The following is a 144,179-nucleotide window of genomic DNA, read 5'->3' as shown; positions in this document are numbered from 1 at the left end:
ATTAGTGAACTGGGATTAGTAAACTGATTAGTGAACTCATAGACGAAGCTACACTGTATAAACATCTGAAAATTAACACCACAAACTAAGTGAAATTTTGAACCATAGATAAGTGGAATTCAGAATTTCCTACCTATGATCAAATCCTATCTGGTAACCTTGAAAAATGAACTTGCTTTTCAAAATGTATTTCTCTTATTTTCTAAACAGTTTTTAATTTAAATTCTAATCAATTGAACCATTTTGACAGCTTCAACAGTAAATAATACTCATGATTCAAGGAACATGCTGTCAGGGTTAGCTCCATTCAGGGAGAATTTAGATTATACAACATCTATTTGGAACACAGGATATGTCATTCAAGGAAATACTGTCTCCAAAGATATGGCAAAAGAATCTTCCTCCAAGCATGATTAGATGGACCAGTTGAGTGACAGAAAGATTATATTTTGTGCATACACCACATTGCTATATTACTCTCTTGCAAATCCATACACCAGACAGAAGAAGGGAAAGCATGGACAAAAATAGTCAAGATTTTTCTGCCTAATATTTCCTTATTCTGACATGATGAGATAGTTAGGAAGATAATTGGCACAGAATCACTATCAGGGAAGAGATGAAATCTTCAGTGTTACATAAACCACTTATCTAACCACATCTTTGACTGGCATCTCTACCCTAGCGAAGCTTATATAGAGTCATGAGCAGGATCAGTGCCATCCTCCAATACAACTGGTCCTTCTCAACCTGAAGCTGATACCTGTAGAAACACAGGTCCCTCTGACATCAGTCTGAGACATTGGTTCTACATTAACTCAGGGCCCAGCTTTGCCTGCTCATGTAGCAGCTTAGTCCATAAGCAGTCTGAGTGGGGGGAAAGAGGGGACCGAATGGGAGCCTCAGAGAGAAAAACTCCAAACCCAAAACACCATAATGCTCCTCTGATAGGGGGCTCAGAGGGCTGTACAGCAGAATGGTTAGCACATGAGGCTTCCAGCCCCTTGCCTCTCTGTCAGGGTGGTAGATGAACCTGTTCCTGGTATTAAGCCAGGAATCTTCAACTTTCCAACCACATGTGGGCCTCAGCCCTTATCGGGGTGTGATAGATGAACCCAGTGCAGAGGGAAGGGCTGGGTCTAAGTCCCGGACTCCAAGGGCAGCAACACCAGCAAGGTCCCTCCTGCAACAAGTCTAAGTTTACATCCCTGGGCTTCTTCCTACCAACAACTCTCTTCAGTTTGTCAGTGCAGTCAACTCCAGTACAGTCAGTCAGTCACTCAACAAACAACAGAGTCCAAAGGGGCAGGACCCGGTTTTCAAAGGGGTGGTAGTTGGAGAAGGCTCTGTCCAAGGCCCTTGCCTGCAGTGATCCCCTCTCAGGCTCAACCTTCTGACTAGCATCCTGAAGAAGTTTCCTCTTTCCTGCATTCCGTCCACCAGCCTTTGCCCGGCCTTCTGAGCTCCCTTTTAGTCCACTGCTCCAGTTGGAGCATGTTTGGCAAGCCTAGAGGGGTGGGGCTACCTGGGCCCAGGATTGCCTATTAACCCCTTTGGGCCCAGTGTGGGGTTTGTATACGCCATCACATCCCTCACCCCAGGCAGAGCGGGATCATGATATTCCCACCACTGAATTTTATTCCTCCTGCTTGTGGACACTATAGAACAGAATTACAATGCACGTGAAACATGGCATATCCTATGTAATTAGTTTATCCACAAAATAAGCAGATAAATAAATTGTAATGAACATCTGGTTTCAAGAAAAAAGATACCTTAAAATTAATAATAATATTTTTCATTTAATGAACAAGTTAACCATATTTTAAAAACAGCAGCATAAAAAAATGCATGACTTCCTGCAGGATGTGCTAAGCTAAGCAAAAGGAATTCATTTAGTGGCAGACCAGGGCTACCTAGTGGCGTCATGAAGAGCAGGCATTTTGCCAAAAGCTTTGATTATTGCATCCAGAAAAGGAGGTAAATTCTTTGTTACTTCATTTTGATCTCTCAGCACTAAGAGAGACCAGATCTAAAGAAGAGAGAAAGCTGTTGTTTTACTCTTGGTTTGTACTTGTGAAGGTGTAGTATTGCCAGTCCCAGAGACTGTAGCCCACTGTTCATCATAGGTAGTAACAATGTAAATTTCCCCCAATACGCCTCAGCTCTTGTAACAGAAGGCACTGGGGTTATTGGGGCACCTAACGATGCAGATAGATGCTTAGTGGGATTTTCAAAAGCAACTAAACAAAGTCACCTAACACCCATTGAAATTAATGGATGTGTAGGTGCTTTTCTAAATCCCATTAGCCACCTATCTGCATCTTTAGGCACCTAGATACCTTTGAAAATCTGGCATTTATTCATCTATATACCTGGGCTAATTCCAGCTTTGCCTGTGCACAATCGTAATTTCTGTAAATTGGGCTCAGAAAGGGGACTATTCTAGAAGCCAGGAATCACTAGAATGTGCACCAGAACTCCAGGCATACCCAGTCCCCAACATGTCCTTATGCAAAGGGCAGGAGAGGGGAAGAGCAGATTTTGCTATGAGGGCTCTATGTGGATTTCCTACACCAAGACAATCTCCAATCAGCCACTTAAACCAGTTTTGTATTGCTGAGAAGCACTAAGCACGAAGAACAGGGATCAAGCTTTGGCTTAGTGTGACAAATTCCCAGGTGATGAGTAAAGCATGGATGTAAATTAGACATTAGTAAGTGGGTGTGAGTCCAGCAGTGTCAAGGTGCTGGGGGTATGCTTAGCTCCACTGCTGCAAATACTGTAGTGGCTTTGCTCTTCAGCACTGGTGCAGCTACGTTGATGGCTATAACTAAGGCAATTCCCCATTGTAAATAACTCCTAAATCCACTAGTTGGCAGTAGTAGCTGACTTCCATTTATGTGAACCAGCCACTAGAGGAAGACAAACATCCATTCTCTTCTACTGTGGGTCACATTCTTATTCCTTTGGATTTACTATCACTTACCTCTGAAATTAGACCAATGAGTTAGATTCTGGGGGGTGAAGCAACGGTTCAGTCAAAGGCAGCCAGTTAACAGGCACTTACACACCTCCTCAGATATTAGGATCTGCTGGTCAGAGCACTAAAGGTATCCCCTTACCTTTTCAGAGATTGCTATAAAAGACAGCTAGTGTCCATCAGAACAGATACTGGAGACCAGAAGTTAGTACCATGTTAGTACTTTAAACAGAGGAATACCACTCTGGTTCCCAACATACAAGCCACCCGGTTTCATCAGTGGGTACTGAACACTGAACTGAACTGTGCTGTTTCTCTAGTAGCACATCATTTTAGAGGTACTTGAAGCTGCCTAAACTCCCTACCAGCAATGTAACTTTCCGATGGCTTTTAACAAATTAATTGATTTGCCCATAAACCAGTGTACTTCCATATGTAACCTTTCTGTTTGTCCAATAATAATCAGATCACAATTGGATCATTGGAGACATGCAGGAACTGAGGAAGAAATTTCTTTTAGCATAAGCCAAATGGAAGATTATTAATTAAGAGTTTTAAAGAGATGGCAATGAAAAAATGCCTATGACACAAAAAGGGGTGATGATGATGATGATGATAAATTAACTAAGGCATGGAGAATGCTAAGAGCATGTAAATCAACTAGATTATGATTGATATACTGCAGGTAAAATATATCCAGTACGCATATTAAGTAAGGGCAGCATTCTGAAAATCAGCCAAGAGACTATACTGTGTGCACTAAATTAAGATTTCTCCTAATGCACGTCAAGACTTGATGGGGGGAGAGAGAAAGAGAGAGAGGGAGAGATTGATTCAGGAATTTGGAGTATTTGATGGGAGAAAGAATAAAGACTGAAATTGAGAGTTTGATTGGATTTGAGGTTTTTGGTTTTTTGTAAGTGAACCACAACAGGTTTCAAGCAACATGATTAAGAGGGAATTAAGGAAGGAATAAACGTAAGTTTGGGGATTTAATAAACTTTTCAGACAGTGAGCAGTTAATCATTAGAAACTAACTATGTGTAAATATAGATATAGTGATAGATTCTCACCTCACTGACCCTGCTATAAATCTGGAGTAACTCCCATGAAGTCAATGAAGTTACCCAGGTACAAAAACCAGTGTAAATGTGATCAGAATCAGGCTTATAAATCACCCACACTATTGAGTAATTGCAGCTAAAGCATGGCCTGACGCTGCATTTCACACGAATGATCACAATACTTTGAGCCTTTAATCCAAAGCCTCAGCTCCTAGTCACTTTATTCCTCAGTTAAAGGGGGTTTCAGTAAAGTCTTTTACTTCATGTTCTATTATTAGAGAGCACTGTAGCATGTGAGCACTGCAGACAGACAGGCTACACTGCAGGGTCACATTTAGGAAAGGTTTTTGGTGTCAATCAATATGGTAATAAAACCAAATGTGCAGCCCCCCGCTGAGCAGACCGTTCATGAAGAATGAACATGCGTATTGTTATCCAGATAGGGTGAAATTGACTCTCCCCACCCCCACACCCTGAGGCAGAGCAATCTGGTTTTAAGCAGGTGAAGGGCAGGAAGATTAGATCCAAGCTGAGGCCAAGCTGCAGGACAGTAGCATTGTTATTCTGTGGCTATTTCTCCAGCCCATGTGCTGGAATAGCAGGAATAGCAGCAATAGCCCCTTTGCTCCACTTGTACTAGGTATTGGGGCCACCGGACACATGTAGTCACAGAGTCTGTGACCACCTCCATCGCTGCACTCAATGCTGGCCTATGAGTGAGCCTTGATTCCCCTCTCTGCAGCCAATCCACATGTGACTCCTCCCAAGCACTCCCACCACCAAAGTATTTCAAACCTAACCTGAAGGAATCATCTCAAGGAATGAGGAGGTCAGTTTCCACATCTGGTCTTTGGTCTCTTGATGAGCGTACCAGAAAAGAGGTCATCAGTGATGGTAGTTTGTGTGGTATGGAGAACTTTCCACTAAGAACTGGAAGGAGATCCACCAAACTGAGGCCACCCAGTAGGTATCAGATGGTAACAATTTTCAGTTATCACTGACTTCAAACTCGTAACCTAGAGGTGAAAGTCTCTCCAGCCCACTACCAATCTTGCCTGCCATCTAATCAATCTTCCACATAAACAGTATTTCTTTCTTCCCTGTGTTGTGCCTAATTGTGTTCCTTTACTCCCATGTTTCAGAGTAACAGCCATGTTAGTCTGTATTCGCAAAAAGAAAAGGAGGACTTGTGGCACCTTAGAGACTAACCAATTTATTTGAGCATAAGCTTTCGTGAGCTACAGCTCACTTCATCGGATGCATACCGTGGAAACTGCAGCAGATATTATATACACACAGAGATCATGAAACAATACCTCCTCCCACCCCACTGTCCTGCTGGTAATAGCTTATCTAAAGTGATCATCAAGTTGGGCCATTTCCAGCACAAATCCAGGTTTTCTCACCCTCCACCCCCCTACACACAAACTCACTCTCCTGCTGGTAACAGCCCATCCAAAGTGACAACTCTCTTCACAATGATGATCACTTTAGATAAGCTATTACCAGCAGGACAGTGGGGTGGGAGGAGGTATTGTTTCATGATCTCTGTGTGTATATAATATCTGCTGCAGTTTCCACGGTATGCATCCGATGAAGTGAGCTGTAGCTCACGAAAGCTCATGCTCAAATAAATTGGTTAGTCTCTAAGGTGCCACAAGTACTCCTTTTCTTTTTACTCCAATGGTTATGCAGGAGCTGAGCTCTGAGAATAGGCTCCCTCTGCTGGTGATATGGTTAACCAGAACCAAAATACAGTAAAATATTCCCAGTTTGAAAGGGGGGAGGAAACCACCACTATATTTTGTGATTTGTCTCCCCTGAAGTTACACAAATATATTATCCTTCCCATACTATCCAATAGCAACAATTTAAATCACATCAATAAGTCCGTTGTAGAGTTATATATCTATTACTATTAATAAACATTTTATTGAGGTAGCGCTACCGAGATAAGGGACCGAAAGTATGAGACAGTCCCTGCCCTGAGATGCTAAAGGCACAGAGAGGGAAAGTGACTTACTCAGTCATGTAGCAAGTCATTGGCACAGCTAGGACTAGTCCCCAAATCTCCTCAGTGTGAGGCCAGTGCCATCTCCATTGGGCCACACTGTGTCTAATCTAGTAGCTCCCCTCTCATACCCTGAGAACTTTTTTGTGCACAATATTAAACAGTTCAGCCATACAGAAGAGTCAGTCAGGAAGGGTGGCTGCTGCAGGCTCTTCTTTTCACTTCTTAATAATTGTGGTTCAAACTCTGTGAGTGTGAATGTGGTGCCTCTGAAAGATGGTGGGCCGACAGCCCTGGGGATGGAAGCCCTGAACCTGCAAGGTGCTGAGCCCACCTAGAACTGCCAAAAGCCCCTTTGGTAGGACTCAGTTCCTTGCAGGATCAAGCCCCACCACTGTGCCTGCTTAGGCCACCTTATATGTGACTGGGTAGCTTATTCTCCAGGGGTGAAATCATGGCCACTCCATTGAAGTCAATGGGTGACTTCAAAGGGCCAAGATTTTACCCCAGGCTCATTCAGCCCTTGATCTCTGTGATGAAGTGGGGATTTTCCCTTGTTATGTTGTGAGTCTTACTGTTGAGCCTAAGTGAGTTTTACTGTTTTGCATGAATACTGTGTGTGCCTCAGTTTCTCTGTGTGCTGCACCAATACCTGGGTGGTGGGAATAGGGGTGTGTGACTTTGGCTAAGACCTCTGGGGCAGGTGAGGCTGCTCCAGCTGCCTGAACTTATGCTATGGCCGGTGCCCTTCATAACCTGAAACCCAGGAGGGGGATGCAACCAAGTGACAACCAGGAGACTCATTGCCCAGGAAGAGAGACAAAGAGGAGGAGAAGGAGCAATGGGGGTGTCTGAGGTCGGGTCACTGGAAGCTGGAAGTCTGCTTGGAGGGACTGGAAGATGAGGAGTCCAGAGCTTCTGGACCAGGACTCCCCAAGATGGACTTGGCTGAAAGTCACTGATTTTTGTGCTATTCTGTTCTAAGCTGTGTTTCTGTCTAAATAAGCCTATTTTACTGGCTGGCTGAGAGTCATGTCTTACTGCACAATTGGGTGCAGGGCCCTCTGGCTTCCCCAGGAACCCCGCCCAGACAGACTCGCTGTGGGAAGCACATGGTGTGGAAAGGGGATGCTGAATGCTCCATGGTCAGATCCAGGAAAGTCGAAGCTGTGTAAGCTTCTTGCCCTGGCGACCGTATGCTCAGAGAGAGGAGGCATACTCCCCCAGAGTCCTGACTGGCTTCATATGGAGTAGTTCCAGAGCATTGCCCGCCTGGTGACTCCGTGACAACCTCTCTGTTGGAGCTCCCAGCAATGTGGCCAATTAGTGACAATTGCACTATTGGTATTTACAATGTGGCTAACCAAGCGCTGTGTTTTAAAAAAGCGAGTGAGAAAGAAACATTTAAAATCTGCAGAGCTCCCCCCCTCACTTAATTAGAACCATTATTGTAGGTCAAACCAGAGGCTTAAACTACTTTACAGTTTCTTTTTAAGCACCGAAATTCGATTACAGACATTTCACTTCTACTTCCTTCCATCTCCTCTTTCTTTGTGGAGGATAAAACATAACATCAATGAAGTGGGATACTTTGATCACCGAGCATTGTGGTAAATTCTATACATTCTAAAATAACTGGTAGCAGCCACTGCAAAAGCATGCAAAATACCAGCCTAGTTATCTCCAAGTGCACAGCTGGACAAAATGATTACAAGGCCACTTGTTTCATGTAGCTACACTATAGATTACACTGAACAGGGCATGCCTGGTTAACATAAATGCAATTAAAACACAGAGTTAAGAGCCTGAAGAGGGAAATCAGGAAAGGGGTATTGATGTTTTAACCAAAATTAGCTTGGAAAATCTGTTTCCATGCAGTCCCCATTTATACTGAATAACTTCTCTGCTTACTTGATAGTCTTTACAATTATTAATTTAACAGATACATTAATCGGACCAGAACCTCAGGAAAGGGTTGTAAACCATAATCAATTTCAGATGGGGTTAATTTGTGTGGCAACGGAACTGCACTGATTTATACCCACTGAGGATATAGCCCTTTATGTTCAAACCACTGAAGAATGATAAGTAAGTGCATCATTGTAATAGGTACTGAGTGGGTGATTTACAGAAAATATTTTATGTTGGGATTTGCAGATTATAAATTAACCTTTTCCATTTCACCTTCCCTGTGCTATAAGACAAGAGTTGGCTAGCATGTAGCAAGGCTGGTGACAGCTATGGCAGATACCTGTGAAAGAATGTAAGACTACATAATAATAACTTAATTATATTAGGGATGTGCTGAGTATATTTTGTACCATTACCGTATCCAAATACAGTCCCGTGTTTTATCTTCAATATGGCTGCCAAACTGTGCTCAATTTGGGGCAGTGGGGCCAAGGGTTATACCACAAGGCTGCTCTAAGTTATACCCAGATGCCATGGGGTTGCTCTAGCAGCCACGGATCACCTGAATGCCCAGTGTTCTTTCCCTGACACCATCATGTCCCCTACAGCAGGAGCTGTGAGACATCATGAGGTATGAGCTGGCCCCACTGGCCCTATTTCACCCAAGGTTTCCTCTATGCTGGGAGAATCCCAGGATGTCAGTTAGGCCACTTTCCAGTCCTTTTGGCATTTGAAAAGAATGGCACAAAAGAGCTGAACTCAGGTGACCATGGAAGGATCTGGCCCTCAGGTTTCAATTATGCCTTGAAACATTTGTTTGTCTCATGGAAGTTTTTCAGCTGAGAGAAAAAATTATTTGCGACTTTTAAGTGAGAATGAAAGAACACGCTGGGTGAACATGCTGCCCTCTGCTGACAGCTGTGGCAGAAATGGCCCCATACTTATCGTAAGCAGCAGCTCAGTGCTCTCCAGACCAGAAAGGGTATGTCTACACTGCCATGAAACACTTGTGACTGGCCTGTGTCAGCTGACTTCGGCTGGCAGGGCTCAGGCTATGGGGCTGTTTAACTGCAGTACAGACATTCAGGCTTGGGCTGGAGAGCAGGTTCTGGGATATCCCACCCCCCACGGGGTACTAGAGCTCAGGCTCCAGCCTGAGCCCAAAGGTATAAGCCAAAATTAAACATCCCCATAGCTGAAGCCCTGAAAGCCCAAGTCAGCTGACACAGGCCAGTCATGGGTGCTTAACTGCAGTGTAGACATGCCCTATGAGTCCACCAAAAGTATTCCACAATCTCAAGGGCCAACTTTCTTTGTCTTCTTGACACTCATGTTTTCTCACACTGCACCATGAACAAAGCGCTAGAGCAGCCATATTTTAGGAAGGCACAAGGAAGTCTGGGATATGGGTGGTTGGACTGAGGCCTGCATAATGCAGTGAAAATGCTGGAACCTCAGGTTGGGACCCAGGGTTCAACAATTCCTAACATGGGGTAACAAATGAGTGTAGATGCTCAAGCCGTAGATTAACAAAGCGAGGTTCTGCTAACTCAAGTTCTATTAACCCTAGGCTTACATTGCAGTGTCAGCCTACCCTTAGATTCCATTAGAACCCTTCATTTGTATCTACTGATTTATACTGGACTGTGTTGCTTTCTCCTGAGGGACCAAAAGCCCCAAAAACCATTAGCTCCATAACTCCTGCTGTTTTCCAACTGGAGTCTTCCTGTTTGTGAAGACAATTTGCCTCATTTCTTTCTCTTGACTAGATGCTGGATGCTTGATTTGTACCCCTTATCAGGCGCTCAGACATACAGGCCCATATCCACAAAAGTATTTAGGCTCCTAACATCCACTGAATTCAGAGGAAATTTGGAGCCTAAATACCTTTGTGGATCTAGGCCTAAATACCTAAAAGGTCTAAATACCTTTGTGGATCTAGCTACTAAGGTTAGCATCTGAAGCCAAACAACCGGTACAAATTGAGCTAAAACAGCAGAGCAGCTCACCAGGTAGCAGACAAAAGCGGAGGCCTGCTGTAATTGAGTTCCGTCCCTGTTCTTTGGGTTAGGATGAGTGTGGGTTTAAACTGGAATTCCATTCCCCCTCTTTTCCTTTTTTGTCTGGCTTCCTTCAATAATCCATAAGGAGCAAGAGCATAGTAATATTCTTGTGTCCAGCTTTTCCAAATGATCCTATTATTCTCCTAATGTAATAAATTCTGTCAGGATTTCAGGCATGTGATATTACAAGCAATTCTGTGTATTGGTCTCAGAGCTTCTCTTTTCTGATTGACTCATTTATACATATTTTTGTACTGCACCTTGGACCATGAGTAACAAAGCACCTCTGCCAAAGAGAGCAGACTTTGGTCTCATTGCCCCTACCTTCTCCACAGAAACTGCCACTGATGATGAGATTATGGAATGGAATGGAGAATGGAAGCTCCTCTCGTTGCTACTTTTCAGTCTCCTTTTTATCCTTTGATCCACGAAGATGCTGCACCATCTAGTGGAAACATTTAATAACAGAAGAGCACTCAGTTTGGATGATTTCAACTCAATGGATCACCTGAGGTTTGTAAACACAAAGTTATGGTTCTCTTAGAATTCTCAACCTTTTATATGGAGCTGGCAAACAGCGGCTAGTTCAGTTCTCTGGCAATTCCAGGGGGAAACACATTTTGGGTCAAACCAAAAACAATATTTTTAAAAGTTTTAGCTAATTAAGAAGTCGGGAAATTTTTGTTTTGTTTCAAGTCTGACCATTTTAAATGTTTCTTATTGTCTTTTAAATAAAATGTAAGGAAAATCTGAAATGATCTTTCAATTCAAGGTGACTTTTCAAAACATTTCATTTTGAAAATATTGAAACAAAATGTGTTGATATTTTTTGATTTATTTATTTGTCTTTTTCTGCCCAAAACTATTTGTTGACATCAAAGCAAATGTGTGAAATATTTCAGTGTCCATTCTTTACTGGAAAAAAGTTACATGCAACAAATGTCACCCAGCTCTACTTTATAACCTGGGGAACTTGGCTCAATTACTATGGCCTGCAATTAAAGTTACATAATAGCAATAGAAAAAGGTTGCTCACAGCTGAATAGTAAAAAAGGAAGAAGGAAGATAGAGAAGGGAACAGTAAATGGTCAAGTAATCCACAAATATCAGAGCTAAGGGGGGGGGGGGAGAGAGACTGAAAATTGGCAACATGAATATAAGGCTTTTATAAAAACTGGAAAAGGATCCACAGTGCAAACTGCAAACAGATTCTGCAACAGAATACTGGATGGTTTCATAGATTTCAGGGCCAGTGGGATCATTATGATCAACTACTGCATAACACAGGTCTGTCTATCTACTTCTATGGCCCCTATGTCATAGTATGTGAACTTCTCACAAGCATTCATGAATATATCCTCACAGCACCCTTGCAAGGTGAGGAAATATTATCCCCATTTTACAGCTGTGAAACTGAGGCATAAACAGATGAAGTGATTTGCCTGCAGTCACATAGTGAATCTGTGGGGGACCTGGGAGCTGAAACAAGATCACCTGAGTCCCAGTCCAATGCTTTAACCACAAGACCATCCTTGATATGAAAAGAGAGAACCACTAAGGCTTAGACTGGTGGACAATCATCAGTGTCAAAGTTGAAAATGAGTGGAGAGTTCAAGTCTAAAATGTAGGTCTTGTAAAAATATATTTATATAATGGTGTAAGTGCCCGCCCCCAACCTAGCTTAATATATAACTCCACTGGAAATTATGCCTCCAAAAAGCACAGCTCTCTATATCTGATGCAAAGTTATTCTTTTGTTTTGAGATGCTAACATTACTAGACACAGCCTGCAAAGCTGGTATTTTTGTCAGTCATCCTGCACAAGGAAAAGCATCGAGATTTCAAATGTTCTCTTTACACAGAGACCATTTTATGTTCACAATGCTGCTTCTTCCTCAGCTCCTCAGATGTTTTGAAATAGATTCATGGTAATGTAGATGTTAAAACCTGACAGATGGCTCATGCAAGCTTTGAATTAACAGATACCCTTGCGTGAGAGTGTTTTGTAATTATTTGGTTGTTCATCTTATAAGCTCTGAAGCTGTGGGAAGTGGAAGGGGAGCTGGTGATCCAGGTCATCTGCGTAGGACATGATGAAATTGTATCTTTCCTCTGGCATAGTCAAGGACCAGGGGTCCAATTCAAAGCCTATTGAAATCAGTAGAAATTTTTCTATTGATTCAATGACTTGGGATCAGGCTCGAGATAAGTCAGAGTGAATGAACCAGGGTAAAAAATTCTGTGAATATGTATTTGAACTTAAAAGTGGGTTTCATTTCAATTGTATTTGTTACCCTTTTGTGATCACTTTCTGTAAACGTTTAAACTCTTGAGCTTTTCCAGCTCTGATACTTGGAAATTTTAGCTTTCATTTCCTCAAAACCAAGCTTAAAATTGTAGATTCAGCTATAAAATCTGCGATTTGTGTAGATTACTCATTAAGTCCATGTGATATTTTTCTGCTTCCTAATTGGCTGATGTTTCTAACTAACCAAAACAATATAAATTGTGAATTACAAACAATAATGGAAGAGACATGCTGTCTTTGCAACTAATCCTGCAAGAAGCTCTGTGTGTGTGGACCCATCCTCTCATGCAAACTCCTTTGTCTCAATCATTAATCAATAGGACCCCAAAGTTCTACCCATGCTGATCCAGTTGCAGGATCGGGGCTGTGGTTAGTAAAGTTAGTTTTTAATTATATAAATTGCATAAATTGGTAGCATCAATTACACTGTGAATTACGAATTGTGTTCTCAGTTATGACATTGACAATACTTAATGGAAACAATATACAGGGAAAAAACTGTTTGTTGAAGGAATTTGCACACTGCTCATCAACAAATTGCACAGAGGAAAAAAGGACAAAATTGTTGAACAAATGATTGAGAATCATTTACTCGGCTCTGAAGATGACACTTGTCATTCTATAAAATCTTTTCTGTTTCTTTCGGATGCTGGATGGATTTGTGGATCAACTTTTTGCATCTAAAATAATGTATATCAATTAGAAGCCTTACCATCTGCTAGCTATTTGATTCTTGGGAGTCTCAGGTCTGGCTGACATTTAAAAGTTTTTTGCTGGGATAATTGTGTCAGTCCTAACTCCAGGAGTGGCTCCCCCACTCAGCTTGCTGGCTTCTGTGAGTCCTTTGCTTAGTCACCTAACTCTCTCATAGAATGCAGGGGGAGTTTGGGCACCTAACTAAGGGCTGTGAATTCCATTGCCTGGCAAGGTGCCTAAGAGTTAGGTATTGCAATGCTAAGCACTGCAGCACCCAAGTCCCTTTGTGGATCTAGCCCTAATTGGCTTGCCTAAGATCACGCAGTACATCAGTAGCAGAGCTGAGACCACAACCCAGGGACCTGTGCTCTATCTGCCAGACCACACTGCCTTCAAAGTTCGTATTGCCTTCATCACAGGAGATCAATCATCAACTCTAGCAAGGACATCCAGGAATGAGTAGCAGCTATTGCTGCCTAGGCTTTGTAGCAAGAACTTTATTTTACAAATAATAATTCATTGCAATAAGAATAATTTCCATTGTCACCTAAAGAAGTGGCTCATCTGTAATTTCAGCTGGAGAGCAGAAACTGAATAATAAACAGACAATTCACTTTAGCTTTTGTCTGGATCACAAACAAAAAGAATCCATCTCTTGGTGTTACCAGGAAAGGCTGAGGGGTGACTATGAACATACCTCAGCAGCATTAAGGCAACAACTTCCAAACCTATTCATTTAATGGGGACAGCATAGATCAAAGTTTTATTTTCTGTACCTTTATTTTCCTATTTAATAATGAAGTTTAATTCAGAGCCAAATTGAAACGACTCCAAAACTGCAACCACAACAACAACAAAAACCAGCAACGGGGGTTTCTGCCATTTGGAATATTTATTTCCCTGAGCTCTTTGTTTTGTTTTGTGAAACCCACCCTTTAAAATTCAGAAACAGCTAAGTGACAAACTGATAGACCAGAATAAAAAAAAGTTTGTTATAAGAGCAATAATACTTTGTATTTATAACACAAGTGCCTTTCATCGAAGGATTTCAAAGTGCTTCAAAAAAATCTGCATTTTTGTTGTAGCTGTGTCTGTCCCAAGATATCAGAGAGACAAGGTGCGTGAGGTAATATCCTTTATTGGACAAGCCTCTCTCTCTCACCAACAGAAGTTGATCCCAAAAAAGATATCGCCTCCTCTACCTTGTCTTTCAAAAAAATCTGGTATGTATGTATTATCCCTCTTTTAAGTTGGGAAAACTGAAGCATAAAAAACTTAAGAGACTTCTGCTAGATCACAGCGTTAGACAGTGTAAGCTTTTTTTTTAAATCTGGGATCTGATAGGAGACTAACTTCAAGCATATTTCATGATTTTTCATTGTTGTGATCTTCATCCTCCCATGTGCCCTTCACCACTGTTTATTGTCATCCCTTTCTCTATAAAGTCTAGTATCAATTGTAAACTCATCAGAGTAGGGCCCTTCGTAAAGTGCTCTGAGATCTGCTCGTGAAAAGTGCTCTATAAGAGCTATGTATCTTTATTATTTCATATGTACCACGTACATCTCACTGTTAGACAATGTTCTATCAGACTTCGTGCCTTTGATAAAGCACTCCCAATGGATAGAAAAAATGTAGCACAAGTAAAGCAAATGCAAACTTACACTCACCACTGGCAGAAAATTTGCCAGTTACTTGGCTCTGTGGGAAAGTTAGCTAGGGCTTGAGACAGCTGAAAACAATTTAGAAGAAATAAAATTAAGATCTGCAACAATTCAAAAGCCAGTAAAGATACAGTAATGATGCAATTAAGAAAAATAAGATTTTTTAATGTTTGCATGTAAGCCTTTCATTTGAGGATTCTGATGTGATTTACAGGCATTAATTAAGATTTACAACCAGCTTCTGATGTAGGCAAGTATCTTACCCAAGCAGGAATATCATTAGAGCTGAGAATGCAGTTCAGTTTGCTAGATACAATACATAAAACCTTAAATAGTCTAATACATGGCTGTGTTGCAATTTGCCTCTTACTGATGCCCTGTTGGTACAGCTGGGATGCTGTCAGTGTTTAGCGCTGAACAACTCATGGGGACTTTCTAAAACATGTAAAAGCATCATGACTATGAAATTTACTCCTACTCATGGCCCATCAGAGCTCAGGTTAGGCAACCTAGGGGAATAATGAGGGGCATACCTTTGCAGGCAGATTTTCTCCTGTTTACTGGTGCTGCAGTCAGGAGAACTACAATGGCAGTTGAAGAGTGGAGGCAGTTGTCTCTGCCCACTGATGACAGTGCGTGTATGTTTATTACTTTACATTTTTTACAGTGCCCATGTCCACAGCCCTGGAAAAGTAACTGGGTAGCAAGCCTAATGTGTTACATAAAATCAGGTGCACTGTCAATGTGCTAATAAAATGGATGGCTTCAACTGCTCGATCAATGCCATAGGTTAGGGGAGCCATTTCTCAGTACCTTAAATGACTGTCTCTAACTAGAGCACACAGTGAAGAGGCTAATATCAATTTAGAGTTAAGTTACCCAGAAGCTGATTCAAGAGGTAGCAATGGTTGAGGCACTAAATAATAGCAACCAAACTAGCACCTTGACACTAATCTTTTGAAAGGCTGATTTTTAAAGAGGAATCTTGGAAGAGTGAGGATGATGCCAGTCATCAGGACCCTACATTCAAAAGTAAGGACATTAAGATCCTTACACTCAGCCTGGAGGCTATTTAAGCAACCTTAATAGAGTCACATGAACAAGAGGTTACCACCCAGTCCTTCAGTAAACGAAATTCCTAGTGAAGCCAATGGAAATAAGCATAAACTATGACGTTTAAAAGGTAAGATGGAAATGGCGCGGGGAGGTGGAATCTGAAGAGCAAAGAGCGAAGCACACGCAAATAAATAAGATATTATCTAAGTATAGCAGTAACAGGAAGCCTGTGAGAGATCCAGCAGGTCTGTTGGACTAGTAAGGAGTAAAGGAAATAATTAAGGAGGATAGGGCCATTGTACTGAAACTATATTACCTCAGCTGTATCTGATGTAAACATTATTTTATAATCATATTGGGCTGCAGTCTGTGCCACTGAACTCAATAGGAGCATGCTGGGGCCCAAACAGCTGCTCAGTTACTTGTGAGAGGGACTAATCTGATCAATAATCTAAAACAGGGGTGGGCAAACTTTTTGGCCCGAGGGCCACATCTGGGTTTGGAAATTGTATGGTGGGCCATGAATGCTCACGAAATTGGGGGTTGGGTGTGGGGGGGTGAGGGCTCTGCCTGGGGCTGAGCATAAGGGGTTGGGGGTGCAGTCCTCTGGGACTGAGAGGTTCGGAGGGAAGGAGGGGGATGGCGGCTGGGGCAGGGGGTTGGGGTGCAGGAGGGGAGCAGGCTCTGGGCAGTGCTTACCTCAAGCAGCTCCCAGAAGCAGCGGCATGTCCCCCCTCCAGCTTCTACACAGAGGCATGGCCAGGGTGCTCTGCGAGCTGCCCTGTTCGCAGGCGCCACCCCTGTAGCTCCCATGGGTCACGGTTCCCGGCCAACGGGAGCTGCGGGGGCAGCATGCGGAGCCCCTTGGCTGCCCCTATGCATAGGAGGCAGGGGAGGGTCATGCCACTGCTTCTGGGAGTGCGGAGCGGGGCAAGCCCTGGACCCCACTCCCCAGCTGGAGCCCGAGGGCTGGATTAAAGCATGTGGAAGGCCGGATGCGGCCCCAGGCCATAATTTACCCACCCTGTCTAAAACGTAAAAGGAGTTGTAAATTATAATGGACTAATCAATCAGCATCTAACAAGGACAAGCAGGGGAGTGCCAATAGCATCCTTGTTTTGGGGATTGGTGAATGTGCTTTAGGTGTCTAGATTGTATGACAGGTAATAATGTCTAGTTAGTATTTATTGACTTAGACCAATACATGGAAATGATACGGGATTGGTTTGCTAAAGCAGTGAGACACTTCCCTGTGGAAGTATAGCCGCTTTCTTGTCATGTTTCATAGCAATGTACCTTAGAAAGCGTCCTTCTTGGAGCTGTACAGCTGATGCCAAATTCAAGTCAGTTCGCTCCATATTTCACGGCTGGAGATTACTGGGAGGACGGAGCTGGGACGGAGCAGTGTAAACACGGCGCGCTTGGTACACTCGCGGAGCAACCTACTCCTTTGTCAGCACCTCTCTCTCCCCTCTCTCCCGCTCGGCCCTGCGCACCCGTAGCGCGCAGACGGGCCCAGCTCGGCTAAAACTTGCCCCGGCTGCCCCCACCCTGGAGCACTTCAACGAGCGGGACGTCGCCTCCCGGCGGCACCACTGAGAATCCAGTTTCCTGATGCGCGACATGTGCCTCGCGCGGCTTTTATTAACGAATTGCTATTCGTCCGTTAACTCTCAGCCTGCGGGAGGGGCGGGGGGGTTAGCCGGCCTGCGGGCGAGGGGCCGCTGCAAGGCGACCACGCTCCGCTAATTTCTAGCCCGTCCCTCCGCGGCTGGAGTGAGCTTTGCCTTGGCCCAGCCCCGCGGCCGGCCTGTGGGAGCTCCGCCAGCCGGGGCTTGCGCTCAAACGCCCTCCGGAGCCACGTTTGTGAGGGGACTGGGGACGGGCTGCCAGGCTGAGCGGCGGGCTCCCTCCCCGCCCGCTCTGCTAGCCAGGGGGCACAGCCAGCGGCCCTCCCGCCGAGGGGCTCCATGGCAGCCCCGTTCCCGCCTTCCCGGGGGGCAGGGAGGCGGCGCTTCAGGGGCGCCGCGGGGCTGCCCGGCGGGGCTCCAGGCGTGCTACTGAGGCGCGGCCAATGCGCTCCCGCCGGGGCGTGTCAGTCGCAGCCGCGGCCGGTATATAGCGCGCTGGGCCAGGCGGGCCAGCTTCGGCTTCCCACACGCGCTGCGCTCGCGCGCCTGCCAGGTCACGCCAGGCGGGGGCGATCGGGTGAGAGACGGCGGGGCAGGCAGCAGGGGAGCGAGCCCGCTTGGCGCCCGGCTGGTCCCCAGCGTGGCTGGGCGTGACTCCCACGGGAGACGGTCCCGGCACCCGGCTGCAGCACCATGAACAGCTCCCTGGCTCCGCAGGTGCATTTCGCGGGGGGCTGTCAGCCCCACGACTCGCGGGAGTGGAAGGCGGTGATCCCCGCTTTGCTGGGCGTCATCTGCCCGGCGGGCTTGGCGGGGAACGCGTGTGTCATCGGCATCCTGCTCTACAGCGCCAGGCGAGGGAAACCCTCCCTGATCCACTCCCTGATCCTCAACCTCAGCCTGGCGGATCTGCTTCTCCTGCTCTTCGCGGCGCCCCTGCGGGCAGCCGCTTACTCCCGCAGCGCCTGGACCCTGGGCTGGTTCGTCTGCAAAACCTCCGACGGGTTCCTCCACACGTGCATGGCCGCCAAGAGCCTGACGACCGCCGTGGTGGCCAAGGCTTGCTTCATGTACGCTAGCAACCCGGCCAAGCAAGTGAGTATTGAGCCCGGCACGATCTGTGCGGTGCTGCTGGCCACGTGGCTGGTGGCCCTGGTGAGCTCCCTGCCGCTCTGGCTCTTCAGCACCCTTCGGGAGCTCGCGGCGGGCTCGCCCGCGTGCGTCGTGGCCGTGCCAGCCCCCGCCCGGGAGTTCATGGCTGCCTTTGTCAAGCTCTACCCCCTGCTCGTGTTCTGCGCGCCCCTGCTCTGCGCCTTCCTTTATTTCTGGCGCGCTTATGGCAGGTGCCAGCGCAGGGGGACCAAGACCCAGAACCTGAGGAACCAGATCAGATCCAGGCGCCTTACAATCATGCTGCTGAGCGTCACTGTCACCTTGGCCGTGATGTGGCTGCCGGAATGGATATCCTGGCTGTGGGTTTGGCACCTAAAGCCAGCAGGCCCTGCTCCCCCCGAAGGCTTCCTAGCTCTGACCCAAGCCCTTATGTTCACCATCTCTTCGGCCAACCCACTCATCTTCCTGGTGATGTCTGAGGAATTCAGAGAGGGCTTTAAGGGCTTGTGGAAAAGGCTGACCCTGAAAAAGCCTCTCCCTGCCACAGACAACCAGGAAATCCCAGCTGCTAACTCTGAGATTCTCCCCGATTCGGTCCCTTCTCCAGAGCCAGAGATTGCTGAGCAAGAGAAAGAACTCCCAGCTGCCCCTCAGGCCTTAGAAAGCCTGGAAAAGGAGATGCCCGTCTTTCCAGACGTAGAGCAATTCTGGCATGACCGAGAAGCAGCCCCCGATGCTCAAGACAATGACCCTATTCCTTGGGAGCACGAAGAGAAAGAGACAATATAGGCTGTGATTAATAAAGTGGTTGGAGATTAGAAAGCTAGGGAAGTTTTAACCAGAGGAAGGGTCTTGTCAGTATAGTTTTGTTACTTACTAGTGTGCTTAAGTGGATACTGAAGAAATGCAAAGTGTTACACTGATGAAATTCTTACCATTTCCTGTGCTCATTAAATGTTTTTCCTAATCTGTAACAATATTCATATTTGCAGTATTATTGTAGCCCTGTTGGTCTCAGGATATTGCAGACTTGAAGAAGAGCTATGTGAACTGCAAAGCTTGTCTTTCACCAACAGAAAGTTGGTTCTGTAAAAGGTATCACCTCACCCACAATATTGTGTGTGTGTGCATGTGCGTATATATATGCATATCAGGGCAATGCATTTATAGTTCAAATCCCTACTCTAAGATTTTGGTGAAGTGTCTTCTCTGAAATATTTATGATGTTTTGCACTTCAGTAGCCAAAATGGAGTTGTTGTTTTTTTAAAGGTGTTTGAGACACGCAGAATTCAGAGAGCAGAAATAAGGAGAACTGACACAAAACTCACAAAAAGTGGTTCTTCTTAACAAGCCAGGACAAACCGGTGAGCTAAATTTCAGCATCTGTCTAAACGTCAGAAAGCTAAAATAGTAGTATTTACAAACTATATACAGTGCAGATTATGTATCTTTTTGAATTTTCTGGTTTAAGTGCTGCAATGACTTCTGTGGAATTCAATATAGTTGCACAGAGTGACAATGCAGAATTTGACTGCTGAAGTTGAAATATTTTCAGAAATATTTTTTGAGACAACTTAAAACATGCACTGAGGTCTGAAAAAGTAGGTGAGGTTTGCCAACAGGCCAGAGTTGCCTTTCAGAACCAAAACAATAATCCCTTCTTTCTGAATGTGCATTACAGAGATGAAGGTATATTTAGGCATCTTGTTTTAAGCTAGATATGATTTCTCCCTCAATGAAAATGTTTCATGCCCATTTTGTAAAGCACTTATAAAGCATAACAGTTGTCAATGTCAGTTTGTTTTCAACTGTGAATAAATAAAAAGTGAAGTTGGTTTGCCTTACTTAGATCCAAAAACCATTATCTTCAGCCCCCTGAAATTCAAAGGAGACATTTCTTCTAGTTAAGTAGCAGTGAATGGACTGTTTTATAAAGGTATGCTGATATGGTCATTGAGATATTCTATTAATTTCTCTTGAATTTGACTAGCATTGTATCTTAACAGGGTGATTGGTTCCTATGTGAACACTACAAAATGGAGAGTTGAGAGAATTTCTCACTAGGGCTAAATGCTGCCCTCAGTGAATTTAGCCATTGGTCCTACCTTGTGAATTACCCCAAGTATTCGGAAATAGGAGCTATTCTACTCATTGATGCAGCCTCATACTTTCTCAGCACTAGACAATACCCATTATGTATCACAGACAAGAGCAAACCCTAACATGACTGTGTGGTTGTATAGCTTAAAGAGAAAGATAAGGAGTAACTTCACTAGAGTCTATAAATACACATGGGGAACAAATATTAAGTTTTCAATCTAGTTGACAAAGGTATAACACAATCCAATGGCTGGAAATTGAGCTAGACAAATTCAGATTAGAAATAAGGTGTAAAACTTTCAACTGTGAGAATAATTAAATATTGGTACAATTTAACCAAGGGTCATGGTGGATTTTTTCATCACTGACCATTTTTAAAATCGAGACTGGATGCTTCTCTACAAGATGTGATCTGGGAATTATTTTGGGGAGGTTCTGTGGTCTGTGCTATACAGGTCAGACTAGATAATCTTGTTTGGCCTTAGAATCTATGAATTATGAGACAGATGTGTTAATGTCAGGCAGAGTTTGAGCTCCACCCTTTTTTTTCCTGGATTACCTTTCCAAACTGAGTTTCTGAGTCTCAAGACTGCAGCAATGGCTGGCTGCGTTTCATCTGTACATGGGTAAGAGGTCACAATTGTTCCAATCCACTAGTTATCCTAGCTGCATCCCTCCAGTTTAGACTACTTTACCACCACCACCACCCTTGAAGTCCACTCAAATTTCAGCTAGTGCACAATCTGGCGGGCCTGCTTTCTTACCAGCTTCACACATGGAATATAAGACACCATTATACCTAAGCATGCATAAGCTCTCAGTTGGATTGAGTGCAATTCAGGGTACTAATCGATAAAGCCTGTCATGATCTGGATACTTGGCATCTCAGGGTATATCTACACAGCAAAGAAAAATCCACAGCTGGCCCATGCCTGCTGATTCAGGCTTGGGCTGCAGGGCTATTTCATTGCTGTGTAGAAATCTGTGCTTGGGCTGGAACCCGGGCTCTGGAAGCCTGGGGTTGGAATAGTCCAAGAGCCTGGTCTCCAGCCTGGGCCCAGATGTCTACACAGCAATGAAATAGCCCTGCAGCCCAAGTCAGCAGGCATGGACCAACAATGGGTTTTTCTTTGCTGTGTAGACATATCCTGAGAGGCCACCTCATGCTTCATTTTGGCAGTTGAGATCTGACATTCACATACCACTAAATTCTACATCTGCATGAGATAGACTAGAAGCAGGTCATTCTTAGTCAGAGGGCCCTTTACAGGAACAGGCACTGTCCCTACCCAGTCCAATAGAGCTAGAGATGTCAATCATCAGGACATGATGCATTGCTCATTTATTGAGATGTCAGAGGAGATAGGAAGGCCCAGATGGTTTTGTCCAGACATGCCCGTTTACACACCCAATACAGAGATTTTATTTTGTAAGTATAGTGGGGGGTGGGGTGCACTACTAGCCCTGTGCTTAAGGTTGTATCTTGATGTCAAATTTTACAAGATCTTTTACCTATAACCCACTATAGCTTTCAGAGTAACAGCCGTGTTAGTCTATATTCGCAAAAAGAAAAGGAGTACTTGTGGCACCTTAGAGACTAACCAATTTATTTGAGCATAAGCTTTCGTGAGTCTCTAAGGAGCCACAAGTACTCCTTTTCTTTCCACTATAGCTTGTGTCTCTCTCTTCAGGAGGAGCTGAGGAATGTGTCACTTCTTTATGCTTTTGATTTTTAGGTTTTATTGCTAGTGCATTTATAGAAAAACTGATTAAATGTTTGCTTCTTAAACACATTTTTACAGTGTTAATTTGGGCAACATTTTCTTAATCTGTCTTGTGATCTAAATTCCAAGAACCCAAGAGAATCCAGATCATGTCAGCTTGTGTGTGATAAAAGTGCTTAACATGGTAGGGCCTATTAGTACTACTGTAAAATACATGTTAATAAACAATATGGAAGAGGAGAATTTTTGCCTTTACCTAAACTTCATGGGTTATACAACTTTGTTAAAACTACAGAAAGTAATTTCATATTCTAGTGAACAAGACCCTCCCAGCTGGCAAGGAGTTAGCCACTTGATTTTTTTGGGACCTGGAGCACCAGCAGGCTCAAATAACAGCAGTCCAACAAAAATGCATGACAAAATGATTTCTCTCATTCCAAAAATCTTTTTTTGTGGAGAAAAGAAGATCCAAATGGGAGAGAGCTGTGTCCTATCAGAAAAATGGAAACTCTCCCCCACCCCCACCACACAGATTATGTACCAAAGGAATTCTTGCTCTTTCAACATCTCAAGTACAATGAACACTAAAGTGACCGAGGGACTAAGCAAACATGCACAAATTTTGAGATTTTTGCTGTCTTGCAAATTTTGTATTGTATTTGCACTTGAATACGATGTTCTAGTATCAAAATTACACTTGTCTACATGATTTATCACTAACTCTCATTTTGTCTCTTTAGGCAAATGATCTGTTTCAGGATGGCTAATGTTAGTTTGGATTTTTTGTTGTTAAGTTTAAATCTCAAAGATGTCTTCTTTATTAAGCATGTTCAATCCATATATAAAAAGGGTTGGTTTATTGTAGTTCAAATACATAAACTAAACAATCCCAACATTTCAAAATTAAACTTTAGAAACACAAGTTTAACATTCATAACAGGAGTATAGTTTACAAGAATTACCCAGAAGGGAAATCCACAGTCTAATCCAGAAATCAGTAAAGATCACTTTATGGTAAATAAAAATATGTTTATACAACCGTCCTGTTCTGGGAACCATTGTTATTTACTGTGTTTCCAATTTTGAGCAAAAAATTATCAGACAAATCTTCACTTGGACAAAAGAAACCTGATTTTGCCTGTACTTCAGAGTCCGGGGGGGTGGGAGACACGGACGGGGGGAGGAAATAAAGCAGACCCGTGAACAAATTCAGAATGGTGTTTAATTTGGTCTCTGTGGGCCTAATTCTTCACTCACATCACTGTCACTCTATAGACTTTAATAGACTTAATTCTGATTTACAAGGGTGAAAGCAAATAGAGAATCAGGCCATTTGTTTTCAGATTTAAGAGAATATTTTTTTACTGTAGCCTTCAGCACTCAATAGTTTAACTTGAGACAGTGTTTCATCTGTTAAAACAGCTGAACTTGGGTAACCATTAGGAGGAAGTCTGTGGTACTTTGTAGTTTAGTTCAAACCACAAATATCAATCATCCTTAAGACTTGCATATATAACACTGCTGAAAAGAATGCCTCCAAATATCACGGACATCCACACCTCATATACAGATAGTCCACTGTTCTGATATCTAAAATTACTAGACACAGCCTGCATGGTTGGGATTTTTGTCAGTCATGCCACACAAAGAAAAGCATAAATATCTTAAGTGTTCTCTTTGCACAGAGACCATTCTATGTTCACAAATGCTGCTGCTTCCTCTGCTCCTCAGAGATGGTTTTCAGTATTCGTTCACGGTAATGTAGATGTAAAAACCGGACAGATGGCTCATGCAAGCTTTTGAATTAACAGACACCCCACTGTGAGAGTATTTCATAATTATTTTGTTGTTCGTCTTGTAGGTTCTGAAGCTGTGGGAGGTGGAGGGGGACCTCGGCGGTCCAGGTCATCTACATAGGATACTATGAGCTTGCGCCTCTCCTCTGGCACACAGTCAAGTACCAGATAACGCTTGTCATTCTGTAAAATCTTTTCTACATCTTTCAGGTGCTGGTCAGATTCTTGGATCAACTTTTTGGATCTGAAATGAAGTGTAACAGTTACCATCTGGGCAGTGGTCTGGGAGCCTGCATAAAATGCACTGGGAATCTTAGTCCAGTTATTGATGGTAGATGTCCAAATTACAAAAACTACCCGCACCATTAGAACCTCTCTTGACAGTGTCAGCAGATAGGTCAAGCGCTGAAAGGGCATAGAGACTGAGCTATCCTCTCACCTATACAGATGCCCCATCAGGTCAGGGGTGAGGCACATTGGCAGGAATGAGTGTGTAAAAAATCTTGCACTGCCACTGCCTGTGCTGTATCTGTTCTGTGGATAAACAGAAGACTTCAGTCTTAATGGCCGCCAGAACCATTTATCAGCATTAAATGAACCACAAAAATGTAAAAATAAGAAAAAAATAATCACAATTGAAATTAAGAACTCAAGAAGAAGCAAACTATTAAAACATGGACGTTAAACTCCCAGTTGCAGCCCAGTTTGATTGATGCATCAATCTGGCTACCGCATCAATGTCAGACTGCAATTCAGCCCACTGGGAACAGCAGCAACTGAAACAGAGCTCCAATACTTTACACACAGCACTGGCTGCAAAGGGAAACAAGCAACTTATTAGGATCTAAGAAACCTAGTCAGCAGCCTTCTACCTCAAGCTCTTTTGCTTCTGGGATGGGAATCTACCTAGGACCATAACATTCTGCAGTAGGCTCAAGACCAGACTGACTTCAACAGTTAACTTGTTTGTAAAGTTAATACCCAAAGCCCACTGAAGTCAATGGGAGATTTGTTTTTATTTTAATGGGGGTAGGGTTTCACCCTTTGTCTTTTCTCCAAACTTCCCCTAACATCACTGGAAGTTTCACTGGGTATTAAGCAAAGACATTTCTAGGCCTGAACCAAGGACCCTAATTAAACGGTAATTTGGCTTCACTACAGAATGAGCTGAATCACTTGACAATGTATTCAAAATACCCAAAACAATGCTCTCAAGCAAGACAAAAATCCAAAAAGCCCCTGCTATAGAATAGTTGCCAACACTTGATAATAATCAGTGCAGAACCCAACATACAGTGATGGACCTCTCACTACTATGCAACTTCATAGGCAGCCTAGTAATCTACAATTTTTGCACTAAAGCTCCTCAGACACTGGCCTATAAATGTTAGATGGGAGGAGAAAGTGAAATTCCATTCATCAACACTCTTAAGGTACAGTAAAGAAAAGTCTTTGCTCTTCTAAAACACTATGATACACACCTGTACGTTATAAATTTGGTCTCTTTCAATAGCGTTCTGAAGTCAGCTTTGGCAGTAATGTATTTGTCTCTGATGTACTCTTCAAACTCCCTTTGTTTTTTCTGCATGAAGAAAAAGAAGAGTAATACCATAGAAAAGGTGACGGTAGATTATAAAGTACTTTATATTAACTTACAGTGTGTAAGAAATAATTTTATTTTAATTAGTTTAAAGATCACTACAGAAAAGTGTTTTTTAATTAAGATTTTTAAAAAAGCAAATATCTGATTAACACAGTGATATAGTTATATTCACATGAAAGGGAATCCATTTCAACAAGCATTCACTCTCTTTTGCTTTGGATATTGTGGGAAGGCTAGCAGCAATGAAGCAAGACTATTTCTTACCCTGTCACTGGAAGAGAACTTAATGCATCTGGGATCTTCTTTAATGATTTTCTTCACTTCTTTCCACGTTGATGTTAAAGTAATCTTTCAAAAGAGGCAAAAACAGTTCAATATTGCAAATTATATTTAGAGTCTAAGCATGCAAGTACATATCACTTTCCTGAGAGCCCTGAAATCCTCATGCATAAGGGGGAAAACTAAGGACATAGTAACAATTTTTAAATGTTTCATTTTGTTGACTTCTCTTATCCTTTTAGTATTACTTTCATATTGTTTTGTGGCATATATTTTCCTTTTTGAACTCTTGTTTTCTGTAAACTGGTGGATTTTAAGAGAAAAGTCCTCACAAAATTATGAAAGTTTCTTGTAGTTTAAATTCTAACAGTTCTTCCTAATGCATATTTGGATAATTTCAACAGCATGTTTGTACGCGTAAAAACAGCTATGTATAGAAGCCCCAGCTCAAAGTCAGATATTCATCGTTTTAATTTATTTTAGTGTGCCATATAAAAAGTGATTAGAATATTAGATACTCCTCTAACCAATATTTAATAAGATTGCCTCCTAAGACTTCAAGAAAGTTATGATGAAGCCAGAACGAGATAAAAGGGAGGCAGGAAGACACAAAGTAACAAATTAAGAAAGGAGAGAGAGGTTTAAATAGCATTGGTATACAAGTGAAAGTTAAGAATGAATTTTACAGTTAAGATAAAAGAGACAAAGTGAAGGACAGAATCCCGGAGGCTTGCCCACCGCGATTCATTAAAACAAGTTATTGAATAGGTAGGAGCAAAGACAGAAGATTAAAATGCCCAGGACACCAAGGGACTGCCATAATAGAAGGTATCAAATAATGCAACACTGAAGAGATGTGGAAAAGCCAAAGGAAAATGAATGACAATTACTGATTACAAAGACCGACACCAGGTTCAAGAGCGTGAAAAGACTGAATGTGAAAATGGACCACAACATTCAAGGTGGTTACTGTGGTATAACTGGTTAGGTGAGAAAAAGATTGTTCTTTCCAGCATTCCCTTTCTTAGGGAAGTGAGGAAAGTTGGTGTGGGAGAAAAAGCCTGGGGAAGAATTATTATTGAGAACTTTAACTACAGAAGGTAAAGCTAGGGGATGCAAGTCAGAGTCATTGATTTTAAGGCCACAAAGGACCACTACATCATCTGGTCTGACCTCCAATACATTGTGACTGACTGTGCACAAGGACCCCGCAATAGCAGAGAAATAATTAAATGAGATATTATCCAGATAATCCTGGCAAGGATCCCAAATCCACACGCTGCAGAAGAAAGCAAAACCCCCTCAAGGTCACCGCTAGTGTGACCTGGGGGGAAATTCCTTCCCAACCCCACACATGACAATCAGTTAGACTTCCAGAACTCACAGCAGTTACTAGATCGCAGGCCTTGGTTCTCATGGGAGACTTCAATCACACTGATATCTGCTGGGAGAGCAATACAGCGGTGCACAGACAATCCAGGAACTCTTTGGAAAATGTAGGGGACAATTTCCTGGTGCAAGTGCTGGAGGAACCAACTAGGGGCAGAGCTCTTCTTGACCTGCTGCTCACAAATCGGGAAGAATTAGTAGGGGAAGCTAAAGTGGATGGGAACTTGGGAGGCAGTGACCACGAGATGGTTGAGTTCAGGATCCTGACACAGGGAAGAAAGGAGAGCAGCAGAATATGGACCCTGGACTTCAGAAAAGCAGACTGACTCCCTCAGGGAACTGATGGGCAGGATCCCCTGGGAGAACAACATGAGGGGGAAAGGAGTCCAGGAGAGCTGGCTGTATTTTAAAGAATCTTTATTGAGGTTACAGGGACAAACCATCCTGATGTGTAGAAAGAATAGTAAATATGGCAGGCGACCAGCTTGGCTTAACAGTGAAATCCTTGCTGATCTTGAACACAAAAAAGAAGCTTACAAGCAGTGGAAGATTGGACAAATGACCAGGGAAGAGTATAAAAATATTGCTTGGGGATGCAGGAGTGAAATCAGGAAGGCCAAATCACACCTGGAGTTGTAGCTAGCAAGAGATGTTAAGAGTAACAAGAAGGGTTTCTTCAGGTATGTTAGCAACAAGAAGAAAGTCAAGGAAAGTGTGGGCCCCTTACTGAATGAGGGAGGCAACCTAGCGACAGAGGATGTGGAAAAAGCTAATGTACTCAATGCTTTTTTTGCCTCTGTCTTCACGAACAAGGTCAGCGCCCAGACTACTGCACTGGGCAGCACAGCATGGGGAGGAGGTGACCAGCCCTCTGTGGAGAAAGAAGTGGTTTGGGACTATTTAGAAGAGCTGGACGAGCACAAGTCCATGGAGCTGGATGCGCTGCATCAGAGAGTGCTAAAGGAGTTGGCGGATGTGATTGCAGAGCCATTGGCCATTATCTTTGAAAACTCATGGCGATCTGGGGAAGTCCCGGACGACTAGAAAAAGGCTAACGTAGTGCCCATCTTTAAAAAAGGGAAGAAGGAGGATCCTGGGAACTAGAGGCCAGTCAGCCTCACCTCAGTCCCTGGAAAAATCATGGAGCAGGTCCTCAAAGAATCAATTCTGAAGCACTTAGAGGAAAGTGATCAGGAACAGTCAGCATGGATTCACCAAGGGCAAGTCATGCCTGACTAATCTAATTGCCTTCTATGACGAGATACCTGGCTCTGTGGCTGAGGGGAAAGCGGTGGATGTGTTGTTCCTTGACTTTAGCAAAGCTTTTGACACCGTCTCCCACAGTATTCTTGCCAGCAAGTTAAAGAAGTATGGGCTGGATGAATGGACTATAAGGTGCATAGAAAGCTGGCTAGATTGTCGGGTTCAATGGGTAGTGATCAATGGCTCCATGTCTAGTTGGCAGCCGGTATGAAGTGGAGTGTCCCAAGGGTCGGTCCTTGGGCTGGTTTTGTTCAATATCTTCATAAATGATCTGGAGGATGGTGTGGACTGCACCCTCAGCAAGTTTGCAGATGACACTAAACTGGGAGGAGAGGTAGATATGCTTGAGGGTAGGGATAGGATACAGCGGGCCCTAGACAAATTAGAGGATTGGGCCAAAAGAAATCTGATGAGGTTCAACAAGGACAAGTGCAGAGTCCTGCACTTAGGATGGAAAAACCCCATGTACCACTACAGACTAGGGACCGAATGGCTCGGCAGCAGTTTTGCAGAAAAGGACCAAGGGTTACAGTGGACGAGAAGCTGGATATGAGTCAACAGTGTACCGTTGTTGCCAAGAAGGTCAATGGCATTTTGGGATGTATATGTAGGGGCACTGCCAGCAGATCGAGGGACGTGATCGTTCCCCTCTATTCGACGTGGGTGAGGCCTCATCTGGAGTACTGTGTCTAGTTTTGGGCCCCACACTACAAGAAGGATATGGAAAAATTGGAAAACGTCCAGCGGAGGGCAACAAAAATGATTAGGGGACTGGAACACATGACTTATGAGGAGAGGCTGAGGGAACTGGGATTGTTTAGTCTGCGGAAGAGAAGAATGAGGTGGGATTTGATAGCTGCTTTCAACTACCTGAAAGGGGGTTCCAAAGAGGATGGATCTAGACTGTTCTCGGTGGTAGCTGATGACAGAACGAGGAGTAATGGTCTCAAGTTGCAGTGGGGGAGGTTTAGGTTGGATATTAGGAAAAACTTTTTCACTAGGAGGGTGGTGAAACACTGGAATGCGTTACCTAGGGAGGTGGTGGACTATCCTTCCTTAGATATTTTTAAGGTCAGGCTTGACAAAGCCTTGGCTGGGATGATTTAGTTGGGGATTGGTCCTGCTTTGTGCAGGGGGTTGAACTAGATGACCTCCTGAGGTCCCTTCCAACCCTGATATTCTATGATTCAGAGGTGGGCAAACTACGGCCCGCAGGCCACGTCCAGCCCACGGGACTGTCCTGCCTAGCTCCTGAGCTCCCGGCCAGGGAGGCAAGCCCCCGACCCCTCCCCCACAGCCACACCGCCATGTGGGCAGCACAGCTTGCACCCGCCTACCTCCCAGGCTTTCCAATAAGCCTGTCCTGCTGCTCTGAGCAGCATGGTAAGGGGGCAGGGGAAGCACTGAATAAGGGCAGGAGGTCCCGGGGGGGCAGTCAGGGGACATGGGGCGGAGATTCGGGGAGGGGGGCGGTCAGGAGACAGGGAGCGGGGAGGGGTGGTGGGTTGGATAGCAGGTGGGCAGTTAGAGGCGGGGGGCCCCAGGAGGGGGCAGTCAGAGGACAAGGAGCAGGGGGTGTTGGATGGGTCGGGGGTTCTGAGGTGGGCAGTCAGGGAGTGGGAAGTGGAAGGGGGTGGAGGCCAGGCTGTTTGCAGAGGCACCGCCTTCCCTATCCAGCCCTCCATACTGTTTTGCAACCTCGATGTGGCCCTCGGGCCAAAAAGTTTACCCACCCCTGAGTTAGACCCTGAGCACGTGAACAAGAACCAGCCAGCCAAGCACCTGAGAGACAATGTTTGGTGCCACCTCAGAGCTCTGGCCCACCCTGTCCAATATTCCATCTTCAGTTGTGATCATCCTTGAGGCTTCAGAGAAAGGAGATTAAAAAACCCCTCCCAGAATACACTGGGGGACAAAAAAATCCCTTCCAGACCCTTGCCAGTGGCCAGCTGAAACCCTGAAACATGAGCTTTGGGAACATACCAATGTACCATCACAACCAACCCTGTTATACAATTGCACTCATAAATTTGTCGAGCTCTCTCTCAAAACTAATTAAGTAGTTTGTCCCTACCACTCCTATTGGGAAGCTGTTCCAGAACCTCACCCTTTGGATTGTCAGAAACCTTTTAATTTCCAGCCTGAATTTGTTCACGGCCACTTTATATCCATTTGTTCCTGTGTCAACATTGTCCTTTAGCTGAAACAGCTCTTCATTCTCCTTGGTATTTATCCCCCTAATGTATTTACAGAGAACAATCATATCCACCCTGAGCCTTCTTTTTGTAAGGCTAAATAAGCCAAGCTCTGCCAATTTCCTAAAATAGGCCCTCCATTCCCCTGATCATCCTAGTAGCTCTTCTCTGCACCTGTTCTATTTTAAATTAATCTTTCTTGAACATGGGTGACCAAATAAGGTCTGACCAGTGCCTTGTATAATAGCATTAATACTTCACTATCTTCACTTTTCTTCCACCTCATAAGTGGTCATTTCCATTTCTAGACACTCATTTTCATCAACTGTACTGCCTTCAGGCACAAGTCTCTTACCGCTGAAGTTTCATCCAAAAGTTGCCTAAAATGCTCCCTCTTCTTTTTGGTAAGTGCTTCAATGTGTTCATTAAAAAGCTTCTCTTTCTCTTCTCTTTCTAGCAGGGAGCCAGATTCCCACCGATGATCTTTTCGGAGCGTCCTCCTAGTATCGGACCATGACACATCTGAAGATCTCACCTGACACAAAAATTTACATTTTACAAAAACCACTTTTCTTTTACAAAACGTTCTTTCTCTGTTTCATTATCAGACAATTCTTCAAACACTTAGCTTATACTTCATCATCAACTTTTATCTGAATTAAAACTGTATTTGGTAAGGGGGGTAAGAGACAATGACAGCTTTCATACAGTTAACCACTGTCAAATGCCAACCTCATGCTGCAGAGAGTCTCACTGTGCACCAGTTCAGATGGAGATAGATACACCCTACTTGGACTGCTCTGCCATTCTCTATAGAAAAATCAGGATCCTCCCCTATGAATAATATACTGTATTAACCTAGAAGAGCAGCCTCTGAAATACATCATAATCAATTCCTAGTGGCTACTGGGCACTTTATTTAGTCCAAGGTTTACTCTCTGGAACCAGAAACAACCTCCAAGGAGCTCCTACTAAATCTATATTACCTGCATTATGTCCCTAGCAAAGAAACTGGGTCAAAAGAAACTGGATTTATATACTGCACCTTCCCCCCAAAAAGACAACAGGACTGGAATCTGTGTTCAACCACCACCCACCTTCAGGTATGCCACATCTTAGATCAGCAGGCAAGAGGTTCCCCTTTCATACCACGAGATTCTCATCTCACCAAGTCTGCCCTCTTAGGAAGTGGTATTTCAAGGGTTGGATCAGCTAGTGCAATAAAGTACTCTCTAACTGAGAAGTGGAAAGAGCTGGGTCAGATGCTATGCTGGGGACATGAGTAGGGCAGACAAAACGAGGTGAGGAAAATGCTCTTGAATCAATAAATCTTTATTTCCAACATGTGCATTAGAGTTTCTAGTACAAAGTATTTACAATTTTAATTGCCTTTTTTGGTAATATTGTAATAATGCACTTGTTGGATGAAACCTCAGACACCAGCTGTGAGGCTGAAGCAAGCATATTTTTCCCAGCAAGACAAAAATCCTGAAAAAATAAATGCATCATGGAAACAGAAGCTTAATCACTACCAGTGCTAATGTGCTGCTGTGTAGTCAGGGAACTTATTTCTATATTAGTGTAACAAGTAGATGAACTGTTCTGGCAAAGATAAAGTCCTACAGTAATCAAATCAGAGACAGAACTGTGCAAGCCTCACCATATCAGACAGAAGCGCTTTGAAATTCTGGATAGCCTCTTCTCGTTTGTGTTGTTCACGTTCTCTATCGATTTCCTTGGTCTGCTCAGAACGAGCTTTCTGAACCTCCCTTTCTCGTTCACGCAAACTTGCCTCAATGCGAGCCTGCCTTTCCAATTCCTTTTCCTTTTCAGAGTCTAAATTCTGAATCAGAAGCAAGAGCATATTTCCCCATTAACAACATATAAAGAGGCAGCATCTTAATGGAAACAGTTAATGGAAACAAGAGGATGAGTATCATTAAACAAACTGTCATTTATGAAATAGGTAAAATGAAATATATCACTTCTGAACTACCTAGGTTTGTCTCCACTTAGGGCATTTTTGCAAGAATTCCTTCTGTTGCTAACACTGGCTTACAGGCAATGTTAGCAATGTTGAGAGCCACAGTGTATACAGGGTGCTGGCTGGCAACACTAAAAGCTAATCTTGCTAAAGATTTTATTTTGTGAACTTAAAGTGGAGGAAAAGCTCAACAGCGGTATTAAAAATCCTGTGCTTTAAAATGTCAAAGACCATTCAACCATTTGTATGTGGCTATTGTAACATCCTTAAAGAGACATGCCTCAACCCATCCCACGGAGGAGAAATCAAACCTCAAAATGATTGTCTGAATGATGAAGCTATTCAGTTCAAGTACAACAGATAAATCTTGTGTCCATCCCACCTCTTTGGGACAGATGTTCCCCTCCTCCGCTCATGCACATGAAAGCAAAGGAGTGAGCTGAACTGCATGCTGCTTTTGAGTCCCCCAAAATCTCATCTTGTAAAAATAAATATTCAAAACTAATACAACTGAAAGAAGGAGAGGGGAAAGTGATGTTGTCTGATGGACCGTGCACTAGACTGCTCTGTGACCTTGGACAAGTCACTTCACCTTTTTGCTCTCTATGTAAAATGGAGATAATCCTTTCTTTATAAAGTGCTTTGAGATCTATGAATTAAAATCTCTATATAATAAATAAGTGCTATTAAGTGACCATTGCCAGTTTGGATCTTCACTGGATGGGAGTTGGGGAAGGAAACAGGTCAGAGAGCAGCCACTCTATAAAGCATGCTCCCCGATGTAGCGACAAACTCAACTGCAAATTGCTGTGGAAATTAATGCTAGTTAAACTATTTTTAACTTCTCATTCATGGCATTAGCTCCTTGAAGAGGCAGGTAGGAACATGAAACAGAAATGGAAGAACTAATAGAGGCACTGCATATGAGTCAACTGGAGTTCACTTGAAAGGAAACCACATGAAAGAAGGAAACCTCTGCTAGTCTGGTTGGGAATACGTGGCTATGAAAAGGAGCTATTGCAGGCTCTACCCCTATCTCTGCCTGATGAATTCTCTCAAGTACCTTTTCCACTCCCCAGGTTTGTGCACACTGGCAGAATTAGCATGGACAGCGCTCATGCACTGTAAACCTGTGTCAAGGGATGATCTGGGAGATTGTGATTAACAGCTAAAGTATATGACTAAGTATCTAGCTATACCTACAACTAATAGGAACTAGGAAATGTCTGGCTGCATTCCACGTGTATCACTACAAAAGTGATAGCATTACTAATCTCTGAAACTGCTTAAATATATTAACAACAGTGTAGACAACAGTGAAAGTATTACCCAGCACTTAACTATTACACACATACCTTAGCTATTTTTTCAATGTACTGTTTAAAAAGGTCTTCCCTCTGTGAAGAGCTATCCACTGCTTTGTAACGGGGGTCAGTCTCTACTTTGTCCTTCACTTTGCTCCAGCGAGACTGACTGTCTAAGTGGTGATTAGACAGTAGTTCAAAGAAGTCCATTTTAATCTATTTTTACATAGAAGATATAGGAAGAAAAACAATTCATGAATAACGGGATTCCTGAATGTTTGGAAAAATAGAAAAAGAGGCAGACTTACCTCAACGAAGCAAACTATATGAATTTTACATACTAGAACATCAAAATCACTAAAAGTATATTGAATTTTAGGGTTCATTATCTCTAAAATCCACTTTGGGTATACTTTTTGTGAAATATATTAAAACAGAAACACTAGGAAGACTATCAAAATCTAAGATTAGCTGTATACCTTAAAGAAATACTCATCCACACACTTAGTTTTCTTGCTCTACTCTAATTTAAGCTTTCTTGTTGAGCTTTTAAAATACAATCCCTCCAACTTCTATACTGCACAAACCAGTATTTCAGGGCATCCATGACACAGTAGCTAGTTAGATTTTAAGCAGAGCCCTAATTAGGGAGCGCAAATACCCATGGGTTCATGCCTCAAGTTTACAGTGGATGGAGGTATATACAGTATCTGCGATTAAACAGTAAACAGTACAGTGATCTCCTGTTTAAGATCAATAGTGGGATTTTAGTTACATTTCATTAAACCTTTTTTAACTGAACAAAGATGTACAGAACTTAATCATTATTTGCTTAAGTCTATAGTCTTAAGAAGACGGATATATTCAAAAGTGTGCCCATATGCTGTAATTCAGCAGTTAAATAAATAATATATTTTAAATGTAAGTATAAACAAATACTTGTAGCTACTTTTAAAAAATGGAAATGGCATGTTACAAATAATAAAACCCTCAACACTGTACATAGCTACAACATTAAGGAGGACGAATAGATCTAGTCCTACACTAACTTTAGACCTCACGACAGAAGAGCCAAACTAGTGATACAACATCGCATCAGCAGTTGCAAGGGCAGCTACTGTACAGTTGGTAAGGATTTTTAACCCTGGGGTGGATGTTCCTCCATGTCCCTTTTGGGATCTTAGGATTTTTTCTTTAATTCCCACTATTTCAAACCCTCAAGGCCCTGGCATTTAAGCCACCATCTTTCTGAATCAAGAGAACAAGCCTTCCCTTGAGAGGCCAGTTGACATCACTTGTTGAAGGGCTAGAGCCCACTGAATGGCTCAAAGCACTCTCTACCCAGGGTTAAGCATGCTGCCTTCACAGCACTACCAAGCCCTGGTGGCATAGGAATAAAACCATAACTAGTTCCTTTGCTGCAGTATAATACTATTACCTAGCTTGGGCTGGCTTGGCTATATATTTTGCACTCCCCCAAAAGTCTCAGCTCCCACATACAGAAGTTAACAATGGAAGTTGAAGACTAATGTAAGGCTATCGAAGTGTGTGCCTTATCAGCTAACTGAAATCTTCCAGCTCTCTTAAAATGACATATATATATAGTTATTACCACATATTAAAGTAAAATGAAGATCAGAGCCAATATTCTGCAGGCTTCCCCACTGATGAACTTGGCTCTTGACAGTGTTTTTATTGCTTAGATTTGTAAGAACCTTTATGGACTTCTCCTGTGCTATCTCAAGACAGGAGACAAGTACAGTAGAGATTAGGAAACAACTCCTTAGTGTTACAGTGGAGAAGTTTGTAACTCTTCACCTACAGTACTGTAAATCAACCTTAGGGTGCTGAACAAGATACAAAGCAAAACCTTTTACTTATTTTATAAAATGCTGTATGTTGTTCCAGAATTGATCTTAAATAAAACATGCAAGCAGTATCAAGATACGAAGCTTTCTAAGCCATGAGCATTAGGAACTTACATTTAAAATGTAAAACAAGGAGTTCTCAGATGTTACTACAGAAATCTATAAAAGTAAGGGTATCTTATTGGTCAAAGTGTAAACAGGAGCACTCTTTTGTAATATATACCTACACAGACAGCATTTCTGCTTCCTTTTTATACTGGTCACTGGCTATTCATTAATCCATCCTGAGAGCCTGGTGAGAATCCACAATATGCAGTGGTTCCTCTTACAAGGAGAAAGGGGACTAAAACACTGCACAAGCAAAGCACAACTGCAAACAGTAATACAATGGCACGAGCTCCAGCTCAAGAATCAACACAACATTTTTCCCTGTTACTACAGAAACAGTTAGCTGTCTTCCCTCCTCTCCTTCTTTAAAGCCAGCATGATCTCACAACCTAGTACTTTTTCTTCAGTCAAGAAGGAACAGACATTGTCTTAGCTGACTGTTCCTTTACTATGGGCCTGTTTAGCAGTAAATGGGAACCTGTAGCCAGTAGCTTTCTTCCCTCAGAAAACGCAATGCCGTTTTTAACAGTTCTAACACAGAGGCCAGTATAACACTGTTTCGGCACCCAAAAACGTCCTTGGTTACATGCACATGGCACAAGGCAGTGCACTAAAACAGGCCACCTCAAGTCAATAGGTGGGGCAGGATATTAACAAGCCATTAATTAAAACAATAACTTGAGAAAATTGTGTCATCTTGCTATGTAAGGGCTTAAGATGTTGCCAACTTAAGTGTCCTGAACTGAGAAAGAACAGAGTACATGCCTAAACTAGAGCAGAATGGCAGGTAGATGGCTATTAATATAGGATAATAATGGTCAGATGGAACAAAGTTAATGCACTAACCTTATAATCTTGGCAAAGTGAGTATACATATGGCTGAGACTTCAGCTTACACTGAGTTTGTTGGCCTTTTATGCTAGTTTTCTTGCAATATCTATTTTGAGGAAAGGCCAGAGGAAGACAGGAAGTGTTCTGGGTCAGTGTGATGAGAACTTGCAGAAAAGCTTCCATGTTACCAACCCATATTACACTTGATTCCTTCATTTCTTCACCTTGAAAATTCACACACTGAGCCAAACTTCACTCACCTTACTCACTTGAATAGTACCTATGGAGTTCCACTTACTCATATGAGTAAAGGTGGGCAAGATTTGACACATTACAGTAATAAAAAGGACTGTATGACCACATGAAAGAGAGGCTCCCATGGCACTGTTTAGTACAATAAATCTCAACTGAAATCAAAACCGTATTTCAAACCCTTACTTTAAAGATTTCTGTGAAGAGCTTACCTTCTTTATAGAAAATCTTTGGATTTTTAATATTGGCTGAGAAAGCTTCACTTTACAATTTAGCGGCCTTATTTTATTTTATTTCATTTCACTTTTTTTTTCTTTTTTTTAAAAGAAAAATAAGGCTGAAAATACTGCAGGTGTATTTAGAATTTTTTTTCAGTCAACACATTCTGGGCACAACTCTCATCACTTCACAAGGAAAAACTAAAAAAATGTAAAGTACCGGAACTGCGGGAGGCTAAAGTCACCACACAGAGATACCAATTCTTTCCTCACTAGGGAATCCCATAATACTTTGCGTGTCAGTGATTGACAGCTGTCAGACTGAACTGATTGACAGGCCGCACAGCACATAACTGTAAAGTCTATCCACTTGTTATAAAACAGAATACATAAAATGGTTACAAAAGGCTTTTGGAGAAAGAACATTAGTTTCAAGTACAAAGAGAAATACAGTCTTTCTTCTTTTAACTTGTCTAATTTAGAACAATCATGCAATATTAAAACTAAAAGCATTTACATCTCTTTACACTTTCAGCTAAACTATTGCTATGGTGCAAAAACAGTGTTTTTAAATTCCACATTTGTGGTTCAAATACAGTATGTAAAAGTTTAGGTATAGTTTTCAATTAGATTTCATTAGTTTTCTCTGAAAGCATAATCATTTATTGAAAATATCAGCAATAGAATAAATGTAATTTAAAAACCAATAATGCATTAAATTAGAGGAATCAAATTCTTTACTTTGGAAATATTTATCCAAAATTGCCATTTCAATTATTAAGGTATTCCAATTCTTGTATGCCACAGCATTTTCTCTTCTACAAGTGTCATGCTACTCTCTCACCACTGCTTCCTAATAAGTGGACTTTACACTAGCTCTGTTTTACAAGATAAATGTTGGAGATTTTAAATGTCAAAAATGATTAGGCTTCAGAGGTTATTCTTCTCCATTCACACAACACACAGGGACATTTAGGAAAGAGGCTGCATATTCTGATGGTAACACTATTGATGCCACCTCCATAGCAGTCTGTTTTCCCAGTGGTGAGCACTTGCTCCTGAGTATTGACATCGCAGCCAAATGACATTTGGAATTCATTAATCTTTAATAGTCAACCTTTAATTCTGATAAGCAGTAATTTATATTTAAGGTATGTTTACTGAAAGATTAGAAAGTCACTCAAGTGCTACCTTTTAGGTAGAAAAAGGAGACAAAGCAGCTTTTTGAAATTTAAATGGAATAGTCTACAAAGAATTCTGAAATCTTATAGCCACCACTGAGAGAAGAGGAAGGTAGTGGCCAGTTCTGGATTTTCTACCCAAAGAAGACAAGCATCCTTTTCATCCTCCAGGATGTCACCTTTTTTTTTAAAAAAAGACAAATATCATTCCAGTTAAAACAGCATGATGTGACTTGTGGTTTGTTTGTTTTTTTTTAATATAATAAACGATCAGTATATTTACATTTACTAAAAGTTGATATACCTGCAAAATTAATAAGATTAATTTAAAAGGCCTTAAAAAAAAGCAGTAGTCAAATATTTGTATTTTTAAAAGCTGTAAGGCTGGGGAACAAAAATCTCAGCGAAGGAACACTGGAAACCAAGTACTGGCTTTCTTCCATCCCATTCAAGCTCCCACCACTCACACCACTGGAACTAAAACCACCTTACCTTCTCACCTCTGGTCTTCGAATCTTCTTTTTCCTTCTTTCTTGCCGCTGTGATAAACTCGTTAAACAAGGCCTCTCGATCTTTCATCTTTTCAATTGCCTTGAATCTCGAGTCTTTAGCATGCTTGGCTGCAAATTCACTAAAAGTAGCTCTGTAACAAAATGGCAAGTGAATTGATTTGTTCGAGCTATCTTTGCTGTGAAGTAGGTTCAGCAGAAAACACCATTTCTTCTGCTAGCTCACGTGCCAAAATACAATTAAAAAAAAACCCCTCTGTTCTCACTATGCAAATAATTGATCAGTAAACTACAGAAAGGAGTTGGGTTAAGCAGACACAAAGAAGAATATTGTTCAAGACTTGCACTTATATTATCTGTGCAGGTGTGCAGGTTTAGGAAAAAAGATTACAATGCAACCAAAGAAAATAAATTTACTTAATACAATTGTCTAAAAAAACCTTAATTTTTTGTGGATTAACACTGTAGTCAGCCTGTCCAGATATTTCACGGCTGTGCGATCTGAAATTGACATGCACTCACTTGCAGCCAAACTGTGCTAAGACTGGGAAATTCAACATCTGGTGTTAGTCAATGTAGAACACTGGATAAATTAATTTTCCTGCAATGAACATTATATAGTTTAACCTTATGACACAAAAAGTTGGGATATTTTTAACACTATGAGCAGGTGCAGTAGTGCAAGGCTTTCCACCCATTATCTCTGTAGCATTTTCTTTACAGTTCTCTCACCTCCAGGGCCAGATTCCAATCTCAGATGTGCAGTAAATATAGTACTGCCACTTACCTCGAAAAAAAACACTACTGTGCTTTTTCCAAGATCTGATGCAAATCTGGCCCCAAGAATACGTGAGACACTTATAATCATACGAATGTGCTCATCACAGCATGGAAATAATTAGACTTGGAAAATCCCGCCTACCGTTGCTGTAGGGTAAATTAAAACAAGAAGAAAATTTGATAGCTTGTTCAAAAAGATTAGAAAGTGAATGTACAGCTATACTGAAGAACACGAGCTGTATAAAAAGAGTGGAATACAAACTTGAGCATGTTAGACTGGGATAGATGATTTTTTTTAAGTAGTTGACACCCATGGAAGTACAGCAATGCCTTAGACAAACAACTGCCACTAGAAGATGAAGGATAGGGTAAAACAAAACATGAACTCCCTCATCTGGACATTATATTCTTCTCTCCCATTTTTATTTTTTTTCTGTGCGAAAACAGTGTTTGTCTTGGTATACATAAACACTCGCAGAGATAACAGTTTTAGTTTTTCTTGGGTTGCAAAGTACTAAAGTCAATCATTCTGAAGGAATATTTAGCACATCCATTAATGTATTTTAAATACTCAAAATCCCACAGCTGCCAAAAAATGTAATTTTACTGACAACTTCCCTTATTGGGTGTCTAAAAACACTGCTGATTGATGATTGCTTTTACAGATGTGAAGTCAATTACGCTGGTTAACCTAAAAAGACTGCATATGCCAGCTTCCAGCACATTTCAATGTATGTCACTGAATCCATGAAGTTGAAGTGAATCAAATGAACCGTTGTTTTAACATAAAAGAATTCCTGTCTGATCTAGGTTAAAAGTGACACTGAAATATATCTAATGTAAAATATAACGCTTATAAGCTATTAAGTGACATAAGGATGGTTATGAGCTGTTTGGGCAAGAACTATGAACGTGGGCAATTCAGGTACCTTGGCACCATAATCTAGAATATCTAGTATCCATGCTAAAAACACCAAAACACTTATTGCAATAGATACCCCGGGATGGCATAGACTCATTGTGATTTTTATACTGCAAAATTAATATTGTCTGTAATACTGTGTACACTATCTACACATCCACAAATACACGATATACACTTATTCATTGAAGGTAAAAAAAAACAACAAACCCAAATACGTATACTGTGATGTTCTTCTACAAGGAAAACTTCTCACAGGCCAGTACGATCCACAAAGGCTACAAGAGCTACATGAGAACACTCAGAAAAAAAAATGAGCCCGTTCTCACCACCCAGCCATGTGCTGGGGATTTTTTCACATTCTGAACCAGTGAATTAGACTATATAAAACATCACAAACCCCAAAATTCCAGCACTCTGTTGGTTAGGAAGCCTATAATCATGCAGAGGAAAATAATACATTTTAACAGGCCCAACGTTTTTCTAGAGTTCATTTCCCCCTTCTTTTACAGTTTTGAAAGAGTAAGGAGCAAAAGGGGGGTTAAATTGCCCTACTGAAAAATAAAATGTATTTTGACCTGGTAAAAGCTTTCACATGTGAATGTGAAATACGCCACCTACCTTGGATTAAACTTTGCTTCTTCCATCATTTTCTTGAAATCCTCCTTGGCCTGCATTATTTTGTTTTTTTTTTCCTTGCGCTCTTCTTCTGCTCTGGTCTTCACATACTGGTCAAATACCTAGAGAAATACCAATCAGACATAAGATGTACAAATTTGGAGCCATATTATCATCCCCTATGAAGGGAAGTAGGGAAAGGGCGAAGGGAAAGAAAACTTCATGTGTTTTAACTTGCAGAGTTTCCCCAAATAGTCTGTGGAAGGGTATGCCTGCTTTGGCCCAGCAAACTGGCAGATCTGACCTCATATTAGTAGAGAAATCTCACACTCACGGATGGTCTCTGTATGACCCCTCAGGGCCCGGGCCCAACATTTATTTCTCCAATTGCAGGACAATTCCAAAGGAAGCCATTTTACCATATCTCCCCAAGCTCTGCTAGTAGATGTACCCTGGCAGTACTCAAATACCCAAAATAACCAATACCATTTCCCTTTCATTCATTCATTCTTTATATATATATAAGTAGTCAGGATTAGGCAAGATGCCCATGCTAATATAAAATGTATCAGTTGTTAGGGGAAAGGAGAAGTTCTGTTCTCTTGTAAAGAGGTATCGAACAAGAATGGATTAGTAATTCCTTCCAAAATAATGGGGGGAGAGTGTGTGTGTGTGTATTACACACACACACACACACACACAAAAAAAACCCATTATTTTGGAAGGAATTACTAATCCATTCTTGTTAGATACCTCTTTACAAGAGAACAGAACTTCTCCTTTCCCCCTAACAACTGATACATTTTATATTAGCATGGGCATCCTGCGTAATCCTGACTACTTACACTAAGGGATTAATTACCATTATAATAGAGACCATCCATTTATGCAACACTCACATATTTGCATAGCAACAGTAATGTAGAGATTGGAATTGCTTCTATAATACACTCAGAATCCATTCCCAATGCATGTATGGGAAGTGGTGTAATACATTAGTATTTGTCATCATATGAACATTTCCCCCCCATAACTTGTTTGTTAACCTGAGACTTATTTGGAGGATTTAAATATACTAATATAAAAATAAAAAGTTGAAACATTTCTGGGTAGTATGTTAAGAAAAGGGACTTATTCCTCTCCTAGGCTTTTCAAGTTTTTTCACTTTTCTTCCTTCATCTGGGGAAAGGATTCCTGGACTGAGCCTGCCTTATAATAAAGCATGTGCTTGAATTTTTCATTGCTCAGATTTTTAATGTGTTTGTTACTCATTTTATTAATATTTTGGTGTGACAATGAAGATGCTCTCTGCTGCACCTCTTTTTTGGCAGCCACCTAACCATATATAATTTTCATTGCATCAGGAAATAAATCTTACCATCAGAGACAGTACCAGCTTCTGCTCTTTGTTGAAAATAAAGCATTTAAAAAAAAAAAAGACATTTGCAACACAGGTCCCCGAAGGGGAGGTTTTAAAGAACTATACTTTCAAAGATTATTTTTAATGATGTGTGTCTTGAAGTTAATTAACCTTTCCTATTACCTGTTTCCTTTCTTTAGGATTGAGAAGCAAGTACCGAGGATCGAAAACTATCTTGTGCAGCTCCTTCTCCCAGGTTGAAAAGGCAGAAACCTTTAAAAAGTAAAAAATAGACAGGATTTTGCCTGGTAATTAAGTTCCCCTAAAGATACAAAGGTTGTGCGTTTTGCTTGAAATCTACAGGACACCTGTTAAAAAGAAGACATAACCGAAATCCATCCTGAAGTTTTCATCACTAATAGATGATAAGCGGTGGGAGGTTAGCATGGCAAATTTCCACACTAATTGGCTCTGAAAACTTCTACATAATTACACAGAAGTAACACACATCTAATTACTCATTAAAATAACCACTACTGCGTGGCATTTAAAAATCGCTACATCAGAAGAGAACCTTCAAGCTTTGCATTTTGATTTCCCATGACTGCTCTGTTCCTTTGCTAAACATTCTGAGTTTTTAAATTAAAAGTTACTCATACACAAATGGATCTTTGCACTGAAAAAAATGCTATCTGTAAGCTGATCTCAACGGAGCTTTTTTGTAATAACCCATAAAATGCCACTGCCGTGGATCAAACCAAAAGATGTACAGGCATCACTTCAAATTTGGAACCTCTTCTCTTTTCCTAGAATGATAGCAATGTTTATATGCAAGTCAATGCATCTATAAAAGTCAACTGGGATTGAACAAGCCTCAAACTTAGTTTAATTAAAAAATAAATGGCTAGTTTTCCACATTAGCAGAATAGTCTAAGGAAAGATGAGGCGAAACTTTTTCTCCTTTCAAGTTGTGATTATGGGAAGATTTTAAAAGAACAAACAGGAACGAGGTGCTCAACTCCCACTGATTTTCAATGGGTACTGGGTGCCTAATATGACTTTTGTGGCTCTGAAAAGCCTCCACCTCCCTACCTATGTTTTGACCTGTCAATATACGACATACTTTTTTTAAATAGAAAAAAAAAGTCTTTGGGGCAGGGATTTATCCCCTTCTCTTTGCTGTACATCAGCAGCACACTGTTGAAACTTGAAAACTAACATCGGAAAATTAAATATAAAACAAAAACTTGCTAATTCACACTGATTGTGGCTCAAAGAATTGGGAGGTATGAAAGGAAAAGATAATTCATCACAGAATATTTGGTTCACTTATTTTGACAACTTAGCTCAGTTTTAATTATTTAGGATAACTGATGATTTTAGTAATCACAGCCCCTAATCATATTCAATCTTTCCTCAGAAGTGGAATGAGATTGCTTTTGCGTGTATGAGAATTATTAGGCTTGCAAATTAGCAAAGTAAGAATTAACAAGGCTCTACTTTATTGCCAAAAGGATAGTTCCTCTGACCCCTCTCTCTAGCAGCATATCCTTGAACTGTTTCATTCGCGCCTCCAGAGGGACAATGGCCCTCTCACGTGCGGCTTTAATTTCAGCTTCCATGGCAGCCTCCTTGTCTGAATCAATGTCTTTGTTGTCATCTTTCCTGTAAAAATGAAACATCCTCTTAAAAGTGATGTTAACACTGCAGTTAAGAAATCTAACTGCATCACAAATAGAACAGAAATTTTAGATCATTCCAGCAATACAGGCTTGTACAAACCACTGCAAGAGGTTTGTCAAAGACTGACACATCAGAGTGAATAAACACAAACAAGGCATTCCGATTTTAAGTGCTATAAAGCGAATCACAAAAGAAAATGTAACATCACTAGAAAGAAAAGTAGTTTTATGGTTAAAAGTTTAATCCATCTTTTGTTTTATACTCTATTTATATTCTATCTCTGTCAAAAACACCAGGCTCTGTTTACTGAGTTAAAAAGGACATGATTGAGCAAGATTATAACATTTATAATGTACATCAAATTGAGTTTAAGGAGGGAACTGCCAAAAAAATAACCCCACCAAATAATCCACGTTGTTAAGACATTTTTCAAAAATACACTGCTCCTCTAGGGATATTTAGTGAGACATTCTTAGTTCCCAGAAGTATTATTCTAAATTCTTGCAGTCATAACCAGGGACTACCCCATGATTACATCAAACAACATAAAATACCAAGATGGAAGTATTCAGAGTAACAGCCGTGTTAGTCTGTATTCGCAAAAAGAAAAGGAGTACTTGTGGCACCTTAGAGACTAACCAATTTATTTGAGCATAAGCTTTCGTGAGCTACAGCTCACTTCATCGGATGCATACTGTGGAAACTGCAGAAGACATTATATACACAGAGACCATGAAACAATACCTCCTCCCACCCCACTCTCCTGCTGGTAATAGCTTATCCAAAGTGATCACTCTCCTTACAATGTGTATGATAACCAAGTTGGGCCATTTCCAGCACAAATCCAGGTTCTCACACACCCCCCCCCCCCCCGCCCTTTTTCAAAAACCACACACACAAACTCACTTCTACTTGTAACAAGGCATATAGCTCTAGGAACAATAAAATTTGCCCTGGTTTTCTGTAAATCAAAGAGAGCAAAAACAATCACTCATGATGTTATAGCACAGTCAAAACAGCCTTTTTATAGAAAAACTCCAGCTCAAAAATCCATACTACTATCTTTTTTGGGCAACAAAAACTTGTGCAAACAGAGTGAACACAAACTGGGCAAATGAGTGGCATATGCTAATGCCACAGAACTGTATAATGTAAAGACAGCTCAAAATGCTCCTGAGGGAGATCTGGCTATCACAGATAGCTTCTATCACAAACACACATTTATTATTTATGACTTCCACAGAAGATGGAATACTCTCTCAACACGAATTCTATCCAGCTCTAAAACCCTCAAACTTAGTAACATTAGCAAGAAAGGTAGCAGAAATCTAAAGTAATCCTGTTCCGTTACACCCACGCAATCCCATTGCCTTCAACAGGGTTGCATTAGTGCCGCTGAGACCAGGATGGAGCCTTCTAGATCTAGACTAAGTCCATTTAAGAGTTTAAGATTAACTTACTTCCGCTTCTTTGTTTTAATAGGCTCATCATCATTTGTTTCCTCTGCTGATTCATGATCTTCTTTAACTGTAAGGTAAATTTCATTAACAGTCTTCTAGATGAAGTAAAGAAAAGTTCACAACTTATGCCTGAAGCTTCTTGCATACTATATAAAGCTGCCTGATCACAATTTTAACTCTCTATTTTGAAAGAAATTAGATGCTATTCTTCATTCAGTTTTAGAGAAATATCATCAGAGATCGGTAATTTTTGTCATTATGGCATTATGCTTAACTCTCCATCTTTAATTATCCCTATAAATCAGATTGTTACAGCAAGCGCCAACACCCTGGTTTTGTAATATTAGCCACAAAACAATTCTCTTCCATATTCTATTTTCCATTCATTCAACAGAAGGGATTAGTTCTTATGAAATCCGCTAACTAATTACATTTAAAATCCCTTTCCCATAACAAGATTTAAGAACTCTATTTTCATTGGTGTTTTATACACTTTTTGCCAAAGCTTGGTCTAGCATGCAGAAAATACAACAGAACCATAAATATACAAACTCAAAATGCTGAACTCATTCATTTCAGTGAAATTAAGTAATCGAACTATCATCCCCAAACCCAGCAAGAAGCCCAGGGAACTGTATAGGTGACCCACTTTCCCCCCCCCCGTGGATCTGACTGTAGGACTGGGGCGCACTTTAGTATAAGTTGGAAGAAAACACATTATCAGCTGTTATCAAACAGTGGGCCACCACTCCACTTCATTAGGATCACCAGGGAAGAAAGCTGCAAGCGGGAACTCCTCAAGGGGTGCTGGAGCCCTGAGTCCCAAGCCCCAGGCCTGGCTGAAGCCCTGAGCCCTGTGCCCTGAGTGGGGCTGAAGGTAGAGGGTCACAATTCTTTCTAGAGGGAGGGTGGGAGGGGGTCACGATTTTTTTCTTTTAAATCCAAATGGCTAGCCAGCAAAAAGTTTGAGAAACACTGCACTACATGATTTGTGGTCAGTTTTATATTTTAAAGGAATTAAACATCTAACTCACATTTCCAAAAAAAAACTGAGGCTAAAACTTGCCTTTGTAAATGCTTCATAGAGCCCATTTATATCTTCTAATTGCAAAGTAATATTTTGCACTACTGTTTTTAGAATTAAATCATCACCCTTATACCTCTCCTTCCAAGAACAACCTTCCCCCCTAAATGTGCAAGTCTATCATTCTTGGATGATATATTAGAAAATATGCCCAAAATAGTCTTACTTCAGTAGTTTCCTAATGAAAACAATGCTGCCTAACCTCCAGAAATAACCAATTTCTGATCTCTGCAGAATTTTATTTCAGTCAACATTAATTTAATCCCTTCTTTCAATGCTCCAGTATTTTACTGTCTTATCTTTGTGATTAGATCTTTGTCTACTTTTTGTTGGCCTGAAAATCTATTCGTTTCCTATAATTTTTTTAACCATTTCTACCTTTCTTCTCAATAAAGACTGTTTATTCCTTTAGTCTGTTTTCATACATATTTTCTTTTAACAGACATAACATTTCTCCTGTCATTAACATCCCCTTTATTCTCTTGGGCTTTCTTTCTAAGCATTTTATATATCTGCAATTTACTATCCCAATCAGCTTCTTAATTTAGTTGTCTCTGATTTCATAATTACACCTCATTTTTCAAAGTCGGCTTACAGTTCTATCACTTATTTTTTATGCTCGTTTTGAAAATAAGCACAAAATGGAGCTTGTGTGAAAGGTTGTTCATTGTCTCTCTATTAATCCTATGAAGGTAGGTGATGGGGAAAATGGGGACTAATAATGATGATTTTCCTCTTACTTTGTTTCTTTCCTTCTTCCATTCCTTTTTTGTGAGGAGGTTCCTGAATAATTTTGTCCACATCAGCTCTTCCAATTAAGTCCTCTGGCCGGTCCCACATAGAGAGACGAGTGGTTGGGTTGTAGAAAAAAACCCGCTCATCACCAGTCCATACCACACACCTAAGAATTTTGAAACAGAGAATGCACATGCACCAAGTTCAGTTTTAGCTATATTCATTTTATATGCCTGCTTTATAACACCCATGAGAACTGAAAATATGAAGTCACCCAGAAAAAAGACAATGCTTTCTAATGTTGCCCTGCAAAGAATTTAGATTTCTAATCTATTCCAGCTATTCACTATCCACTTTACAGAAACAGAGGAAAACAAACTGATGCTAAATGAATGATACTGCACTTCAACAGGGTTAAAAACCCACACACACTCACCAATCACCAGTAGAGAACTTTCTCTGGCAAGTGGCCTAAAACTTTCAGTTTCTGCAGAATGTAAGTTTTCGTTAAAAAATGCAGCTTTATAATGTTGCAAAGCTAACCTTCCAAATGAGAAGCAACACAGTACCATCCTACTCACTCAGCAATAGAGCTGATATTCTGCATTTGATACTACTGCTTTCTCAACCAGCAAAGAGTAAAACTGAAAATATTAAAGTGTCACTGCTACTGATCAAAACCCTGAGGGGGAAGTAAAACTGACTGGAGCCTAGTCAATTTTCATTCTGCAGCTGCTGCTTCATAAAACTGTATGCAGCATTAGAGAAGCATGAGGAAATAGCCACGGGGAAGACATTAAAAAAAACCCATACACCAACAGACTGGAAGAGTTGAGTTCTGTGGGAGAGAAGGGGAGCCACTTCTGAATGCATCTGTCGTCTAACAAATCTGCATTTGTTGTTTCCACCAAATGTGTAAAAGTCTAACCTGAACTACATCTCCATATAGGAAATAATGTGCCTTGTATTATTTTGGTCTAGCTCCCATTCATGTGATTGATTTTCTGTTCTGGTGAGCTCGCCTGCTACTACGCTACAGGATACCAGAATGTAGGTCATAGTCAGGTCTAGGTTATATTTAACACATAACTGCAAGATGTATCTATTTTCCCTGAAGAGAACTGAAGGACTGGTTTTCCCTGGTAGTTTACATAATAGGCCTCAAAGCTCAAAAATCGAATTTTACCAACATGTTTACCAAAAGACAGAGAAAATCCAATACCACTCTAGAAAAGTATTAGGTCTAGAAGTCTGAATCAGATATTAGTACTAAGGAACCTTCTATCTCCTCTACCTTGATAAAGTCACCAGATGGGAAAATTCAATCCTTACACTGCTGTCTGAAATTTACAGACCATGCTCTGAAGTGAAAACTGCTGCTTTACTATGTTAGTGGTTACAGAGGTAGCCTTAGATAGAGACTTGACTTTAATTGTTCTAAGACCCAGGTATTAAAGAGACATCAATGGTTAAACCAGACTTGCAAAGAAATGACATTATTAGGCTCCTTTATTTAGGCACAAAGAATGGTTACTTATCTCATAGTAACTGTGGATCCTCAAGAGGTTATCAGAGGTTCTCAAACCATGGTCTGTGGACCATCAGTGGTCCGCAAGCGCCATTCAGGTGGTCCGCTGATAGTTCCCTCTAAGGTGCACGCCTGGGTGGCCGCACACAAGAGAATGAAGGGCCACCCACCTAATTAGTGGAGCCGTGCAGGCGTGACTCCACTAATTAGGTGCCTGGACCCTGGAGAAGATGCACATGTAAAGAGAGGTGGTGACCTTGGGGGGAACAGAGGGTAGGTGGGAGGGGGCAGTGGGGTGAGAAGATGGGGTGGAGGGAATCTGGGACATGCAGGGCTGCATCGGCCAGAGAAAGAGGTGAATTTACCCGGCTCCGGGGCTGTGGCTGCTGGGGAGAGATGGCCCTCCTTCCCAGCCTCAGCTCTGTGGCTGCTGTCGCGGGGGAGACTGCTGCCCCCCCGTCCTTCCCAGCCGCAGCTCAGGGGCTGCAACATTAGGGGAGAGAGGGCACATCCATTGCATTAGAAAGGTAAGACTACTGATATTGAAATATGAGTTGTATGCTTTTATTTGTAGAACAAAAAAGCGTTAATTAAGGGGTTTTTTATATAGCGCTTTTATCCAAAGCATTTTACAGTAGTTAGCTAATGGTACAAACAGCATTTGGAAAGATCATTAAGTGGTCTGCCGAGACCCTCAGCAATTTTTAAGTGGTCCGTGGAAAAAAAAGTTCAAGAACCACTGATCTAGATGGATTCCACTCTAGGTGCATGTACACCTCATGCTCATGAGATCAGATTATTTTGCCAGCAGCGTCCTTTAAGGCCACATCCGTGCTCTAGATGGGGACACATCCCCATACCTGAGAACATAAATGGTGGCGCAGGCCCAACCAACCCTAAGTTCCTTTGCCAATACAGAATACCAGAGGAGTAGTACTCTGTAGTAGCAGGGTCAGGAGGGTGGATCATGGAATCCATGTGGACAACAAGTCTCAAAGAATCACAGTTCCACTCTTGGTGACTAACCAGCAGTTGCCTGTTTGCTTGGAGCTAGGTACTAGAAGTCGTACTTAAAGAATGACTGTAAGACAACTCCACTAAAATGGGGATAATTTTTGGAACCATCTACCAAAGAATAGTATCTTGTAAATGTGTGGACTGAGTTCCACATGGCTTCCCTATACATTTCAGAAATAGGTACATTCTTCAGACAGGCAGCAAAGGTTGCCTGAGCTCTAGTGAAATGAACTCTCATGTGGCTAGAGGAATCTCACTTGGCTAGCTTGTAAGAAATTCTTAACTGCTGGAGACCCGTTTTGATAATCTCTTTGAGTATACTGCCTGGCCTATCAGCAAAGTCCCAAACAATCTAGGTGTGTTCCTAAATGTTTCTGTTCTGTTAAGCTAATATGACAATGCCCTTACTACATCAAGAATATGAAGTATTGCATCCCCTGGGGTTGATGAGGCTTGGGAAAGAAGACCGGGAGAAGAATACATTGGTTCATATGGAACTCTGAAGCAACTCTGGCTAGGAATTTGGAATGAGGTCTGAGAGTAAACCTGTCCTTATGAAACACTATATAAGGGGGACCTTCCATGGGGGTCTGAATCTTCTCTCCCTTTGAGTTAGTGTAAGGTCTTCTAAAAAAGAAGGTTTCACTGATAGGTATAGGGAGCAGGTTGCTATTGGCTCACAGGGGGGGATCCATCAACACTTAATATTACACTTAGGTATCCCAAACTGCGTGAAAACGATGAATAAGGCCCTTTAGAAATCTAGCCACTCAAGGGTGCAAAAATACAGTGCAGCCATAGATAGGAGGGTGATGAGCAGATATTGCTACTAGATGAACACTTTATGGAACTACCTGAAAAATCAAGATGGTTTCGAAGTTAGTAAATAGTCCAATTTTGCTGAAATGGGTGTTGCTGAAAGAGATATAACTGATGCTGAAATGTTCACAAAGGAAACCTCTTCCATTTAGCTTTTAAGTCAATATTGTTGAGAATTTCCTGCTTTGGAGCAGAATGTTCTGAACTTCAGCCGATTTGCTCCTTTCAGTGGATGTCACTGGATGTGGCCCGCAGGCCATAGTTTGCCCACCTCTGATCTAACCCCTCAAAATGGGGACAGAGGATGTTGTCTTGTGGGAATATGGCTGCGTACTCCAGGACGCCTGTACTCCAGTACGGGCGTAACCAATAAGCATATGGCTACTACACTGGTGGACACAGGCGAATAATGAGGGCCTGTTCCCTGTGGGCATACCTACACCGCAATTAGATACCAGCAGCTGACCCGAGCCAGCTGATTTGGACTCACAGGGCTTGGGCTAAGAATCTATTTATTGGCAGTGTAGACATCCAGTCAGGCTGCAGCCCAAGCTCTGGGACCCTCCCACCTCAGCGTACACATATCCTCTAAGACCCATGCCCTTCTCCTGCTCAAAAAGTAGTCTCTGAAGGAATAGCTGCTGGTAGCTCTGAGCCTACTCTCTATGAAAAAAGTTAGTAAAAAATACAAAAACAATTGTTTTTGTAGCTAACAGTCAAACTAAAAGTTAACTATGTAACAACTATACTAACTCACCACTAACTGTCTACAACAAAGTCATACAGAAGCATGACTTCTGTAGGGGTTCTCTTGCTGCCGCAGGCAATAAGAAAGAACTGAGACATGCTTGGGCCTACTCTTCTCTCTAACTCCTTGGACAGCTGGGGGTAGGTGTGCCCTCAAAAGATGCTGATGGGCAAAAGAATCTGATCTCCCATGCACTGGGTATATGTGCACCAAAAATGGAATCCTGTGGACAACCACTTGAAAAAGAAAATGTTAAAAAAAGAAAAAAATCCACCAAGCAGAGGTACAGAGGTTTTCCCACCAGATTTTCTAGTCTGTATTGTGTATATCCACCATATATTTTAATCATATCAGGAAGCCCCTTTGGAATACTGTGTATACATTTCTTGTAAATGGCAGACAGCTCCTTCCAATGGTCCCCATGATTTTCTTTCTTACAGTAGGTTCTCTGATCTATTATTTCACAGCATGATTACTTTCATATTAGCACACTGAGCAGCAACAATTCCAAACTTAAGGGCTCCAATGTGGTTGACAGATATACATCCAAACGTCAAATGATATTCCCAAACTTCCTATTAACATTAAGATCTACAGAGCTTTGTCCTTCACAGTCCTATTTTTGCTCCCAGAGACTAGGCTTCATTACCCTCAATTTAGAGATCTTGCAATAATACTGTTAATATTACTTTGAAGTTTGAAGTATATTTCATTTAGGATTTCAAACAACTTTACAAATCTTGAGCTCCATTCCCCTTGTAAGGCAGGTACAGCGTTGGAACCATTTAACAGACAGGTAAGAGGCAAAGCAAATTATGTAATTGGCTCTAGGAAACACAGAGAGTCAGTGAAAGAGCCAGGAAAGAATTCAGGAGTCCTGACTCCCAGCCTCCTGTTCCAACAACGGAGCAACACTCCTCATCATCAACAACACATTTCCTGCAACATACTACAGGGAAAGGAATTGGAATACCAAAGGTGTGGATTGGGAGTTCACTACATACCATGGGGTTCCAGGAATAGGAGTAGTTGCAACTGGTTTTGCTTTTTGAGCTGCTTTTTCTTCTTCAGTCATTTCTTCCTCTTTTGGTTCCTAGAAGGGAAAAAATAAAGGTTGTAAGAGTCTGCCATGTTCTCTGTTCAGCTATTTCATTTATATCCAATTGACAGTAATGTGGAATCAAATTTATTTATTTAAAATAATGTTAATCAACAGCCTCAATTATATTCACAGAGTTTAAGGCAGGAAGAATCTATTAGATCACCTAGTCTGACCACCTATATATCAAACGTCACTAATTTTGACCCAGTTCCCCAATTATTGAGCCCAATAACTTGTTTTTGACTAACACAACTTTTGTTTGGCTAAAACATGTCTTACAGAAAGACATCCAGTCTTGATTTGAAGACTTCAAGAGATGGAGAATCCACCACTTCCCGTGGTAGTTTGTTCCAATGGTTAATCACCTTTACTGTTAAAAATTTGTGCCTAATTTCGAATGTCAGTTTGTCTGGCTGCAGCTTCCAGCCACCAGTTCTTTATATGCTAGATTAAAGAGCACTTTAGTACCTGGTACTTTCTTCCCGTGAAGGTACTTAAATACTAACCAAATCACCTTAATCTTCTTTTCAATAAGCTAAAAAGGATTGTCCTCTAAACCCTCTCACTGTAAGTTATTTTCTCCAGCCCTCGAATCGTTTTTGTGGCTCTTCTGCACCCTCTCCAGTTTTTCAACGTCCTTTTTAAGATGTGGACACCAAAATCATACATAGTAAACCTCTATCATTCTCAATAATGCTATATGTTGATATAAATATCATCTCCCTACTCATTCTCACTTCTCCCCTTGTCTATACAGCCAAGGATTGCATTAGCCCTTTTTGCCATAGCATCACACTGGGAGCTAGCTACATTGAGTTGTTGTACACTATGACCCCTAAATCTTTTCAGTCACCCCTTTACAGGATAGTCCACCATTCTGTAGATATGGCCTGTGTCCTTGTTCCTAGATGTATAAGTTTGCATTTGGCTGTATTAAAACACATTTTGTTTGGATTTCCTGGTGACCTGGCCCTTTCTGATTGGTCCATATGATCATTATCTACCATTCTGCCAATCTGTGTCATCTGCAAATTTTATCAGCAGCGATTTTATATTTGCTTCCAGATCACTGATTAAAATGCTAAAGTAGTGTCAGGCAAAGTACCATGCCCTTTGGAACTTCATTTGCGTCACCACAACTGATTGATGATTCCTCACTGATGCCTTCTTTTTGAGACCTGTCAGCTAGTTCTTAATCCATTTAACACGTTCCATGGATATACTGTGCTAATTAGTTTAATCAGAATGTGATGCAGTACTAAAGACACAACGTGGATGAAGCAATATCTTTTATTGGACTAACTTCTGTTTGAGCATGAAAGCTTCTCTCTTTCACCAACAGAGCTCCTCAGATCCCTCTAATGTCCTGGGACCAAAACAGCTACCACAAGGCCACACTAAGTCAAACATCTTACAAAATAAGTACACTACTTCTTTGAAGTTTATCAACCAAACTTGTAATACCTCAGAAAATGAAATCAGCCTTGTTTGACAAGACCTACATTCCATAATACTAGGTTTATTGGCATTAATTATATTACTGTCCTTTAATTCTTTATTGTGTTCCCTATCAGTTTTTCCACTATTTTGCCTGGGACTGATGTCAGGCTCACTGATCTGTTTCCCAGGTCATCCCACTTGCCCTTTTGGAATAATGGCACAACAGTAGTACTCTTTTAGAATAGTCTATAATTTCCACAGTATTTCAAGATTTATTAATAATTAACATAAGCAGTTGAGAGATCTCCCCAGCCAACTCTTTTAGAAGTCTTTGAAGTAATTTATCCAGGCCTGCTGATTTAAGAATGCTTATCCCTAAGAGAAGTCATCTAACATCCTCTTCAATTACTAATGGGCTGGAAAGTACCTCACCCTCACTTGATATGACTACATCTTGTGTGATAAACTCAAGACAGACAGCTGCGGGGGGGGGGGGGGGGGCGGGGGACAGGGGGGGGGAAACAGTCCCAGAAGGTTAAAATGCCCTTCTCCCTATCAACTGAGGAGCGGTAACTACAGGTCAATCAGGTTCAGCTGAGAAGGGGTTACCAGTGAATCAATTTGGATCAGCTGAGAGGGAGTTACCTGAGGTCAATTAGGATCAGCTGATTCCAACTAATGGCTGCCTGAGACCTTTTTAATCCCTCCACTATTGGGAGAAGAGGGGAGGATGAGAGAGGAGGAGGAGTCAAGCTGCCAGGAGCAGCAGGACAGCAAGCCTCACCAGGAGGGGAGGCTGCATTCCCTCCCATAAGGGAAGAAAAACAAGCCCAAAAGACTGGCTGAGAGAAGAAACAGACTGCCCCTCTGCATCTTAGAAGGACTGTTTTACCCAAGCCCATCTCACCAAGGCTAAAAACAGCTGAGGCTGGTGAGATCGAGAAGGTACCTTGCCACACGTTGTGTCAGGGGCAGGATATGTGAGCGAGACTTTGTGGCGCACCATCTCAAGGCAAGGTATATCACCCCAAGAAGAAGAAAAAAAAAATGGAGGAGTTAGTGAAGGCGTTGGTGCAGGCCACCGCAGCCCAACAAGAGGCTACCAGGGTTCAGATGCCTACCCAGCAGGAGTCAGTGTGAATACAGCAGGAGACGAATCAATTACTGATGAGCCAGGCAGCCCAGGATCGAGCCACCCTGCACGAGGTTGTAAACCAGCTAAAGGCCCCGACCACTCGGATGCACGGCCCCCATGGGACCTGACCCCTGCAGGCAAGCAACTACTTACAGAAGATGACAATGTATGACAACGTAGATGCATATCTCCTCGCGTTCGAGAGAACGGCCCTGCAGGAGGCCTGGCCCCAAGACCGGTGGGGAAGTATCCTTGCTTCTTTTCTGTGTGGGGAGGCCCAGAAGGCGTATTTTGACATGACAACAGAAGCAGCTACAGACTATCCCCAGCTGAAGGCGGAGATCCTGGCAAGGCCTGGCACGATGACAGCCATAAGGGCCCAGCAGTTTCACGAGTGGAAATACTGGGACAGCAAAGCGCCGAAGTCCCAGCTGTTTGACCTGATCCACCTAGCCTGGAAGTGGCTGCGCCCTGAGACCCATGGCCCAGAGAAAATTGGGGAAATCATAGTTTTGGACAGGTACATGAGAGAGCTACCACCAGACATAAGAAGAGGGGTCAGTCAAAATGATCCCTCCTCATATGACAAGCTAGTTGTTCTTGTAGACAGAAACCTAGCAGCCCAAGAACCTTCTCAGACCACCGGGGAAGGAAGGCGCCAGAATAGGAGGCAAGTCTCTGCACTGAGGATCCAGGTTGCCGTAGCCCTGGGAAGAACTATACAGGGGAGGAAGAGGCTGAAGAACAGCCAGAGATTGCGGAGAGACTTGGGAACTGGGGGAGGAAGACTCGGGGGAGGGGGGATAAGGCCCCAAACAGCCTGAAAAATAGAGGGCTGCCCCAAGCAGGGTACAGATGTTAGGCATGTGGGGAAATAGGGCATATAGGGCCCAATGCCCTAACCTAGAAGAGCCCATGCAATGCGACCTGGGAGATACAGGAGGACCATACAACCTAATAAATCTAGTAGGGGTTGCAATGGTCCCTCATCGGTATACTAGACCAGTTAAAATGAATGGCATAGAGTCCACTGCGTTAGTGGACTTGGGAAGTGCGGTCACGCTGGTCTCGGGAAAGCTGGTCGGGCAAGACCAACTATCTCAGGCCAAGTGCACAGGAATATCCTGTGTACATGGGGATGTCAATTACAACCCGACCATCCCGGTAAAAATAGAAGTCCTCGGAAACCCCACTAAGGTGAAGGTGGGAGTAGTCCCGAAACTCCCCTACCCAGTCCTCATAGGACGAGACTTCCCAGGGTTTGGCAGCCTACTCCCCAGAGAGGAGTCAAAAGACGGTGATAACCCTGAGAGCAATGTGATGACCCTGATAGTTAGCACTCCCCGGCCTTCCGTGAATTTGCCCAGGATTTGTTCTCTCCTCCTGGGAAGCTGAGGAAGACATGGCGAGAAAGGAGGGAAGATAAGGAGGGAAATGAGAATCTTGGCCCAGAACCAGAAGTCTACACTTGTAGGGGAAAGAGTTGGCCCAACTGATAAGGGAACTATGCAGGCTTTTGACGAACCCACAGCCAGACTCAGTTCCCCGAGGACTCCCCCCGAGAGGGAGATGGAAATATTTCCCCGAGTTTGGGCAAACTGGACCTTCACTGGAGAATTTTGGGCAGGATCAGGCCAATGATCCAATATATAACAATATTCGCAAAGTAGTAGTTGAGGTGAATGGGGTCCCTGTGGAAGGGAGAGCCAAGGGCCCAGGGCCATATTATATGATAAAAGAGGAATCTGCTATACAGAGTCGCCCAGGTCCAAGAGCAAGTCGTGGAACAGCTCTTAGTACTGCAGAAGCATCAGAGGGGCATGATGGATCTAGCCCACAGCCATCTGTTCAGGGGGGCATTTAGGGGTAGATAAAACCCTCCATCTAATTCTGCAGAGGTCTTTTTGGCCTGGAATTTATGCAGTGATCCGATGATATTGTGCCTCTTGTCCTGAATGCCAATTACATGGCCCCCGACCACACTTAAGGGCCCCTTTGGAACCTCTGCCGATTATTGAAATCCCATTTGAGTGAATAGCTATGGACCTAGTAGGGCAACTGGAGAAATCAGCCTGGGGCCATTAGCACACACTAGTTGTGGTAGTTTATGCCACTCGATACCCCAAGGCCATACCCCTACGGAACACTATGTCCAGGACCATAGCTAAGGAGTTAATCTAAATTTTTGCTAGAGTGGGGCTACCCAAAGAGATCCCGATGGATCAAGGAATCCATTTTGTGTCTAAATTAATGAAGGATTTATGTGCAATGCTCCACAGACAGACCATAAGGACGTCAGTCTATCATCCGCAGACCGATGGCCTCGAACGCTTTAACAGAACATTAAAGAACATGATAGAAAGGTTGTGAACCGGGACAGGAAGAACTGGGATGCCCTGCTGCAATACCTAAAGTTTACTATAAGGGAGGTTCCTCAGACTTCAACTGGGTTTTCCCCATTTGAGCTGTTATATGGTCACCACCCCAGTGGCATGCTGGACAATGCCAAAGAGGGTTGGGAAGAACAGCCAAACCCAGAGAGAAACATCACTGAGCATGCATTGCAGATGAAAGGCTGGATAGCCCAAGTGCTCCCATAGTGCGGGAACACATGGAGACGGCACAAGGGGCCCAACGGATATACTACAATAGCAAAGTGATGATCTGAAAATTCCAGGTGGGAGATTGGATAATGGCGCTCATACCCACAGCGGACAGCAAGCTCCTGGCCAGGTGGCAGGGGCCATACGAGATAAAAGAAGCCATTGGAGAAATCAACTACAAGGTCCAACAGCCTGGTCGCCAGAAGCTGGAACAGATCTATCACAAACTTGTTGAAACCTTGGCAAGACAGAGAAGCTCATGTGGTCATTGTAGGGTCACCAACCCCCAAAAGCAACCAGCCCAGCCAACTGGAAATATCCCCGGAACTGACCCCTGACCAATGAACTGAAGTGATCAACATGATCAAATGCAACCATGACACATTCTCAGAAAAGCCAGGCAGGACTACTGAGGTTCACCATCACATCCTCACAGAACCTGGAATGAAGATGAATGACAAGCCATACCGGATTCCGGAGGCAAAAAGAGAAAAGATCAAGATAGAAGTCAGGAAAATGCTGAAGTTAGGAGTCACTGAAGAGTCTCATAGCGAATGGTCAAGTCCAGTTGTCCTAGTACCTAAGCCTAATGGCAGTATGAGGTTCTACAATGACTTCCAGAAACTGAATGAAGGGTCCTAATTTGATGCGTCCCTATACCCAGATAGATGAGCTAACTGACCGATTGGGAAAAGCACGATTTTTGTCCACCCTTGACCTGACCAAGGGTTATTGGCAAATCCCCCTGGCCAAGGTCGACAAAGAGAAGACTGCCTTTTCAACACCAGAAGGACTGTATCAGTACACAGTCCTCCCTTTTGGTTTACATGGGGCTCCTGCAAGTTTCCAACGACTTATGGACAAACTGTTGTGTCCACATGGCAACTATGGGGCCGCCTATCTTGATGACCTCGTTATACATAGCCCAGACTGGAAGACGCACTAGGAGAAGGTGGAAGCAGTCCTGGACAGCCTGAGGAAGGCGGGCCGACTGAAAATCCCTCCAAATGCGTGACTGGGCTAGCAGAAGCCAAGTACCTCGCGTATATGTGGGAGGTGGGGGCGGCATGGTGAAGCCCCAACTCAACAAGTTAGAGGCTATACAGAATTGGCTCCGACCAGTCCGGAAGAAACAGGTCAGAGCATTCCTGGGACTAGTTCAATACTATAGGCGGTTCATCCCCCACTTTACCACCAGGGCATGCCCGTTAACAGACCTAACAAAAGCCTGTGGCCCAGACATAGTAAGATGGACCAGCGTGACCGAGGAGGCTTTTGCAGATCTGCAGACCGCCCTCTGCACCATCCCAGTACTGGTAGCTCCAGACTGGGAGAAAGAGTTTCTTGCAAACTGATGCCTCTGAGGTTGGGTTGGGAGTGATTCTTTCACAAATGGTTGGAGAAGACCACCACCCAGTCCTGTTCCTTGGTAGGAAACTCCTGCCCAGGAAAGGTAAATATGCTGAAGTAGAGAAGGAATGCCTGGCGGTAAAGTGGGCCATAGAAAACCTTTGCTATTACCTACTCAGACAGAGGTTTACCCTCATCACGGACCATGCCCCTCTGAAGTGGATTCACCAAAACAAAGAAAGAAACACAAGAGTAACAAGTTTCAGAGTAGTAGCCATGTTAGTCTGTATCAGCAAAAAGAATGAGGAGTACTTGTGGCACCTTAGAGACTAACAAATTTATTTGAACAAGGTGATTCTTATCGCTACAACCCTTCCACTTCAGAATATAACATAGGTCCGGAATCAAGCATGGCAACACAGATGGCTTGTCGAGGGTGCACTGTTTGCCGACGCAAGTAGCCCAACCCTGCAGTGGTGAGTGGGGTAGGGGGCATATGTGATAAACTCAGGATAGACAGCTGCAAGGGGGGGTAGAAAACAGTCCAAGAAGGTTAAAATGCCCTCCTCCCTATCAACTGAGGAGGGGTAACTACAGGTCAATCAGGTTCAGCTGAGAAGGGGCTACCAGTGAATCAATTTGGATCAGCTGAGAGGGAGTTACCTGAGGTTAATTAGGATCAGCTGATTCCCACTAAGGGCTGCCTGAGACCTTCTTAAACCCTCCCCTGTTGGGAGAAGAGGGGATGATGAGAGAGAGGAGTCGTCAAGCTGCCAGGAGCAGCAGGACAGCAAGCCTCACCAGGAAGGGAGGCCGCATTCCATCTCATAACAGAAGAAAAACAAGCCCAAAAGACTGACTGAGAGAAGGAACGGACTGCCCCTGTGCATCTTAGGACTGTTTTACCCAAGCCTGTCTCACCAAGGCTAAAAACAGCTGAGGCTAGTGAGACCAAGAAGATACCTTGCTACACTTGCTTCTTTCCAAATAAAGAACAGAAATATTTATTGAACAACTCTGCCTTTCCTGCATCATTAACAATTTTACCATCTCCATCTGGTAATGGGCCTATACCATTGCTAGAATTTCTTTTGCGCCTAGTATGTTTAAAAAACCTTCCTTCTTAATATCTTCTTCTTAGTTTTCAATTGGTCTTCTCAAATGTACTAATTTTTTGATTATTATGCTACAGAATTTAGTTTCTATTTAAATCAAGGCCCAGATTCAGGAAAGCCCTTAAGCCACATGCTTAACATTGGCTTCAATGGAATTTAAATATACTTAAACAATTGCCTGAATTGGGATGTTTCCCTGACTCATCTCTCTATATTTTTTTCTTTTTAATTAGAAAAAATCACTAAATGTCATGAGAAAAGAATACTGTTTTCAAATCACCCCCAATAATCTAAGAACTCAAATTTGTAACCATAATCTCTTATCAATATGTCTGCATCCACATATGTACACAGAAAGATTATTTGGTTGCAAGGTCTTTTACCTCCTTTATCAGCAATTTTATAGGTTCTTCTTTGGGTTCCTCTTCTTCTGTCTCCATTGGCAAAGGCTCCTCTGTAGGTTCTTTAATAGGCTCTTTAATCTTCTCTTCTACTTTTTCTATCAGAAAAGGATTTTTTTTTTTTTTAAAGTTTGCCTACGGTAACCTACAATTCTTACTGAACTCATCAGATTCAGTTTATCAATGTGGTTTTTCAAGTTGATCTATTTTTTATTTTATTTTTTGCCATTCTCTCTTCATCAGACTTTAAATTAAATGTCATCCTCAAAGGGCCAGATTCTCTCCTGTGCCAGGATCTACTCAACATGGGGGAAAGGCAGTTAGGGCTCCTGATCTCAAGGTATCCCAGCCCCAATGTAAGTTAGTCTTTCTAACTTATGGCCGTTGGTGTGTGAACTGCTGTAGTGGACCCTACTCTCCCCATTTCTCCCCACCTCTCCCCCCCAGGCAGAAGTTCTGCTGGGAGAACTATCAACTTGGCAGTTGAAGCCAAATTCTGGTTGCTCTCTGTTTTTTAGATGTTGTGAAGGAACTGGAATGGGGCAGAGAATCTGACCCAAAAAACAGGCATCCTGGCCATTCACTGTAGAAAAAAATTTAAATGGAATCCCTCTTACTAACACCTTGCTACCCATATAAGGGTCCTAATAGGACTCAAGTGACACAGTCAACTTTAATTTTTGAAATTGGCTCATTTTTAAAAATTAAAGTTTCTGACAGAATACTCTGTAAGGAGTATGGCCTGATTTGAGTGTTTGTTTTTGGGTTTTTTTTAAATTCTGGACTTTTCAGCAAACAGGAACCTCACAGACAATACAGGGGAAACTGACAAAATACAAAGTAATGCCAAATGCACAAAGTAAACAACCTGAAAGAGAATATTTGCCGCCCCCCCCCCCCCGCCAACTTTTATAGCAACTGTAAGTGTTGCATGTAAATACAGTAGCAAGAGATGTGATTTTCAGTGTGTGTCCCTGTGACAAGAGCTCCAAATTCAGTCCAGTTTCCTGAAGTGCTCATGCACATTCCTTGTTTAGCAGGATAAATTATAACTCAGATTCTACATATTTCTTATAGCAGGTTCCATGCAAGGATTTCACAATTGTAATTAAAACTGTCCTTTAGCAGCCTGTCTGTTCCTATACTTAGTCCCAATGCCAGCAGGAAATGTTAGAAGTCAAAAATCCGACAAGGAGGTTACATCAATAGAAACAAGTCACTTGGGAAGAATAGTCAGTTAGGGATGTTAACCATCAAATATTATAATAAAGTGATGGCTTGAAATTGCACTAAATTTTAATAAAAGAATATTGTGTGTGATAGGAAGAGGTATTTCTCTAACTCCAACACAGAGACTACTTCTCCACCTAAAATCCAATCAATGAATATTGGGGAGGGGGAAGAGGGAAGTTATTTGAATGCTTTGACTTGCACTGCTGGCTGCTCTGGTGGGTCTTATATGATGCAGAAGGGTTGCTATTAGCAGCACACCATCCTGACATAGACTTCCTTTGCAGACTGTTGCCTTTTTAGCAAACTGTTTGTTGTTTATATACTGTTACAGAGCCCTTATTTTCTGGATTAGTTTTTTGTTCGTTTTTGATACTATGTCTGGTGACAATAGGTCTCAGAAAGGAATCCCCTGCAAGATCAGCTGCTATCACCTTCCCTTCCATGACATTAAAATTTGGTTAGGGAGACCATGGGTTTGGGAAGGGAGATGACAAGTCTGCAACTTTTTTGGATGCATTAGGAGCTACAAAATAAACTAGGGTGAGCTAGATACTCTTGCTCCAAAAAAACTGCAGTTTGTTGAACTTCTCTAGAATAAACTACATATTTATCAAGATTCAAGAGATATTAAAAACTGAGAATGAAAGTCTTAAAATGTATTTGGAACTTTAAAGAACATTACAGAAGAGGATGAAATACTTAGAGAGCAATTTTAAGCAGACACATATTTGGATACTGGGCATTCTGCATGGGTTCCAGAACCACTAGAAAACGTTTTATACATTAAATTTGTATGGAATACTCAAGTGAATGATGCAGTCTAGTTTCTGGAATGGACATCTTGCCTAAAAAAGACTGTACAATGCAACTGCAGAGAGACAGCCTTCTAAGCATTCTTCTGCACCTATTTCTTTTCTTTAAAATATATTTTATATATTATGAGGATCTAGAAAACGCTTCTTTATTCAGGGAACTTAATTCAAATGTTCTCTGTCTTATGGCCCTCTCAATTCAGGAGAAGTAAGCTGAATTAGTGAAAACTGAGTTGTCAATTAGATCATGGGCAGCAGTCTTAACTAGCATGGTTTAGAGTTATTTTAAGCAGGGGTGTGTGTGTTTATATATCTAATGTTCCATGGTTTAGCAGCAATGAACACCTATTAACATAATAGAAGACAAATATGCTTTAACTCTAAGAGCTATACCCAACCCAAAGTTACCACTAGCAACACAATTTGGAAATCATAATTAAGGGAGAAGAGGATTAAAGTAATTCTCATTCACATTTTGCAACAATGTTTATAATAAGTCGTAAAAGTGATCATACCTAGTTGTGGCTGGACTCTAAAATCGAATGCTGTACCTTTCTCTTTCAGTTCTTGGGGTCTTTCCCATGTTGATTCCAAAGTCCTATTGTTATAATAGTAAATCTTCCCATCTGCTGTTTTGTACTCTGTCCATTCAGAGACTGCTGTTGCTCCAGCCAAAGTAGCAGGTGAAGCGGCAATAGCAACCTGAGGATGGATCATAGGTACAATAGGAGGGGCCATTCCTGGCAAGACACCTACATAAAGGAGCAATAAAAAACAAAACAAAAGAATGAGTGACAATGAAGTATCATTTTGTGACACAAAAGCACCAAAATACTGTTTTATGATAATCAACTAAGCATATAGTTTAATGTAAACTACTACAAAATAAGTCTGTTTTTTCAAAAATTGGAAGCTGATGTTACTAATTGTACTACCATGTTTCTAAATCACAAGTGTCCATACTCAACTGGGCAAATTTTGGTACAATTATTTAAAATGCAGTGATCTAAAGAGTAATAGCATTTTAGGCATTCAATATCAGTGTTTCAAGAGCAAAATCCCTGGTATTTCAGTTCAAGGTAAAGTCTGATGACATAATGCTTTTAAAAGAGTAATACTGAACTATGCTGTGATGGTTTTGTGGAGTACTGGAGACAGACTACCAAAACCATTTTGCTCATGTCCTAAGGCAAAATGGTAAGCAAGTACCTAGAGATGAAGAGCCAGTACATAATATTACTATACCATTTCCCTGATATACCAGGTTTTTTGGAAAAGTGAAATCAAATTTGTTTTCAAGTAAGAAAATAGGACCAACACAATATGGTCATAATTTAGAGCAGTTTAATAATAAAGTACAAGTTATAATGCCTTTACCCTGGGACAAAAAAAAACAAATCAGTACATTATTGAAGAAACAAGCAACTGTTTTTTATATAAAAACACATCTGTTCCTGAAAATGGCTTATTTTTAAATAATGCACAACCTTAAAATGAAGATTTATACTAAGACACTCATACACCACATACATACTAACATGCAAGCAGTCATGTCCCTGTACAAACGGAAGTAGAAAAAACAAAATATCCCCACACACAAGAAATAAAACTAAGTAGTATAGGCATGAGGAGGTTCACATTTATCTCAGAAATCAATGATTAAAATAATGTGCATTTGTGTAGCTTTTTTGTACTAAATAGGCTAACACTAACAACTCATTAGGAAAGTTATTTGCTGGCCAATATGTTTTCATTTAGACCTTTTTTGAAAATAAAAATATACAGATCCATTCATTGGGGGAAAGCAAATAAATAAATAAAAGATAAACAGTAACATTCACTACCATGCCAACTTACAGACAAAATGAACTAAGATGGTTTTAAAAATTACCGGTCTTGGTGGTAGCGACTGTCTTTACATACGGGCAGCTGACTATTTGCATCATTGCTACACCTGTAAAATGGATAAGCAAGCATGTTGGAAAGCTGCCATTGTACGTCGGCTCTTACTGGAAGTCTGAATACTACAAATTTTCCTGCTACAATTTAGAATGTCATTTTCCAATAGAAAAGACACATCCCAGGCAGGAACATGTAAATTCTTTTTTGTTTCAACAGATTATGAAAAGTGGTGCCAGATCAACTATAAAACTAGTTCTAAATTACAGCAACGCTTACTGTTTTACGTTGAACCACAGTTTTAACATATATTAGAACTTTATAAAAACATTTGAGCGAGGATTCAGGGGTTTAAATTCAGTGTGGGGTAGAGTCTCACCCCTCTGTATGGGACAATGTTGCAGGAGATTGTGCTGAGGGTAGTTTTGCTCATAGCATTTGCCCAGAAGAGGCCAACAGAAGCAGCTGCAGAAACTCTTGCAGTCCCTGGCAGTTTCATCCTGCTCCTACTCCAGCTGGAAAGAAGGCACGAGCAACAGTGGAGGTACAGTTTTAATCAATTAAGACAAAGGTGGGAGTGGTAGTGGCAGGGAAAGCACAATTTCAATCAGAAAGGAAAGAGGAGGTGATGGCGATTAGGAAAAGGCATTGAAGCTGAAAGAGAAGAGGCAAAAAGAAAATTGTGAAGGGGTGAAGAAATATACACAAACAAAGCAACTGTACTGGTGGGTCAGCGGTAGGAAGTATTAGCTCTGTCACAGTCTATGAAGCAGCATGGGGTAGGAATGCAGTGTAGGCAGAACATTTAGCCTTTGGGAGAGGTAGTACCATGAACTGCTTTTAGCTCACTAAAGAAATGACACTGAAAGGTATGGAAGCTGTGGCATCTAATCCCGTTCAGTGAGATGAAAAATCACTAGGACAGATGAGAGAATAAAAGGGAGGGAAAAAAAAGATTCCAGAAGACAGTACATTTTAGGGGGAAGGGGTCATGACTGTATAGTATTTCTGAGTATCAATCCAGTACTTTCAGACTGGTAACTCAGAAATATACCCCCAGACCCTAAAATGCTTCAATTCCCACCATATGAAAGTAGTAAGAGGTGAGAATTCCCACAACACAAAATGAAATTAAACCCCTGTGTTTATAACCAAAATAAATGTTAATTTTCTTTATCAAAAATCTAATATAGAAAATACACTTCCAATTTATATAAAAAAACTTTTAGAAAAGACAAAATGTCAGTGCTCTTTAGTTTTGAGCTCTTTTATTAAAATTTCTAATAGCATTTATGTAGTATATATGAATTAGGATACCGAAGCATTGAATCAAATGGTACTGAATGAAGTTTGTCTAGTTTTGTTTTGTTTTTTATGCTACAGCCTTTAAATGCATGTAAAGATTTGTTTTGTTAAGGAAGTTACAGTATGTCCTAAAACTGAATCAGGATAAATAATGTCATCTGTCTGACCACGGAAATTGGTTCTACTGAAGAGCAGACAGGCTTCTTAGCAACTACAGGGGAAAAAAAAAAAAAAGTGGTTTCCTCTGACAAATTTCACATTTTTAAATGTACAGCTAGCTTTTCACATATGATCACAATGTCAAGATCACTTGTCAATTGCACTGCTCAGCTCTTTTTTCTTAATATGAAGTGATCTCTTTGGATGGCTTCATGCTCATCACTGCCTAACACAAAAGAGCTACAAACTTATGCTCAATATGTCTTTTTAAATTCTGCTAATATTTTAACAGGATCTTTTTAGCTTGTTTCTTAAAAATTCATCTCTTCAGGCATTTTGTAGTTATGGTGGGAATATCCCAAGACTTTCTAGGAACATCACAAAAAAAGCACAACCAAGTTAAATCAATTTTATCTGAATTAAAAAACAAAAACAAAACATAGTTTTGTTCCGTAATCAAAGAGAATGTGTATTTAGAACAATCAAAGAAAACATATTCAAAACTGCATGGAGTCCTCCCAGTTCAATCCAATGTGTTATTTCCCAGTGAAAAGGGAAAATGGGTCACGTATAAGTCTTCCAGAACTTCAGAAACTATATTCATGTTCTGAGAGAATTTGAAGAAAATGTTTCATCAAACCACCAAGGTGTTTTGTTTGCTTTTCACACTTCTCTCTTCTTTTCCAGTGTAGTGTTCAGTGCGGGAGTTTCTGCACTGGAAGCTTACAAAAAATACAAGTGTCCTTTGTTCATGGGCAGTTTATTGGATATTGAAATTGTTTCCTTATTGTACTGATCATTCAAATTTTGCCTGCCAGTTTACACTTAAGAATAGCGGAATATGCATTTTACTTGAAGAATATTGGATCCTTCATCTTACACTGATCATTTGCTGGAAGAGGCAGGAACTGAAGTTAAGAGTAGTCAAACTTTCTTCATCCTGACTTAAGATGCCTATTTTAAAACTTAATAATTAGTTATTCTTTTCCCTTAACTCCCCAAAATATGTAAGAATCTACTCCTGATGGCATTCTGCACCAAAAAATTTAAAATTCTGTGCCAAAAAAATAAAAATTCTGCACACAATTTTAAAATTCTGCAAATTTTATTTGTCAAATAAATGTGAAGGCTCCAGCATGGCACTGGGGAACACAGGCCACTGGTTGCACAGAGGTGGGAAATCACTGTACAGCTACCCCCCAGGACAAAGACTCAGTGGTGAGGCTGCACCTAACCCCGACAGAGCGCAAGGACCGGGCCTATTCCAGAAACACCCCAGGGCCCTGCTCCTCCATTCCAGATGTACCAGGTGTGGGAAGGCAGGCTCAGCAAGGCAGGATCCAAGTGTGGAGAGGCTTAGTGTGGGAGGATCCAGGTGTGGGTTGGGGGGGGGGAATATGGGGTGGGGTCCAGATGCTGGTGGAATGGGGCTCAGTGGGGTGGGGATCCAGGTACAGCTGGTTGGGGCTCGGTGGGGTGAGGATTCAGGTGCGGGTGGCTTGTTGGGATGGTCCAGCTGCAGGAGAGTGGGGTTCATCAAGGGGGGTTTGGAGTTCGGGGGTGAGGCTGAGCAGGAGGGTCTGGGTATGAGGAGGTCTGGATACATGGAGGTTGGGTGGATGGGAGAGCAGCTCCCTGTACAGGGATCCCTCCCCCTGCAGCTGAGGAGTGATGGGTGAATGAGCTGGGGGAGTGGGGGTTGCAGAGATTCCTGCAGCTGGGAGAGAAATCTGGCTGTGGGTCTGACCCGGCCCCAGATGCCATGCAGGGAAAGAGGAAGTCCCATCCTCCCCAACCCAGCTGGGACAAGCAGGAGCCACCAGCTGGTCTTCCCCAGTCCTGCCCCCTGCCTCAGTGATCTCTCTCTGCCAGCTGCCCTGGACACCCAAAACATACTGCTGGAGAGGGCCCCCATGACTGCTGTTGTGGCTTCCCTTTGCTTCCCCGTCAGAAAGTCAGTTTTCTGCAGGGAAGCAAAGAAATCTGCGATGGACATAAATTCTGCACATATGCAGTTGCGTACAGAATCAGACCTCTAAATTACTTACCTAACATTCAATATCAACCAGAGTACTGTCCTCAACCTGCTATAATTTTGTCTTGTTTAAGCTGATGACTTCCCTATAATTTCCTTTTTAAAGCAATATTGTGCTGTTGTATCACTCCTATAAAGTTGATTTTTTTTCTAATCATGACTCTGGAAAAGATAGGTCGGTTGTGGTGGATGATCAGTTGAACATTAGCTCCTAGTGTAAGGTTGTGGCCAAAAGTGCTAATGTGATCCTGGGATGCATAAACAGGGGAATCTTGAGTAGGAGTAGAGAGGTTATTTTACCTCTTCATCTGGCACTGAGTGACTGTTGCTGGAATACTGTGAACAGTTCTAGTGCCCACAAGTCAAGAACGTTGAAAAATTGGAAAGGGTTTAGAGAAGAGCTATGAGAATGATTAAAGGATTAGAAAACACGCCCTGCAGTGATAGACTCAAGGAGCTCAATCTATGCTTAACAAAGAGAAAATTAAGGAGTAACTTAATTACAGTCTATACGTATGTACATGGGGAACAAATATTAAATAATGGGCTCCTCAATTGGATAGATAAGTATAACACAATCCAATGGTTGGAAGTTGAAGATAGAGAAATTCAGACTGGAAATAAGGTGTAATTTTTTAACCGTATCAGTAATTAACCATGGCAACAATTTGCCATGGGTTGTGGATTCTCCAACATGGCCAATTCTGAAGTCACGATTGGATGTTTTTCTAGAAGATATACTCTTGGAATTATTTGGGAAAGTTCTATGGTATGTGTTATAGAGTAGTCAGACTCACTAGATCACAATGGTCCCTTCTGGACTTAGAATCTATGAACATGGACTAAGCTTCAACATGAGCCCTCGCAACTCAAGCCTTTTTGTTCCTTTTCCAACACTATTCCTGGTGGCTGCAAGAGATCAGGCTTGGGAACACTTGAGATCAGTGTTGAACTGTAATACTTTCTGCTCTTGAATATGTATGCAGAATAGTTGTAGCTGTGATGGTCCCCGGATATTAGAGAGACTCTACAATATGTAATTCACTTTTAGTCCCCTCTAGTTTTATTCCATTTGTGCATAAGATTAAAGCTCTAAATCCAAGTAACAAAGTGACTGCAATGATCACATACCAACCATGAATTCTGCTATATGAAAAAAAGTAGTGCTAGGGCATACTGGCAATAAACTATTTTTACAGTTGATTAACAGTCTCAGAGTCACTTAAAGAATTAATCCAGCTCTTCATTACTTTGTATGGGACTGGAGTATAGACACGATCCCTTTAAAATAATCCATTTATAAAATGCACTTTTCAGTGCATTCTAATTTATTTGTATTATCAAAGCAAGGATTTTACATGTTTAAATAACTTTGTAATAATTGTATCCGAAAATTAAATATTTAAAATGTGTTTCAAGTGACTATTACTTAAAGTCTGTCCACTAAACCTGAATTATTTCAGAAAATGTTCTAAATGGAGAGGATTTAGGCAATTAAATACACAGTAGACACATGAGTGCAAACAAATTGACAACATGGACACATAGTTGATAAGACAACTACAGTGTACCAATTTACCTGGAAGTGGAATAGGCATGCCAGGAAGGGGGACACGAAATGGAGGTACCATTACGGGTGGAAAAGCAGGAATTGTTGCTGTTGGCTGAGGTACTGCATGAGGAACTGCAGGAGGCAACGTCTGTGGGACTTGCTGGGGTACAGTCTGCACAGGTGTAGCAGAAGGAGCGGAGGTTGAAACACTAACTGAAGATGTAGCAACTGAAACACCTGAACTTGTGGTCTGGTCTTGTGTCGTTGGTGCTGATAAAAAGAAAGAAGGAAAAAAAAACGTGTAGTTTTCTTAAATGGTACAACATGTGAACTGTAAATATATGAGCACTCACAAATATTTCCTTACACATACTATAAAGTATTTCATCCCTTACCGAAGCACATATAAGAAAAGGATGCTCGCTGGAAATAAAAATCCCTCCCTCCACCCTGTGACATTATATCATTCCAGGAAAAAAAAAAAATCAATCAATTTATATTTCTTATTTCCCTCACCCCCTTGTTTGTATAATATAATTAACAAATCTCTAGAGCAGTGGCAAAAGTTTCCTTGCTTTGGTTACCAGAGAACTAGTCTAACTTGTTTGGGTGAAAAGTGAAATATGAACCTCTGTTCAGATTGAGACAACTAGGAGTAGAAAGTTGTACAAAACCTTGAATGAAGGAACTAACGCACAAAGAATATTGTTGTTTAAACAATATAATGGCAGCAGTTTTGCATGTGCATGTACATGACAACAGTGTGGTATTCTTAGATTGTGGCCATGCAACTGTGATTCAAGCATGTATAATCAAAGAAAAGTTTAGGAAAATGCTTTGTCATGGAATGGAAGAATTCTAGTGGCCTTCAGTGCCTCCTAGTGGGTAAATGAATATTAAACATTCAGTTCAACATTTCTTGCAGGATGATTCGAGTTAGCCTTCGACAGGATGCTAATGTTGCATATCAATGTGTGGGGTAAAAGAAGGAAAGTGGCAGCCAATGCGTTTCAAGAATTAAACTTATACTAGGCATCATTTTGATTTTTTACCCTGGAAAGCAATGTTATAGAGACGATACAGTGTAATGATGGAGAAATATCACTTTTCTTGTACTAAGTGATTATGTTGTAGATATTAAATTTGTCATAAAAACTGAAAAACATATTGCAAGGAAATTATTTTCTCCTTTATTTAATAAAGTGATTAACTCACTTTTTCAATGATATAAAGATACTTAATATTTAGTATATATTTAACACTATCTGCAGTTCTCAAAGGGTAAGAGAGTTATTCGTGTTTTAAAGATAGGGAAACTGAGGCATACAGAGATTAAATGATTTGCTCAAGGTCACACAATAAACCAATGGCACAGTCAGAATTAGAACCCAGCTCTTCTGACCCCCAATACTTTACAGACTGATTCTGAATGCTGAGAAAATTGATCTTTTAAAACACAAGCTTTAGCACCTGGCCACAGGCATCAACATTAACAGAACTTCCTTAAGAAAAAAGGCAAAATTCATTAGTGCTTGGTGTCAGAAAATTACATTTTTGGCAGCCAACAGTCAAGTCAACTTCTACAATACTCTATAAAGTTACATAAAAAGGGCCTCACTATAAACATATGCCTCAAAAGCAGAGAAAACTACAGTGAGTAAACTATGGATCTCAAAGATCTGATATGGAATGGAATCTAAACATCTGTGATTCTTGTCCATTGTTACATATTTAACAAATGTCTACACAGACTATAAAATAATGCCCTACACACTACACTTAAATATATCAAGAGAATAGGCTAGGTAGTTACTTTCTAGCTTTGCAGGTCTAGTGAAAAAATGACATATGAGTCAACTGTAAGATTATTTGCTATGGCTACAATCTAAATATATACATTCCACAAGGTCAATCCCCTGTGAAGAGCAATAGTTTTCAAACTACATGGATCATTCATCAATAAAGCTCAAAACCTCTCCTGGTCTGTGTTGTTACTCAAAACACAAAGTAACTGAAGCACTGGGATGTTCTGCAGAATGAAAAAGCAGAAGTTCTGCTCTATAACAATCAACTCTGCTTGTTCCAGAGGCAGCATTGACATGCCCACCTCCTCAGCCAGAAGGGCAGGTTGGATCCTGGAGACAGGTAAGATGGGAAACCTTGGTGGAACAACCCCTTCCTCCTTTTCTTAACAAAGCATTTCCAAGTATATCAATAACTATTAAGTGTCTATTTGGTTATTTGAGAACATATGGGTAGCAGTAGCAGAAAAAACAAATACCTGGCAAAGAGGAGCCACATGTCACATTAAGTCTTTACTACAGTATTTCCTCCAAGGTAGCATTTGTTTCCCACTCTCACAAAGCCTAAGAAACCCACAGTAACTCACTGGAAATGGTCTGTGAAACTGAAGTGGCTGTGGTTGTAGTAGAGGTCATGGAGGACTGTGTACTCGACGAGGTTGATGGAGACACTGAAGATGCAGGACTGCTGGTTGTTGGTGTGGAGGCACCTTGGGCCTGCGCTTGAGCCTGGGCCTGCGCTTGAGCCTGGGCCTGCGCTTGAGCAGCCAGCATTGGTGTCAGTTCTGATTGCTGAATAACCTTTACCCCATCTGGCTTGGTCCATGCAGACTCACGCGTTCGTGCATTATAGAAATAGACCTAGAGAGTAGAAAAGTCATTGTCAAACAATAGTATGTTTTCACAATGAATGGCCTAGTCCCCCATCCTCAAATTAGGAGGGAAAAAGTTAATATCTATATGAATATGTATTAATAAAAGGAAATTGCTCTGTTTTGCCTACCTATTTAGCATGACAAAAACAAAGACTCTTACTATACACAATCTGCAGCCTCAATGGCCAAGATCAACACAACACCACCACCAATGCAAACAAGATCAGATGTTGTAACATGGTAGCAGTCACTCACTATTCCTGATAGCTCCTTGCTGTATTTGGTTCCAGTCTTACCTTGCCATCTGGAGTCTTGTTTTCTACCCATATCTCTTCAGTGGGTGGCATAGTTGGAGTTCCAGGGGCAGTGACAGGTGGCATCCCTGGAGGAAACATCATACCAGGAGGCGGTGGCATGCTACCCATGGGAGGAGGCATGAATGGTGGCCTCTGTGTAAAATCATATAACAGTAACAATGTCACAGGTCTGCCATATACAGTTTGCGTTCATATTCTGTATCACTTGACTGCACAGCCTCAGCAAGCAAAGACTTAGCAACAGTCTTCCATGCTGTTCTAATACAGTCCACTGAAACAACATTACAATCTCTGGCCTGTTCTACACTTAAAATTTAGATTGACATAGCATACTCAGGGAGTATGAAAAATCCTCAGCCTTGTGGAAGAATGCTTCCATCCACCTAGCTCCGTTGCTTACGGAAGTGGAATGCCTCCAGTGACAGAAAATCAGGGGAGCCATGGCCTCAATTAGTATTATCAAGGCAAGGGCCACACCTCATGACAAGTCAACCCATAGCACAGAGAACAGCTTTAACAAGTACTTCAAGCCTTGAGGTATTAACTAAATGCAAAACAGCAAAGAAGTGGCCATATAAAGAGAAGAGGCCTGGGGTAGCATAAATGATTCCCCCCTCACTGAAGAGAAATAAAAAACAGATGATCCAGCAGAGGATTAGTTCAACTTAAGTAGTTATTACTAAATGTCCAAAGGTAGCAAAAAAATCTTAATTTTAAAATGCTTAATACTAATTTGATACACCCCAATATCATTCTAAATTCTTATTTCATGCATATCCCCCATAGTACATGAACTTTTAACATAGTGATACTCAGATCTCAGTGTTCAGGAGCCAAACTAGAGATCAACATTACCCAAAAGAGCCACAGTAGTATGAATTCATTGCTTCATTTAGTATACTACTATATATTCATATTTAAACAGTAAAGCAGGGGAAATATTTAGTTTATATATTATTCTCCCAGAAAAATGACTGACCAGGTATTATTATTTTTAATCAACTACAATTGGTTAACATGATAAAAGCATCCTGATTGGTTAATAATTGAATCACAGTGCTTTAATATCATGTGCTGCAAACAGCTGCAGGAGACACATTAAAGAGCCACTCATGGCTTGCGAGCCTTAGTCTGAATATCACTGTTTTAGCATAATAGCAAAGCAACAATTCTCCTGTTAGTAAGATTGAGCATTTCTTCTGTTTAAAGGTTGACTATTCTAAGTATTCTAAAAAAACATATGTATATTCTGATTCTTTTGAAATTTGCTGTGCTAGACAGTGTAAGCAGTTCAAATTTGGGGTCATTTGAGCCAGGGGCTCCCCAAAATACAGACCCCCTAAAACACAGCATTTTACAAAATCATCGGGTTCGTCCACTTTTTTTGGGCAAATCTGTGCTCAAACTAAGGCTCTGATCCATCCCAAACTGACCTTAGTCACTCAGGATTTATTTTAGCATGTGCTTCCTCTCCCCCTCCTGGCCCTTTCAGGAAGCAATACTGACAAAGTTACTGAGGACAATGTTTGTAACTCCAGGTTGGCACAAGCATCATGGATGCATTTAAACATATATACGCAGCGAGACCAGGGGCTCTGTAAAAACAGGTCTGCTGGCAGCCTGCTATGAGAGTGAATAGGTGGCTCAAGATGACTTGCTGTCATCACTGGACCTTAGCTGCACCCAGGCACTGAGAGCTTAAGGCCTACCCTACGCAGTTTTCAGGAAATGCATTTTGTGCTGCAGGGCTCTTTTGGACATTTCACCCTGAGGTCCAAATTTCTGGTTTAAAAGTGATATTTTAAAAATGCTATGAAATCTACATGTAAACTCCACTTTTACTTTAAAGTAATAGCAAGAATTTAAAAATAACACAGTGAAGATGAAAGACAGTAAATGGTTAGGATAACGTAATCATGACTCAGTCTTCACCCTTTCCTGAACAATAAAACTTAATGCGATCAATGTTCGGTGTCATCTGGTCAAGGGTTCTCAATACACCGCTCCACTAGCATGATCAGATCATAACTTCTTCTGATTCTTATAACTTTTTTGGTGGAGAGCGAAGGGAATATGGGGGGGGGGGGGGGGATGGATGATGATCAGAGCAGTGCCATGGAGGGTTGGGAGGGAGTGGGATGAGGGCTCTGCCCCTCAGGGTTGTGCTCTGGCACAGCTACTGAGGGGCCAGAACACCCCTAGATAACAACCCTTATTTGTTTTTGAAAACCCAGTTGGATGACTTAAAGCTTTGATAAAAAACTGGGTTTCCAAAAAAAGTATTTTTTCTACAATTCTCAATAAACAAGGGATCATCCTCTGAAGTCTTTGCTCTCTGGCATCTCAGAAGCACGGACACAACATTACCATAAAGAGTGGGCAGCTGGGCACCTTCCCCTCCAGTGACATGCTTGGAGGGAAAAGAAGTGGAGTCATCTGTGCACAATCCTCCTCCCTCCCTTACAAATACACCTACAATTCCTTCCCATGACTCCTCCACCAGCCTGAGAATCCAGAACTCCCCATCTTCCCCATGCTACCTCCAGCAGTGGGAAAGGGTGCCAGGCTCACCTTCCTAAACACCAGAAAATACACAGTTAAGGTATATACCATCACCACAACATAATCTTAATTCCATTCTCTCCGAGCAATACCGCAACACACCCATAACACACATACAAGCACTCTATCATTGGAGATGCTGCAGAACACTCAGGGAACTGCACCTACGAGCACTGTAGGACAAAGTACACCTCTTTGCTAAGACAAAACTCTGGTTTAAGCCAGGCATAGCAAACAGGAGCTACCTACACAGACTGTGCCCACTCCACAGCAACCAACCCAAATTTGCTAAATATTACAATCCCTTCACTAGACTGATGACAATCCACATGACAAGACCACTGTGCACCACTACTGACACACCTCAACAGAACCAGCGTTGAAATTAGGCCCACTTGATCCCTCAAGGTACATATGCTCCTCTTTTCATATCACAGTAACTACTCTTCCAAACTGCTCCAACTAATTGATCCACCATTCAATACAACCATATCTAACACAAGGAATGCAGCTGGAGTGCATGTAGATAAACGTTTGAATTAAAAACTGTTGATCACAACACAATGGGACATTCTCCTTTCTATTCTTCATATCTTATTATAGCACCACCCTTACTAAACTATTCCAAGTGGCTAAGGCCAGCTCCAAGGAGCAGTTACATTGGGGGGTGGCATGTACCTTAACTTTAATGGTTTTCCGAGGTTTAAATTTGTGTTAGCTCTACTCTTCATTACCTTGTTTTCAAAAGATAGAGTGTAGTTAAACTTGATGATTTGGAAGGACACAAGGCACTACCAGAGAATTTTAACTCTGCACTACTGGAGTTTTTTGTCAATGAACTCATCTTAACTGTGCACATGATTCCATTATGTTTGCCTTTAGGAACCATGTGAAGGACCCTCTATTAGATATTTTTGAACAACATGCAGTGTGATAAAAGTAACTAGGCTCTGATCTTTTTTTTTTTTACATTTACTTTTTTCTTTTCCTGCTGTAATTGCTTCTGAATACTGCTGACTTCTTACCACATCCATCCACATCAAAAACAGAAAAACAAACCCATACATTCTTTACCTGTAGATGTGGAGGCCCCATTGGTGGAGGAATCCCTCCCGGAGGTGGCATTGGAGGCATATTAGGATCAAATGGAGGTCGGCCAAAGGGGGGACGAGGTGGTGGAGGTGGACCTCTCATCATGCCGAAAGGTGGAGGTGGACGCATGAGAGGTGGTGGACCCCTCATGACAGCATTTGGTGGGGGTGCTGGGCCACGAAATCTCAGTGCTTGCTGCTGAGCCATTCTGTGTGTAAAGCCAAAAGAAAACTATTTGTGTTTGCTGATTAGTTGCAGGATAGATTAATTTGTGTTACAAAAAGTGAAACTAGTAAAAGCAGAAAGACATGACAAATTCTGCCAAGTTTCAATAGATAAAATTAAAAGTACAAGTACTTTAATAGGTTCCCCCCCGCCCCACAATTTAAATTCATTAGAAGTTTGAATATGATTTTTTTCACTCATGAAAATGAGTGACCTTTAGATTGAACCATCTTAGTACGGACAGGCACTGTGCAAGCTTCCCTCACACAGCTCTGCCAAAGCACTTCAAACGTGACTTGAATCACCATGTCTATCTATAGTCACATCTTAGGCCTCTCGAGCAATGGCTGCCGATTGTGCCAAGGTTTTTAGCTATTCCATAATGTAAATGGGTGTCCACCAGGGACTTGGATGAGACCATCTGCATCCTTTTCACTTATGACCTAACGAAGGATTTGAACTCTGATCTGCAATGATGAAAGGCTAATATACTAAACCCAATGTGCCACCCAGCCCACTACACAGGCAGCTTAATAAGTGTATATATAGAAAAAAACGTTCACCTTTGCAACCAACAAACGCTCTTCTGATGCTCTCAGGAAAACAATTTTGCCCACCATTTAGTGCCAGTGCAATACCAATGTTGGCATGATGACTCAAAATTGAAAAAAACAAAGGTTATAAGGTGGTGAACGGCAAAACACATGCAACTCAGCACTCAGATTATACAGACTTCTACTTCTGCTGATTTAAGTTTCATAAAGCACCTAAAGTTTTAGAAACCAGGTGCTGTTTTACATAGGTTTTAAAAAAGGAAATTATAGGGGCAGCCCACTATGTGGTACACAACTGACCATTGCTACCAACCCTGAGATGCCCAAGAGCAAAACAAAATTAATGTGCTTTGAATGATGCCCCAAAGATCACCAACCTCTAACAGTGATGGAGCACCAAAGGGAGCAAATTCTAAATTTAGGGGCACTCTTTACTGAGAAGACTCTTCTGTCAGGCCTGGAAAACATGATCCTAGGAATTGACAATAACAGCATCCCAGCTAATCTTAATAGTCATGAGAGAAACAAGGCAAATGACAGTCAGAGAGCAAGGTCCCAAACAGGACAGGGTTTTATCAGCAACACCATGAATTGTACTGTTAAGACAGAACTATAGTTTTTAGAACACCTATCACCATAACACCAGGTTATGTGCTCCCAGGAGCCATTATGTTTCCCTAGCCCCTGTTTGTGAGCAGCTGTGAATGGGGACAGGGGATGAATCACTTCATGATGACCTGTTCTGTTCATTCCCTCTGAAGCACCTGGCACTGGCCATTGTCTAAAGACAGGATACTGGGCTAGATGGACCTTTGGTCTGACCCAGTATGGCAGGTTCTTATGTTCCAATTAAATAAGCCCAATAAAGCTATTTTACCACTCATGCTGGCATTAGTTCCTGCCTGTTGCACCAGGCACCAGAGAGCGTTACTTTTATTTCAGGTGCAACACCCCAATCAGGATGAGAGTCCCAGCCTGTTGGATGTTGTGCACACACACACACACCCAAAAGACATCAATCCTACCCCAAAAAAACTGAACGCTTTCGTTCTAGCTTTATAGCTTTTATGCAATTACTAACACGGGGGCAACACTGCAGTTTGGGAAGCATGGAAAGAGAGCACGAGTCAGAGAAAAATCAAACATGACAGGCACGGCTGCATTTGCCCCTTGAGGCCCTGGATACCGTGCGTCACGCCAGGGAACACAGAGCTCGTGGTGTGCTTAGCCTACAGGCAGCGCCTGCCTCCCAAGGCAGCATGCTGCAGGCAGCTCACACGAGTCGCCGGGCCCGGTTCCGCGGGGAGCACAGAGGGGGAAGCAGAGAGAGGGTGGGAGGGGAGGATCCGCCGGGGGAAGGGGGAGATACAGAGAGATGGCGGGGCCCGGGGGAAGGTCTGCTGCGGTAGAGGGGGGAGGAGCTGCCGGACCCAGGGATCATGGGCAGATTGCCCAGCGGGCCATAGGGGAGAAGCGGAAGACCCTGCGAAACCACCGGGAGTGAAGGGTGGGCGCGCGGGACCACAAGGCCCTGGGGGAGGAGCCGCAGGGGCCGGTGGGGGAGGCCCGACGGCCAGGCCGCAACGCGGGGCGTGTGAAATCCCGCTCTTCCCTCTCCCTGAATCCCCGCCGGCCTGCGCTACCTGATCTCATTATTGTACCGCTCCGCCGCCGCCGCCCCCGCGTCGGCCTCGCCGCCGCCAGCCCCAGCGCCGCCACCGCCTCCTCTGTCCGCCATCACCGCCTCACCAGCCCCGCCGAAGCCGCCACCTCCACCGCCAGGCCGCGCCCCACGTCATTGGCTGACGGGACCGTCGCTCACTAGACGCACGGGCGGGACCTAACCAGGATTGGCCATCGCGCCCGCCGACTTTGAACGAGGGAAGTAAGACAAGCTGTGATTGGCTGCGAGAAGCCGTCCTGCTCCCCTTAGTGGCCCAGGCGACCCGTATCACGTGATCCGTGACCCACAGGAAGACCGGAACTGACCTCACATAAGATGCCAGCCAGTCAGGAAAACGGAAAGAAAGATACAACCAATTCAAAGAGAGGACGAGTAGGATATTAACCAATCAAAGATCAGGATGAGCGATGTGCCGGCCAATCAAAAAACAAAATGACGTACCATGCAACCAATGATAGAAAGGAATAATCTCCCACTCCAACCAATCGGAGACCCTCTGGCAGTAGCGAGCGTGCCAACGAAGCAGGAAACAAAATTCAGATATTCTAGCGAATCAGGGAACAGAGTTAGGACCTTGCCAGCCAATCAGCGAGCGGTATTAGCATTATTGTCTCATTTACAGGCTAAATGCATAAGTTACTGGCAGGGACACGCCGCACAGGCGGCGGGGACAGAGGCGGGCTGGGTGGCTGCACCTGCTGCAGGGGGGGCTGCCTCCCGGTGCCTTGGCACCCTGGACTCCTAGAGTCGGGCCGGCTGCCCGGGCAGTTCCAGGGGCTGGGGCTGGCCAATGAAGAAAACCATTGACGGGCTGGCCGCTGCCCCACGGCCTGCCCTAGATGCCGGCGCTTGGCAGCAGGGGTCATTCTGCCCGAAGGGGGCCGCTGACTGGGAGAAGCTGGCTCTGCTGAGCTAAGCAAAGCTCTCATGTACTTAGTGAGTGGCCCCGGCTCCTATGGCAACCACCTCCCTTTCTGAGGATGGCAGAAGGACAGAGATAGTTTTAGTTGATTTCTTATGACTAGATTTCCTGTAGTTGACACACAATGCTTCTGCTGCAACGCCCCTGAGAAGCGAGGGGGAGGCTAACTAACATCCCCCCATCCCACTTTTAAAACCCCACATATGCTTGGGATCATAACCAGATTGGCACTTTCATTCTCCACTTCCTACATTGCCATGTCCAGGAGGTGCTGGAACTAGCGGTAGTGGGGGTGCAGTAGCACCCCCTGGCTTGAAGTGGTTTCCATCATATACAGGGTTTACAGTTTTGTTCAATAGCTTTCAGCACCCCACTGTAAGAACTTTTCCAATGCCACTGGCCATTTCACGTTTAATTTCATTTGCACACTCTTTGGAGCCAGCTACCTTTTGGCAAGCACAGTTTGAAGTGCTTGAAAAATAAAATCAAGATAAAATCACCTGCCCAGCAACAATAAATACAAAATACAGAAATCAATTTTGTGTATGTGTGAAAGAGACGGAATATATAGGAGAGTGTCCAGCACAGTGAATCTGAGAGAGTATTAGCACAGTAAATTTCAAACTAAGGCTAAACATTGTTCTTGTAAAATTACATATATGTATGACAGATGGGTAACTGTACAAACTGTCCCTAGCCTCTGTCAGAGGGTGGAGATGGATGGCAGGAGAGAGATCACTTGATCATTGCCAGTTAGGTTCACTCCCTCTGGGGTACCTGGCATTGGCCACTGTCAGTAGACCAGATACTGGGCTGGATGGACCTTTGGTTTGATCCAGTATGGCCATTCTTATGTTCTTATACAAGTGGAGTAACTGCAAGTTACTTCTGTATCCAAAAACAGTTTTGTGGTGGCACCTGACCCATGATATCCACGTTTAAAAAATTGCCCCATAGGGCTAAATTCTCATCTCAATTCACTAAGTATAGCTAGCAAGTAAAAAATTATAAATATATTGAAATGCAGGATTATCTATCCAAGTGAATGAGAAAGTACCACTTCTTCTTTTAAACAAAGTCTTTATTAATTAAGGCCCTCACTTCAGAAGCATGTGTATCCCCTGTGTTTGGTTTAGATCTTAATTATCTGTGTCCCTTTGGGTTAGCTGAGGTATCCCAAAATTATTTCTATAGTTTTCTGATAGTATAATAAGTGTGTGGGGGAAACCAGCATATGTTATGCACATAAGAAATACCCTGTATACAGCTTTGGGTATTAGAGCTTGCTGCTGAGAAAGGAAATGTTTGCCAAAATAGTGGGATTATCTCCCTGCAAGTGCTATGGGATCTTTAATGTGCGCATCCCAGACACAGGCAGAAGAGAACTGTAGTTACCTGTGCCTCGCCTTTACCAGTTACATCCCCAGCCCTTTCTCCTAAGAGTGTAGCTAACAATTTGAAATTTATACATGAACGGGAGGTATTGCCTTCAGCTACACACAGTCAGATCAGTAAAATGCTAGCTAGAACTAGCTAGTTAATAATAGGTCTTACTAAGAACAAAATAATCCTGACAGCTGACTATGTTTCCTACGGGAAATTAAAAATTAGTTGCTATTACAAATACCACCCACAACCACCCTGTGATGGGTTGGACCCCTTAGAATGCCACCTGATGTGCTGAGATACACTGAGCACATCTGTCATGCCAGCCTGGGACCCTTTTTATCTGTCTTGCTTCAGAATGAAACAGATACTGAGATCAGTTCTGGGATGGCTCAGTTTACGGGACTTGCCCCAGCACTCAGGTATCCACTTCCCTTGGAGTGGAGACCCAAAGGTATATTATGAAATCCGCCTCCTCCCTCAAGATGGAGGAAGGTAAGCACAACTTCTTGCCACCCCCCTCCACCCACACACACCCCAGTTAGAAATTACAGAAACTGGGTTTAATAAGAAACAAAACAAATTTTATTAACTGCAAAAGGCAGATTTAAGTGGTTAAAGGGTACAGAACAAACAGAACAAAGCAGATTACTAAACTTAATAAATAAAACCAAACACACAAACAAGCTTGTTTCACCAAAGAAGTTGGTTACAAATAGTAATTTCTCACCCTAGATATTGTTCACATCCCTGAGTGAGAAAGTTGCAGCGCTGTAAAGTGCAGGTGTAGACAACCCTAAGCCCTTTCACAGTCCATTGTCACGGCTAATGGCCCATTAGCCCTATCTGGCTTTTTTCACTGTTGCACCTGAAGGGCTGGTTGGGGGTGACACCCAAAGTGACACATTTAAAATACAGATACATAGTTAATATTCCTAACTTAGATACAGAAATGATAGTTATACAAATCGGATAATCACATTCAGTAAAAACCTATCCAATGATAGGTTTCAGAGTAACAGCCGTGTTAGTCTGTATTCGCAAAAAGAAAAGGAGCCACAAGTACTCCTTTTCTATCCAATGATATCTCACATGAAGCCACCTTGTATAAAGTATATCTCAGTTATATCATATTCATATCATAAGCATATTTTCATAACGATATGGAGTGAAATGTCACAACATCCATGCTGCATTTGCATTGGGCATGAGCTCACATTTGCATACATAGCAAGTGACTGTGCTAAAAGGATCCAACTCTTGGCTCTGTAAATGACTAGAGATCCCATAACTAGAGTATGAGAAGATTGACATGGAACCAAGCTCTCTTCCTAATGTCTACTATATTTTGCTGCAAAAGCTGATTTATAAGAAACACATTTCTCCCATCTTCCCTCAGACCAAAATTCCACTACCCCATTGCTCCTTCTTCTCCAGGCAACTAGCTCCCTGCAGTTTTTGGAACAGAGAGTCCAAAACCCCATTACTATTTCCCAATGATTTTCAGAATAGCCTTCAAGGAGATTTTTAGATTAGGTTTTTCTAATGTTTAATTAGAGCTGACCTGAGCTTCAAAGGTGGGGCTTATTGTTTGTATCACCATAGCAACTGGGAGCCCCAGTCAAGGATCCCATCATGCTAGGTGCTGTACAAACACTGACCAATCAGGTGGTCCCTGTTCCAAAGAGCCTACATTCAAACTACTCCAAAATTCTAGGATGTGGGGATTAATGCAGACCCATTTCCTGTTTACCAGCTGAGTTTTGATAGGGGAAAAGTTTGTATTTTCCTTTCCATACTGCACCACACTTCCTGTTTGCTTTCTTTGCCATCAGAAACAAGCTCCAATGGGAACCACCATTGGAAGGTGCTCTAAAAAAAGAATGTGATGGAGGGGGCAGATTCCTTGGGGAAGGGAGAACTCTGAGACTAGACTCCTTCAATTCTGGCCTATCTGATTTTCTTTTTCATGAGGATTACAGAAGTCAACGAAGATGTCTTGTTACAGGGATGTACAAGGATCCATGCAACCCCCCACCCCCACCCCACTGTTCCTCAGACGTTCTTGTCAACTGCTGGAAATGGCCCTACAAAAGATGCCCCTTCCCCTCCCCTCCCCTCCCCCCACCGCTCTCTTGCTGGTAATAGCTCACCTTACCTGATCACTCTTGTTACAGTGTGTATGGTAACATGCACTGTTTCAAGTTCTCTGTGTATATAAATCTCCCCACTGTATTTTCCACTGAATGCATCCGATGAAGTGAGCCGTAGCTCATGAAAGCTTATGCTCAAATAAATTTGTTAGTCTCTAAGGTGCCACAAGTACTCCTTTTCTTTTTGTGGATACAGATTAACACGGCTGCTACTCTGAAACTCTTTTTTGTAATTCTCCTTTCAGTCACTAGGAGATCCCCTTGAACAGCTGTGTGAAAAGCTATCAAGTTTCACTCCATTCAGATGCAGCAAAACTTCACAGATTCCTGGTTATGGTTAATTTTATTTATTTATTATATGCATGTTAGGAATAATAAATATGTTCTTAAAAATAGGTTCACTTATGTGGCACCCTTCATCTGTAGTTCCCAAAGAGCTTTTCAATTAATTAAGCCTCACAATTCCCATGTGAGGTGCATGGCATGATGCCCATTAATATTAAGACCTTCCATTAGAGATATTTTCCAGCCTGTCCCTACATTATTACCATACCCCCAGGCAGACAGCACGGCATCACATGAGGTTCAGATGGTTTTCTGGACAACCACAGATGCTAGAAAACTAATTACAAATATGAAAGTACAAGGTATGTGTGTATTGACTGACAAACATGCCCTAGGTCAGGTGTTATCATGTTCTTATGACACATACCCTCTTAAAATTCCCATAGAACAAAAATCAGTATACTAAAGAGGTGCCTGATCCCAAATCCAGCTCACCCAAACAGCTCTGAACTTTGAGTTGGTTTAAAATCTACACTACAATCTGGATGAGATCATTATGGACTAAATCACTTGCAAAGTCTGGTTCTGACTGACGTACAGTATTATCGTTGGTTTTGTTGGTAGCTGGATGTTGGTATTGCCATGGAAGGCAATAATTTATGGACTTTACTCAACTATGGATTAAACTGACAACTTCTCAAAGGAAAACATTTAATAACAAAGATGCAACAATGTAGCTTTGAAAATTCCATCCTGGGGCAGAGGCTCTTATGTCACCAGACTCTTTCAATGGAACAACAGCCTTATTGAGTGAGATCTGGTGGTAAAGCAGGGAACAGGACTAGTGCTGCACAAACCGTGCAAGGGAATGCTGGACCAAACCCTGCAGGTGCTCTTGAGCAGACCTCCTTGAAATCCCCCTTCCTCAGTGTTTTCTCTTTTCTACTCCAGCACACTTTGTCTTTGAGATGAGCCTCTCCTATTCTGTGCCATCCTCTTGGGGCCTGTCATAAATATAAAGGGAAGGGTAAACCCCTTTGAAATCCCTCCTGGCCAGGGGAAAGCTCCTCTCACCTGTAAAGGGTTAAGAAGCTAAAGGTAACCTCGCTGGCACCTGACCAAAATGACCAACGAGGAGACAAGATACTTTCAAAAGCTGGGAGGAGGGAGAGGAACAAAGGGTCTGTCTGTGTGCTGCTCTTGCCAGAGACAGAACAGGAATGGAGTCTTAGAACTTTTAGTAAGTAATCTAGCTAGGTATGTGTTAGATTATGATTTCTTTAAATGGCTGAGAAAAGCATTGTGCTGAATAGAATAACTATTTCTGTCTGTGTATCTTTTTTGTAACTTAAGCTTTTGCCTAGAGGGGTTCTCTATGTTTTTGAATCTAATTACCCTGTAAGATATCTACCATCCTGATTTCACAGGGGGGATTTCTTTATTTCTATTTACTTCTATTTTTTATTAAAAGTCTTCTTGTAAAAACTGAATGCTTTTTCATTGTTCTCAGATCCAAGGGTTTGGGTCTGTGGTCACCTATGCAAATTGGTGAGGCTTTTTACCAAACCTTGTCCAGGAAGTGGGGTGCAAGGTTTTGGGAAGTATTTTGGGGGGACAGATGCGTCCAAACAGCTCTTCCCCAGTAACCAGTAATTGTTTGGTGGTGGTAGCGGCCATTCCAAGGATAACGGGTGTAATATTTTGTACCTTGGGGAAGTTTTGACCTAAGCTGGTAAAGATAAGCTTAGGAGGTTTTTTCATGCAGGTCCCCACATCTGTACCCTAGAGTTCAGAGTGGGGGAGGAACCTTGACATGGTGGCACAGTGGTGGGATTAACCTGAAATCATTTGAGATCCAGTTGAGATTTTTTGAACTAGAAATACAGAGTTTAAAAAGGAAATTTTTTTTTTCTTTGGAAAGAAAGTCCAGAAAGCAGCTTTGAAACTTTGGCCAAGCAGAGACAAAAGGGGATTATCTTGTGAATTGCAGGTTTTTTTGCCTGGAGGCAGGGTACTTAACTCCTGCAGGGAAATTCACAGTCTTCCAACCCATTGTTTTTTTTTTTTTCTTTTCTTCCTAAAAGTAAATAGGGGGTGTGTGTTCTACCCATTTGCTTTTTCTTTGGGCTGGGTAAGCAGGTTTCCAAGCAGCTGGAGGTTTTTTGCTTTAATTTGGGCCCAGAGCAGAGACAAGGGAATTGTCTTTTTCTGTAGGCTGACAATCACTATCAGAGAATAGGTATTCTATTGCAGCACAGCAAAATTTTACAGCCAAGTTTTGTTTGTTTATTTCTAAACCTCGGGTGTAAAGTTAGTTAAAAACAGAGAGGTTAGAATGACCAAATCCTCAGCGCGACTACAGCTGGAATTAGCCAAATTTCAGGCTGAGGAAAGACAAAGGGAACATGAAAGACAGATAGAACTCATGCGGCTGAAGAAGGAACAAGAAAGGGAGGCAGCGAGAGAAGCAGAACAACACCAAGCGGCTGCTCACAGGAGAGCTATGGAAGCAAGGGACAAAGAACTGGAGGAGAAGGAAAAAGAGAGGAAGTATGTGGAGGAGATGGAGAAGATAAAGGCCCAGCAGAATATACCAACAAACCCTAGCAATCCTTCTCCAGGTACCACTTCCCATCCCAGAAAGTTCCCCACCTACAAGGCAGGTGATGATACTGAGGCCTTCTTAGAAAACTTCGAAAGGGCCTGCCTTGGGTACAACATCTCTACTGACCAATACATGGTAGAGCTGAGGCCGCAGCTCAGTGGACCCTTAGCTGAGGTGGCAGCTGAAATGCCTAAAGAACACATGAACAAGTATGAACTGTTTAAATCCAAGGCAAGAGTCAGAATGGGGATAACACCCGAGCAGTCTCGTCGGAGGTTCAGAGCCCTAAGGTGGAAACCAGACGTGTCATTTACCCGACATGCCTACCACATTGTGAAACATTGGGATGCCTGGATATCAGGAGCAAGTGTTGAATCTCCAGTAAATTTGCCCTTCCTAATGCAAATGGAACAATTCTTAGAGGGTGTTCCTGAGGAAATAGAAAGATACATCCTAGATGGGAAACCCAAAACTGTAATTGAGGCAGGAGAGATTGGAGCCAGATGGGTGGAGGTGGCAGAGAAGAAGAAAACTGGTCGCAGTTGGAGCGGAGACCAGAAGGGACCACCCCAGACCACACCTTATTACCGGGGGCCGCCCAAAGCCCCACCTACCTCCCAAAGAACCCTCCAGACCCCTTATCGTCCCACCACCCCGTTCTCCAGCAACCCTCCTCGCCCCAGTGACCCGTCAGCTGGACGATGTTTTAAGTGTAACGAGCTGGGGCATGTAAAGGCCAACTGCCCCAAGAACCCCAACAGATTACAGTTCATTGCACCGGAATCACACCAGAGGTCCACAGGCCCAGATACCTCCCAGATACCCTTGGAGCGGAGGGAAACTGTGAGTGTGGGTGGGAAGAAGGTCACCGCGTGGAGGGACACCGGAGCACAAGTGTCAGCTATCCATGCTTCCTTAGTGGACCCCAATTTAATCAACCCAGAGATCCAAGTGACGATTCAACCCTTCAAGTCCAACTCTTTCAATTTGCCTACAGCCAAGTTACCTGTCCAGTACAAGGGCTGGTCAGGAATGTGGACTTTTGCAGTCTATGATGATTATCCCATCCCCATGCTGTTGGGGGAGGACTTGGCCAATCATGTGAAGCAGGCCAAGAGGGTGGGAATGGTCACCCGCAGCCAGGCTAAACAAGCCGTGAGGCCTAGCTCTGTTCCGGAAACTTCTATCAGGACCCAGTCAGAGGTGATGGACCCGGACCCCAGGCCAATGTCTGCAACAGCAGTAGTGGATCCAGTCCCAGAGACCCAGACGGAACCAGTCCTAGAACCGGAACCAGCCGAACAACCAACACCAGACCCCGTGTCAGCACTGAATCCAGTACTTGCAACCTCAACACCAGAGGGCCCCACCGAACCTGAACTGGCAGCAGCCGATAACCCTACACAAGAGGCTCAGCCGGAGCCTGAATCCCAACATAGTGCACCAGCGGAGAGCGGTTCACAGTCAACAGAAACAGCTCCATCCCCTATATCGCTTCCAGAGGGACCAAGCCTAGGTCCACAATCCCATGAGGAACTGATGTCTCCAGCATCAAGGGAACAGTTCCAGACCGAACAGGAAGCAGATGAAAGCCTCCAGAGAGCTTGGACGGCGGCACGGAGCAACCCACCGCCTCTCAGCTCTTCTAATCGATCCAGGTTTGTTGTAGAAAGAGGACTTTTATACAAGGAAACTCTTTCTGGTGGACACCAGGAAGACTGGCATCCTCAGAGACAGTTGGTAGTTCCAACTAAATACCGGGCCAAGCTCTTGAGCTTAGCCCATGATCACCCTAGTGGCCATGCTGGGGTGAACAGGACCAAAGACCGTTTGGGGGGGTCATTCCACTGGGAGGGAATGGGCAAGGATGTTTCTACCTATGTCCAGTCTTGTGAGGTGTGCCAAAGAGTGGGAAAACCCCAAGACCAGGTCAAAGCCCCTCTCCAGCCACTCCCCATCATTGAAGTTCCATTTCAGCGAGTAGCTGTGGATATTCTGGGTCCTTTTCCGAAAAAGACACCCAGAGGAAAGCAGTACATACTGACTTTCATGGATTTTGCCACCCGATGGCCGGAAGCAGTAGCTCTGAGCAACACCAGGGCTATAAGTGTGTGCCAGGCACTAGCAGACATTTTTGCCAGGGTAGGTTGGCCCTCCGACATCCTCACAGATGCAGGGACTAATTTCCTGGCAGGAACTATGAAAAACCTTTGGGAAGCTCATGGGGTAAATCACTTGGTTGCCACTCCTTACCACCATCAAACAAATGGCATGGTGGAGAAGTTTAATGGAACTTTGGGGGCCATGATACGTAAATTTGTAAATGAGCACTCCAATGATTGGGACCTAGTGTTGCAGCAGTTGCTCTTTGCCTACAGAGCTGTACCACATCCCAGTTTAGGGTTTTCCCCATTTGAACTTGTATATGGCCGTGAGGTTAAGGGGCCATTGCAGTTGGTGAAGCAGCAATGGGAGGGATTTACACCTTCTCCAGGAACTAACATTCTGGACTTTGTAACCAACCTACAAAACACCCTCCGAACCTCTTTAGCCCTTGCTAGAGAAAACTTACAGGATGCTCAAAAAGAGCAAAAAGCCTGGTATGATAAACATGCCAGAGAGCGTTCCTTCAAAGTAGGAGACCAGGTCATGGTCTTAAAGGCGCTCCAGGCCCATAAAATGGAAGCATCGTGGGAAGGGCCATTCACGGTCCAGGAGCGCCTGGGAGCTGTTAATTATCTCATAGCATTCCCCACCTCCAACCGAAAGCCTAAGGTGTACCATATTAATTCTCTAAAGCCCTTTTATTCCAGAGAATTAAAGGTTTGTCAGTTTACAGCCCAGGGAGAAGACGACGCTGAGTGGCCTGAAGGTGTTTACTACGAAGGGAAATGTGCTGGTGGTGTGGAAGAGGTGAACCTCTCCATGACCCTTGGGCGTATGCAGCGACAGCAGATCCAGGAGCTGTGCACTAGCTACGCGCCAACGTTCTCAGCCACCCCAGGACTGACTGAACGGGCATACCACTCCATTGACACAGGTAATGCTCACCCAATTAGGGTCCAACCTTACCGGGTGTCTCCTCAAGCTAAAACTGCTATAGAACGGGAGATCCAGGATATGTTACAGATGGGGGTAATCCGCCCCTCTGAAAGTGCATGGGCATCTCCAGTGGTTCTAGTTCCCAAACCAGATGGGGAAATACGTTTTTGCGTGGACTACCGTAAGCTAAATGCTGTAACTCGCCCAGACAACTATCCAATGCCACGCACAGATGAACTATTAGAGAAACTGGGACGGGCCCAGTTCATCTCTACCTTGGACTTAACCAAGGGGTACTGGCAGGTACCGCTAGACGAATCTGCCAAGGAAAGGTCAGCCTTCATCACACATCTCGGGCTGTATGAATTTAATGTACTCCCTTTCGGGCTGCGAAATGCACCCGCCACTTTCCAAAGACTTGTAGATGGTCTCCTAGCGGGATTAGGAGAATATGCAGTCGCCTACCTTGACGATGTGGCCATATTTTCGGATTCCTGGGCAGACCACCTGGAACATCTACAAAAAGTCCTTGAGCGCATAAGGGAGGCAGGACTAACTGTTAAGGCTAAGAAGTGTCAAATAGGCCTAAACAGAGTGACTTACCTTGGACACCAGGTGGGTCAAGGAACTATCAGCCCCCTACAGGCCAAAGTGGATGCTATCCAAAAGTGGCCTGTCCCAAAGTCAAAGAAACAGGTTCAATCCTTCTTAGGCTTGGCCGGTTATTACAGACGATTTGTACCGCACTACAGCCAAATCGCTGCCCCACTGACAGACCTAACCAAAAAGAAACAGCCAAATGCTGTTCAGTGGACCGGAAAGTGTCAGAAGGCCTTTAACAAGCTTAAAGCGACACTCATGTCTGACCCTGTACTAAGGGCCCCAGACTTTGACAAACCGTTCCTAGTAACCACAGATGCGTCCGAGCGTGGTGTGGGAGCAGTTTTAATGCAGAAAGGACCTGATCAAGAATTCCACCCTGTAGTGTTTCTCAGCAAAAAACTGTCTGAGAGGGAAAGCAACTGGTCAGTCACTGAAAAAGAATGTTATGCCATTGTCTACGCTCTGGAAAAGCTACGCCCATATGTTTGGGGACGGCGTTTCCACCTGCAAACCGACCATGCTGCACTAAAGTGGCTTCACACCGTCAAAGAAACTAACAAAAAACTTCTTCGGTGGAGTTTAGCTCTCCAAGATTTTGATTTCGACATCCAACACATCTCAGGAGCTTCTAACAAAGTGGCTGATGCACTCTCCCGTGAAAGTTTCCCAGAATCAACTGGTTAAAATCATCCTTGAGATGTGGAAAATATTGTTAGTCTTTATGTACTTGGTAGTATAATTAGAGATGCATGTGTCTTATTAACTCTGTTTTCCTAGAGCTCCAGGAAGAAATCCCAGCCAGTGTTTCACCCTAGCTGAGATTTGGGGGGCGTGTCATAAATATAAAGGGAAGGGTAAACCCCTTTGAAATCCCTCCTGGCCAGGGGAAAGCTCCTCTCACCTGTAAAGGGTTAAGAAGCTAAAGGTAACCTCGCTGGCACCTGACCAAAATGACCAACGAGGAGACAAGATACTTTCAAAAGCTGGGAGGAGGGAGAGGAACAAAGGGTCTGTCTGTGTGCTGCTCTTGCCAGAGACAGAACAGGAATGGAGTCTTAGAACTTTTAGTAAGTAATCTAGCTAGGTATGTGTTAGATTATGATTTCTTTAAATGGCTGAGAAAAGCATTGTGCTGAATAGAATAACTATTTCTGTCTGTGTATCTTTTTTGTAACTTAAGCTTTTGCCTAGAGGGGTTCTCTATGTTTTTGAATCTAATTACCCTGTAAGATATCTACCATCCTGATTTCACAGGGGGGATTTCTTTATTTCTATTTACTTCTATTTTTTATTAAAAGTCTTCTTGTAAAAACTGAATGCTTTTTCATTGTTCTCAGATCCAAGGGTTTGGGTCTGTGGTCACCTATGCAAATTGGTGAGGCTTTTTACCAAACCTTGTCCAGGAAGTGGGGTGCAAGGTTTTGGGAAGTATTTTGGGGGGACAGACGCGTCCAAACAGCTCTTCCCCAGTAACCAGTAATTGTTTGGTGGTGGTAGCGGCCATTCCAAGGATAACGGGTGTAATATTTTGTACCTTGGGGAAGTTTTGACCTAAGCTGGTAAAGATAAGCTTAGGAGGTTTTTTCATGCAGGTCCCCACATCTGTACCCTAGAGTTCAGAGTGGGGGAGGAACCTTGACAGGGCCCAATAACCATTTCTACCATATGCTGAGTCTTCAGGGGGTGCTATAGGCTGCTTCTTTGTAGGGGAAGAAAGGATCATATGGTCTGAGTTACTGCTTCTCCAATCCATTCTTAAGGGGGCAATCTATGCCTTCATTATAGTATGGCACTGGAACAAGGTAACTGTTGCACCTGCTGTCTCCTTCCCACTCTGCTGCAGTGATGGCAGGCACACCCTATAAGCTCTATTGCATGGTAGGGCTAGGTCAGGGGTGGGCAAACTACGGCTCGCAGGCCGGATCCGGCCCCTCAGGGCTTTGGATCCAGCCTGTGGGATTACCTCCCGTGGTGCCACAGGCCCTGCGCCGCCCTCAGAAGCAGCTGGCACCACGTCCCTGGGGGCGGGGTAGGGAGGCAGAGGGCTCTGTGCATTGCCCTTGCCTCCAGGCACCGCCCCCTTCAGCTCCCATTGGCCGGGAATGGGGAACCGTGGCCAATGGGAGCTTCGGGGGAAGTACCTGGAGGTGTGGCAAGGGCAACGCATGCAGCCCTATGCCCTCCCCTCCCCCAGGGGCTGTGCAGGGACATGGTTCCAGCCACTTCCTGGAGTGGCATGGCATGGGGCCAGGGCCGGCAGGCAGGGAGGCTGTCCTGGCCTCGGTGCGCGCCGCTGCCACCCCGGAGCCACTTTAGGTAAGCGGCGCTGGGCCGGAGCCTGAACCCCTCCTGCACCCCACCCCCCAACTCTCTGCCTGCACCTTGCACCCCTCCTGCACCCCAGACCCCTGCCCTGAGCTCCCTCCCGCCGTCCGCACCCCTCTTGCACCCCTGCCCAGAGCCCCCTCATACACCCCACAGCCCTCCTCTGACCCAATCCCTTGCCCTGAGCCCTTTCCTGCACACCACACCCCCTCCCACACCCCATACTCCCTCCCTCCCACACCCCAACCCACTGCCCCAGCCCTACATACAATTTCCCGACCCAGATGTGGCCCTCGGCCCAAAAAGTTTGCCCACCCCTGAGCTAGGTATTCAAGAAATTCTCTTTGTGGTTGGTAGGGATTATGGGATATCTATACCACTGGCTCAGTTGGGCCAATTGCTAGGAATTTGGAGTAAAAGTATTTTTCTCTTTGGCTATTAGGTGGGTTATTCCATTGCCCCTCGATTCCCTTAAGACCCTGTATGAATTATAGGGCAGTGGCCCAACCAGCTCCACCTTGGAAATCATGATGGAGTGGAGAACGGCTAGCTGGCACCCTTGAACTCCCAGTTGAAACCTGAGACGGTTAACTAAACACAGAATGATGGTGCCCGAGATAAAATGGAATTGGGGCGAAAGGGGACAGAGGTGGAGGTGCCTGTGAGAATGGCAGTGGCTGGCAGCCTGGTCTGGATTCTTTCCCAAACCAGGGCTGCTATTGGTGAAAAAACACAGAAACTCACCTTGATTTTGAGTGGGCAATGGCTTCTGAGTCTTTCATGCTGTCCTAGCAAAACTTCTGGGTTCTGTTCCCCGCTGTGCCGTTGACTGATGGTATAACTTTGTAAAACTATTCTCAACTGTCTCTGCATCAGTTTCTTCATCTGTGGAATGGGAGAGGAAATTAGAGTGAGAGAATCATTTTTCTGTTTGCTAATTGTCTAAAAAGAGATCCCAATTTTCTAGAATGTGTGTGCATCACTCAGAATTATTTGTTGCTTAGTATTTGCAAAGAATCATCCTTCTAGAAAGAAAAGGAGTACTTGTAGCACCTTAGAGACTAACCAATTTATTTGAGCATGAGCTTTCGTGAGCTACAGCTCACTTCATCAGATGTATACCGTGGAAACTGCAGCAGACTTTATATACACACAGAGATCATGAAACAATACCTCCTCCCACCCCACTGTCCTGCTGGTAATAGCTTATCTAAAGTGATCATCAGGTGGGCCATTTCCAGCACAAATCCAGGTTTTCTCACCCTCCACCCCCCCACAAATTCACTCTCCTGCTGATGCTAGCCCATCCAAAGTGACAACTCTTTACATATCAAGTCGGGCCATTTCCTGCATAAATCCAGGCTCTCTCACATCCCCCCCACCCCCATACACACACAAACTCACCCTCCTGCTGGCAATAGCTCATCCAAACTGACCACTCTCCAAGTTTAAATCCAAGTTAAACCAGAACATCTGGGGGGGGGGGGGGGTAGGAAAAAACAAGAGGAAACAGGCTACCTTGCATAATGACTTAGCCACTCCCAGTCTCTATTTAAGCCTAAATTAATAGTATCCAATTTGCAAATGAATTCCAATTCAGCAGTTTCTCGCTGGAGTCTGGATTTGAAGTTTTTTTGTTTTAAGATAGCGACCTTCATGTCTGTGATTGCGTGACCAGAGAGATTGAAGTGTTCTCCGACTGGTTTATGAATGTTATAATTCTTGACATCTGATTTGTGTCCATTTATTCTTTTACGTAGAGACTGTCCAGTTTGGCCAATGTACATGGCAGAGGGGCATTGCTGGCACATGATGGCATATATCACATTGGTGGATGTGCAGGTGAACGAGCCTCTGATAGTGTGGCTGATGTTATTAGGCCCTGTGATGGTGTCCCCTGAATAGATATGTGGGCACAATTGGCAACGGGCTTTGTTGCAAGGATAAGTTCCTGGGTTAGTGGTTCTGTTGTGTGGTATGTGGTTGTTGGTGAGTATTTACTTCAGGTTGCGGGGCTGTCTGTAGGCAAGGATTGGCCTGTCTCCCAAGACTTGTGAGAGTGTTGGGTCATCCTTTAGGATAGGTTGTAGATCCTTAATAATGCGTTGGAGCGGTTTTAGTTGGGGGCTGAAGGTGACCGCTAGTGGCGTTCTGTTATTTTCTTTGTTAGGCCTGTCCTGTAGTAGGTAACTTCTGAGAACTCTTCTGGCTCTATCAATCTGTTTCTTTACTTCTGCAGGTGGGTATTGTAGTTGTAAGAAAGCTTGACAGAGATCTTGTAGGTGTTTGTCTCTGTCTGAGGGGTTGGAGCAAATGCGGTTGTATCGCAGAGCTTGGCTGTAGACGATGGATCGTGTGGTGTGGTCAGGGTGAAAGCTGGAGGCATGCAGGTAGGAATAGCGGTCAGTAGGTTTCCGGTATAGGGTGGTGTTTATGTGGCCATTGTTTATTAGCACTGTAGTGTCCAGGAAGTGGATCTCTTGTGTGGACTGAACCAGGCTGAGGTTGGTGGTGGGATGGAAATTGTTGAAATCATGGTGGAATTCCTCAAGGGCTTCTTTTCCATGGGTCCAGATGATGAAGATGTCATCAATATAGCACAAGTAGAGTAGGGGCTTTAGGGGACGAGAGCTGAGGAAGCGTTGTTCTAAATCAGCCATAAAAATGTTGGCATACTGTGGGGCCATGCGGGTACCCATAGCAGTGCCGCTGATCTGAAGGGTATACATTGTCCCCAAATGTGAAATAGTTATGGGTAAGGACAAAGTCACAAAGTTCAGCCACCAGGTTAGCCGTGACATTATCGGGGATAGTGTTCTTGACGGCTTGTAGTCCATCTTTGTGTGGAATGTTGGTGTAGAGGGCTTCTACATCCATAGTAGCCAGGATGGAAGTTCAATGAGAGTATTTGATACTTGATATTTGAGCTGTTTTGATCGGACATAGATCACATGGTTTACTTTCTTTTTTCTGATTGAAACCAATTCTGGCACAAATATTCATGATTACACATTTCCTTTTCATAAATATTCCTCCAAATTTGCTCAAACTTTGCTTGTTTGTGAACATTTGCAGGCGATTGCACTATTTGCCCAGCCATAGTAGCAATACTGAATTAATTTCCCAGTGGGATTGTGTGAGGCTTAATTAGTGTTTGTAAAGCACTTTGAGATCCTCTATTGAAATATGTGATACAAGGGCAAAGTATTATTTATTGTATTATCTGGAGTTCCTTCTATTATTTTTATTATATGATGCCTTGACTATTTACTCCTGATTAATGGTGTGTTTTACTTCATTCAAATAAGCTGTGTATGTGACTGTCAGCATAAAGGCAGCTCACAGTGTTTCTAAAAGCAAGCTATTATGGTTGCCTTATCGCAATGGCATGAATGTAAGATGATAACGGTCTGACAGTGTAAATTCAGAAAACTGCTAGCTGGGAAAAATATATATATATCCCCGACCCTTTGATGTTGCTAATGAATGGGCTCTTTTTAACTTACTCTTCTAGCTGATAATTGTGCTGTAGCTCCTGGGCAAAAGTATCAGTAATATGGGTATGTATACTGGCCATTGGCATCAAATATTCATAGAGTCACAGATGGGAATCTACAAAGAGTTTGCACAGAAATGGAGTATATTCCACACGTTCTGTGGTGAGCCTGTCAGAGCATCAAGAAGAACTTTTGATTTGCTTCTACAGCTACATGTTGTTGTTGTTCTTCTTCTTTTAAAGAAAATATAAAAAGAAAGAAAAATGCTTTCGCCAGCTGGCATTTCAAGTAGAAGTGGGTCAAACAACTCCAAAAAGTTCTGTGGCCTCAGAAAGCAGGTGATAGCTGTCCTTCACTATACATCAGAGTGTAGCTAATTTCAGAGTGGATGCACAACGCTGGAGGAAGGATGACAGGAAGCCTTCCCTGCTACCCCCAAACTTTATGTCTCCTAGGCAGGGTCTGCAGCCTTTGCATTCTCCTGAATGCTGCTCTAGCAGTGTTATCCACTCTGACCTGCAGAGACGGCGGAATCCATGATGCATCTCCATTGTTGCCGTGGTGCGGTGGGAGACATTGCACTCTTAACTTAGGGGGATGGTTCCTGTGTTCTGGGTTTCCACCTAAAGAAAAGGCAGTAATATTTGTTGGAAGCTGCCATTCTGCAGTCAAGTCTATGAACCTGGGAGTTCTGCTGATCTGTAGCCTCACACAGCACCATGTGGTGGCAGAAATACAGCATTGCAGCTTCTCATGGACTTGAGTGGGGAAAGTCTGCAATACTGGTTGGTTGTTGACATGGTTTGTTTGTTCTGTCTCGTTTGTCTTTCCAAGGGCAACTGATGTAGATTGCTCCTCACTTCTTGATGGCCAGAAGATGCTTTAGTGGTAGATTATTTTAATGGCTAAAGCCAAACACACCAAACTATGGGGGTAAAACAGCATGGAAAGGTGAAGGAGCCATTTCAGAGGAAGCCAAAGTGAGGTGGAGCAAAAGGCCTAGAAAGCAAGTCTTCAGACCCTACTAAAGTATTTCAGATCAGGGCTCCTTATCCAGATGGGGACTTTGGAATTATTACTTGAATGGGTGCCATATGATCTTATAAGGTGATTCAATCTCCATGTTAAGGGGGTTTAAATAAAAAGATACTGGTTTTGATGCATGATGGACTCTGACCTCATCCTCTGGGGACCATGGGAGAGGAAAAATGCTCCAACTTATCTCTTTGAAGATGTGGGGGGAAGGAGCATTTTCTATTTTAAATCTTTATCTATGCTGTGGGGTAGGCAACTGGAAGAAACAACCATGGGGCAGCACTGGCAGGGCATGTTGGTGGAGTCATCTGGAGAGAGGAAGAGGCGGGGGGGAGGGGACAACAGGAAATAAAAGGAGTTTACAAAGATGTGTTCCTAACCTCATCTTGAACCTTCTGCTTGTGTAAGTTTATTGTTTGCCAGTCCTGTCTACTTGGAATGTAAGTGCAGGACTGTCTTTCTCTGTGTTTGTACAATGCCTAGCATATTGCAGCGCAATATGCATAATAAACAAAAAGAACAATTCCAGACTGATTTTTGTTCACTGAACTAAGCAAATTTACAGCCCTCCATTTCCATGCTACAGTCACAGTGTGACAAGCTTCAGTGGTTGTAGACTCAGTTCAGAGAGGGAAAGAAGGATGTGTATCAGCCATGTGTGCATTATCTATTGTTCTCTCATAAAGTGACTTGACTAAGGTCACACAGGAAGTCAGTGGCAGGGTTGGGATAAGAACCCCAGAGTCCTGATGGCTTGCCTTACCCACTTACCTATTGTAGTGCAGTAGCCTATGGTTTTGGCAGTGCAGTTCAAATGTTATCCTTCTCCCAGTTTCAATGTCTGCTCTGGAAGGAAGTGGATTTGTTGCCCTTTGCAAGGCACAGGCATTCTGAGCAAGTTGTGCAAAGAACAGGTGCCTCGTGGGACACGGACATCAGGATTGCCTGAGGATGCAAAGGGCCCAGTTGGCTTTCTGGCTGGCACCAGGTCAGTGGATTGTACCTTGTGACTGAAGCAGTGTGTTTTGGGAATTGGTGCATTGCATGCTGCCTTCTGCAGCAACTAGAGGCAGGCTGAGCCTGAGGCATACCATGTTGACTTGGCAGATTTCCTCTTTTAGCCTCATGTTGGCTTGTCAACCTCATCATCCAAAAACAGTTACACAAACAATTTATTAGCATGGTGTCTGGGCCAACTGCTGTCACATTATTAAAGGTTCTCTCAGATTCTTCATTTCACAGTAAATCACATTTTTCTGGAGCACGTCTGGTTGATAGAATAAAATTTTGGACATTTGAAATACTATCAAGTTAAAACCTTATGAGTTCAGAGGCAAATCTTTCTTTCTTTCTTATAAAGAAGACATTTAAATCAGTTGAACCAGCTTCACAACAGACAAGAGCAAAGCTCCTTAATATTCCCAGAATTTGGGAACTCTTCTACCAAACTTTTCACCAAAAAGCGATTCCCCCCACCACCCCCAGCAGACAGTAGATACTATGAATTATGTTAAAAAGTGTGTGACAAATCTAATTTGGATGGATTTGTCAGATCTGGTATATTCCATCAGTATTAATCTGATACCAAGTACAGATCCAGATTTTGCAGACACCCACCCCCGCATCTTCTATCTCTAGTAAAGAAAGGTGAGGAATCTCAAGGCATTGAAGAGGACTCCATAATGCTGGGGGGGAGTGGGGAAAAGAAGACTTCTCCACATAAATGAATTATGTGTAGAAATCTTCCCTCTCCCTTCCTTGCTCCCACCTATGACAGAACTCACTTCTGACCACCAGCCTTTCACCCTACATTCCCTCTTGGTGCCATTCACCCCCTTGCTCACTACCCTCCAACCACTTTGGATTCCTGAGAGTCTCCAGTCACTGCAGAGGGGAAAGTAGTTGTGGAAATCAGGGAGGGATTCTGGCCAGTGGTTGGCAGCTGCAGGAGCTACCATAAGCCATACCTAAAAAGCCACTACCTGATGACAGGCAGCCCTTGTAAGTGTCTAGCTCAGGTTTAAACTTTGTACAGCAGTCAGATTTGTACCAATGTGAATCCAGAAACATTCCCAGATTTGTGCGCCAAGCAATTACAAATCATCACATTCCTACAGGTTAATTTGAGGATATGGACAAGAACAGAACTTCTCAACTGGCATGTCACTGCAGCAGGGGGCCCCCACTGTGTCATCCCTCATAGACTGAGAAACCAAAAACAACAAAAAAAGGTAAATGCCAGTCACAGAGACCCAGTGAGAACAGGGGGTGGAATTAGCAACTTGCTCTCTCTTACTGTTGCAGTCTCTCCTTGTCTCTGCTGTGCCTGCCTCTAACCCTCTTACCTGCAGCTTGCCAACCTTCCCCTCCTTCCTTCACCTACAGCTGTGGAGTGGGGAAATTGCCCTTCCAATGTCTTGTGTAAGCTAGGAGATAAGATGCTTTTTTTCCACTCGAGTGAATTCTAATAAGCTAACTGCTAGCTTGACTGGATTGAAAACCTCAGTTATCCCCAATGTAGACACAGTTAAACTCCTCTCGGCTGGCCTGCTAAAATCACACTAACGGTGTGAAACAGAGTGTTAAGTGAAGTCTTCTATCCAGTGGAGCTAGCTCAGTGGAATTAACTTGATTGCAAAACATACATTTTTCCTAGTCTAGACAAGGCCCAAAGGGCTGTGCTGCCAGCGCAGCTTCCATGACAGACCACTGTGTCTACAAGGAGGGCAGAGATGCCCCTCCCACAAACAAAGGACCTACCATGCTGCCAACACTAGACCCCATCCCAGCATCCCTCCTCCCCGTCCTCACCCACACATCTGTCAGCCGGGTGCCCAGCTACAGCACCATAAGCCCTCAAACACAACTGACAGTCTCTGCACAGAAGAGACCCAGTTCTAAAATGCAGGACTTTTACTGCCAGTCAGGATCCTATTGCAGAGGCGGCACATGTGCCCCCCCACACCTCCAAGTTGTTTCTTGGTTTGTACTGAGTATGCTCACATGGACTGAGAGTGCTCAGTAACATCTGCTGAAGATGCTGCCTTCATTTTGCGCCTGGCCCATCAGCAGGTACAGGTCGTCTCTGGGCAGAGACAGCCCTGGCCTGCACATGCCTGTGCTACGCTCATGCTTAGGCCATGTCTCTACTTACAAAATTAAGTCAACCTAACTAATGTCAGCATACAACCGCTGCTGTAATTACATCACTTGTGCATGTCTACACTTTGCTCCTTCTGTCGACAGTGCACATCCTCACCAGGAATGCTTGTGTCGATTGTACTGTCAGTGTGGAACATTGTGGGATGGTTCCTGAAAGCCAGTAACAGCCAACATTAGCAATGCACTGTCTACACTGACAGTGTGTTGACCTAATTACATCGATCCTAACTCTGTGTTGCTCATGGAGGTGGAGTTATTAAGTCAGCATAGCGGACTTCACTCCACTTCCATAGTTAGGTCGATGGAAGCTGCCTTGCAACAACCTAAGTCTGTAGTGTAGACCAGGCATCCCCAGCACACCAGTCACCTCCAAAAATTCACCAGATTTAACTCAGAAAATGTAGGGCTGGATAAACCAGTCAGATTCAATAAGAGCCAGCCTGATCTTTCATCTGTACTGAACCGTCTGGAGAGTGGAAAAAAATTGACTGAAGCTTTTGATTTTAAAGGGACTTTCTTTCTTTTTCTGCTACTCTGCTATTCCAGTCTCTGCCTGGATCTGGAAGCAGATATGCTAACTTACTTAGAAAAAAAGCTGTTATCACAGAGCCTGATTCTCATTGCCCTACAACCTTTAATATCATTTTACACCCACTTTGCATTCAAGTCAATTACTACACAAGCGTGCCGGCAATGCAGAATCAGGCCGGTGATGTTTCTTGAACTTAAAGAAACAGGAAGTCCTGGTCATGAAAGAGAGGAAGAGAGAATATGAATGTGACATTTTAAGACCCAGTCTAGCAGACTCCAAAGAGTAAGATTATTTAAATAAAGCTTTGGAGTGTATATTACAGTTTTTGGCTCTGAAACCTATCTCAATATGTACCCCAGATATTGTGAAGTTCTCCCACTGCTAAATTAAGACGTAGAAAAAATAATGTAGCTACTTCCTTAGGAATTAGTGGAATTTAGGACTGGCCGAGGTCAAGTGTAGAATCAGTTAAAGTTGCCTTGCAAAAGAAAAAAACAAGTATGTTTTGTGCTCCCTTTTTGCTTCTCTATGGAAGTTTTTTTTCTTTCAAAACCAAAACAGCTGTTTCCTACCTTTTTTTAAAAAATTAGAAATTCAGGCCTTCAGGACCCTAGTTTCCCTAGAAAACTCTATAGATGACTGGAGAACTGGTAGGATTATGATATCAGAGATACCATACAAGTGAAATGTGATTATCTGTTGAAGGAAACCATTTTTTCAGACTGTTTAAAACTATGTTTAATTTAACACACATACAATTAAAATACCCGAGAAGCAGTGGGGAGAAAAGCTGTCTTTGTTAAAGATTCAACACTCTCACCTCTTCAGTTAAAGACTCGGAAAGCTCTGAATCCATATCTGAGGCCTCAAATGATCTCTCCTTGCAGGGGTGGACTTGCTGATCTAATAAGCCTTTCCATCTCTAACTGCTTTGATTCTATGATCTTATTTTTACCAGGCTCTCTCTTCCCCTGGAAAAAAAAAAGCAGCCTTTCTTAAATAATAAAAATAATCAGAATTACTGAGGGAGCTTTTGATGGAACTCTGATAAAAAGACTCTTAGATATTTTAACGTTGATTTTCCTGTTCACTTTATCTAATTTTTATTCATGCATTTTGCTGAAAACCACTAGTGCTACAAGAGTTTTGACAGTTCAGAGGGTGCCTGCTGGTCTTCTGAGATGAGTGAGTGATCCATTCTGTCCCCCCCAGTCTCTCCCATTCAAAAGCAGTCCCCAGATCCCCAGCACTGTCTCCTTTCAAGGCAGCCATGTTTACAGAGGGTGACGGGCGGGTGGTGATAGGTCTCCAGAAAGGAGTGGATTCAGAAGTGTTTCCTTTGTCCCTCCAAGGAGCAGCAGGAGTTCAAACTACTCCTTTCTGACTGTGTCCTAGCAGCAAGATGAAATATATCTGTCTCCTGAACTCCAAAGGAAGAGGAGATGAAAAAGGACACGAGTCCCTGCCCCTAATTGTCTTCAATCACAACTGCCTGTTCCACCTCTGAAGTGCTCAGCACTATCTGATGGCAGGAGATTAAAACAATTTTTGGACATGACAGTTTAAATCCTCCCCAAACAGTGGGGATGTCTGTCTTCCTATAGGATCTTTCATCCCCTTATTCATCTACTTGTTTCAGGATTGTCTCAATAATTTATTAATTACAGACTGGCAGATAGTGGCATCTGCAAGGCCTGGTTTCTTTTATATTTTATGTTCAAGGAAGAACTGGCCCTTTTCCAGGAGGAGGTCCTTTCACCATTTCCAAACAACTCTTTCACATGGCTTATCTCTCTGCAGGGACCGTTTGCTCAGGGGCTGCCTCCTTTTTGATACAGGATTAAAGTCTTGCAGCGTAATGTTTTGTGTTGTGACCACAGCCAAACACACATAATTCATAGTGAATAATTTCTCTGTCAAATTTTGCCTTTTTTTTCTGTTGTCCATGTGCAGTTTACAATTGTCTTCAATATATTTGCTCTGCAATTTTATTTGCTGAGTAATATCAGCCAATAATTCTTGGTCTGTAGATCATTCAAGAGCCGTTCATTGTGAGTATTCTAAATTCAGACCATTTTAATCAGTATTGTTTAAGCTCCCTGATTGGAGGAATGTGACTTTTGGAAAACAGTGCAATTTAAGGAGTTCAAAATTCACTTTCTGAAGATATTATCCGCATTCATATATATGTATTAATATAAAACCTGCATTTTCCACGAACACTCTGCCAGTGAACTAGTTTGCGAGACTCATGGCATGAAAACACAAAACGGGAACAAACACAGACAGCAAACTGACTCTAATGCAAACAAAGAGTCACAGAGGTGGGGGCTTGAGTCATTCCCACAAATCTGGATGTGAAGTTAAGTAACATTTCAGAGGGGTAGCATTGTTTAAGTAACGTGTCAGCTGCAAATGTATTTTGAGCACTCTTTTACTGCTTGTACGTGGGTATCTAAATTCAGATGAAGATCACATCTAGGTTCAAAATATTTGGAGACTTGAATCCAAATATCAGACTCTTTCCGCATGGGGCTCACTCTAGGCTCTCCTCCAATATCCCCCTGCCTTCTCACAGCCCCCCAGCCTGCTCATTGCCTTTGAATGTTTTCTTAGGAGCATGTTCAGTACCCTGAAACACTCCCTCTTAGCACTGAGGTTCGTTGTTTTCAGGGCTCAATGTCACCTCTTCTTTGGATCTCCTGAGGGTGATGGATGATTGGTCCCCCATCTTGAGAATGTGGTGGGGCCACCTGGCCAGGCTTCTGTCCCTAACCCCAAAGAAGATATTCTGGGGTAAGATGGGATGGAGGGTGCTGGTCCCCACTGTTCTGCAGGAATGAGAATAGGAAACTGCCTTACTTTTGTGCTGCCTCTGCTGCCAGCTGTTCTATATCATGGACCAGATTCCATAGACACCCTTGTACCACTGTCAGAAAAAACCTTGGGGCCACTATCTGCGTGATTCTGGAAATGTATTCTTTGGGTTGCACATCTCTATTGCCCCGTAGAATGTGGAAACCCTACCAAAAACGGGACTACTCCTTGGAAAATGGGACAGATGCCAATTCTGCCTCCAGGCGAGTGAAACTAAATGGGGGGGCATAGGAAAACAAGTCTTCAAAGAATGAAAATTTAAACGAACATTTACATTTATTTAAGTGAACGGATCTTCTTAGGAAAAAACACAAAGCAAAACCCTGAAAGGTTTCCTCATCAGATAGGGCAGAATCTGGTATCTTTTGGGCCAATCTGCTGTCTACAGAGAATCCTCCATAACTTTACAAAAATCTTCTTCCCCTCCTCCCTGCTCATTCTAATTCCTTGGGAGCAGGAAACAGCTACTTCCTTATTTTTTTCTTTTTTCCATCAGACAAAACATTCCCATAGATCTATTATTGCATTGTTGCTCCTCAGTGGTACACTCTACACAGGGCTGCTGATGCTGTTTTTATTTTACTAGAGAAGCATTTGTTTTGGGGGTTAAAAAAAAAATCAAGAGAAATGACACAGACTTTGCAGGCAGACAATTGATAAGATAAATAAAATTTTAATTTTTTTGACATTGTCTCTTGAATCTAGTCAGGTTCTTAAAGCTATCTGGATCAGAATCACTTGGACCTCCCCTTCTATTTGTAATCTTGTAGCATTAGTTGTTATTTGCCACATTGGTTTACTTCCTGCTTAAAGAAGAAAGCCTCTTTAGGCTCCTTTGCCATTGATTGTATTGTACTGGACTCCATGCACAACCCTAGAGGGGCAAAGGCCTTCTGTATAGTTGCTAATCACAAACCTTTCCCCAGTACTGTGTGGTTCACATTAGCTGCAGTTAGAAGTTCATTTAAAGAGGTTCAGAGACATTAACATCTTGTCTTTTTTGTTTTTTTAAATTTTTTCAGATTTAAAGTTGAAGTTTGATGTTCAATTAAAAATTTTGCCCTGGGCTGGCTGCAGGGTCTTTAGGCTATAGCAGTGGCAGCATCTGCCATGGGAGACCCACAGGTCTTATTTCGGACTGTGGCAATGTTCAGCTGGCATCTGAACACAAGGGCTGAGGGAGGGAGCTTCTGGCTTAGGAAGGGTAAATGAAGTATTTACTTTTCTAACTCTGCACTCTGGCATTTTGTTGACTTCTGTGTAAATGAGTGCCTTCATTTTGGGGGTTTTCTGAAGGGAGGAGGGGGATAAAAGACCACTCCAAGGTACTGTGGTCTGCAGATGACAGTGGGTTAAGTTAAAACCAAACCTTAATGTTAACATTAAATTAACACAAGTTTGTTCACAGATCTGGGAGGTGCCAACACCTGGCTGGTGTGTGCAAATATAGGTGCTTATATATGCAAACAGCTGCACCTGCAGATGCCTATAGGAGCAGAGGAGGAAATGTGCGCGCGCGCACACACACACACAAAATTTGACCATAACAGTTTGCAACCAAGACTTTTTATTTACTCTAAACTTCATTAGCTGAAATTTGAGGGTGGTGGGGGGAGAGGAATTTGGGCCATCTGTGCACCACGGTCAGTTTTTGTCTTGGAATTACCTCCTAATAAAATGTGTCTTTTCTTTTTGTGTATTAGACTGCATTACATGCCAATCTTTGCCATGCTGAGGTGATTCGTCGGTGTTCTCAGAGACGTTCCCAGTGGAACATTCACTACACACTTGCTATAAATGGTAAGATAAGCAGAGGAGGGCCTTGGATTGTAGTTCTGAACTGGATCCATTCTTAAGTGTTTGGGGAATAGATTTTTTTGTATTTTATTTGCATAGGACAATAATTAGTTTAATGCTGAACAGTCTGACTCTAGCTAATTGCATTTTATGATGATAATTATAGTATCAAAATGGAGGAAAAACTCTATGGTGACTGAACAAATCCCTATGCAATCCTATACAGGGATTAGTATGGATAGAGCCCTTGGGGCCAGGAACTGCTGAGTAATAGTCTCTCTAACACTGTACGATCTGGGCAACCCACTTAACCATCCTTACTTCCTATTCCCCCATCTCTAAAATGGAATAACCACACTTGTCTACCTCAGAGTCTCGTGAGGACTGATACTTAATATCCTTTGAAAATAAAGCATCCAACATCTTTTTCTCCTCTGCTGCACCAAAAACCAGGCATAATGGGCTCAAGTGCAATAATTGCAGGAAAGTTGTTTGGGGATCATCACATTTTTGACATTTCGCTCCCACTAGATTTTTATTAAAGATCTTTAAAAACAATGTCAAAGTCAAGATTTGCATTTTGTATTTGGAAATTGTTAGTGTAGTATAGAAATTATAAATGAGTCCCTGTCCTCATTTCCTGATTGGGACTACGTTGTGGGAGCAGTTTAGCCATGACAGGTGAGGCAGCTGCTGCTTCCAGGTAGGTTGCAGGGAGACAGCCTAATACAAGACAAGGTAAAATTCCCCTCTTGTATTAGTGCCTTTAATCTGCTGGTGTTGGTGCTAGGTTGGAGTGTGCTCTCCCCTTCACCTGCCGTTTTCCCACACATGAGATTCTGAGACCAGTGGTTTGGTTTGACCCATTATAGAGATAGGGACCAGTCACAGAATCTGATCTGGGTTCCAGGTACTGCCCCTATCAACATTTGAGGGTACTTGCATCAGGGTCTTACATAGTTTGGTGATCAGCATAAGTGTGTGTGGCATTTTGACGCAGGTCCATCTCGTTCTGATGTGGCATGCACCTTAATGGATGTTGAGATGACATTATGGGGAAATCTTTCTGTTAAACCATCATAATAATATTTAGCAGAGCTATAGTGAGGGTTAATGAATTAGTGTTTGTAAAGCACTACACTATTAGACATATCTGAAGAAAATACCATCTGCACATTACTTAGAAGAAACTTTTCATAATTGTCATTTTTCTCCCCCAAAGACACCTCACCCTATTGAAGAGGTTCCCTGACACTGCAGCCAGCACATGAAGGGCCTGAGCCATCCTGTTTCAACTCCGGTTGTGAACTCCATAACAGGTTTGGGATAGGGTCCTTTGATGGAACGTGCATACCCCGCACTAGACAGGAAAGAGTTAATCCCACATGATGGGTGGTGGAAGTCCTGCCCCTTAGACCAGAAGGGGCATGCTCCACATGCTGCACTAGTATAGAGCAGAGAAGCCCAGCTCATTCTTGGCTGACTGCTGGGGAGCAAGGACACTTGGTGGAGGCTCCAGCACAGGAGCCGCTTCAGCCCCCGATTGCAGGAACCAGAGAGCCTGAGGCCCAGATTGGAGACCAGCTGCCCAAAGCCAGTTGATGGGAGTCGGAGTCCCAACCAGCTACCCGTACGAAGGAGCTCGGAAATCCTGACGACGAACGGACCCCGGCTTCAGGACTCACGGTAGGAAGTGGCCCAGGGGGATGCAGTGAGTAGTACCACTCACCCGAAGACAGTAAGCATGTTGCGATAGGATCCCTGCTGACTGGGTAGTGACCACACTCACCACTGACAGGACCCTGGACCAGGATGTGGTGGAGAGGGAGGGGCTGGGTCCCCCTACCAACCCTCCTGCCACCCACCCCAGGTGGCTGCCCACTTCTTTGGCTCTGGTCATTGGGCCTCACAGTCCTGACCCCAAGAGTAGCTGTGCTGAATCTGACCACTGTGCCTTATCGTGGTGAGATCTGAAACAGTTGGGTAGACAGTGACTGTGTCAGCGCCCCGATCACCCGCTGCAACAGACGCTGGGGCATGAATACACAGCTACAGGTCCATTTCTTAAATGCACCAAGACAATTTGGGACTGGTTCTCTGAAAGAAATTCCATGATTTCTGAGCTCACTATATGCCACTTCCACTGCACATAGAGTTTGTTTGCTCTACTCATAAATATATACTTTGTATTTCTATACGCTGGGGTCCATAATTCTCTCCGTGAATGCACCTAACCCGCTGAATCCTGTCAGGAGATGTGCGCACCCATCATGCTGAGACTCTGCCCCAGTATGTGGAATACATGTTGGCTAAGCTCTGGTCTGACAGACATCTTCACGCCATTCCTCCTCACCAGTGGATATAAATGTCATAACAGAGATCAGCCGTCATGTAGTATTCATACTTTTCTTTTGTCCTTCTATTGTTCTGCAGGACTGAGACTGCTTTAAATGACAGTTGTGGCAAATTGCAAGTGCTGGGAGTGTAGGTGGGAAACAGATGGTTCTGAATATTGTTAAACTTTTAATAACATGAGTCCTCATACTATCAATTCAGTTGTCACACAATAGGGTGTATTGAAGGAGCACTCTCAAGGAGCACTCAGATCCCTGCTGACTGGGTAGTGACCACACTCACCACTGACAGGACCCTGGACCAGGATGTGGTGGAGAGGGAGGGGCTGGGTCCCCCTACCAACCCTCCTGCCACCCACCCCAGGTGGCTGCCCACTTCTTTGGCTCTGGTCATTGGGCCTCACAGTCCTGACCCCAAGAGTAGCTGTGCTGAATCTGACCACTGTGCCTTATCGTGGTGAGATCTGAAACAGTTGGGTAGACAGTGACTGTGTCAGCGCCCCGATCACCCGCTGCAACAGACGCTGGGGCATTCTCAGGGCCGGAAGCTCCAAGGTCTGGTCTACCTTATATTCCTATAATTATATGACAAAAATCCAGGCTGTTCCTTGTATGCATGTACTTTAGATGCTTCAATGCTCTTTTATAAAATCCCAGCAATCCAGCCATATAAATTTCCCTGCAATAACAAAACAGTTTGTTCTTAGTCTATAAACTTAGCTGTCTCCTTTAAGGCCACCTCTCTCAGAGTTGGCAAAGTACAGCTACCTGGGTCCCCTTTTTTCAGCATCTCTTCCTCTCTGCTTCCAGGATTCACTCGTTCTCTCTCACACACACACCTTCTCTTCCACTGAGAGCTACTTGTTTCTCCTTTCCGTCAGGGGAGCATGTTCCTTTATGTATCTCTTTTTCTCTCTGCTTTTTAGGTCTCAAGCTCCTGCCAGCTCTCTCCTATTTCTCGTTCTGTCCTGCTTTTCCTCTTTACTCAGGGCCTTTTCTCTGACTGAAATAAAAGGGGGAGCTCTCCTCACCACACTGACCAAGGATGTGCGGGTAGTCTCCCTCTGTTTAGCTGAGAAGGTGGTGTGCCCTTTACTTTACTTCTAGATATGGATCACTCCCATTGAAATCAGTGGGCTTTACTCCTAGCCTGCAGAAGGGTAGAATCAGGACACCCTTTTCGTCTGTCCGCTGTCTCCTCTTTGGCTCCACCTCAGAACTGGACCACAAACCACCTGATGTGCCACTTAATGTCATAGATCATGTATACAAAAAAAAGTACCAGCCTTCATTTAGAACTTTTCAGTTCATTGTACAATGCCAGCATGAACCACCTGGTGGGAAAGTATTTTCTTGGCTTGCCATGCTGCAGTAATGAAACAGTCCCTTGTTTTGAAAGTGATGCCTGCTGAATGAAATCCATAGCTAAATACCTACAAACACTGAGGCCAGACCCTGTACCACAATGGGCTATTAAATATCTAGCCCTCTTATTTTATTCATCTGAGTGCAAAAAGGCCAATATGCTCATCCAAGGATCCACTTACTGATTAAATTGGTTGAGATGTCCTGAACACAAGAAGAGCAGAGACACCCAGATAAGTGCACAAGTTCCCCAACGCATTTCTATGTGACTTGGCAGACACGTGGGCATTGAGCTTTCATGGAGCAGCTCCCCGGGAAAGGAGTAGGTATATCATATGGTGTCGGTGTCCTCTCCATTGGCTCCCATATACTGTACCTCCCTGCTCAACACTCAAAGCCAAACCCTACTTGCTTTACATACATAAGTGGTCCCACTCAAGTTAATGGGAATTGCACACATGAATAAGGCAAACAGGATTTGTCCCCAAGTCATTTTTTGCAGGGCCAATCCAGTGTAAATACCGAAGAGGGAGAGCAAAAAGAGGGGGTATAATTATGAGCCAACTATTAGCTACAATTATGAGGGTATGAAGGTGTCAACTATGAGTAGGAGATGAAATTAAGCAAAGGAAACTTTAGGTTGAGTATCAGGAAAAGCTTCCTAACAGCGTGATCTATGAGCCTCACAAATCATCTCCCAGAAGAAGTGGAATTCTGCCCAAGTACATCATGATCTTCTTCTACCTAGAGGAAGAAGCAGCATTAGGGATTTGATCCTGCAGAGCGCAGGTGTGGCATATTCATGAGTTAACACAAAAAGTGGTAAGCAAGGACAGGGCAAGCAGGGGACCTGATCCTGCCCCATTGTGAGTGGAGCTGTAAGGCCACCCAGCTACTGCTGCGTGATAGCAGGACTAGAGCCAAAGAGGCGAGCGTGCAGCTAAGCACTTCACTGAATGCTGGGATTTCACTTAAACCCATATCTGCTCAGACACACCTACCCCTTATCCTGAAACTGGTGGAAGGAAGGGAGCAGATGTACAAGGAGCTTGACACGCCTTCTCAGCGTAGAGGACTGTGCCTAGGGTTGAACTTGCTTGCGGCCGTATGATGCCTCCACTCAACCTTGCAGACCCTGTTGTGCACTGCACCAGAACTAGCAACTGGATCAAAGCCCTGGTGGGAGCAGGATGCTCACAGATGACAGATAGGTGACAGTTGGCTAATCATTAATAGAGACGGATGGGGTGTGGGTTGGATATAGGCAAAGGAAACATGTGGACAATCAATAAACTAATAATACATTAATACAAGATACCAGAAGCCTTTCCAGTATGATTCTACAATATTATTATTATACAGCAGCTCCTTTACAAGACTTCTGGTATGCAGACCATTCCAGGCCTTCCTTTAAAACCTCCTGAAAAATTACAAGTGCCTTTAAATAGCATCAAACACCCAGTAACACTGATAATACTCTGCTTCTGAGACCAAACGCCTTAGCTAAAGCAAGCACTATTTAGCTATTGTCACTGAATTCTGTGGGAGTTTTGGAAAACTTCCACCTACTTGAAAAACGGTCACAATCTGACATTAATAGAACAAGACCATTAAAAAGCTTTATGGTATTCTGTTCCCCTAGTTCTGGTCCCTCTTTCCCTTTGTTGCTGCTGGCATTTTATGAATTATTGATGTGTCTAGGTGCTTCTGCTCTCCCATTTCCTCTGTAGTGCCGTTCCTTATGCCTGCATCACATCCTTCCTCTGAGCAAAGGACCGCACAGCATAGTACCCAGATCAGTATAATTAGCACCTTTCACAGAGCTGCCATGTCAGGATTGCTTCCATTCACTGACACAGCTCTTGCAGCCTGCATCACTTTGTTACAAAGTTAGTTTTGTGTGCATGTGTGTACATATTGCTGCAAAGCCAGCACAACTTACTTTCCCAAGACAGGATTCCAGCCTTCTGCAAAATTCAGTTCGGTCTTCCCCCAATGCTTACCTTAGGGATGGGTGAACCTGGTGAGATTTGTGGCTTCGTTTTCCTAGCAAATTTGGAGATGTGCAAAACTGAGTTTGTGAACCTTTCATTACCATGATCATTTAAAGCCACGTTTGTTTTTCATGGATATTTCTTTCCCTACATTTCTCTAGTTAGAGGGACGCTTCTGCAATGTGTTAGAAGTATAAGCAGCCCCCAAAACCTTGGCTGACACAAGTGGTTGCCCTATATATCTAGTACAGAAACTATATTTAGTTTTTCATTAGTATGTATCGGCTCCTGTTTCACACTGTGTGTATTTGGTCTTCATTCCTTCACCCGGTTTTAATCCTCAATTGTCACAGAATTATTTCTCTCCCTTTCCCTCTCTGCTGCATTTCTTACAGTTCCTCCTAAGTACAATGCAAAACCCAAGGATGTTTGAATTCAGGTTGAACATTTGAACCCACCATGTTTGAGTGGGTTTGCAATTTGGTAAAATAAGATTGTAAATCCCTAATTTAAATTATTCAGAGTCAATATTCACATTACACTGGCATCCAGAGGCCCCAGTCAAGACCAGTCCCAGTTGTGCTTCATGCTGTACAAATACAGAAGTCAACATGACTCCCTGCCACCAAAGAGCTTACCATCCAAAACCACAATCTTTCCATGAGCATTGGTGGGCAGAACCTTACATCCTTGGAGACTCCCAATTAAGTCAGTGGGGCTGTGCAGGATTCCACCTCCATGGATCTCATTGCAAGACTGGGCCACTAAGATGATGGGTGGAGGAGAGGGCAATACCAAAAATATGGACACTTGTAGTAGACACAGATCCATTCCATTTACTTTTGTAATGACATAAATAAATTGATTCAGTGATCAGGACACTTGGATTCTATTCCCTGTTCTGCCACAGACTTGCTGTGTGGTGCTGGGCAAAACACTGCACCTCTGGGTGTTTCTGTTTTATCCTCCTACCCTTTATCTGTTTAGATTGCAAGCTCTTCAAGGCAGGGACTGCCTCTTATTGTGCATTTGCACAGAGTATAGTCCAGTTGGGCCCTGGTCTCAGCTGGTACTGTAGTACTGGGAACTGTGCCTTTAAGCCTCCCAGACAGAGAGTATGGGCAGAGTGCTGTGAAGCTCTTGTTATGCACAACAGTTGGAACTGGATGTCAAATAAAGCAGATCTCTGACAATCCCCTTAAGCACTGAGTACCACAAAAGCCAAAATAAAATTAATAATAACCTTTCCCCAACTATTGGGGGCTAAGTTGGCTGGCCTTGTAGCCATCCGAACAAGGTGATCTTGAGAAGGAATGTGAAGGAACAGAGGGTGGTAGCCTTAAACATCACTTTAGGGAGGGAGACCAAGGCATCAGAGGGAGACATGATGATGTCACAGTTCAGAGCAGCTGCACCTGTATCTCCCCTCCGTGGCCCAGCAAGGGCACCCACTCTCAGGCTTCCAGCTCCCTAGCAATTGTCTCTCTTGGGTGGAGACTCACGTCTCTCTCTATTCCGATGGGGTGTTTTCAGGCTGAATAGTTCCCTTCCATCACTGTGTTATTTCCCAGCAAAGGACAGGCTGCCTAAGCAGGTCTGCTTTGCTTATCTCCTCAGAGATGGTGCACTGTGTAATTGCGCCAGTTATACGGAACGTCACAACTCTTTTTAAGCAAGCACATTTTATACTTAAGGCAAAAGCACTACAGAGAAAACATATTAAAAACAATAAAAAGAACCAACATGCAGGGTAATAAGCTTTTCAGAGATCACACCAACTCTGCCATAGGCTCTAGCAGGAGCAGACCTTCAAAACCCAACATGGGGTTGCCATGTGGTTTCAAGATCACCGCACTCTTTGCTCAGACCAAGAACCACTCATGACTCTGTCAATCACTCATTTATCCAGTTTGGTTCTTTCGTTCTGTATATAAGGAATCAGCCAACACAGTGGGTCTCTGCTCTAAGTGCAGCTTCAAATGGATGGATTCAAGGTGGACATTTGCATTTTCCTCTCTCTCCAAATACTGGCTAGAAAATCCACTTCACACATATTTGTCCCCAATACTCCTTTGAAGTTCCTAATATCGTCTAGAGATTGCATTCACTGTGTCCTTCCTCCAAAAGAAGTTCCATACAATCCCACAATAGTACATAAACATTTGCATTTTCAGTACAATGAACTCTCAAAATATGTAAAATTAGTTGAATAAGGTTTAACTTCATTCCACAGGGTGTGTCCAGGACATTGTGGGACTGTCACAGATAGACCAGTGGTTAGGACACTAGCTTTTTTTTTTTACCAGAGAGACCTGTGTTCAATTCCCCACTTGCTTAGAAAAGGCAGAGAATGAAAGTGCTGGACTTGGTTCTGGTCCAACAATGCTTTTATGTAAACTTGGAAGGATAACGTCGGTTGCACCGTACACGCACAAACTGATGAAAAAATATTTCCATCGATAGCAACTGAAATTTACAGATAGGCACAGTATGAAAAATGCTGCTTGAGAATGTATTCATTTGATTTAAGGATATTTACTTCATATATTGACGTGATACTGATAATTTGTGTTTTTAACCGTTATAAAGCTTTAACTGTTTGGATCTCACCATCTACTGTCGTTAAATAATTATTGTCTGAGTCCCACATACCATAATCTCCCACAACTGTGAACATTTAAATAGACAAATATCGAAAACAAATGCTTAATAATAAACACTGATATTAGCCATTTAAATTATAAAAAATAATTAATTCTGTCAACCCTGCTTTTGTGCCAGTGCAGCTCCACTGACTTCAGTGGTGCTGCTCTGGATATTCACCAATATAACTGAGAACAAGAATCAGGCCTGCTGCCCGAAGGGAAAATGCCCAGCACTAAAATGGTGACTTAAAGACACTGGCTTTGAATTCCCCTTCTGATATCAGTGTACGTTGGGCCCATATGGGCATGGGGGTATTTTTATTGTTAATATTTAATTCAGTTTTTTGTTTTATAGACTTACATTCCATCAAGTAGTCGGAGGGGGGAAAATCTTCCATGGAAGGTTGTAAAATATGTATTTGTTGGAGGACCAGGGGGACCAGACTAAAACAGCTGCATGAAGCCTGAGCTCTGAGGGGATGGCAGAGTTATTTGCCTCCACTGACCCCCAAAACATACTAAACTCCCCCCTCAACAAACAAACAAACAGGGTTGCAGAAGATGGATTCTCCAAAAAGAGCTGGACATTTTAAATGAATAGCTCTCTAAGAGGAGTGTTTCTGGCTCTTAACGTGGAGAGACCTCTCAGACTCATAATGGACACATGGCAGCCAAATCAGGTAGAAACTCCAGGGTTGAAGAAAATCAAATGGCTACCAAGGTGGACATCTGGGAGTTGATCTCTGAGTTTAAGGCCCTGAAACCTGATCTAAAGACCAAGTTTCTGGCAGTAAAGAAGGAAGTTACTGACTTGGAAGAGCGAGTCTGTGTTAGGGTTAGTTTAAGGAGAAGCAAGAGAGATGAAGATAGACCTGCGGAGCTCCATGGCACAGGGAGAAAGAGGGAAAGACAGAGATGCAACCTAAATTGGATGATACAGGGGGAAAAGCAAGAAGGAACAACATCAGTGTTTTCAGGCAGTCCCTTAATTCTGAAGAAGGAAAACCAATCTGGTACGTAAAAACTTTAATTGCAGAGCTGTTAAATCTGAGCTGTCTGGAAGAGGTGAAAGTAGAGAAAGTACATTTGATGGAGCTCCCACCTCCCATCTGGCCCTAATAATAGTAGACCCAGAGATCTAATTGTGAAATTTCATCATTATCAGCAGAAAGATTTAATTATGAAAAAAGCCAGAGAGCATTCAGAGCTCACATCAAAGGCAACAGGCTACAATTTTTCCATGACCTCACTGACCTAGCCTTAAAAAAAGAAGAGATATGAGGGAAATTACAGCAGCACTCAGGAGGGGAGATATCCTTTACAGATGGGGATTCCTATTTAAATTCTCATTCAGTTCCAAAATAATTATAATGCATTAAGAGACTTTAAACAAGACAAAACATATACTCCGGTTGCTTGGGACACAACTCCCAACCTCAGCCATACAAGAGGATACTCCAGAGGTAGAAACCAAGGATAAAATGCTGGAAAAATCCTGGCAATGGTGATTCCCAAGAAAAGGAGGATAGGATAGGAAAAGAAAAGACAAAAGTCTTTTGAACATAGTGACAATAGCAGAAGTGAAGCTGAACCAAAGGACTCTGATACCTGAGAAGTAACATAAAGATTATCCAGAAGGGACTTCCTGGGAGTCATCAAGAATGAAAAGTTATGCGGTAACTACCTTCATGTTAGAAAAAAGAAAACTGTGTGAGGTTTGTTTTAATTGGGATGATTATAACTTTGTGATAGCTGTGTTCTGTATTTCCAAAATTAGGGAAAATAAAGGACAAATAAGGGGGGACTGGGCAGGAGTGGTCCCAGGGATGGAGGAGATTGGAGAAAACAGAGTGGGGATGGGGAGGAGCCTTTATGGGGTCAGTCTAAATTCCCTTCATGTAACTCAAAGGATCAGATGGTAATCTCTCCCTAAAGCGAGGATTAAGGCCCCATAGGTGGAAAATGTCTCTCCTTTGGACTGCAAGAGAAGCAGTTCAAGAGTTCATGAGGCATGTATGGGGATTTAGATTTCAGCAAAGCACAATAATTTGGGGACTTATTTATGATATTTTGGTATTTTATTTTTGGATTTAAACTAAGGGGAAGGCAGGAGAGGGGAGGAAACTGGGAAGCAGTGAGGAAATTATTACAAGAAATAGATATGGAAGTTTGCAAATAGAAACCAAACCATATTCAGGCACACAACGGTGAATACACCGTAATTAGAAACAAGAAAGACATTGGCCACACAAGGGTTCATGCAATCACACAGCTAAAGAATCACAATAATTTCAAGTTTTTCAATAAGCTAAGTAATTATTCTCAATGGCTCTTCCTCTTAAAGTAACGTCTTTAAAGTTCAATCTTTCAGACTGTTGAAGAGAACTGAACCCATAAGGAAAGATATTACACATTTTATTCACACCCTCATCAGTTATATATTGAAACAGATGTAATGTTAATCTTTAAATCCCAGGCCTAGATTAACCAATGTGCACACTGAGCATTTGTATAGGGATCCCATCTGAGGGAGGCCTCTGACCATCAGATTTGGATATGTGGCATTATGACAGAGGTTCAGTGTCCCTCAGTTTTGGCCCAACCACCTCTCTGTCATGACAGGGGACAGCCAAATGTGAGTGAGTGGCATTCTGACCTGGTGCACAGGGGTCAGAGCACCATTCAGGCTTGGCCTGGCCACTTCTTTGTCATGACAGGGGAGAGGTGGGGGAGACACTGGGTCAAATTTGAAGGAAGCTGGGGCCCCCTGATTTCCATCGTGCACAGGGCCATCAAATTCTTTAATCCAGCACTGCTAAATTCTTAATGAAACAGACAAAGTCTGCAGAAACTGGCACCATTACATGGTCAGATCATGCACCATTGGAAGTAATATTTGTTAACCTAAGACCACTATTTTTGGAAATGACCTGCTTCCTTCTGGAAGACAAAGATTGGGTTGCAGCAATTAAAGAGGACATTATTCAATATTTTCAAATAAATGATAAAGATTAAAAAGTCATCTTCTCTGGGAGGCAGGTAAAGTAATTTTTAGGAGGCAGTTGAAAATCAGAGCCTTTCGACTAAAAAAAGAGAGCTCAAGAAAAAATAAAACTAGAACAAGAGATAAAAAGATTATAAGACATTCATAAAAACACAAGCTTAAAAAAAGTATATCAACCATTAATTAATATAAGGGGGAAATTTAATATGTTGATAACAGATGCCACTGAAAAAGACCTTTGGTATACAGGGCATATAGCTTATCACTTCTATTTCCTTTTCGATAAAACATTAGCTTGAAAGCTTAAAAGGATTCAAAAGCAACATATTATTCCAACAATTAAAAACAATCAGCTACTTATTGTAAAAATCTCTATACCTCAGATACTCCACGTTCTGAAATTATTCAAAAATACCTGGAAGTTGCAGGCTTGTCAAAAATAAACAAAATTGATAAAGGTTAAAAAAATAATAGAAGAATAAAATCTTAGAGGCAATAGCAAACATGAAAAGTGGTAAAACTCCAGGACCTGATGACTTTCCATCTGCATTTTACAAGGTATTTAAGGAAGTATTAATGAGTCCCTTGAGAACTACCTTTCAATGCTATTCTGTTAGGGGAAAAACTTCCACAACCTACAAACAAAGTTGGAAAAGACATTACTTGTGCAGTTCTTATAGGCCCATATCACTGCTGGATCATGACAAAGATTTTAGCAAAAATACTAGCTAGCTGATTGTGCTCTGAGTATATATAAATCCAGATCAAAATAGATTCATTAAGGAGAGAAAAGTGTCAGACAATATTCAGAGCGTACCTGGAATCATCCACAATGCCAGATCAGAAAAAAATATTTATTTTATCATCACTTGATGCAGAGAAAGCTTTTGATGAAACAAAGTTCCACTCAATTCTAAGTTCTATCCCATATGCACATTGGGCCCCCCGTCCTTAAACAGATAAGTGTTCTCTACATTAGCCCAAAAGTAGCTCTGCAAGTTAATGGAGTTAAATCTCCCTACTGGAATTATGCAGAAGGACTAGGCAGGGATGTCCATTGTTGCCTTTACTTTTTGCATTGGTCCTGGAGCCTTTTGTACACAGGATACAGAACAATGACTATCACAGGAATAAAACTTTCAGGAACACAAAAGAAAATAGCTATATATGCAGATGATATATTATTTTTATCTAAACCAAATATTTCTCTAAAATTAGTATCTAAAGAAATCCATGTCTTTAGAGGAAAGCCTCTGGATTTAAAGTCAATAATACCAAATCTGAAATGCTAGCTATAAATTTGCCAGTCTCGTAGAAGTCATTCATCCAGAAAACATTTGGGTACGAATAGGCAACAAATCCTGTAAGGTACATGGAAATTCAAATCTCAAACCTAGGAGAGCTCTATAATTTAAATTTCAAACCACTACTTCTGCAAATGAAAAAGATCTACAGTGGTGGGGGAAGTGTACAATTGTTTGGTTGGGAAGAATAGCCACAGTCAAAATGAAAATTTTGCCAAAGATATCTATCTTGTTTCAAAATCTCTCTGTAATCACCCCAGATAAAACCATGGCAGGAATACAGAGGAAGATGTTAGAATTTACATGGAATAAAAAAACCCCAAGAGTGAATGCACATACTTTGTACAGATCCATTAAACGGGGTGTATTAGCTGTTCCACATATTCTATGGTATTATCAAGCCAGCTAGATCAAAAGACTAGTGAACTGGGGTGCTCTAACCCAGCCAAACACTGGGTCTTTAAATCAACAAGAAATTGTGGCAATGTAAAGATTGCCAGGCTACCATGAATTCATAAAAGCATCATGCACTCTAGAAATGTATACACATCCTTTAGCATAGGCTACTCGATGGGTCTGGGTATGTTCTTTCTCCTTCCCAATGACACCCATTGTAAATAATCCATATCTTAACCCAAATCACAAACCAGAGAGCTTCTAAAGATTGGGAAAGCCATGGAATACAAATGGTTGTATTCATTTGTATAACCCAGCTATTCAGTAAAGAAACTTTTTTAACATATTTAGAGATCAAAACTAACTTCAGCTGGCCCACTCTCCCATGATATCAATGCTTTTAAGTTAGGGAATTACATTTCTTAACTCTCTAGAAAAGTTTATTCTTCTACAGACAGCTAACTTTAATAGAAGTGGTGTTTGGTCAATTAGGAAACAAAAAATTATAACTAAGTTATAGCAATCTTTACAGACAACTTTCTAACCATAAAAAAAGTCCATATGTGATACGCTGGGGAAAGGATCTGGACAGACAAATTTCCTCCAGAGGAATGGATCTGATCTGCAAAATCTGATCAAGCAATCTCAGTCTGTATCACAATAAGAAAAACCCTCCTATGGCTTCCTAGCAAAAATGGTCACACACAAAAAAATGAAGAATTAATCTTTCATCTGCTAATAGCTGCAAGACTACTGATAGCCTCTCACTGGAAAAATAAAAATAGTCCAACTTTAAAGGAATGGTTCAAAAAATATAGGAGGTTGTTGTTATGGAAAATGTAAAGCACCAATTACAAACCCAGCAAAATAGACTGAGAACAAATAGTTACTTAGATATTTAGTTACCATTTATTCAATATTCAGACAAAGTACATTTGCCTGCCAAAATAACCACCATATCTGTCCAATTTGGGGGGAATATTAACATTTGATAGACGTGCCTGGTCTGTTAAATCAGAGATTTCACTCAATTTAATAAAATCACTACAAACAATGCCATGAGTGTTGTAATAATACTCACCTGCAGTATGGTTACATCCTGTTAACAGAGAAAGCTGGTGACTGTGTTACTGTATAATGTCTCTTTAAACAAAAGCTTACTGTTGTAGTGATTGTTTTGTTTCTGATATTTACACGGCAAGGATTTGTAAACCTGTTAAAATGTCCTAAATAAATAGTAAAAGAAAAAAAGTGCACTTTTTTCCTTAAGAGATCAGAAATGCGGTCTCTAAAATTTAATTGCGTTTTAAAAGGCATATCATTTACCCAAGAGTATGGCAGCTCCTGCTCTCTTTTCCCTGATATAGATGCATAACAGGCAGTTTGGGGGATTATTTTTAGTTGGTTTAGGGCTGGTGAGAGGTGGCAGACTGGTGGTTCTGGAGACCAAAGACATCTACTTGCCTACAGAATAGTTAAAGGAGAAACAGCAGCAGTGCCAGCTTCCTCCACACCCCACACTGCCCTGCAGACACTGTACATCAGAGGTGAACATTTACAATTGCCCAGTAACACAGGGTGGGAGTGGCTGTCCAACACCATAACCCACATGCCTGAACTAAGGGTAAACAATCATACAGGTCAGGAGTTAAAGGTAATAGGAGAATGTAGGCAGAATCAGACAGGATAAGTTGCCAGGTAAGGCCTGTGATGCAGAGAATCAAGAAGCAATGAGCCTGAATCCAAATCTCAGCTCTGAACACTCCTGTACTGATGGGAAGTTTATGGGCAGGTCTGAATTTTGCAGGATGGAGATTGTTATTTAGACTCTGACTATATATTAAAGTTTTATATTGCTGCCTATCCCCGTAGTATCTGAATGTCTTCCCGGTAAAAGCAATAGCATAATCCCAAGTGGACTTCGTGGTGTATGCTCGTGCCTTCTTTTATGTCTTGCACAGAACTGAGTGCACTGTCGGCACTGAACAAAGATAATTAATCATCATCTCTAGTTTTAAGAGACAGAAAGAGAAGTCAGATGGAGACAGGGAGGGGGCTAAAGACGCAGTTATGTGATAAAACAATGAGTGGAGATGGGCTTTTTTTTTTTTTTTTTTTTTTTTTTTAGATCAGTGGTCTTGATCTGTCTAACATTTATTTGCATCTCCAGACTTTGCAGTGAAACTGGAATAAACTCACCTTTCTGCATCAGTTTCAGGTCTGCCTTTGAGAGACAGGGAATGGCACTGACATGCAATGTCAGCAATCCAGGTCCTCCATTAATTCCTGGGGCAATGATGCTTATGGCCCATTTTATCAGGAACCAAGGTGGGTGGTAATGTGTTTTCCATGTTAATGCATGTGCACGTGGCATCAAACCCATCTGCCACATGGATCCAGCTGGAAGTATGGGACTCACTTACATGCCTGATTTGCATGGGGAAGCAGGGAAGAAATGCACATCCTCTCTGCCATAAAGAGTTAGCGCACCTTATTCCATTTACCAGATGGCCGTTTAATGCAGGGCCCCTTTGAGACTGATTTGCCACTATCTTGAACCTTCTGCTCTTGTTCACACCTGTGCAAAGTGGATTTCAAATGCTACCAAATCAGTATTCCCCACCACACCTGTAATACACCCCCTTTGCACAGGTGTGAATGACCATGGATAGTGAAAGGCTATGGTCAAACAGTGCTGTAGGTAAGATTGAATCTGGGACTCTTCCCACCAAAGCAATAAAGATATGGGGATATTCGTGTACCTCTCTCTAAAGGTGCCCTCTATTTTTTTACTTTCACAGCTGATCTCCCCTTATGCTGGCCCTGGGTTAGAGCTGTCCTTTAAAGCTTTAGGAGCTTAGATGCTGAAAGGTGAGCTTTTGGGGGAAAACTTTTTTTCTTTTTGTGTCGCCCCATGGCCAATATAGATAGACCCCCACCTTCTTCCTGTGTATCCCGTAAACACATCTTCCTGGTGCCTAATGTAGAAAATAGAAAAGGAGTACTTGTGGCACCTTAGAGACTAACCAATTTATTTGAGCATGAGCTTTCGTGAGCTACAGCTCACTTCATCAGATGTTTACCGTGGAAACTGCAGCAGACTTTATATACACACAGAGAATATGAAACAATATGAAACAATATGAAACTGTGTGTATATAAAGTCTGCTGCAGTTTCCACGGTAAACATCCGATGAAGTGAGCTGTAGCTCACGAAAGCTCATGCTCAAATAAATTGGTTAGTCTCTAAGGTGCCACAAGTACTCCTTTTCTTTTTGCGAATACAGACTAACACGGCTGTTCCTCTGAAACCTGTCATAATGTAGAAAATGCGTCTGACAAAGATGCCACCTCTCTTACATCCAGCAGAGACTCCAGACATCACCTCCCTTGTACCCCATATAGTATAAGCCTCCCTTTGCACTAGGGGAAGGAGAAGCTTGGCTATTTGTCTGTCTGTTTCTACTTTTCTAATGGCTCCATCACCCTAGTCTCTAAGCAATAGATAAAACTAGGAAAGAAAACTCAACCAGAGAAGAACAGCAGATAAAATGAAATAAGACAGTCCCCCTGAGCACCCATTAGGTGCGGGGGAGGAAAATCATGAAACATGGAAGCAGAGCTGTTTCTCGCCCTACCCTTTGCCTGGCTGCAATGGCCTAACTGTTTACAGCGCTGACCCTGCTATATTTTTATCCTTTGCCTGTGATACTTCAGTATGTATCCAAGCAAGCAAGCAAACACAAAGAGCAGAAGAAAGTTCCTAGCACGGCTCTTACATTTGGGCTGGTCTCTGGATGCTGACTGCCAGCCCCTCTCAGTGTGACAGAGGAGAAACAAGTCATCCAGACCACCAGGGACCACATTTGCTGTTGCCTCGTCATTAGCCATCACTCTCACTTTTGAAGCTTGCCAAACAATGACAAATGCCTGACACTGGGGGAATTCAAGTGAGGACATCTCTTGTGTTTGTGTTAACATTGGTTCCACCCCCTACCCCCATGAAGGAGAGGCAGGGGAAGGAATAAGGAGGAGGGCTGGGCCATGGTAATAAACAGGAAAGGGGGGAGATCAAACAGGAAGAGACTGGTCAGTGAGAAGAAGAGAGTCCTGATGAACAGCCACCCATTCCAGTGCCTGCCTGGATTCCCAGCACACACCAGTCCATTGCAAAAGGGACTGTGCTGACATCCCAAATAGACTCTTCTATTTTCAGGGTTTTAGGACTCGGGTGTAAACATTCAGTCTAAGATGTTTCTTGCTAAATCTGGCCTCAAGCATGTGTGTAGCTCATTTGCATTTTGTATGGTTCACCAATCTATTGCTCATGAAAGCTTGAGAGCCCTGGTGACAGAGATACTATAATTTAACCATAGACCAGATACAGCACAGGAAAAAAACAGTACAAACTTCTCCCATCAACAGCCCTCAGTCCTAACCAGAAATGGGAAAAGAACAGTTTCCACAGCTCATTTGGTCCTTGGCTTCTCTGCCCCTCCAGTGTATCCCATATACCCTCCCTTTGCTTTAGGGGAAGGACAGACTAGAAACTGGACTGAGACCCCCCCTAGTGATCTGAAGCTAAGCTTGTGGGCACTATAGAAATGCTTAAGACGGAAAGACTGCAGACTCCTGTCATACTGGCAACTGAACAGCCTTCAAATCATAGCAGCTTTCAGCCCCAACTGAACTTGAACTCCTGCCCAAGTGCTATACAGATCCATACCCCAACACCAGTTCCCTAAGGCTAAGCCATAACCATCTAGCTGGTTGTATAATGTGGATAAAAACCAACCAAGCAACAAACAAGTTATAATTTTTTCAGCTGCTTTTATATGTTCCTACTGTATTACTTAAAAAGAGGGTTGTTGGGTTTTTATTTTATTTGGGGGGGGGGGGATTGCATGATGCGGTAATGTTTATGGACTAATCTGTTTTGGCGTTTGGGAAAAAACAAACCTATTTTGAAACAGCTGAGATATCAAACTTTAAATATCATCTTCTGCTTCTGACCCTGTACATCTTTTTTCCCCTTGTTCTCAGAGCTACTGAAGGAATATTTAACACATCAATCTTCAACAGAAGAACACAGCAATTACATCTGGAGAAGGCCTGGTAGGCTGAAATCCTGGCCCCTTTGAAGTCGATGGCAAAACTCCACTGACTCCAGTGTAACCTGGATTTTACCCATAGTCTGATTTTTCCCCCAATCCCTCAGCCAATGCAGGACAACTTTTGACAGTTTATTTAAATTATTATACTGTGACATTATCCAGGGGAACTGGAGATGAGATACAGTCTTTTGTCCAGATTGTCCGGTCAAATTCAGCCAAGTTTATATGAAATGAGTTTAGTTGTCCTTATGCAGTTCCCTTAGGATGGGCATCGATCTCACAAAAATCCACCACCATAAAATGGTAGTTATAACAATGCCTTGGTCATCTCAGCAAAGAGGCCAAATACTGACTATGGCACAGACACTGAACTATCCTCTTATCCCTAGGTTTAGTTCCTATAATTCAGGGTTGAGGCACATGGGCTAGAGTGTAGGGGAAACCAACACTGCTACTGCTGAGGCCGCACCTCTTCTGTGGATAGACAATATCAGTCTCCAGGTCCAACAATCTGATACTTTTCCTGGGCACAGCAAACATTTCTGAAAAAATATATTATGAAATAGGAAATGCAAGATGCTTCACAGAATAAGAGAATCTTAAGAGCCAATTCTTGAACCTGGGTGAAAAAGGAGCATCTGCAAAAATTCATATGCATCTATTCCAGCAACAATGTATATATACAAAGAGCTGTGCAAATCCTCAGCTTGGACCTGCAGAGGTCATTTTGCACAACCACATGACTGAAGTTTTTTGCAGGTATGGAGGGTGCAATGCACATTTTTCCAGTATACCCATTGCATTGAAGGGCAGTAGATGCATGTGCATTTTTGCAGGTGTGCCAGGCTTGAAATTTTGTCCCTAAGAGAAAGAACATTGAGCGTCAAATTTAGACTTACTGTAAATGGATGCGACTCCATGGATTTCAGTGCCTAATTTTCACACACTTTTACTTAGATTATACATGCAAATGGCATATTTATGAATGCAAATGGCCAGTGCGACAAGTAAATCAGCATTTATGTTTGCAAATACCCAATTTGTGTGTGCAGTCACAGTAATTGTAGAAGTACATTTGAAAATCAAGCCCTGAGCCTATATCACAATCAAAGGAGAATGCTGTTTACATGGAGCAATGGGGTATCTATCCTGAGTTCAAGAGAGATATAAGCCAGGTGACATCCCAAAAGTATGTCAGGAATTCGTCATTCTGAATCCCATCATGAGTGCCTGGGCACAATGGGATTTTCACTTGGAAGTTTCTTTGCTGTTAATCCAGTAGTTGCTTAGGTCTTTCACTCTAAAGTATTTCTTGGCTAGTTCTAGTGGGTTTGATTTCTAAGCACAACATTTTTTTAATGTAGTTTCTGTTGTGTGAATTATACAGTGAATGCAGGCGAGCTCTGTGTACCATTGTCCCACAGGTAACTCGAAAAGAAAATTTCAAACGCCAGAGATGAAAGGGATGTTCTTCTGTCTCCCATAAATACTGCAGTTTCTACTTGTGGCTCTGTGCATTTGAAAGGCAGGAACATCTACAATCCGCTTTCTTATCTTTTCTTTTTAGAACATGTAACACAGGGAAGCCCAAATATATTAGTGTCTTATCACTTTTCACTTGCCTTTTGTGTTTTCATGTGGATCATAGCTTCAGGTGATTCCCAGGGAACAGATGTTTTATTGAAAGCCTGACCCTGAGCATGTGCTGCTGGTACCAGCTTTTTTCTCTCATCTTCCCTCAGCCCCATGATTTACTCCCCCTGCTCTTCAGAAGTGACATCAAAAAGCAATGGTGAGGGCAGCTAAAACCAACTGCAGTAAAATGATGGGAAGCTTTTAGGAAGTGGTTTTATGTGAGGGTCTCAAAAGGTAGTTTCAGCCTGGGCCATGCTCAGCTTCTAGCACCTCACCAAGACACAGGACTGTCCTGTCCTGCCTCCTGTCCATCCAGTACGGTACACATTTTGGCAGTGGGGCTAGTGTGCACGAGGCATCTATGGACTTTCAAATCAAGATCAACAGGTGCACTTATAACATGTGTATGCTCCTGCTGTGCTGCAAAGCACCACTTTTTTGCATGCAAATTGGGCAATTAGGCATGCAAACAAGCACTTAGACAAAGATCCATTGCATATGTGCAAATCCTCATTTGCACGGACAAATGTAGAGTTGTACCAGCACAACAGATGCTCCTACTGTGATCTACTCTGCAGATTTGAACCAGAGGGTATGTCTACACTGCAATTAGACACCCATGGCTGGGCCAGGCAGGCTGACTTTGTCCCCCAGGGTCAAATTAATATCTGGGGTAACAAGAGAGTTATACCAGAGATTGATTTGTTCTGAGATGTTCAGAATAGGACAGTTATTTTTCATGTGTGCATCAGACTTTTCAGCACCTATCTGAACAGAACTTCTCAACCTGCTGAGTTCTAGTCTCTACTCTTCAGTACTCAATCTACATCTTTACTATGACCAGGTTCTTCCACAGTGTAAGTCAGTCTTTTCCCCCTCCTCCAGAAAAACTGCTATAGCTTTACTAAAAAGAAAAGGAGTACTTGTGGCACCTTAGAGACTAACAAATTTATTTGAGCATAAGCTTTCATGAGCTACAGCTACAGCTCACTTCATCTGATGCATTCAATAGCTTTACTGTTACTTCTCAGAATCTCTCATGTCACAGCTGGACGGCATCTGACTCCAGTATCACCAGTGAAATCAAATGGATACATGTCTTGAGCACTGTAATATCATATACAATATCAATTTAAACCTCACACTGAAATGGCTCTAAATCCTTAATTTTTCACCCTTGTCTATGCATACAAGGCCCAATTCTTAAATCTGGCCCACCATGCTTGGCAAAGGATCCAATGTGGCTGCACAACACCTTTTCTGTTCCCAGAATTTAGGGGCTTCCAGAGCATTTGAACTATTCTAACTTCTGTTGAAATTACAAAACACTATACTTTTAAATAGATGCTGAATTATTTAGTGCCTTTGCACTGTCCAAATGCTGTGTTCTTTTGGTAGATGATGACTTGGTTTACCTCCCAGCTCTTTTGTTATGACAGTCAGTAAATGGAGAGATATTGCACTCCTCAACAATTTATAAATAATAACCTGCATTAAGGATCATGCTCAACCACTGAGTTTAGGTTACAAATCAGGCAGTGACAGAGGTGAAGACATTTAGCTTACCTCCTGGAGGAAATGCCTGGCTCTGGATTTCTCTCAGGTGCTTAGACTGGAAGGCTTCATAGCCATTTGCTTCTTTAACACTTGGAACACAACAACCGTTTCCAAACATGGATCCACGAGCTATTGGATCAGCTCTCGGTTTTCCAATGGGCACCTCAAGATAATAAACTAATAGTAATATTTATCATTTAGAGAGTGTCTACATAGAGAAGCTATTGTGAAATAAGCCAGGCTGTGAAAGAGTGCAATAGCTATTCCACAATAACTCTCCATGTGGACACTTTTATTCCACACTAACAGCCACACTTTATGTGGCTTAGGTTAGTCCACTCTTAGTGCAAAATGAGTGTCCACAGGGGGCGCTAGTGTGGAAAAGCTATTCCAAGCTATCTTCCTGCATAGACTAGCCCTTAGAAGGCACATATTTAAGGCAGCATGGATGGTTTAAAGAAGGGGTCCAAGAGCTGGAGTTCAAGCCCTTAGAAGTCTGGAGTTCTAATCCTGGTTCTACCACTGTGCAGCCTTGGACCAGTCACATCAACCCTCTGTGTCAGTTTCCCCATCTGTATGAGGAGGCTTTAGCATTTTCCTACTTCCCAGTGGTGTTATAGGGACACATTCATTAATGCTGGTCCAATATTTCAAATCCGCAAAGAGCTCTATAGTTTGTTAATTATTGGTATCATTGTTATTCTTACATTTGCCTCCTGGAAACACTCTACAAACTTTAATTAATTAACCCTCAACACCTGGCAGAGAAGGGAGGTAAGTATTCAGATGAGAGAGAATTCAAAGTATTCGTTTGTTGTAAACTTTGACAGTGCACTGAAGCTAACATTTTCCAACCTGGGCCTTAAAGCTGGCCTGCTAAATCCATATGCACTAAATATAAGTGGTCTGATTATGAACTCTGCTGAGCACCCGCACATCCAGTTCATGTCAATAGGGAAAGACCGGTACTCAGTACCTTTGAAAATCAGGCCACTTTTATTTTGAAGTGTAACTATAGACTTAGAAGGATTCACTTTAGTCACCCAGGTTGGAAAATTTTAGACTATGTCAATAAAATTTTTTAATAGTCAGTCTAGATTATGTAGCATTATTGCTGCTTTAAAATGCTCCATTCATTTAAAAAATAATCAAATCTTTTCATCTCCTTTGGCATATTGCTTTTCCCCCCTATAAAATAGAAAAGAATTTTATAAGCACTCTCACACAATACATAGTTCTAAATTTGCTTTACAGAACAAAACCCAAATCTTTGCTTTGCTGAAGGAACAAATTTGTATCTAACACTGTCCAGGTGAAGTAACCCAGCTACTGCTGTGAAAGGAGAAATCCACTTCCTTGCTTTCCAATGTAGTTAGCTGGAAATAGCCAGTGAAGGTGCATGACTGAAATAAATTCCTTTCACTTTATACCAGTGTAGTAGAATATTTCCTTTTTGACTCAGTGCATTTCTGTATGGCTCTCATTGTATCTCTGTGCTGTTTGCTCTGAATGCCCAAATGAAGCCTATGGCAAAATGTACTCAGTATCCCCAGACTGATTAAGTTGAAACAACAGGTGGCATGAAAAGAAAGTCCCATTTTCCCTTGTGTAGCTAACTGTTAAGTTGGTTTTATTAGGGATGAGCTTACATTATTACATTCCCATGCCTTGCAATGCTCCATTTTAGGGTCTGCCAGGCTTTCCAGCATAAATCTTCATTTTTCAGGCTTAGGAGCTCATCACACCAGGACGGTTTCCCTAGAAAAGAGGAATGATAGTTGTTATTATTTGAGAGACGTCCAGTGAGCGGTAAATTCTCTGCCCCAAGCCCTGCCTGAGTAACTGTCCTGAGCACTGGTGACTTCCTTTGGCACAGGGAGGCAGAAATCCTCTTCCCAAGGCTTTGGAGCAGCAATGGCTCCAGTCTATGTTGCTAATCTCACCCCAGGCTGGAGTAGCCTCCACAGTCTTTGTGCTCCTGCTCCATGGGAAAAGTATCTGTCTGTATACTTGTATGGCCCTCATCACTGCAGCAGCTAAGGAAATAGCTGGGGGATTCACAGGCTTTGCCCCTCCCCCTTCCTTTGCATACTCTCATGTTGCACACAGACAAGGAGTGCGTGCAGATCTGAGCTCCAGTCCCTTGTGTGGGCTCCCAAAATCTTGCCTCCTCCTGATGTGCACTCGAACTTCACTGGATCTGGACTTTCTGCACATGTACCTCCAGTGCACTCACAAAATGCCGACCTGTAATTCAGACTTAGTAAAGACCAATATGTGGTGAATATGACTATGAATATGTGGTGGTTTGCTACATTACATGCAGGATTTGCAAGGGCAATGGATGCGCTCTGCCTGGTATTTTGGGACCCTGGTTTGAAAATTTGGCCCATCGAGTGTTTCAGTTACACGAGTTTAAAATGTACACTTTTGCAGGCGAGAGTAAAGGCCGAAGGAAAGGGAAAAGAGAATATTTTCAAAACAAGATGAAACACTGGATATACGCAGTATGCAAAAAAACATGGAGATGAGTGGGGCTATGGGACTGTCTTAAATTTCAGGTGATGCCATACCCCTCATTCTACATTCAGGTCACCATAGCACCATACCCGCAGACTCAGATTCCCTTATTCAGCCAGACCAGTCCAATGAAAACAGTTTCAGTATGAAGGGATTGGGATGGGAGTTTTATGACTTTCCCCCAGAAAAGTCAGCTCAGATTCATCATCTAATTTTCAAGTAAGTAATTTATACCCAGCGATTCCTCTAAGGATACACATTGAGTAAACATCACAGCCCTGATTAGAACTAGAACCATTAATGGTCCCAAACCTTTACTATCGGCATTAATTCACTACTCCTAACCCATACTCAGGTTGGCATAAGGCTAAAGAAAAGACTTGTAATTTCCTGTTAACCACTAGGAACTCAGTGCTGTTGTATTTTAAGACCAACACCAGAACCTTTTTATTTCTATGCTTGGTCTTAAAACCATTCTTTTAATCTGAAACTGAGTTGTTTGGGCCAACTGCTGTGTATATTATGATCCCATTCACTGAGACCAATGGTAAATCTAGTTGGTTGAATATTGGATTAGAAATTGGCACCATTAAATTGGTACCTGTGGTCTACTAATCCTAGCTGTCATTAACTGGCTGTGTGACCTTGGGAAACCGCTGGGAAACCTATTTGCACCTCAGTTTCTCTGTCCTTTATATGGGAATAATGATTCTTGCTTTCACATTTACAGGCCAAAAATAATGTATTCTAGGGCTGACACAAAAGTTTCAACAGAAAATTTTCACTGACAGAAAATTAGATTTTCAACTAAATAAAAATTTTCAAGGAAAATATCTGATTTCCTACAAATGGAAAAATAAAAGATTTTTCATCAGAAAATTGAACATTTTTTTCCTTCAAAATCTGCTGAAAACTGAAGAAAACCCATTTAAAACCCATTTAAAGTTTCCAGATTTCTTTTTTAATTAAAAATATAAATTTTCCGTGGGAAAAGAAACTTGAATCAGCTTTAAGATATGCACTATTATTATTCATTTATTAACTGAAATCTTGAATTAATTAGAGTTTAGTTTTGCCCAATGGGTTTGGCCAAGCATGCCAACATACATAGTCACCACCACATCCCAGGGCTGGTCAGTTCCCTCAGACAGTTGCTGAATCTATAGATGTCAAAACGTCCTCCCCGACTGCTTCAAATGAGCTGTAGGTGGAGGAACTCAGCTAAGCTTGGTAACACTCTAGAGCTTCTTCTGGGCCAAATGCTGGCCTCACTGATGTCACTGTTCATGCAAACCTGGAAATCAGGCTAGAAACTTCATGAAAATCAGCCCAATCATGATATTTCCAGCTGGGCCAGAAACAGAATATGGGCTAGGCTATATACAGTTTTTGTACCAATATAACTATTATGGTTAGGGATGTGATTTTTTTTTATTGAAATACACAACCCCTAGTGAGGATGCAGTTATACCAATACAGAAGTGCCTTATTCCAGTATAGCTTATTCCTCTTCCTATAGAGGAATAAGTTATACCAGCATAAGTATATTTATATTGGTTTAACTGCATCCATCCTCAGGGGATTGTACCCCTTTAACTGTACTGGTAAAGGGGTACACCTTGTGCGTGCATACAAGGCCTATCCCTTCTTGTATGTGTTCACTTTCAGTCAGGGATGAAACCAGGAAGCACAGAAGCACCCAGGGAAAATGAAAACAAAAGAAAGTTAACTGGATATTTTCAATCATCAGAAAAGTTGAGTTAGTGTTTCAGAGGCAAATTTAGGCTATTTTTGCTTTTCAAACCATTACTCCATCTCTCATTGGGTCTGCAGAACTGCCTGGCATAAAGTATAAATGTCACACAGGCTGGGAAGGTGTTCAGCACTTTCTGCTGCACACCAGCTTCCCTCGGGTATATCCCTGACAGGTGTAACACAGAGAGGCAGCCATCCCCCAAGCTCACAGCTCCTGCATTATGCATCTCTGTGTTGCTAGGTTTGGTCTTATAGGGTTTTTTTTTCTCCCCCTTCTCATCTCCCTATGATATCAAATGTGCTTCTATTGATTTCCTCCCTGCATTTGTTTTTGTTATTCATTATTAATGGGATCATTTTTCCATCCTTCGTGCATGAAGGCAAATTTTGTGTAAAAATCAATTGAGTGAGCGCCGCCAATGGCTTGTTTGGTTTTCTTTGCTTTCATCTCCTGTGTGCAGTCCCCGGGAGACGGAGAGCAGGATATTAGGGAACAAGCACAGAATGGAAAAAAAAATCAATTGTTAGTGGTTCAGAAACCATGTAAGGGACCTGTCTTGCCAAATCTCTTTCAGTGCAGCATGCACTTTATTGAGCTTTCCCCCTCCCAACCCAGGTTGGATTGTTCCTTCTCTACTCCCTTGCCCACTGCAATCATTAAAGGGGAACTCCTTTTCCCATAATGATCACAGCCAGAAATGGGAGTGGGGTTTTTTTTTAAAGGAATCAATTATTACAGGATGATTCCACAGAACCACTGAACATGGGTAATACCTGACCCAGCCCAACCCCTCCAGCGTATGAAAGACTAAACATATTGGAGCCCAATATTACAAAGTACTGAGCGCCTCAAGATTCACTGAGACTAATGGGAGTTAAGGACATGTTACATCTCATCTGAGCTAGTCATAACCTTAAAGGATCTAGCCCCTAAGGAGCAGCTTCTGGGTGTTGTAATACTAATACTGCCTTGCAAGGAACTAAAGGGTCACTTCTCCTGTCCTTCTAAATGCCTAGCTCCAAGTGATGTCAACGTGAGTTTCCTCAGCATAGACAAAGAATATCAGACATCTGCATTTGCTGCCACAGCCTGAACTCAGATCACATCTGAGATAGTGTCCTGGAAGACATCACCAACTACAGACTCTCTTCCTTCCCTAAAAATCCACCCAGCTACTGTTGAGCGCAAGAGAAACCCTATATGCCAGTCACAATATAGATCTCATACAACATGGTACCCTGTTAAAAACCCTGGGTGAAATTCCTGGCTCCACTGAAGTCAATGGAAGCTTTGCCATGGACTTCCCCCCTGGAATTTCAATGGAATTACACCAGAGGTAAATTTGGCCCAGAGAGCCACAGTGGGGATGGGGGAAAGGAGGAGGGTGCTGGAAGCCCAGTGTAGACTAGATTTAAATTAAAAAGCCCAGTGTAGACTAGACTTAAATTAAAAAGATCAGGCTCCAGGAAGGTGTGAATGCCTTTTTGCTATATTGCTGTAGTAACTTGTGGTGGAGTACATTGTCATACAAGTGTTATCTCCTCACGATGCAGAAGAGAATATAATTTCATGGCCATGGTGTAACAACATCACATTACCAATACTAAAGTGTAGCAGATCTGACTCGTTGCAGAGGTTCTCAAGTCTGAAAGTTGCCCTTGGCTCCTGTTCATAAGGGGCTTTTGACAATTGCATCATGGAGTCCCAGTTTGGTCTTAGCTTTCATTACATGGCTACAAGGTGTGAAAAATTCAGTGTCATATCATCTCTACATAATTCTCATTTGGTCTCCAAGGTTTAAAGAAATATAATCATCTCCTACTGCAAGTCCAAGTCTATTTAATGTAATACTTGATCTTAAAACAGGATTATAGGAGGTTACATTTATTTAAAAAAAAATACCTAGGAACAACAACCTCTTAACACCAGAAACCTGGAAGCCCCAAGGGACAAGAGTAGTTTGACTCACAGGCTCAGTTCAGCCCTGTGAAACATTAATGAACAAACCTAAGGTCCTGATCCTGCAAGGACTTCTGCACGTGAATAACTTTTTGCACTGCGACCCATGGGACTATTCGCTTACTCTGTGTGCCTAAGACTTTGCAGCATCAGAGGGTAACATTTTATTTACTTTAGTTGTAGTTTGCCAGTTACCTTTTCTGCATCATTCTTGATTGTAATCTTGTTGCTCTGCCCAGATGGGCTAGCTCTTTAGAATTTGTAGTTTTGACATGTTTACTTTGCTGGTTCTTGAAAGTTCTTTCTCTGTAGGAAAACAAAAATTTAAATAGGAAAAATATGTATAAAATAGCAGATAATGACAGCCCATTGATAGTTCAAACTACTGAGAGCAGATCAGGGTCTGGCCTTTTGTCTATAGAGACCTGGGGTGAAATCTTGGCCCCTTTGAAATTAATGGGAGTTTTGCCATTGACTTCAATGGGAATAACATTTCACCTCTGGATTCAACCCTGATTCAGTCACAGAGATGAAAAGGAGTTAGGTGGGTCTCATGCTAACCTTCCCTTAAACACATTGCAGGTTACAAGGATACAGTATTATACACAATTCACAGGAAGCTCAGAACTGAACTAGCTTGTGTTGATGGTGAGAAAGACTGAAGTTCATTTCACCAAGCGTACCTGGAATATTAGGACAGTGACAGTTCAGGATTGAGGCGGACTACAAAAATATGTTTCCCATTCCAGAAGTGGAATAAGAATGGGTGTTGCAGGACAGAACTGCAACATATTAGTCAGAGCACTGAAGGAAATATTCCCATAACACCTGCCAGCAATGTGCCTCCGCTAGCCAATACTATTCGTCCCTCACTTTAAATAGGCCCTAAATCAATTCACAAATGATATCAAATAATCAGCACCAACAGTTAGAAGATCAGTTCAGTATAAAACTTACTTCTCCTCTGGATTTAATGAAGGAATTTGGAGCTTTGCAATGTCTCAAACAGATGAGTCTTGTATATTTCACATCTTTGGTACAGAGAACAAACAGCAGCCCCGCTGCTCATCCATTCAACCATGTTTAAAGAACAATTAAAGTGAATATAGTAAGGTTCTAAGACAGACCATCATCTCACCATCTGGAGAAGTGATTGTCCACCACCGAGACTTTTATCTCACAGGTGAGCCTGTTCATGGAGAATGTTAAGCAAGTTTGCAGATAGAGTAAAACTGAAGTTTTAGTTAGATTCCCCTTTTTAATATCTTGTGCTGACATGTCTGGGACTGGAGTGGGTGCATAGGGAGGACACAACACAGCAGGGATGAAATAAAAAAAATTAGTCAGCTCTCTGCATTTGGTGTACCAAGCTGTGTTCCAAGTAATCTTGCTCTCCACACTTCCATAGACAGCTTTGATGATAAAAAAGCAAAGGGTTTGTAATGTGACTCATTTTAAAGAAAAAATGTAAAATAAAAAAGAGGCACAAGTCCTACATCCTAAATAAATCCTGTTTAGATTACACAGGTAGGCCTGATCCTGCCATTATACTTCAATGAAATTAGGACCAGGCCTTTATAACTAACGATTTATTAGGCAATAGGATGGTTTATAGGCTTGGTAGTAACCCTTTCACCTTTAGTTTGCTAGTTTGAATCCAACCTAAATCAGTAGTGGCTGAAAGGAATAATCATCAGATAATTGTTTGGCATTCTACGTAAAATAAATTTGAGGGCTCAGCCTAGTTCCTAGCATTAGTGTTCACATCACACACATGCACCATAGACACAACTGTCACTGCTTAAAAAAGAGGCACTGAACTGCCTTCACCCTGAGAGGTAGCCCATCAAGGTTCAGATTGAGGGAGACAATGATGGTGAAGTTTCTATCAGTCTTATATTTGTTCTGCAAAAATAGGACTTCAGTTCCCAGGATTGTCAGCCTGTATCCTTTCTCCAGCACTAGAGCCCAAAAAATAAAAAAATCCCATGAAATGACATATTAATCCCTGCCGTGCCATTGGAATTATATTCCCAATATCATAAAAACAGATCTTTAAATCCAGCACCAGCAATCTACAGGGTTATGTAAGCAATTTCTCACCACAGGTGAAAAAAAAATCACATTGCTCCTCTGATTTGACTTCAATTTTGTTGGAGTGGCAAGCCTGGATCATTATTTTTATATAGGTAAGTATTTAAATGTTTTTGAACAAACAGGACCTTAAATAATTTGCAATCAGAGATAATGGATACCATGATTCACGTGTGATGCATTGCAAGAAGGCAGCAGAGTTGTATCAGGGAGGAATTTGGCCCAATACGTCCACATCACAAAAAACATTATATGACCTGGCACAATTCAACACAGTTAATAATCAAATAATGATGACTGTCTATTCTCAGAAGCCCAAGGGCCAAATTTAGACCTGGCATGAGCAGGTACAGATTTAACTTTAAAAGAGCTGTATTTGTTTATACCAGGTCTGAAAATGACCCCAATAGTGCAATAGAAAAAGTGCTGTGGGTCACACTCAAAGTGCATTAACAGAGCAATGTGGAAGAACTATACACAGAACCTTTGTACATTGGGCCTGAGTTTCCTTTCAGCTACAGCTGGTTTACACATCTGAGTGTGACCCACAGCACTTTTTCTATTGCACTTTTGGGGTCATTTTCAGACCTGGTACACATCTGTAATACTATTGGCTTCAGTGGAGTTACTTGATGGTGTGTATGCATGTGTGTGGGATCAGAATCCAGCCCAATACACTTGACTCTAACTAGTGCTATCAGTCTCTTGTATCCATCAATGCAAAAGCCACCCCTAAGGTATTGGTATGTGGTAGTTTTATATTCATGTGGTGCTACGTTTTGTTTACATCAAGAGAAAACTATTCACCTTTTCTCCCTCTTTCCTAAGGAACAAACACAGGCCCTGATCCTATTCCCACTGATATCAAAGAGCATTTTGCCACTGGCTTCAGTGAAATCACCACAACCCATATATTGTTGTCTATTTGTAATCAGAGCTCTAAGGGACTTATACAAAATTGCCACAAAATTGGACTGGTCCAGGAAAAAAAAAAAAAAGCCTCCAAACCCAGCCTATTTTTCCACCCTTTACCATAATGAGAATGAAAATAAAAATATTTTACTCTCCCATTTAAAAAGTTCCTTTCCTTAGGTGAATGTAATCACAAAATATTCTTCATCTGGTAACTCAGCTTTAGTTGGGCTTTAGCAAGGCACACCCTAGAACTAGAGCTGCCTGGAAAACAATTCCATTTTGGGACAATTTTTGATGTTTCAGAATTTGTCTTTGTTCCTTACTGGAATGAAGACCAAACCTTTTGACCATTTTCATGAAATGGAATTGTGGCAGAAACATCCATTTTTCTGATGGAAAAAATATCAGGTTTTGTATTCAAGTCTCTTTCTCGCTCTCTCTCGCTCTCTCTATTGTGACCAGAGAGTTCATCCTGGATTTCAGAAACCTTCCCATCAAAAACTTTGTCAACGTTTCAACTTCAATGAAACAGAAAATTTTGACAAAAAGTGTTGTTGAAAATGTTCTATATCCTATTTAGAACTAAAGGGGGGGTTAGGATGGATTTCAAAAGGAATTTAAGAACCATGGATGTCAGAATCTAGCATAAGGGGAAAAATCCTGGACCTACTAAGTTTTGCCATTGACTTCAATGAGGCTAAGAAATTACACCTGCATTGGTAGCTTTCAGGTGATACATTTCTGTTAGGATCATATACATTGCCTACTTGGTAAGGTAGGTCTGACTAACCTAGCAGCTTCAGAGTCTGATGCTCACACACACCGATATTTTCCTTTGGATAAGAGAAAGCTACATTTGCTATAATCTTCTAAACAAAGATCCAGAGAGAGCTGAGAGACTTGGAAAAGTCCATGCTAAGAGGACAGAGTGTACCGCTTTCATATTGGCTGTAACAACCCTGGCTTCATTTTTCTGCCCCTCATGCTAATAATTGTATTTTTTATTCATTCAATTACAAGGAAATGGGCACAAGACATTTATATTAGCAAGCTTAACGCTCAGCTAATGGGGGAGCCTAATGACTAATTGATCAGCTCCCAAGCACCATTACAGCGCAAAATGGCTTAGAGGAATTGATGCAATTAGTTTGGGTTTGGTAGCGATTGAGTGCATATAAAAGTAAGCCCTGATTGAAGAGGAGTGGATACTGACTAGCTCTACTTAGGAGGTAAGCAGCCAGGAAGAACCTCAAGCACCATCGGGCTACACTAACCAGCCCCTTTGTTGTAGGGGAGTGAGGGTGCGCTGCACAATGGGGATGTGGGGGCTAGTCGCCCAGGCCCGTAGCCAGAACCCTTCCCAAGGCCAGTTCGCCACGAATTGGGGGGGAGGGGGTAATTACAGGTTGCGGGTCTGCTCCACGCAGTGGGAAATGAAGGAGGAATATGCGCTGGGGGGGGGTGGTGGTATAACGGGAGGGGAACGTGGCCTACAAGCCCCTTCTTATGAACAGCTCCGGAGCCTGGGAACCCAGGTCAGCTGCTTCCTCTTCTTCCCCCCGAGGAAACAAGGGGCTTTGCTCAGCTCCCACTGAAGTCCACGTCCACGCGAGTTTCGTGTCGATTTCACGGGGACCAGGATCGGCCCGAACTGCTCCCCTGCCTGTTGTTTGCACGGACCCGCTTCTTCTTTAAGCCTGGCTTAAAACCCTACTCGGCCATCGTCCATTCGCCTCAGGCGGGCGCGCGCGGGGGTAACGTTACGGCCGGCCCAAGGTTCGAAAGGCCCCGGCCTCCCCGCCGGGTTCCCGCTCTCCAGTCTGCCGGCGCCTGGCGGCAGCGCGAGCACCCTACAGGCGAGGGAGCAGGCTCGGGCGTTGGGTGCACGCTATTGTAACCAAACGTCCGGGCATTTGCAAACACACACACACACACACACACCACATTCGACGTTCGTTCCTTTGGAGGTGAGGGTGAAAGAGCTCTCCACCCCCTCCCCCCCCAGCTCTGCCAACCTCCTGCGCAGCTCCCAAGCGCCTTCTCAGCGGCTGGTTATCCCTCAGACGGAAAGATTTGCAAAGCCGCTAAAAACGCGGGGTTTGCCTCTAACTCCAGCACGGGCCAGTCTCTCCCGTTGGTCTCCGCGGACGGGGCAGCCCCCTTCTGGGCTTCCTGTGCCGTTAGGGGGCTCCCGAGCGGGGAGGAGAAGCAGAAGCGCCAGCGTCTTTGCCTGGCTGCTGCTCGGGCCGGACTAGAGCGTTTTCTCGCCTTCCTGTGCAGAGAAGTCGTTGGGCCGCAGGAGCGCCAGCTCCCAGGGCCAGCTCGGGGAAAGAAAGTGTAACTGAGTCATTGTTAATGAGCAGGGGGGCGCCTGGTTTGGGGAGAGCGAGCGACGTGGCCACAGAGTGGGGCAAAGGCCCTGCCGCTCGCAGTACCCAGCAGTGGGCTCTTTGAGACTGGGGGGGGGGGGGTTCCCCTAAAGCTCGCTAGCGTCCAGCTATCCCCAGCCAAGCCTGGCACTCTGAATTTCGCTCCAAAGGGAGAGACATAGGTGACAGATTTACCAGGTCTCAGAACCAAATAAATCTAGACACCCACACTTCAGCTGTCTGTAAATAAACCACCGTAAGCACACACGCACAGAGGTCACGCACGTATCCTACCCCCAGAGAGATTGTTCATTCTCCCACAGATTACGCACTTCTTTCCTTTGGCCACTGCTGTCAAGCAAAAGGGTCTGGGTTCTTCAAAGTGTTATAGTTTAACTTTCCACCAGCAGCATCTCCTTGTGAACTCTGCCTTTGCTTTTGCTGGCAACAGAGCACAGTGACTTTCTTGCCCAAATATCCTAGTCCGAGTTGAGAGAGATTGCAACCAAAAACAAGCTCACTGCAAATCTACGCTCTGCTCGTTCTGGTGTTAGAGACAAGCGGACGGTTTGCTACCATTCCTCTGTTGGGAGACCATAGAAGATCTAGCCTTCTCTGCCCCCAGGTCCTTCAGGGCAACATTAGTACATTTGCTCCAAAAGGATTAAATCTTGCTTCAGACAGTTTGTGACTAAGAGCAGGGAGCCATTAGCAGCACTTTCCAAACCGGGCAGCTGATAAAATAATAAAATACAACAGCCATCTTATAAATAAAAGATACGGTGCTAAAAGAGGGGGTTGTTTTTTTTAAGAAGGCATCTCTTCTGAAAGTGGGATCCAGGGAAAAACTTGGAGAAAGTTCCCTACATCAAACAAAAGCATTTAGCAGCCGCAATGATCTGTCCAGTTCTGAAATCCAGAACGCCTTGCTGCTAAAGCCAGAAGGAAGGAAACAGCATTTTGAGGGTTTAAGAAATGTTCTCAGTTCAGAGTTGTAACGGGAGGAATAAAAATCATATAAGCCAGGAAAAGAGGAAAATAAGAAGCTGGTGCATTATTCAATCACCTTTTAAATTGAATTGGTGTTTTCGTTTTTCTAGCATCTGGTTGGTGTATTTGTCAGATATTTATTGGATCAAAATATTTGACCTGGCATAGAAATACCGGCTACCTGGATTCCAGAACAACGCTTCCGGCTAATTTATTAGAGCCCATATTTTAACCCCACATTTAGGAAATAATTTCTCTATCTGAAACTCCAAAAATAACTTAAATAAACAACCACCACCAACTACAGCTTCTTGTTTTTGTTGATCTTGATATCTTGGCTGTAAAACAAACAAACCCACAAATAAATATAATAGGTGACGTTAATAGGATTTTAAGGATTGAGAAAAATATTAAAAATATATCTTACCTGGACTTAACAAACCCAGCCATGCCCTTATAGAGTATCTGCTGAAATCCTAGTGGACAGTAGTGAAAGGAGGCAGCCTGAATTGCTTTTGCCCTTTTTATACTACGATAGCCAATTAATATTGCATCACCCTTATTTTAAATTTTCAAAACCCACAATATAATGTAATGGCATAAGGACATTTATTATTAAAGGACATTTGATTGGGGAAAAATCATTGGGGCTGATTAGTAAGAAATAGAACTAGGAAACTCTGAGAGGTTTAGCATTCTAGTTTCTTAAAAGCCCTAAAATTGAAACGATGGATTTGTAAGGTGCTTTCCCAAAGGTGGGGAGGAGGGGTGAAAGAGAGAGATTCCCTCATCTAAGGTTTGATGTTTGACACTCATTGAAATGCTACCGTGAAATATTCAGAAGATACTTTGGCTTCGATCATTAATTTTTAATCGTTAAGGTGCTTCTGGGATTCATAAATAAAAAGCCCCCTTTTTTCTTTTAAACAGCATTAGAAATGAAGCTTTCAGAGAGTTGGTTGAGCGATTTTTTAAAATTAAATTTTAGAGAATGAAATTCTTCCTGTAACTGTCTGGATGAGAAGAATGAATCCCCGTCGCTTCCAAAACTTAACTAAACTTGGGGCATTTGTTTTGCAAAGGGGAATTGGTTTCATTCCTAATTTGAATTACACGTAGCCTAGGAACTAGTGAATAAACATAACGAGATCCACGCACAGTAGGAATCTATCGGAATCTGGTAATTTACATTTTATAGATGGAAATAATACATTTTCTGGCATAGAGAAATTATGACCGCCTTGGGAAAAAATATGGAGATAAATCAATACATGGAAAAGTCAACAAACAAGGAGGGGAAACTTTATAGCTTGTAGAAACAGTCATAATAATACAAGAAAAAGATAACAGGTTAACTGGGAAGGATGATTCATTACGATTTAAAAATCCCTTTCATTGTCCAGTGGAAAAGCACTGTCTAAAGTTTATTATTACTGCACATTTTATAATATTCTGTTCCGCTTCATCCGACCTGCTTTCATCTCTGAAAAGAAAATTCTCCATTCGGGTTGAAAAATAAAGCATTTATTTCAGAAGTTTATCCAAGGGAAAACAACGTTTCAGCATTTATCCCGAGGAAGGAAGGAATGAATGAATGAATGAATAAATGACCACACACAAGCACATAAACTATGAGATAATAACTAAAATATGAAACATATGGGGGTGGGAGGGAGAAAGCTCATTGCAAATATTGAACCACGAATGTGTTACAAGAACCCTTACCAACTTTGTTGATTACAAAACTCAGATACAGGGTTTAATTAAAACGAAAAAAAATTCCTTGGATTAAAAAAAAATGAAAAAAAAACCCCACCATCATCGAGTGGAGACATTATTGAAGTGATTGCAGACAAGTCCATGAAGTTACAGAGCTACTGTTAATTCCGCCAAGTCTCTATGATGATACAGTCCCAGTGCTGTGGCTGCAAACCCAAGTGAGTGCACTGTACAAGTCTGTGGTGGGAATCTATGGAGCTGAGACGTAAAACTGTGTTCAGACCAAAGCAAGAATACCACTTCTTTCTCCAATTTAATCTCTTGTCAAAAAAAGTCAACTAAATAAGAGAACTTGTTTTAAAGGTGAATTAAAAAATCTAGGCAATACACCTGGAATCTAATTGGAGATAGTTGTGTGTAGTTGTGTGTGTGTGTGTGTGTTAGTGTCAGGGAGAAAGAAAAATTCACACTAAGAGCAGCCAGAGTATTTCGCTGAGTAAAAATAGGTTGATTTGCTTTTCTTCACCAAAGTTTAGGAGTATAAAACAATTGTTCATGTATCTCAGGTTAAGATTGGTCCCTCTACCAGGCGTTCCGGTCCTAGAAGGCGATGAGATATAGACTCACACAAAAAAGCATAGGTAGAATTTGACCTCCGGGTATAATCATGACATTCTGAAAATAGTCTTTTTATTTTTAAATATAATTCACAAATCTTAATAAATATGTATCCTCTGGTTTCACCTCAGGGGCATTTCCCCTCTCCATCCCCTTCCCCTTAAATCTATCTTTTTGTTTTTATTGCAACTGTGTTAGAAAGAAGACAATTCTCCCACCTCTCCAGTACCTCTCAGCTTCCAGCTCTTCCAAAAGTGACACGCGGTTTACATTCTAGTGCACAACAGACACAACAAAAGTGAATCTCAGCCGAGGAGCAACCAGGAGAAACTTGGTTTGTTTTTGTTTGTTTTTGTTTTTGTTTTCAAGAAGACAGGACAAGAAAAGGGGGAGGGGGGAAATAATCAGCGTGATGGGGAAGTTAATGGCTTTGTTGGTCGGTCGGTTTGAGTGAGAGTCCTCACGGAGATCCCTGCTCTTTATTTGAATAAAATATATAAAAGTCCAGGCTTAGAAGAGCCAGCAGCCCACCCCGTCCCACCTCGTCCAGCCCCTGGCCCAGTCAATGCACGGCGGAGTACTTCATGCGTTTCTGTTTCTGTCTCTGGTTGCAGAACCAAACCCGCACCACGTTCTTTTTCAGGTCCAGTTTCTCCGCTATAGCTGCGATCTTCTCCGAAGAGGGTCTGGGCTGGATGGCAAAATAGGCTTCCAAGGAGCGCTTCTCCGGCGCGGCGATGGAGGTCCGCTTGCGCTTCCTCTCGCTGCCACTGAACAGGTCCGGCTTGGTGTTCTTCTCCCTGTAGGCAGCCTCAGCCTCCTCCAGCCAGGCTTGGAGTACGGGTTTCAGGGCGATCATGTTGTTGTGGGACAGGGTGAGAGACTCGAACCGGCAGATGGTGCTTTGGCTGAGCGAGCCCACGCCGGGGATCTTGAGGTTGGCCAGAGCCGCCCCTACATCTGCCTGGGTCACCCCCAGCTTGATCCGCCTCTGCTTGAACCTCTCAGCGAAAGCCTCCAGCTCCCTGGGATCCGACTCCACGTCGCTGATGCAGGACATGCCGTTGTGAGCCGAGACCGGGTGCGGGTGCCCCATGCCCATGGCTTGGTGCAGGTGCCCCATGGCGCCCAGGTGGTGCGGGTGAATCTGAGCCGACATCACCGTGTGGTCGGGGGCCCCCATGCCGCTCACGGTCAGCGTTGGGGAGATGTGGTCCAGGAGGTCTCCATCCAACCCTGGGTGAACCGAGTGGTGGGGATGCGAAGTCAGGGCCGACGGATGCGAGATGGGCGCTGTGGAGGAGGTAGACGTGCATGGGACACTGCTCATGGTATGGTAGGTCGCGTCTGGCTTGAACGGATGGCTCTTGCCGTGGGAGACAATATCCACAGCCGCCAGAGCTTCAGCGCGGGCCAGCAGAGTCTCATCAAAGCTTCCAAATATATTGCCCTGGAGCTGCAAGCAAGAATGCGCATATTGGAGTCAGTGGGGAATACTGTCAACTCAGGATTAAAAAACATTTCCAAGCACAGAGATTCCTCCTCAAAGCTCAGGTCATAAAAATTAATATGAAGGCAGCAGCTTTGCTTGAATAGACATGTGGATCAGAGACAAGAGTGAGAGAGAGAGAGAGAGAGAGAGAGAAGGGGGGGAGAGAGAGCGGTTCAGAGATATGCGATTGTTCTGGCGACATGAAAAAAACATTAAGCAAGTGCCTGTCAAAAAATGTGCCTTAAAGCAGTAATTATGCTTAAGCTACATACCTGCGGGGCTGGAAGGCAAACTCTGCGCATCGCCTCTGAACTGGAATGCAAGCTGGAGTACTTGGGCTCCTGCAGGGCAGGGTGCATAGTGAAAGGCTGCTTGGTGTTCATGGCCATCATCTTTGCACACCTTGCAGGTAAGCAGCCCCTGACATAGATTCAGGGTTGTCTCTCTGGCTTGCTTCTGTCAAAGTGAGCTATTTTCAATGACAGAGCTTCCCTCTCTCTCTCCCCCCACCTGCTTCTTCACTCATCTTACAAGCCGCCTGCCAGGAATGGGACCAGCACACTGTGCGCAGGCGTGCTGCACTGGAAGAATAAAAGGAAAGTAGCCCTTGGAGTCAAAGGTAGTTAGGAGCAAAGATGCCTCTGCCCTGACCCGGCCGTTGATTGAAAGGGAGCAGCGGGGTTCTTCAGAGCGCTGGGGTTGGTTTGAAAGGCCGGTCGCCTGATCCTCATAGAAAATGCTTGTTCATATTTTAAAATCAAAGTACAATTAAATTCTAAGGAATAAAGCAAAATCCCAGTGCAAGCCCTCCCCACTTTTCTCAGTTCCCCTGGCTGCACTCTCTGGGATTCGGGGTCTCAGACAGGGCGGGAGCAGAGTGGTCAGTACACTTAACCACGGGGAGAAACACGTTTGTCATACACAGAGCGCCGCTTTGTCATCTGAGGTTCTGGAGCTGCGAAACCCCACGACACAAGTGAGATCAATCGGCCTGTTGGAGGAATGTCACTGCTTCAGCCAGGTGCCAGCCGACGGGTTTAAGATGGG

The 144,179-nt window shown here is 42.7% G+C and overlaps 3 protein-coding genes and 1 long non-coding RNA gene across 13 annotated transcripts; 1 reads left to right on the top strand and 3 right to left on the bottom strand.

Moving 5' to 3' along the window:
- Nucleotides 1–17,737: 17,737 nt before the first annotated feature.
- On the top strand, nt 17,738–20,345 carry GPR151 (G protein-coupled receptor 151). Its single transcript, XM_048859969.2, has one exon. The coding sequence runs from the start codon at nt 18,081–18,083 to the stop codon at nt 19,287–19,289; it is 1,209 nt and encodes a 402-aa protein (XP_048715926.1). The 5' UTR covers nt 17,738–18,080; the 3' UTR covers nt 19,290–20,345.
- A 2,820-nt stretch (nt 20,346–23,165) lies between these two features.
- On the bottom strand, nt 23,166–79,198 carry TCERG1 (transcription elongation regulator 1). 10 transcript variants are annotated; one of them, XM_048859964.2, is made up of 23 exons: nt 79,071–79,148; nt 77,437–77,528; nt 76,631–76,856; nt 72,974–73,126; nt 72,390–72,663; nt 70,028–70,270; nt 64,942–65,004; nt 63,566–63,802; nt 60,988–61,103; nt 52,864–52,952; nt 47,753–47,913; nt 45,929–45,995; nt 44,315–44,450; nt 42,969–43,058; nt 41,429–41,547; nt 39,089–39,239; nt 34,190–34,354; nt 32,511–32,693; nt 31,206–31,385; nt 25,989–26,072; nt 25,603–25,703; nt 24,561–24,650; nt 23,166–24,365 (listed from the first exon to the last, which is right to left on the bottom strand). In XM_048859964.2, exons 3-23 carry the CDS (start codon nt 76,853–76,855, stop codon nt 24,164–24,166), a joined length of 3,129 nt encoding a protein of 1,042 aa, XP_048715921.2. In that variant the 5' UTR covers nt 76,856; nt 77,437–77,528; nt 79,071–79,148; the 3' UTR covers nt 23,166–24,163. The 10 variants fall into 10 exon arrangements, with proteins under 10 accessions (XP_048715921.2, XP_048715916.2, XP_048715917.2 ...); XM_048859959.2 differs by lacking the exon at nt 77,437–77,528 and having other exon boundaries at nt 79,071–79,197; XM_048859960.2 differs by lacking the exon at nt 77,437–77,528 and having other exon boundaries at nt 63,602–63,802; nt 79,071–79,197.
- A 49,115-nt stretch (nt 79,199–128,313) lies between these two features.
- Nucleotides 128,314–139,834, bottom strand: LOC125641741 (uncharacterized). Its single transcript, XR_007358139.1, has 3 exons — nt 139,731–139,834; nt 133,131–133,241; nt 128,314–128,458 (listed from the first exon to the last, which is right to left on the bottom strand). It is a non-coding gene; the product is annotated as an uncharacterized LOC125641741 (long non-coding RNA).
- A 977-nt stretch (nt 139,835–140,811) lies between these two features.
- POU4F3 (POU class 4 homeobox 3) lies at nt 140,812–142,986 on the bottom strand. The gene has a single exon (XM_048860675.2). The coding sequence runs from the start codon at nt 142,968–142,970 to the stop codon at nt 142,203–142,205; it is 768 nt and encodes a 255-aa protein (XP_048716632.2). The 5' UTR covers nt 142,971–142,986; the 3' UTR covers nt 140,812–142,202.
- Nucleotides 142,987–144,179: the final 1,193 nt, after the last annotated feature.

The sequence above is a fragment of the Caretta caretta genome, chromosome 8, assembly GCF_965140235.1.
Source record: "Caretta caretta isolate rCarCar2 chromosome 8, rCarCar1.hap1, whole genome shotgun sequence".
Taxonomy (NCBI): Eukaryota; Metazoa; Chordata; order Testudines; family Cheloniidae; genus Caretta; species Caretta caretta.
This window is presented reverse-complemented; position numbering and strand designations above follow the sequence as displayed.

What these genes read in the sequence shown, in the direction of transcription:
- GPR151 (XM_048859969.2), top strand. Translation starts at nt 18,081, where the DNA reads ATGAACAGCTCCCTGGCTCCGCAGGTGCATTTCGCGGGGGGCTGTCAG.
- TCERG1 (XM_048859959.2), bottom strand. Translation starts at nt 79,165, where the DNA reads ATGGCGGACAGAGGAGGCGGTGGCGGCGCTGGGGCTGGCGGCGGCGAG. An exon ending in CGAAGACCAGAGGTGAGAAG is followed by an intron (nt 34,355 to 39,088) that starts GTAAGGTGGTTT and finishes ATGTAAAAATAG; the next exon opens with ATTAAAATGGACTTCTTTGA. An exon ending in ACATTGAAAAAATAGCTAAG is followed by an intron (nt 32,694 to 34,189) that starts GTATGTGTGTAA and finishes CTTCTGATTCAG; the next exon opens with AATTTAGACTCTGAAAAGGA.
- POU4F3 (XM_048860675.2), bottom strand. Translation starts at nt 142,970, where the DNA reads ATGAGCAGTGTCCCATGCACGTCTACCTCCTCCACAGCGCCCATCTCG.